This window comes from Mesoplodon bidens, assembly GCF_964165515.1.
Source record: "Mesoplodon bidens genome assembly, contig: HAP1_SCAFFOLD_352, whole genome shotgun sequence".
Lineage (NCBI taxonomy): Eukaryota > Metazoa > Chordata > Mammalia > Artiodactyla > Ziphiidae > Mesoplodon > Mesoplodon bidens.
In genome coordinates this window covers 1,543-145,721 of record NW_027672295.1, presented here as the reverse complement: position 1 = coordinate 145,721, position 144,179 = coordinate 1,543, and the positions used below count along the sequence as shown (strand labels likewise).

Here is a 144,179-nt window from a genome sequence, read left to right as displayed (position 1 = left end):
ATGAAAATAACAAGGTTCAGAGACATTAGGTTACTTGCCTAAAGTGAAGTGGCCCAGAAACTACAGAACTGGAAATTGAAACTTAGACTTCATAATGCCAAAGTCTCTGCTTTTAATCACAACGTGTGTGTGAGAGAGAGAGAAAGAGAGAGAATGTGTTTAATAGAGAACCTCTGAGAAATGGCAAGAAAACTGCCAGGTATCCATAAAACAATAATTTAGGAGCTTCTTACTATACAAGTAATTGTTAATCATATGGCTGAACTAAGGATCTCTCACTTTTGAACTAAGAAATCAAAAGCTTCCAGAAGTTGAGTCTAAATTTTACACTTACATAAGATACTTCATACAGAATGCTAAAGTATAATAACTAAAGAGCTCTGAAAATACTGGAAGCATTCATATAAGTATGATTTCATAATGTGGATAATAGAGGATTTAAGAAATTGGCAGATGCAACTGCAGACTCATTTGTTATCATTTCTGTGAAGAGCAAGATAAATGAATAAAATGAGAAAAATGAAAAAAGAATGGCTAGCAATTTTAGGTAGTTTGCTTAATCTCCATACTAGGAAAGACTAAGCAAAAAAAAAAAAAATTCTCGAAATATTATTTTGAAAGCACCTACAAGTGTATATGGTCTTTTTATACCAAATAACTTAGAATTATGAACTGTCAAATAAGTCTAATCTTCTCTGATGATAAAATTGCTGACTTTATTTGAAACTATGGAATGAAAAATGAGGTAATAATCAGAAATTCTTAGAAAAGGAGTAGAAAAAACAAAATTATAAGAGTTATGTTAAAAAATATTTTGAAACAAACATAAAATCCCCATTACTGGTACAGAGCTTTTAAAACTTTATTTTGGTTTTAAGTTTTAATAAATATTTATATGTTTACATAATTACTGTCATAAGGAAGAGACAATTGTAGGTCAACTTTCTTCATTCTTTCTTTATTAAGCATTATTCTATTTTGCTCCATCATCTTGTAATTATAATATAGTAACTGTGTAACTTTCTACTAAGTGGATATTTCCTAAACTGTTTTCCTATTGTTAACAATTAAAGGTGTTTCCAATTTTTGGTTATTACAAATGACATGACAATGAGCATCTTTATATAATAATTTTCTGGATTATAAAGTATTTATTGGCATAAGCGTCCAGAATTAGAATTAATGTGTAAAAAGCTATTAACATTTTTATCTTGCTAGACATTGCCAAATTACTTGTCAAAAGATGGAACCAAATTATATTGCAAAAATCTTGGCCAACGGAAGACATTATATATAATTTTTGATTTTGCTAAATGAATAAGTTGGAAACCTATGTTCCATTTCTTTGAATTCTTTGATAACAGAGTGCTGCTGGAGGCTGGGAGGGCAGCCATGTCCGTGAAGGCTCCCCAGAGTTGGAGCGGGGAAGTGGAAAAAGGTAAAAAAAAAAAATACTAATTGTATTTTCCCTCGATTGTTATCTCTCACTCTCTTCTGCCTCTGTGTAACTTATATCCAGGTAGCTGGAGAAAAATCATGTGGCAGGGCAAATTGGTATTCCAATAAATTAATAATCACCAGCTTCAGATGGATTTTCAAGACTGGAAATATTGCTCTGACTTACAGTAAGCTCTTTCTAATTCTCCTTAAGGACTATTTTCTTAGAAGCTTTACTTAACCTCCATCCTCTCTACTTCCTTCACTGTGAGCTGGTGAGGTGCTTCATAACTCATTAAGAACACAGAAGTCAGTAAATAGTCCACTGCCAAATCCATTAATTCATTAGCATTTGCATTGATCTTTGTATTCCCTTTTACTACAGGAGTTAAAGTTAAAAGGCCATGTGCACTACAGATAGCATTTCATTTTCTCTCATCTTCTCAAGTACTTCACAGCACTGCATTTTCTACAGCCCATCTACTCCTTATGAATGATTCTTGCCAAAATTCAACCTCATTCTACACTAGTAACTCCAACTTAAAATGTTAAAAACTATACGTGTAACATGAAAGCCTCCCTCCTCCCCTAATCCCTGCATATCTTCTTTAGCCAATTCATGTCTGAACTTTTCAAAATTGTTATCTTCATATATTGTTTCCATTTCCTCACGTCCCATTTACACTATAATTTACATCCATCTGACTTCTCTCACCGTAATCTCACTGCCCACTGTCCTGAAATTTTACTTATGAAGGTCACCAGCGATCCCATGTCAGTATAGCCAATGAATAGTTTTTGTCCTATTTCTAGGCTCTTTCCTTCTTTAAAAAAGAAAAAGAATAAGAGAAACAAAAACCATTTATTTCTTCTATGTTTTTACACTCTCATCATCTTCTGTCTTGGTATATTTTATTGGCTTTCTGTGTTTAATCTGATTTCTAACATTCTATTAGTTTCCTTTATCTTCAGTGGAATAAACCTGTATATGAAGGATTATTCTCAACAGTTAGTTCTCATAATAGCAGTACTAGTAGCAGCAGGCAATACTCTGTAATGCTTATCATGTGCCAGACACTATTCTAAGACACTGTTTAAATACATATATATAGACACACACACACACATACATATATGAGGTTTTCCTCATAGGCCTATGAAATAAGCCTATTATTATACCCATGTTACAAATGAGAAAACTGAGGCAATGAGAGGCCAAGGTCACATGATCAGTACTTGGTGAAGCTACGCCTGAGTTAATGCTGGAACTGTAGAGTAGACAAGACAATAATGTCTCATATATAGAGAATAATTAATAAAAAAAGCAGTTATTACTAACAAAAGACAGGCACTGTGCTAATGCTTAACATGCACCATCTCAAGTTACATTAATTTACACACTAACCATATGGGGTAGATGCATTTATTATACCATTTTCCGGGTGAGAAATCTAATCCCTTTAAGGGGCTTAAGTTACTTCTCCAAGGTTACACAGCTAGTTAGGGGCATAGGCAGGATTTGAACTCAGGTCTGGTATCAGCACCAATTCTCTTAGCCATTATGCTCTATAAGGAACTTACTTGAGAAGATCAGGATTATACATATATGGGTACAACCAACCCTAAGACCATCTGGCAAAACTGCCTGCTTGAGAAGTCCTGGATTTATGTAAGATGCTCTTGGAATGGAGAAGATCATGAAGGAGGGTCCCCAAAACACACTCTCTATACTAAGGGGCAACAGAAGAGAAAAAGAAGTAGCCTACAGCAGTATGATATTGAGGACCAAGAAACAGTGTTTCTCTCTTTTGTGAATAGTTATTAAATTATTTCTACTTCAAAATATCAGAACGAAATCACAGTACTATGGACAGTTTGCGGAGCCACCCTATCTTAGCGTGAATCCTGGCAGGTGTAGAGTTCATAGTATGACCCTGGCACCTAAGTGTAGTTAAGTAAGCTTTCATTTTTCTTTAGGCTGAAAGCAAAGTAGCTTTCTGATAGGTATAGTTTAGGAAAGTCTTCAAAGAAAATATTTAAAGTCCACTGTCTCAGAGAAAAGCAATTTTGCAAAAGATCTATCAGCAAAAGCAAGGCCAAACACACCAATTATTTAGTGAGACTTGTATTGTTATATCATTGCTCATGTTGTTTCTTTACGCATTTACCTGGAAGAAGGCTTTTAATGTTCAACAATTCTCAAAGAGATAAAGACCCACACTGATGTGTCAGAAAGAGCTTTGCCCTGGAATTAGATCAGTTTAGGTTTGGCTACTTACTAGAATTAGGTAACATTCTTAATCTTTCTGAACCTGTTTCCTTTCTGCAAATAGGGATAACACTATCTATTACAGAGGGATGCGGTTAAATTAAATGACACATGTAAATGAAATATATCCTTCCAGACTGAGAACATACCTAGTAAATGTTAAGTGATCTGCAAATATTCTGCTTTCTTGAAATGGATGAAACCTGTTATCATGCTCTTAATCAATGGTCTAAATATCAAGACAATATTTAGTTAAAAGTTATATTTGTTCTTTCACTGTCCATCTGCATTTTAACATATTCTAACATATTCTCCTTGATCAATTGTGTCAATATTAGTAACATTTGTCATTTAAGCTATTACTGTTCATATGTTTAAAATATTTCAATGCCATATAAGTCATTACTCAAAGGGATGCCTAGCTGGCTTTGTCAAAGATTTATTTTAAGTAAAAATGAAAGACACATTTTTCATTTCCACCAAGTTTTATTGAACAGTGTATTCATTAACTGTATGAACTTTGTGGCCAACCCAATACAGTAGCCAAGACATGGAAACAACCTCAGTGATTTTTGTGGATGAATGGATGAAGAAAATGGGGTGCATACAACCTACTATTATTCAGCCATGATAAAGAAGGAAATCTGGCTATTTGTGACCACATGGGTGGATTTGGGGGGCATTATGCTAAATGAAATGTCAGACAGAGAAAGATAAATACTTTAGGATCTCATATGTGAAATCTAAACTGCTGAACTCATGATAGAAAGAATGGAATGATGGTTGCCAGAGCTGGGGGTTGGAGGTGAGGAAAATGAGTGAAGATGATCAAAAGATAAAAACTTCTAGTTATAAGATAAGTGAGTAATCGTGATGTCATGTACAGCTTGGTCGCTACAGTTAACAATACCGTATTTTATGTTTGAAAGTTGTTAAGAGAGTAGATCTTGAAAGTTCTCATCACAGAAATAAAATTTGTAATTATGTGAATTAAGGTTAACTAAATTTATTGTGGTAGTCATTTCACACTACATATATATATATATATATATATATATATATATATATATATATATATATATATATATCAATCATCACATTGTACACCTTGGACAGATACAATATTATATATCAATTCAATCTCAATAAAACTGGAAAAATCTCATTTATATTTTAGCATAAATATATCAAATGGGTTTCTTGACAAGATGAATAATAACTATAGATAAAAGGAAATAAGATATTGTTGTTGCTGTTGTTTGCTTTTCCAGAGTGCAAAACACTAAAAAGGGGGGAGGTGAGTATGGGCTTGCAGATGCTGCTTCATGGGCCCTAATGCTATGATACAGACATTTAGTCTAGATCTGAAAGAGAACTTGAGTCATTTCAACAAATCTGCAAAACAGTCAGGTTCAAACATGAAGAGATATCAGTAAATTCTTTTTCACACTGCAAGAAATCTGCCTTCAGCTTTCAGCAAAACCTCAGTTTTTGGGTTATGAGGGTAACAGTTCTTAAGCAAGCAGTACAATGCTTCCACCAGTGCTTTCTCCCTATGATGAATAAGTTTTCAGTCTCCCCACCAGTGCTCATCCCTTCTCCCCTTAATGTCTTGGCCAAAATTCAACCATCAGCCCAGAAAACTCCTTCCCAGTTTCATTGACTGTACATGACCACTTTATTTCAATCACCTTGGCACATTTATATTACCTACTTCCTAAGGTAGGTATTATATATATGAGATTTTAAATAAAAGAATGCCTGTAAAGTACTTAATGCTCAACTCCTAGCACAATATGAATATTCTGTAACTGCTGACTAGCATTATTATTATATCATTTACATTAAAACTAATCTGTGCTTTCTTTCACCCACCCATGTTCTTTGTCCCCAACTGGGGTAAAGGAAATAAATGAACATTTATTGATTATCTACAGTGAGAGTATAGAATGCAGTGTAGGCTATAGAATTAGTGGTGTTCAACACTGAAACTGGCCTGGATTTGAATTCCAGACCTCTCACTTACTTAGACTTTATGACGCCTCAGTTCCCTTACTGATAATTAGAGATAATAGACATTTCAGGGACCACGGTAAGGATTAAAAATATTATAATGTTTGGATCCAGAAAGGGCATTCATTACCTCATTTCATGTAAACTCTTAGATAATCTGATTGAGTTTTGAGAATCTGATAACGGCTCTGCATCCTTTTGATATTTGCTAACTATTCATAGCATTTTGCATAGAATTCCAGGGCTTTGCTAATATGAAAATCAATCAAAGGCTTTAGTTGGCACAAAGGACTCAGAGAAATTGTTATGGGGCAAGAATTAGAATTCTTCTTGAAATACAGACTATCATCCTGGAGAAGAAAGAACAACATTTTAATGTGGTCAAATTTGGGTCAAAACTATGCACTGCCATAATGGTGTTTCTACCAGGTCTTGATTTGACTGGGATTGAAATTTCTGACATTACTGTCCCCATCACAGACTTGAAAACCTGGCAGACAATCACGTGCAACCTACAGTTAAAGGTCGCTCATCTAAAAAAAAAAAATGGGTATGTTACTACCATTCTGACAAGAGCATTATGAAGATTAAGAAAAAGCACAAATAAACTCTCCTACCACCTGACAGCCAAGTAATCCATCTTTCAGCTCTTTCAATTCTTTTTCCTTCTTACCTGACTTATTTCCTTCCTTGCTCTGAGTTCTCACTGTGTTTCATGTCCCACAATGCTAAAGTCATTGTAATGCTTTTACTCAGAAATCTCATTTAACATTTAGCAAAGTAAATAAGAAAGCCTAAGAAGTGATTGAGGTAAACTGCCCTTATTACATCATTCTGATAACCTGATTTGTCCAGAAATGTAACTATGTGATTCTCCTTTACTTCTAGTTGCTCACCATTCATGGGCACAAATTGAGTGTATATCAGATATATTAAATTCCTGCAAAATTATCTGTGGTGTGATTTGGGGTTCTCTTTGTGTACTACAGCTTTCCTAAATCTAAACTATTATCATTTCTACTCCTCTTCTGTCTGAAAATCCTCAAAACATAATTTCTAATTAATAGTTATACTAATTGGCATTATAGTCATTCTTTTTTGCTTTTTCTCTGATTATAAGTATCTTCTGATGCTTAAGTCAATCAAATGGGTTCTCTACATATGAGGAAGTTCAAAGAGGAAAGTAGGAGGAGTAGGGTAAGAAGACATTCACACATAGAATTAGTGGAAGCCTTAGCAGTAACAAAGCTAGTGAAATTAGAGCTAATTAATCAGCAGTCAGGAAAATTTCATCATGTGTTGTCATTAATTGGTCAACTAGGGTAATTAGTTTTACAAACAATAGAAAGCAAAGAATGGAAAATCTATTGTTTCTGCCAGCTTCTCCTGCTTGTTATAAGCGTAATTTTCTCCTAGTTTATGAAACAATAACAGTTTGGTATTAGAATTTAAATGCCATCAATATAAGTTATGGAGATATGTGAAGCCTACTACACTTTCTTCGTAAACTAGTACTATAGCATCAGAAATTCCAGTAGAATGATTTAGTTGAAAGATAAAATTCATGCAGAGTACACTCTTTGTTTAAACTTCAAAAGAATCATAAAAGATTGCTATATCTTGGCACAGTCTTCTTTGTAGAATATGTTAGAGCTGGCCTTTTTTTGATTAAGAGCTACTGTTCTGTAGAGAACACATTTATCATATTCATAATCATCAGGCAAATCAAGGATCTGACTTCCTTAGAATCAGTAAGTGTTTTTTTCCTCACTTCTTACCAAAGAACAGAACAGCTGATAAGAAAAGTAAAATACCTCTTTTTATTGATGTATAGATGACTTACGATATTATACTAGTTTCAGGCGTACAACATAGTGATTCAATATTTTTATAGATTATACTACATTTAATTATTATAAAATGATGGCTATGCTTCCCTGTGCTGAACAATAAAATCCCTCTTTTGTTTAAAAAAAATAACAAATGATGGATGTTAGAAAATTAATTTATTTCCCATGAATAATGATCAATAACTATGGGACACTGGCCCATGTAAATTAAGAGGCTTCTTTTTCCATGTGATTCTGAATACAAAATGTATCCATATTCAGGAATCGTTTTCAAAGTGAATTTTTATTGGTACCTTAATAATCATAATGGGTAGTAAGATCAATTTGTTTTACACTTATGTAGATCAGTGTTGAATATAAAATGATAAAACGTAGGGTCTTTTCACTTTTTAATTTTAACTCTGTATATGAGACAAAGAAAACGAACTGCTTTCTATCATACTGTAGTTTTTGCTCAACTACTACGACCAAAATCCTTGAAAGAGAGAATTACCTGTTTGTGTCCTTTCAGAACAACCCCCTTGCATACCAGGGCCATAAAAAAACAATAGCCTTGAGAGACCATTCAAGGAAATCATGGTTATTGATTCATCCTTCAAATAGGACCCAATTGAGCAACAAAATGACTCTGAAGTTTATCGTTTCTTCTCAGTGAATTAATAACTCTAGAAGATTTAAATGTCTTTTCCTAGATGACAGCTATACACATACACGATGGACACATACACACAAATAACATCCTGATATCCATTTTACATCTGTAATTCCACTCTGAATTCTCCCTGCCATTAACCAACTCAAATGCCACATTATTCAACTCCTTTCCCTTATGGTTGGATTGGGTTCAGGAAACAGGGAGCAATTTTACTGTCCTCTTTAGTAAACCTACACCCTATTTATGAACTAAGAAGAAATAGTTTTGGTTTCTATTTTCTGATATCTTGAGCCTTTCATATGATTGCATCTCTCCAACTATATGTCTTCTCATCTACTAACTGATGGTTGGCACTCAACTCTCATCCCTTTATCTCGGAATCTCATCCCTTTAGCTTAAATCTTTTTTTTCCCATTAAAATTCAAATACTGGTTGTGCTTTAAGATCGTAGTCATTTTTACCTCAGCCTGAATGATCCAAAAGCAAGTTTTGATGATGTGCAAGAGGGAAGGGAACTTGAGGGCATAAGTGTTCTGCAGAGGGTATTAGGGAATAGAGAAGACAGAGCAATAAATAGACTCACAGGGGAAACTCAGAAAGTGGAGCTTGATGAAACAAGCAAACATCACGGTTTTGCTAAGGTCTATTCTAATTAGTTGTTATTCGTGTGTAAAAGTTTGCCTACAAAGCATAACCTATGAGTGATTTGTGCCCCTGCATATTACGGATGTATAATATAATTCAAACAGTGCAAGGAACACACAGATTACCACATGGCCTCAGCCATGCTCCATTTTGTCGTCTGCCCACTTTGAGCATCAGAAAATGGATTGTAGAAATCTTGTTCATCTTATTTTAAACTTCTCATCCCCCAAATTTGAAATAGTATTTATTTAAAAACTAGGCTCTTTATAAAGATCGCAAAAACACTATAAAGTATTCATTGAAAAGAACTTAACATTTACTACTGTAGTACATTATGTACAATTTATTGACTATTTCTACTGAATATACATTTATGTATTACATAATCTAACATTTATATTAAGTATAACTATAATATGATTCTTGTGTCAACCTTGACAAAGCTGGTGAAATCCTTTGCTACAAAAAATATGTCTCTGCCTTATCATTTTGTTTCTGTATTAGTTTCCACATTTGCCAGCAAGATACTTTTCATCCTACTAAACTAATAGGCCACTTAGTTGAATACTGGATAAAATACAAATTGCAGAGAATTCTCCATTTCTGTTTATAATTTTTAAAATTTCAACTAAAAGTGCAAAGCTTTTATCAATTTCTGTAGCTTGCTCTCTTCCTAAACCTACTTGCTTCTTCCATCAATATTTAAGTTTCTGGTTTTAAATAACTGTGACTCTCCTTTAATGTGTTCTCTGTTAAAGGCTTTCTCTCCCTTTAGAATTGTTAGTAGGAGAAGTGGTATTTTTGTGGGAAGAAAACTGCATCTTCTCTACTACTCAGCTGTTAGGACTATAGAGCTACATCCTCAGTTGTATAATCAAAACCCTGGCCTGGCATCAACTAGTGGAATTAAAAAGACTATGCAAAAAAGCCAGTTGTTTTAAAACATTATGGCTGGTGATATAAATGGCTGCAGCACATTATATCTACACCAGCATGTTTTTAACCTCCAGAAACTAAAAATCAGCTCTGCAACATGCAATCAGCAGTGAAGAAAGAAACAAACAAACAAAAACCCAGTATTGAAAATTTTCTGCCTGATACTTGAATGTATTGGCGAACAAGCCTGCTACTTCTAGTATTTACATAAAGACAGTAGTCAAATAACCAATGCACTAAAACAAACAATTCTTCTGTGAGAAAAAAGAATGATGCTACTTAGAGTTGATGGACATGAACTTTAGGAATTTTAGAGCTGAAAATAATCTTGGAGGCCTCCTTTTAGCGATGAGGAATATGAGGTCTATGGTGGTTAAGTGAATTGTCCAAGCCAGAGATGGGACTAGGGTCAAAGTTGAAGTCTTCTGCCAGGATGTTGAGCTTACTCTTTGAACTTGCTGGGTGTTTACATATTGCATCAACAGAGCCTATATGTACTGGATTTTCTTCCATTTACTAATAGAAGCAAGTTAGTACCTTTACAGGTATTGTAGTATAAAATCAGCCCATTCAGCCAAAAATTAGTCAATCTAGGAGTCCCAAAGAGACAATGCTTTGCAGGCTTTTTCTTTTCTTTTCTTTTCTTTTCTTTTCCACTGGAAATGGGAATTAGATAGATAATGCATGTTTGTGTGTATGTATGTATACATATATATACATATATATATACTTAGATCTTGTTCAAATTTAAAAGAATACAATTTTTATAGTCTAATTACATATGACATAAAATTAAAACATCGTTAATCAAATACATTTGCAGTATTTATTTTTGTAAGTAACTTCCTTTCTTTATATATCTATACAGTTTTAAAGATAATGGGATGACACAGAAATATTATTCATTTTCAAGCTAACACTGATAAATAATGTTTTGTAAGTGCCCTAAATTATGTAAAGACTAAAAGTTCCATTGTTCTACCTATTCTATGGAAAGTGGTTGATGTTTAGCTATGAAATAATATATCAATCTCAGGAGACAATTCTTAGGTTAAAAAACATATTTTCCCTGTGATGTCTTTTCACAAAGATTTAATTCAAAGAATTTACCTTTGTAAGATCTCCATCACTTTTCACCATTGTTCCCATGCATGTTCCTGTTAAGAGTGCCTGATTCTGTTGCTAAGCAACCTTGCAGTCTGGTTGGGTCATGATGGTGAACTAATAATTATTTAAAATGTGTCTGTTTGGATAGGGTCTTTTAAAGAATATCGTGATACTTTTGTGTAAGAGGCTGGGCAAGAGGGTTCTTCATTTCAACTTACAGTTCTACAGGAATATAAGTGATAGAATGATGTTTTCCAGAAGAGTTGGAAGAATGCCAAGAGTACACTAAAGAGCACTAGGTCTTACTTCCTCCCGGTATGCTTTTTTTCTAGAAAAGGGTAAAAGTCAGTCAGATGACAAGTCAAGAAATTTACCAAAGGATTTCAAAGAAATAAGAGGAACATCAATATTCCTTTTATTGACTAGATTAAATTATTATGTTTTTCCTTCTCATCCCAAATTCTTAAGAAAAATTGTCAAGCCATATTATGTTGAAAACTAAGTCCCATGTAAGCGAGACATGGGTATTTGAATTTTATCAGGCTTCCAGATAAAACTAAATTGTTGATTAAATCCTCTCCATTCTGCTTGCTCTTGTCCCAGACATCCCTCTCCAGTTCAGGAATATCCTCCTTTAAACAGCTTATTTAACCATATGGGACTGATGCCAGTAGCCTTAATATTTTCTGTACGGTATACAGGGATATATAAGGGGACTACCATCATATCTCTAGCATGTAGTGAGAGTTGGTAAATAGCATTCCCAGTGTGTATCTGGAAAAACAAAAAGGTTGTTCCTTTAAACGATCTTTTTTGGTGATAAAGCAAAGAATCAAAGGTATTTCATTACTAAAGAATCCGAGAATGTCCTAACTCTAAGAGAAGAGCACTTCTAATGTCATCTCAATATCCATCCAATCCAGAAGCAGAGCTGATGGTGCTACCAAGAGACAGAGTCTCCTTGTGGGGACACCACCTTCAAAAGTTTTGGAAGGTACCCCCAAACATCACCAGTTTTCTTTACACCCTTGCTTGTCTCTAGTATTTAAAGACACATCTGATACTTATTGATTCTATTTATATTTTGAGGGTGATCCCTTCTTAGGGATATCATCTCATATGCAAAGTTAAAAGTATTGATCATTTTTCTCTCCTAAACTTAAACTATTATAATTTATGTTTAAGGCAGCCAAGTTTAATAGCTTTATGACTTGGGGCCATAAAGGTGAGTGTTTCAATCTTGGTTCACTGTTCTGTAGGTGGTATATGGCCACTCCAGGTATCAGTTTTCTTACTTATAAAATAGGGTTTGCAGTGCTTTCTTCACAGAGAAACGATTAAATTTGATATGCTAACATAGTGTCTACCATATAGTGTACATTAAATGTGAGCCCTCTTTCCTATCTCCACTGGGTATGGCCAACTTCTAGTTTTCTAGGATTTACTAGAAAATTTCATACCTTCTAGGAATATATGGCTTCTGATCATATTCCCTTACCATCTTCATTTTACTAAACTAAAGGCTCTTAATTTTTTTGTAATTCCCACATTTTTATTTCCTATCTCAGCTACTTTTCTGTTAATTTTTTAGAATTCAGTTTATTCTAGCAGGCATTAATTGAGGTAAGGGGAATTACAGTAGGTCCTATGGTAACAAATGTAAACAGGATACCTGTTCTCAGGTACCTTACAGTCTAGTGTCAAGAGTAGTAAACAGACAAAAAATTGCAATTTGACCTGATAAATTCTGTGATATTGGTAAGCCTGTGACAACACAAGTGAAATACCTAAATCAGATTAGGGAGGATGGGAAATTAAAGGTAAAGGAGCTGGTCGTACTTGTAGGCTTTTCTCTAGATTTGGCAAACATCTGTACCTGCGTTCAAGGTTTAGATTGACCAAGACAGCCTTAACATTCCTTTCAGCTTAATAAAACTTTAGACAGGTTTCTTCCTGACTTATAGGCCCTTGACCTCCCCTTATTTAGAACATTTACTCTAAAAAACATGCAAATTCTTTTTTCACCCCTTTGACTCGTAAATCTTCTTCTAGTCATCTTGCCAGATTTACAACCCAGGAATGTCTTTCTCACGGACATGGGAGCCAGTTTTTGAAATGTAATCATCAGGAAAGATACCACCGCATTCTCTGTGGGAAGGCAAGAGTCTAACTTCAATAAGTGCTGATTAGCAAACACAGATGGCCTAATCACATTAACCAGTCTCCTCCTAATGTCCTCCAGTACCAGTCCACTAGCTCACTCCAGAATTGATAAACTGTCCCACCTTTTGTTTCAGCAGAGTTTAGTCCAATCTCTCTCTCCAACTGCAATAGTTTTCAATAAACTTTCCCTCACCTGTTTAAGTCTGTCCTTGAACAGGATGCCTCCATGTTTTGTACAAGGGGAAAAAACGGATTTTTGCCCAATAATCTACTCACGGATGCCTGGCACTTGGTCAACTTTTGTAATTGCTGATTAAAATAAGTCCATCATGTCAATGTCTAGGGGGAAATGTTTTCAATGGCTCTAAACACTTTGAGCAGTGATAAATGAAATCTCTGAGTTCACCATCTTCTAACTGGAACTAGAATTATTTTTCCAAAAATATATTTCTTTACACTTATGCACAAAATGAGCCTCTGCCTCAAAGAGACTGTGAGTAGGCTCAGGTATCCACTTGTCCTAATAGCTTTATACTCATTCTTTTGGTATTTCAAGTATCGCAAGTGTTCAGAATCATGAATATAGTTGGGAGCAATTCATGATGATGTTAATCAATTATAAATTACTCAACAAGGGCTCCCCTTATTATACTCTCCATGAAGCTCTCTAGAGGATCAGGTACTGGCCTCAGGCACAGTCTAGATTGAGAGAGGATTTCAAATAATTGATGGTTTTAGCCAAAATTTTGAATTCTAAAAATGGATGGAAATTTGGAAATTCTAAATCAATCATAGCAAATTACAAATTATCATCAAGAAAGACTGCATAATAAAAAATTCTAAAGGTTACTGTAGAAATTAAGCTTAAATTCAAATTTAATTCTAAGGTAAATAAAACTATGTATTCCATTTTCTTTCTTCATTATAAAATTTATAAAACCAGAATTTTCCTTCTAATGTGCGCATTTGGTGTACTTGCTTTTTATTTCCAAAAAAAGTTTCCCTAACTTAAGGACATATACAACATAAGGTACCTTAGAATTAAGGAAATATGGGAGAATGATTTTGATTACCTCCTCATGCTACATGAAAATTCATTACTTCAAACTTTCTTGAACAGTTTTTTTAAAAGATGCCAGTTACCTAACTCATACAAACACCCATATACATATGTACAACTTTCTTGTTGGGGAACAGACTTATATTAGTGTAAATAAGTGGTCATTAAAGTTAATGTGTTCATTTTATATAGTCATAATTTAAGATATAGTAGAAATTCGTTTGAACATGATATATACCTTTTTAAAATATATTAGAGACTTATAGAACCACCTCACAGTGACTATATTTGTCCATTATGAGGTTTAGAATATACTTTACTACTTAAATGAGTTGAGTATGATATTTTATCATTATACCTTTGCTTTTGTCATATATTGTGGATGTAGAGTCTTTGGTCAGAAACATACCCTCTATATTATAAAAACATCATTATAGAAAAATGTAGTATTCTTTTAATATATAATTTAACATGAAACTAGGACAGATTTTCAGCAAAAGAAGGGAGCTGCATATAGTTGGCTTTTACTGGCAGGCCTGTTTCTGCCCAGTAATTACCCAGTCTTTACATACATGTTACAGTTCAGTGCTTTTAAGGAAATCCAGCTTTCTTTGCTCTCTGATCTTTTCTTCTCACAAAATACTTAGCAAACACATAGCTATTAGCTCCATAGGAAGTGGTTGTATACATCAGGTATTTTTCACAAGCCCACTTAACCAAGGTACCAAGTAATTTGACTAGAATCCAAACCAAATCAGTTGAAGAGCTAAGTGTGCAAAAAATCCTGTAACACACTAGATTCCAATGAGCCACAGTTTTATTAACACTGCATCACTTAGCAAACTCAGATGGGGTCTTTGGGTCTTTAGGTTGAGTTTCTTTAATTGGCAAATGCTTAAGAGCACACTTTATTGATTGATTGATTTATTAATTAAAGAATCATCTTTTTTTAATTTATTTATTTTTGGCTGTGTTGGGTCTTCATTGCTGCACGCGGACTTTCTCTAGTTGCGGGGAGTGGGCGCTACTCTTCGTTGCGGTGCATGGGCTTCTCATTGCGGTGCCTTCTCTTGTTGCAGAGCATGGGCTCTAGGCACGTGGGTATCACTAGTTGTGGCACACGGGCTCAGTAGTTGTGGTGCATGGGCTTAGTTGCTCCATGGCATGTGGGATCCTCCTGGACCAGGGCTCGAACCTGTGTCCCCCGCATTGACAGGCGGATTCTTAACCACTGCAACACCAGGGAAGTCCCTAAGAGCCCACTTTAAATGCAGTTACACAATGACATCATGATAAGAAATGCTATAGGAATATAGGCATAGAAAAAAAATATATCATCACTCACATATGCCCTGAGCATTTTCTGCTGGAGAATCTGAACTTCATAATGAGGGTACTAATATACTACATGCTTCTGATAGTAAGTTCTTATCACTTGAGAAATATCATTAAACGTTATATCTCTGCAGCTTAATCCTTAACCTGAAATATACCTTTAGAAATAATATTTTAACAGTTTGAGAAAATTCAGCTATTACATAGCTATTTACCTAAATATTTATGTGAGATAATTATGAAAGCATTCTATTAATAATTTTTTGAAGACATTGTAATAACAATTTAGTCTTAGAATTTTAGAAAAAAAATAAACCAATAAAGGTACTTCTTCTGGTTCCAACTGTACAAATGAAAATTCTGAAGCTAAGTAAATTGGGCAAAGTATGTTGCTGTTTCATAAGTTAATGAAAGTAAATTTATTTATTAAATTTTTATTTATTTATATTTTCATGGGTTTGTAACACATAAGGTTCATGTGTATAATATTATATTTTGACATTTATATAAACTACAGTGTGTTCACCACCAAAAGTTTAGTTGTCAACTGTCATCATATTGTTGCCCCCGGCATTGGGTGTCCAGCACTATAGCTTGCTGGTCGTTGAATGGAGCTGGGTCTTGGTGTTGAGATGGAGATCTCTGGGAGATTTTCGCCATTTGATATTACATGGAGCTGGGAGGTCTCTTGTGGAACAGTGTCCTGAATTTGGCTCTCCTACCTTAGAGGCACAGCACTTACGCCTGGCTGGAGCACCAAGAGCCTTTCATCCACACGGCTCAGAATAAAAGGGAGAAAAAGTGAAGGAAAAAAGAAAGAAAGAAAGAGAGAGGAAGGAAGGAAGGAAGAGGATAAAATAAAATAAAATAAAGTAATATAAAATGAAATAAAGTTATTACAATAAAATATAATTATCAAGGAGTCAATTTTCTTTTTAAAGTAAAGAACAAAAATGGGCGGACAGAACCCTAGGACAAATGGTGAAAGCAAAGCTTAACAGACAAAATCTCACACAGAAGCATACATACACACTCAGAAAAAGAGGAAAAGGGGAAAAAATAATATATCTTGCTCCCAAAGTCAACCGCCTCAATTTGGGGATGATTTGTTGTCTATTCAGGTATTCCACAGTTGCAGGGTACATCAAGTTGATTGTGGAGATTTAATCCACTGCTCCTGAGGCTGCTGGGAGAGATTTCCCTTTGTCTTCTTTGTTCACACAGTTCCCGGGGTTCAGCTTTGGATTTGGCCCCGCCTCTGCGTGTAGGTCGCCTGAGGGCATCTGTTCCTCGCTCAGACAGGACGGGGTTAAAGGAGCAGATGCTTCGGGGACTCTGGCTCACTCAGGCCGGTGGGAGGGAGGGCTACAGAGTGCAGGGCGAGCCTGCGGCGGCAGAGGCCGGCGTGACGTTGCAGCAGCCTGCGGCGTGCCGTGTGTTCTCCCGGGGAGGTTGTTCCTGGATCACGGGACCCTGGCAGTGGCAGGCTGCACAGGCTCCCGGGAGGGGAGGTGTGGATAGTGAGCTGTGCTTTCAAACAGGCTTCTTGGTGGCTGCAGCAGCAGCCTTAGTGTCTCATGCCCGTCTCTGTGGTCCGCGCTCTTAGCTGCGGCTCGCGCTCTTAATCCCCTCTCCTCGCGCACCAGGAAACAAAGAGGGAAGAAAAAGTCTCTTGCCTCTTCCGCAGGTCCAGACTTTTTCCCAGACTCCCTCCCGGCTAGCCGTGGTGCACTAACCCCTTCAGGCTGTGTTCAGACCGCCAACCCCTGTCATCTCCCTGGGATCCGACTGAAGCCCCAGCCTCAGCTCCCAGCCCCCGCCTGCCCCGGCGGGTGAGCAGACAAGCCTCTCGGGCTGGTGAGTGCTGGTCGGCACCGGTCCTCTGTGCGGGAATCTCTCCGCTTTGCCCTCCGCACCCCTGTTGCTGCGCTCTCCTCCGTGGCTCCGAAGCTTTCCCCCTCCGCCAGCCGGAGTCTCTGCCCGCGAAGGGGCTTCCTAGTGTGCGGAAACCTTTCCTCCTTCGTGGCTCCCTCCCACTGGTGCAGGTCCCGTCCCTATTCTTTTGTCTCTGTTTTTTCTTTTGCCCTACCCAGGTACGTGGGGAGTTGCTTGCCTTTTGGGAGGTCTGAAGTCTTCTGCCAGCGATCAGTGGGTGTTCTATAGGAGCAGTTCTAGTAAACTCAGGTAGAATAAAATTTGTTTACATTCATTATTTTAATTAAACCAACACACATTTTAATTAAAATAACAAACTTAAACTAGGTTTTATTTACTGAAGATTATCCCAGATGAACACTTGGGTTAGTTTCTATATTTCTGAGAGTTTTAGAAGACCCAATTTTTTCAAGTACTTGACCTTCAACCCAACTGAATAGAGCTCTTTTACAAATTAATTTTGGCAATACCATCCTAAGGTAGAAAAATACCACACATATACAATGTACATATATAGACACACGTACATATATAGACACACATAAACATACAGACAGATGCAAACAGACCTTATAACTATAGTTTTAAAATTTTAGCTATGATTAAGGTACAGTAATATAAAACTCACGAGTTTATAAATGAACAGGTGGATCCAAATTTTGTTTTGGCAGTTGGAATAAGTGACGTTCACCTGCTCAGATGGCTAAAGCTTTTTATTAATATTTGTGGAGAGGACATTTAAGATTTTTTTATTTGCCCAATTTCCAATTACCATCCCTCCCCATTTTTCGGATGAGGAACATCTCCCTAAGATTTGCATTTTAGGGAATGGCTGTTGAGTCAATAGAGGAGATGGAGGTAGAAAATCTACATCACAGAGAAAGTATCCAAGTTTACTCCAAGATGGAGTTTTTCAGGCATATTTGCCTGTTTTCAGAGGTCCAGGGTAATTACTATTTAAATTTTTCTTTTTCTTAAGTGCAAGACAGTTCTGTCTCCAATGTCCTGGTTTTTAACAATATCTACAAGCATTTTGAGATGAATAGGGGAGGTTTGGAGATTGGTAAAATAGGTGGAATTTGATTTGCTTCTAGAGCCACATTTCTGGTTTTTTAGAGGTTTGTAAGACAAAGATTGTTGTTTCCAATTCCCCAAAGACCTGGTTAACAGCCTATCAAGGGACTGATGTGCCCATCCAACTAAACTTGCTTCTTTATATCAGGGAGATTTCCAACTAAGATGAAAATTAAAAGATTTCTAGAGCTTGAGGGTTTAATGCAGTATGCCTTCAAAAAGTCTGTCTAAAGCATTTAAGAAAGACCTTTCTGAGTACAAAATTCAACCTCAGACCAATTCACCTTAGGGAGAAACCTGTACTATTGCTTCTACTAGCCCCTAAACATTGGCCTCCAGGTGATCCATTTCCCGATCATTTGTAGGAGGGCCTGGGAGAACTTCTGGCCATCTGTTTCCTCTGCAGTGGGGAGGTGTTCCTCAGGGGACTGCCTGGCTTGTCTGATAGCTGTAATATAATCAAGGGTGTGAAGAACATCTCTTAACAGCCTATCTAGGTTGCTGTGAGTGTGGTTGTGAATGGCCACTAAGCTTTCCATTCCTCTCTAAATTTGGTAAGAGGTTCTGAAAGTTGAGGTAAAAGGCTTTATAACTTAGAAGATCTGCTGCTGTCTAGGGGACATGAATTTTTTGTGGTGTGGGTCCTGGAAACAACCACAGAGGCATTGCATAGGAAGGCCTAAAGCTGGCAGAGCCTGTTTACAGAGCCTTGGAAAGTGGCAAGGGTCATAAAGGATGGGAAAATGATCCCTCCCATCTGTCTCTGGTACTTGTTCTGAATTCAATTCCTTGCTTTTAGTATTTTAATGCCTAATCTGTATACCCCAGGCCTAGAGGTTAGGCCAGAGTGCTCTCTGTAAATCTTGTAAAGAAAGGGAAGTCAAAACAGGCAACTTGATGTTTAATGGATTTGGGGGGAAGTTGGAGGAATCTGGGGACCTAAGGGAGTTGACTGAGGTGATGGAGTTGGATTTTGAGAGGTAGGGTTTAGACCAGAGGCCCAGAGAGCCAAAAGATCTGGAGGGTCAGGGACAGGGAGTTGGGGGTAAAGGAATGTATAAGAGGATGAAAAAGGGGAATTTATGTCAGGTGTAGATGTTATTTTTGTTCTGAGTCTAATTTCTGTTCTCTCGTCTTATTAAGGGAGTCCCTAACAATAGCCATTACACTTAAATATAGCCAATTCGAAGCTCCCATTGTCTGGCAATTGACAGGTAGGATCTTATATTAATCTCAATATCAAATCAAACCAATAAGACTTTTTATGGCTTAACCATGGATGCAAGAAATGTCCCAAAGGAGACTGCAAACATGCAGCCCTAACAATATCTAGAATGAGACAATGAAGGTTGAGATGACAAAGGCCCCTTCTGGCGCAGGGCCCCTTGTGACAGACTCCCCTGAGAGCTGGCATAGTCAGACAAAGAGATGCCAGTTGCAAGCCCAGATTGTTACCAGTGATTCTGATCAACTGGCAACCGCACTTGGAATCCCAGTCTTTTCAACTGGAAATGCACATAAGTATAGGTACCCTCCAGGTGGTGGAGACTAGAGGTGATATTCTCACTGGTCATAAAGCTAAGCTCTTAAGCATAGAACAACACAAAAGGAAAATTTCCTGCACCTCTTTTTTTTTTTTTTTCATGTACACATGCATGGTTTCAGCTAAGCCTTGGGTCTCTTGGAGCCAAACTGATAGCTAAGAGGCATGTGCCACTGGATTGGGGATTGTGGTATTTTACCATGTACCTCATGACATGGAAATTTTCTTGAGGTTGGTGGTGACCTAGTCAATTTAACCCATTCATGACCAACTTATCCTAACCTGGGGGTCTTGGAGTTAGGTTGCAAGTGCTCTAACAGCTTTTAAGTGCTCGACTGTGCCCACCAATTTTGTGGCTTGCTTCTGAAATTCCATTAGTCATCGCCTTTACCTCATGTGCACATTAACTCACAGTGCCTGTCTGGTGAGAACTGTGAACTCACCAGTCTGTGAGGCAGGCTCAAATGACAAGCTTATAGGACTTTTGCCTCTGTTATACACTGTGGTTTTCATCCTTATGGCAAATGACACAAAAGACATAAACAAAGAAAAGAAACAGTAGGAAAAGAATCAATAGAAAACAAGAGTACTCATATCAAATTTTTACCAGAGTAGGTGTTCCTAAGGAACGAATTCACCCAAATATTTTCTCCTGCTAATCTAAATTTAGAAAAAGCAAAGGACTCTCACCACCTTCACTTCCATCAGACCCTGCAGGCAGAGATCTGGGAGACTGACATGAGATTTCTTCTTTTGGCTTTTGTCAGAGGTCCCAGGTTCTCTCAGCTGCAGCAGCCCGAGTGAGCAGTGTCCAGCCAGTGAAGGTCCCTTCATGGTTGCCAACTCGAGTGGAAACATTTTCCTACTACCCTTCCAGGTTCTTTGGCTGGTCTAATAATCAAATTGACCTAAGACATTAACAGGAGAAAAACAAATTTAATTTTATATGTATGGGAGTCCCATAAAAATAAGAGCCCCAAAAGGCAGCCAGGTAATTGAAGCTTATATAACATTCTGAGCTAAGGAAAGGGGTAGGGGTCTGGGGGTACAAAGGGCAAGAAGGCCATTCACAGGAAGGAAGAGATGTTTAGAAAACAAAGTTTGCCCTGTTACGCAAGTAAGTCTCTTAGGTAAAAAGTTCTCTCTGGTAATAGCTTTTTTCCTGGTACAGGCTCCCTTTCCAATGTAAATTTAACCTGTTGAGGGGGAGCTAAAGGGCTTTTCCTGAATCTGATGTATTTTGATTATCTTTCGCTCAAAATAATCCTTATGCCAAAGAGACATCTTTTGGGGTAGAAAAATGTGTTCCCCTTTAATCCTCCTATAATAAAATACAGAGTAACAGGAATAAAAACAGAATTTTAAAAATAAATTTATTTATTTTATTTTATTTATTTTTGGCCACTTTGGGTCTTTGTTGCTGCATGCGGGCTTTCTCTAGTTGTGGTGAGTTGGGGATACTCTTCGTTGCAGTGCGCGGGTTCTCATTGCGGTGGCTTCTCTTGTGGCAGAGCACGGGCTCTAGGCATGCGGTCTTCAGTAGTTGTGGCGCGCAGGCTCTAGAGCGCAGGTTCAGTAGTTGTGGTGCACGGGCTTTGTTGCCCCACAGCATGTGGCATCTTCCCGGACCAGGGCTCAAACCCATGTGCCCTGCATTGGCAGGTGGATTCTTAACCACTGTGCCACCAGAGAAGTCCCCAAACAGAATTTTAATAGCAGGTATACCTCCTATATTCATGGGAGGTACCCAGGAAAACTGAGTATCTCCCCAAAATGGCCCAAGCCACCACCTGAGATACCATCTCCAGCTAAAGACAAAGAAGATGTTTAGTGTGGGGGGGCAGTTATGGGAGGTTACCGGGCAAAGCACAGTAAATAAAGATATGTTTGTTATGCAGATTTAAGTCATTTTCCTCACTACTGATAAGAGTTTCTAGAGATTTAGAGTCATCCTTCCTTTTCTGATATAGAGGGGGAGACACCCTTACAAATGGAGATTTCCCCTTGTAAATGTCCTTTACAAAAGGGTAACTTCTACTTGGTTTTCTGAGTTTCTCCTGAGTCTGCTCTTTTTTAAAAAATAACCAGTCCAAAATAATTCTTATGCCAAAGAGGCATATTTTGGGCTCCCAAATTTTCCTCCACTTTTGTATAATGGATGATAGAATTGAATTAATGTTAATTTTCATAAGTGTGGTAGTGGTGATATGGGTTTGTATCCTCATTACAGGCATAATGAAGTATGTAGAGGTGAAGTATAATATCCTCTGGGTAATATCAGATTGTGTGATAAAAGAGACATAGGTGTGTGTGAGTGTGTGTGTGTGTGTGTGTGTGTGCCTGTGTTGGGAGAGTGAGAGAGAGAGAGAAAACTGGCATTGTGGTACATTAATAGTTGGTATATTTATTCATTATACTGGTCTTTCAACATTTCTTTGAGTTTGATACTTTTCTCACAAAAATGTAAAAAATAAAATATGAATTAAAAATTTGGTTTAACTGCTTATAGACATTATCAACTGTATGTGTATTTATGCGATTTTATAGATTTTAATATTTCATCTTTTTTTCCATAAATAATTGTATACCAAAAATCTATGGAACATCAATTCGAAGGAAACACTCTAAGTATGAATACCAAAAGTGTTGCGTGTAGTGAGTATCAGCTCATGTTTTTTTGTTATGTATATAGATGATTGTCAATGAATCTATCTGTGGACTCAAGGGACATTCTGATATCAGCATTCAGTTCTCTCCTTGAGTCCATAGAATAAATGTACAAAAATCATAGTTGACTATGAAAGAGAGTTTGACTTAGAATAGATTTTCAAAAAGGGTTCACAGTATTTTTAAAGAACAGTAGTAAAATTAATGCTAGAGTAGATTAATGTCTGTGAATTTGGATTTTTTTTCAAGTCTTGAGATATTTCTCTCCAATTAATTTCACGGAATTATTGTATAATGTGTCACCCAAGTAGAACTAACTATAACATATGGATGTTCATACATTATTTCAATTCTGTTTTGTTCTTTTTATACTATGCAATCTCATTATGAGGACACTGCATAATGATAGGTTTTACTCAATCTCGCGGTAAGCTTAATATTCTCTTTTCATATTGTGTGAAATATTGCGGTTTGGGGGGAAATACATATTACTTTTAGAAATCATAACCAAATCGTGTATATAGAATAGATTGAAATGGGAATTAAATGATCTGGTTAAAAGTATTCTAGCAAGACCTAGTAACTGGAAAGGAAATATTTTTAATAAAAACGATTATTTTGTAGTTTCATTTTCATTGCTAAAGCATATATTTCACATTTTTATGTTCAAAAAGCTAAAATTTCCATGATTCTTTCTTTCACCTTCCACACTTGAGAAACCTATTTTTCTGTACCAGCGAGTGTCCTACTTTATAATAGTAACGCAAGTGCAATTCTGATAGCATTTATGCTCTCATAAACATTGGCCTTCTACTCTCACCTCTCTTAAAAATTATACTCTTAGATTAATAGATTACCTTCGCATGCTAGATATTTAATAGTCTCCCACCAAAGTTATATATAATTGTGCACCAGTAATTGTGCACTTTAGTCATAAAAGCTTTGGTTCCACCAGTGTTATATGATGTCACTTTCTCTACAGAAACTTTTATTTGCAAAAATAGGTCTACAGGATTCACGTCAGAATCATATTTAGAAAATTCCTCAGTCTACAATTTTCTGTAGTCTAGCAGTTTTCTGGAAAGACATCTAACAAAGCAATTTTTACCTAATATACTGATGCTGGTTAATTGTTTCTTTGGTTTTTAATGCTCTTTAAGATAGCTTTCTAATTATGGTACATATTTTCACATTTACTAATGTTGAGGCACTCTGTAGCACATAACAGAGTTTATTATAGTGGTTCACTTCTTGGAAGACAATTGTGCTATTTTGTGAGGAGTTTATGTTTATGATAATGGCTTTAGTTTGCAAAGCTCATTCATGTGAATTATTCATGTCAACACATGTTTAATGTGTACTTACTATGTTCTATGTACAAGGTTATGTACTAGAGATAAAAGGAAAAGGAGGAAGAGAGAAGGACTGGTCCAAGGAGGAGGAGAAAGCATGATCTAAGACTCAGGACTTAGTAAAGGACATTGATCCATTACAGTTTTTTTTTTAACTTTTACTGTTTACAACTATTTAAACTTAATAAAAGAGCACAGAATCACTCGTATATCCCAAACTCAGAGTCAAGATGTGATTTTTCCCTATTTGATTGGTACCTTGTTTTAGAATAAAATATTAGTGATACACATGAGAGCTCTCAAGGTCCATGGCATTTTCCTTGCTGCTTAGTTACACACTGTCTAAAGTTTGACTATACTCTAGCATCCATATTTTTGTAAATCAAGAATTTGTTTATAGTTAGAAATCATATTCTACTCTTTTATATTTTGAACTTGCATAAATAATATATTTCCTTTTGTAACTTGCATTTTTCATTCAATGTTATGTTTTTCCCCTCAACAGATTTGGAGTTTATCTATTCTAATTCTAGATTTTTAGTAATTAAAGGTCTAACATTCCTACTTGAGTGATCACAGTCTTATATTTAATAGCTCTAACACTTACAGAAAACAAAATTGATGAGTTTCAAAGCATTGGTTCTGATTGTATTTTATATCATCTCCATGTAATTATCATCTCTATTTTAATTGTACTTATTTATTATTATTTTTATTTTAGTTTCTAATTTCTTTTTTTTTAACATCTATATTGGAGTATAATTGCTTTACAATGGTGTGTTAATTTCTGCTTTATAACAAAGTGAATCAGTTATACATATACATATGTTCCCATATCTCTTCCCTCTTGCATCTCCCTCCCTCCCACCCTCCCTATCCCACCCCTCTAGGTGGTCACAAACCACCTAGCTGATCTCCCTGTGCTATGCAGCTACTTCCCACTAGCCATCTATGTTTACGTTTGGTAGTGTATATATGTCCATGCCACTCTCTCACTTTGTCACAACTTACCCTTTCCCCTCCCCATATCCTCAAGTCCATGCTCTAGTAGGTCTGTGTCTTTATTCCCGTCTTACCACTAGGTTCTTCATGACCTTTTTTTTTTTCTTAGATTCCATATACATGTGTTAGCATACGGTATTTGTTTTTCTCTTTCTGACTTACTTCACTCTGTATGACAGACTCTAGGTCCAACCACCTCACTACAAATAACTCAATTTCGTTTCTTTTTATGGCTGAGTAATATTCCATTGAATTGCACTTTATTTTATTTATTTATTTTTTTTAGTGTTTATTTTTACTTGTTGACAGTTTTGCTTTATTTATTTATTTATTTTTGGCTGTGTTGGGTCTTCGTTTCTGTGCGAGGGCTTTCTCCAGTTGTGGAGAGCGGGGGCCACTCTTCATCGCGATGCACGGGTCTCTCCTATCGCGGCCTCTCTTGTTGCGGAGCACAGGCTCCAGACGCGCAGGCTCAGTAATTTTGGCTCACGGGCCCAGCTGCTCCGCAGCATGTGGGATCTTCCCAGACCGGGGCACGAACCCGTGTCCCCTGCATCGGCAGGCAGACTCTCAACCACTGCGCCACCAGGGAAGCCCCTGCACTTTATTTTTGACTTGGCCCCCAAATTAGTCACACAATTACACAGTGTTTAACAGTTAAACTTCTTGGATTTATCTACCTGTATATCACTTTCTTTGCTCAGTTTGTTCCTTAATCCCACTTCTTCACAGTGAGTTTAATTCCCTTCAGTAAGAAACCTATTCCTTGGAAGTTTTAGTATTGAAGATCTATAGGTAGAAATTTCTGTCTTTGTCCGAAAATGTCATCTCTTTCATTTTTTAATATGGTTAGTTAAATGTTCTATTCTAGGTTAAGAGTGATTTTTCCATTAGTACTTTAAGGATAGTGCTTTCAGTTATCTTCTGGCATCTATTGTTACTGATGAGAAGATTGCTACTAGTCTCATTGCTCTTTTTATTTGATATTCTTTCTTTCTTCCAAGTTGCTTTGTAGACTTTCCTCTTTGCCATTATGTGATGTGGTTTACCAGCTGTTTTTTAGCCTTGGTTCCCCAGAAAGCAGAGCCTCAGGCCAAGAGTTTATGTGCTATTATTTAATTAGAGAGTACAATGCAAGTGAACCGGATTGCAGGGCAAAAGCAGTGAAGCAGGGAAGGCTGGCGATTCAATATGAGAATGCACGATCAAGCTGGGATTTGACCTCTGGAAGTTCTGTAAACTGGATCTCAAAATTATGGGGAGGGAATGTGAAGAAAGGAGAAAGAATTCATCCATGGGTTTAGCCTGTGGGAGAACTGAGAGGGTTGCTTTAGGAATATTCTCACCTGCTGGAGTAAGGAGAGAGGTGGAGGATAGATTTGTTGGAATCATGAACACAGTGAGACACTGTCAGATTGTATATATAAGTAGTCTGCCAGTGTTGCACATTCTTTTAATGTGGAACAAAGGAAGGATCAGGCTGAGGTGAGGTATACGATACAGGATATAATCATATATTTGTTTTCATTTGTTTTACTGGTGACTCCATGCACTTCTTTTATCGGAGGATTTATTTCTAACTTAATCTCTGAGAAGTACTATTTCTTCAAATACTTGTTAAATTCACTCTAATCTCACCTTCTAAAAATATTATTAGATGAATGTGGGTCTTCCATTTTATCCTTTATTCCTTTATCATTCACATTTTCATTTAATCTCATCATTTTTTCTGGCTTATTTTCAACTTATAAAATTCAAATTCAGTTTTATCAAATATGTGATTTAAACTTTCTATGGAGTTTTGAACTCCAATGAACATACTTTTTCTGCCTTTTTCTGCATCAATTGAGATGATCATGTGGTTTTTCTGTCCTTCATTCTGTTAATGTGGTGTATCACATTGATTGATTTTTGTCTGTTGAACCATTTTACACATAAATCCCACTTGGCCATGGTGTATAATCCTTTTAATATGGTGTTCAGTTCATTTTTCTAGTTGGATTACAGCTTATCTTTGAAGGTTCCAGCTTATCCTTGATCTCCTAACTTCAGATCATCTCTCATTCCTGACTGCCAGCCCTACTGACTTCAGGACTGGCACCAAGAGGCAGGGGCAGTGGATTTACAGAGACTGCTTAACAAAGCCCCACTATCATGTAAGGTTTAATCTCTATAATAAAGTCCTTCTAGTGGTTCTACTTGTCCGACCAAACCTTAATATAGAGTTTATCGAATGTCATTTGATATTCTGATCAAGGAAAAAGGGAGAAAGCCAAGGTATAAAGTATAGGAACAGAAAGAAAAATAACACAAAGGGAAATATATTAAATTTAGGATGATGCACGGAACATAAATATGCTGTAAAAATCTAAAAACTGGATGAAATTGATTATTTCCTAGTAAAATATATACCACCAGAATTGATTCCAGAAGAGTGTGAAAAACAAAAGAGAACCCTTAGAAGACCTTCATTGTAACTTTTGGTGAATTTGTCCACATTTCCATCTGGTTTGGCTTGGAGATCCCACCTCCATATTCTCGTGCTGGGCATGTGACCAAGACCTGGCCAGTTAGAATTCCCTGAACTTGAGGTTTTAACAGAAATCCCAAGCTGAGTCAGTCTTTTGTACAAAGGCTGTCACTTTGCCTGGGTTCAGTAAATTGGTAATATACAAAAATAGAGTTGTGTTTGGTCATTTTTCTTGCCACCCCTTGGAGAAAGGTTTCCCAAAATAATACAAAACAAAACAAAACAAAACAAACAAAACAAACTGCAGAGGGAAGAATATCTAAGTCAGAGAAACATTTTCTATTTATATCCTTTGGGCCCCCACACTTACCTGTGTCTGAAAGTATCAGCACTTTCAAACTTTGGTGTATTGTGAGTCAATAAATTCCTTTTTAGCCTTTAAACTAATTTGTAAGTGTTCTCTAAAATTACAACTTAAAATTAATACAATGACCAGGGCAGCAATTGCATAAGATTTCAAGAAGCTAATTTTCTTGCAAAAATGAAGTTATGGGTATATACTCTTTCAAGTCCAAATACTCTGAAACCCTTTCCCTCTTGCTGAATTTTTAAATTCCTTTATATTGGATTTCAAAATACAAAAGAAAATGGGCTCTGCTTCAAGATGTTTGTGAATGTAAGCATACGTAGCCATTACCTTTGCCTCTCAAAAACCTATCATAATAACGGTGAAATCTGAAAGAAAGGGAAGCCCACTACTATAATATGCAAGGAGGGGGCTTCAGCTTCTGAGATATATATGTGCTCAGCAGAACTCCTGAGTAACTCAGGATGGCAAGAGGGAGACGTAGACTGAAAGTCTATGTGGGGCAGAGTTACTTCACCTACACCTTTTTCTCCAAACAAAAAGCCCGACAGAAAGGCATTTAACCACCCTCTTACCAATTCTTTCTTTTAAAAAGGAGCCTTTTAAAAAAGATATGTAAAGACTGTTTCCAGGTGATCTATAATGGCCAGTGTGTTTGTTACAGTTCCTGCCAAAGACTTATTCTTTCAACATTTGTATGTGTTTAGAATAGTGGCAGGTCTCCATCTGCTCATGGTAAAACTAAGCCTTTCAGGTTCTTTCCTAGTCCATGAATTATTCCTATTTCTCCCAGGATTTATTTTGCTATTTTTAATATTTATCTTATCCTCTCTTATGTCATGCCTATCTCAAATATCTCAACAAATATTTATGGAACATCGACTTTGGGCAAGGCAGTATTTTTTGGGTGCTATGACTATTGTAGTGAAAATTACAAAACCCTTGCTTTCCTAGGAGTTTACCTTCTTCTTAACACTTAGAGATATTTTGTTTTCTCTTCATATTTACGAATGAAGACCATGAGCTCTGTGTTTATGATTATCTTTACACCTCTCATTTTTCTGTCTTGATTATCTTTGCTAGCTTCTTTATGTCTGTCTACTTTATAATTGCTCCTGTTCCAAAGGATTCCATCCATCTCCCTCCACTACTACCATGGAACATACTTTCACAGGCAATACCTCATACTTCTTTGACTTCAGTCTGGCATCTTTATCCTGATTTTAGAAGCATACTTGATATTCCGTGATAGCTAGATGAACATTGCCACTAAAATATCACTCTGACATCTCAAATCTCAGAGATTCCAGCTGAATTGTCATCTATTCCTCTACTATGACAAACGAGTTATATTGCATTTCTTATATCAGTGGAACTTCTCACCATCTACTCAGTCACCTAAACCAGAAACTTAAGGTCATCTTTAAATTATCCAAGCAGCCACCAAATTTTATTGTGATTCTTTAATACTACTTGAATCTATATGCATCCATATCTCAACTGTCTCACCATTATATCAGGACTTTATACTTTTTTCTTCCAGTTAATGCCATAACTCCATAAGTGGGACAATCTAAATTTTGACAATCTGTTCATATCCCTGCTAGTATGACCATTCTAAAAATTGAAAAATTTTATTCCTATTAGAAAAATCAGACCCCGGAGGAAGATGGCGGAAGAGTAAGACGCGGAGATCACCTTCCTCCCCACAGATACATCAGAAATTCATCTACACGTGGAACAACTCCTACAGCACACCTACTGAACGCTGACAGAAGACCTCAGACCCCCCAAAAGGCAAGAAACTCCCCACATACCTGGGTAGGGCAAAAGAAAAAAAGAAGAAACAGAGACAATAGGATAGGGACGGGACCTGCACCAGTGGGAGGGAGCCGTGAAGGAGGGAAGGTTTCTACACATTACAAGCCCCTTCGCGGGCGGAGACTGCAGGTGGCAGAGGGGGAAAGCTTCGGAGTAGCGGAGGAGAGCACAGCAACAGGGGTGCGGAGGGCAAAGCGGAGAGATTCCGGCACAGAGGATGGATGCCCTCAGGCACACACCAGCCCGAGAGGCTTGTCTGCTCGGCCGCCGGGGCGGGCGGGGCTGGGAGCTGAGGCTCGGGTATCGGCTTTCAGTCGGAGCGCAGGGAGAGGACTGGGGCTGGCGGCAGGAAGAGAGCTTGAAGGGGTTAGTGCACCACGGCTAGCCCGGTGGGAGTCCAGGGAAAGGGTCTGGAGCTGCCGAAGAGGCAAGAGACTTATTTCCCTTTTGTTTCCTGGTGCGCGAGGAGAGGGCATTAAGAGGGCTGCTTGGGGAAGCGCCGGAGACAGGCGCGGACCTCGGAGACGGGCGTGGGACGCTGGGGCTGCTGCTGCCGCCACCGCCGCAGGGCCTGTCTGCGAGCGCGGGTCACTGTCCGCCCCGCCTTCCGGGGGGCCTTGCACCCCGCCACTGCCGGGGTCCCGGGACCCGGGGACGGCTTTTCCGGGAAAGCGCACGGAGCGCCTCGGGCTGCTGCAACGTCACGCCGGCCTCTGCCGCCACAGGCCCGCCCCACACTGCGCGCCCCTCCCTCCCCTCTGCCTGAGTGAGCCAGAGCCCCCGAATCAGCGGCTCCTTTAAACCCGTCCTGTCTGAGCGAAGAACGGACGCCCTCCGGCGACCTCCACGCAGAGGCGGGGCCAGGTCCAAGGCTGAGACCCGGGAGCTGTGAGAGCAGAGGCAGGGAAATCTCTCTGTGCAGCCTCGGAGGCAGCGGATTAAAGCTCCACGGTCCATTTGATGTGCCCTGCGTCGGTGGGGTGCATAAATGGACAGCGAATCATCCCAAATTGAGGAAGTGGACTTTGAGGACAAGATTTAAGACTTTCCCCCCTTTTCCTCTTTTTACAACGAATTATCCCAAATTAAGGAGGTGGACTTAGAGAGCAAGATTTCAGACTTCTCGCCCTTTTCCTCTTTTTACAACGAATTATCCCAAATTGAGGAGGTGGACTTGGAGAGCAAGATTTTTGATTTTTCCCCCTGCTCTCTTTTTGTGAATGTGTATGTGTAATCTTCTGTGTAAGATTCTCTCTGTGTAGCTTTGCTTCCACCATATGTCCCAGGGTTCTATCTGTCCGTTTTGTTTTCAATAATTACTTTTTAATTTTAATAACGCTACTATATTTCATAGTTTATTCTATTTTACTTTACCTGATCTTTCTTTCTTTCCATCCTTCCTCCCTCCTTCCCTCCTTTCTTTCTTTCTTCCTTCCTTCCTTCCTTTCTTTCTTCCTTCCTTCCTTCCTTTCTCCCCTTCTTCCTTTCTTTCCCTCTCTCTTTCTTTCTTCTACTAATTATTTCTTTCTGCTTTTTCTCCCTGTTATTCTGAGACGGGTGGATGAAAGGCTCTTGGTGCTGCAGCCAGGAGTCAGTGCTGTGCCTCTGAAGTGGGAGAGCCAACTTCAGGACACGGGTCCACAAGAGACCTCCCAGCTCCACATAATATCAAGCAGCGAAAATCTCCCAGAGTTCTCCATCTCAACACCAACACCCAGCTTCAGTCAACGACCAGCAAGCTACAGTGCTGGTCACCCTATGCCAAGCAACTAGCAAGGCAGGAACACAACCCCACCCATTAACAGAGAGGCTACCTAAAAACATAATAAGGCCATAGGCACCCCAAAACACACCACCAGACGTGGACCTGTCCACCAGAAAGACAAGATCGAGCCTCAACCACCAGAACACAGGCATTAGTCCCCCCCACCAGGAAGCCTACACAACCTACTGAAACAACCTTAGCCACTGGGGACAGACACCAAAAACAACGGGAACTACGAACCTGCAGCCTGCAAAAAGGAGACCCCAAACACAGTAACATAAGCAAAATGAGAAAACAGAAAAACACACAGCAGGTGAAGGAACAAGATAAAAACCTACCAGACCTTACAAATGAAAAGGTAATAGGCAGTCTACCTGAAAAAGAATTCAGAATAATGATAGTAAAGCTGATCCAAGATTCTATTTCCAAGATCCATAATCTTGGAAATAGAATAGACAAAATGCAAGAAACAGTAAACAAGGACCTAGAAGAACTAAAGATGAATCAAGCATCGATTAAAAACACAATAAATGAAATGAAAAATACTCTAGATGGGATCAATAGCAGAATCACTGAGGCAGAAGAATGGATAAGTGAGGTGGAAGATAAAATAGTGGAAATAACTGCTGCAGAGCAAAATAAAGAAAAAAGAATGAAAAGAACAGAGGACAGTCTCAGAGACCTCTGGGACAACATTAAACGCACCAACATTCGAATTATAGGGGTTCCAGAAGAAGAAGAGAAAAAGAAAGGGACTGAGAAAATATTTGAAGAGATTATAGTTGAAAACTTCCCTAATATGGGAAAGGAAATAGTTAATCAAGTCCAGGAGGCACAGAGAGTCCCATACAGAATAAATCCAAGGAGAAATACGCCAAGACACATATTAATCAAACTGTCAAAAATTAAACACAAAGAAATCATATTAAAAGCATCAAGGCAAAAACAACAAATAACACACAAGGGAATCCCCATCAGGTTAACAGCTGATCTCTCAGCAGAAACTCTACAAGCCAGAAGGGAGTGGCAGGACATAATTAAAGTGATGAAGGAGAGAAACCTGCAACCAAGATTACTCTACCCAGCAAGGATCTCATTCAGATTTGATGGAGAAATTAAAACCTTTACAGACAAGCAAAAGCTGAGAGAGTTCAGCACCACCAAACCAGCTTTACAACAAATGCTAAAGGAACTTCTCTAGGCAAGAAACACAACAGAAGGAATATACCTACAATAACAAACCCAAAGCAATTAAGGAAATGGGAACAGGAACATACATATTGATAATTACCTTAAATGTAAATGGACTAAATGCTCCCACCAAAAGACACAGATTGGCTGAATGGATACAAAAACAAGACCCATATATATGCTGTCTACAAGAGATCCACTTCAGACCTAGAGACACATACAGACTGAAAGTAAGGGGATGGAAAAAGATATTCCATGCAAATGGAAATCAAAAGAAAGCTGGAGTAGCAATTCTTATATCAGACAATATAGACTTTAAAATAAAGACTATTAGAAGAGACAAAGAAGGACACTACATAACGATAAAGGGATCAATCCAAGAAGAAGATATAACAATTGTAAATATTTATGCACCCAACATAGGAGCACCTCAATACATAAGGCAAATACTAACAGCTATAAAAGAAGAAATCGACAGTAACACAGTCATAGTAGGAGACTTTAACACCCCACTTTCACCAATGGACAGATCATCCAAAATGAAAATAAATAAGGAAACACAAGCTTTAAATGATACATTAAACAAGATGGACTTAGTTGATATTTATAGGACATTCCATCCAAAAACAACAGAATACACATTTTTCTCAAGTGCTCATGGAACATTCTCCGGGATAGATCATATCTTGGGTCACAAATTAAGCCTTGGTAAATTTAAGAAAATTGAAATTGTATCAAGTATCTTTTCCGACCACAATGCTATGAGACTAGACATCAATTACAGGAAAAGAGCTGTAAACAATACAAACACATGGAGGCTAAACAATACACTACTCAATAACGAAGTGATCACTGAAGAAATCAAAGAGGAAATTTAAAAATACCTAGAAACAAATGACAATGGAGACACGACGACCCAAAACCTATGGGACGCAGCAAAAGCAGTTCTAAGGGGGAAGTTTATAGTAATACAATCCCACCTTAAGAAACAGGAAACATCTCGAGTAAACAACCTGACCCTGCACCTAAAGCAATTAGAGAAAGAAGAACAAAAAACCCCCAAAGTTAGCAGAAGGAAAGAAATCATAAAGATCAGATCAGAAATAAATGAAAAAGAAATGAAGGAAACGATAGCAAAGATCAACCAAACTAAAAGCTGGTCCTTTGAGAAGATAAACAAAATTGACAAACCATTAGCCAGACTCATCAAGAAAAGAAGGGAGAAGACTCAAATCAATAGAATTAGAAATGAAAAAGGAGAAGTAACAACTGACACTGCAGAAATACAAAAGATCATGAGAGATTACTACAAGTAACTCTATGCCAATAAGATGGACAACCTGGAAGAAATGGACAAATTCTTAGAAATGCACAACCTGCCAAGACTGACTCAGGAAGAAATAGAAAATATGAATAGACCAATCACAAGCACTGAAATTGAAACTGTGATTAAAAATCTTCCAACAAACAAAGGCCCAGGACCAGATGGCTTCACAGGCGAATTCTATGAAACATTTAGAGAAGAGCTAACACCCATCCTTCTCAAACTCTTCCAAACAATTTCAGAGGAAGGAACACTCCCAAACTCATTCTACGAGGCCACCATCACCTTGATACCAAAACCAGGCAAGGATGTCACAAAGAAAGAAAAGTACAGACCAATATCACTGATGAACATAGATGCAAAAATCCTCAAGAAAATACTGGCAAACAGAATCCAACAGCACATTAAAAGGATCATACACCATGATCAAGTGGGGTTTATTCCAGGAATGCAAGGATTCTTCAATATATGCAAATCAATCAATGTGATACACCATATTAACAAGTTGAAGGAGAAAAACCATATGATCATCTCAATAGATGCAGAGAAAGCTTTCGACAAAATTCAACACCCATTTATGATAAAAACCCTGCAGAAAGTAGGCATAGAGGGAACTTTCCTCAACATAATAAAGGCCATATAGGACAAACCCACAGCCAACATTGTCCTCAATGGTGAAAAACTGAAACCATTTCCACTAAGATCAGGAACAAGACAAGGCTGCCCACTCTCACCACTCTTATTCAACCTAGTTTTGGAAGTTCTAGCCACATCAATCAGAGAAGAAAAGGAAATAAAAGGAATCCAAATTGGAAAAGAAGAAGTAAAGCTGTCACTGTTTGCAGATGACATGATACTATACATAGAGCATCCTAAAGATGCTACCAGAAAACTACTAGAGCTAATCAATGAATTTGGTAAAGTAGCAGGATACAAAATTAATGCACAGAAATCTCTGGCATTCCTGTACACTAATGATGAAAAATCTGAAAATGAAATCAAGAAAACACTCCCATTTACCATTGCAACAAAAAGAATAAAATATCTAGGAATAAACCTACCTAAGGAGACAAAAGACCTGTATGCAGAAAATTATAAGACACTGATGAAAGAAATTAAAAATGATACAAATAGATGGAGTTATATACCATGCTCCTGGATTGGAAGAATCAATATTGTGAAAATGACTCTACTCCCCAAAGCAATCTACAGATTCAATGCAATCCCTATCAAACTACCACTGGCATTTTTCAGAGAATTAGAACAAAAAATTTCAAAATTTGTTTGGAAAAACAAAAGACCCCAAATAGCCAAAGCAATCTTGAGAACGAAAAATGGAGCTGGAGGAATCAGGCTCCCTGACTTCAGACTAGACTACAAAGCTACAGTAATCAAGACAGTGTGGTACTGGCATAAAAACAGAAAGATAGATCAATGGAACAGGATAGAAAGCCCAGAGATAAACCCACGCACATATGGTCACCTTATCTTTGATAAAGGAGGCAGGAATGTACAGTGGAGAAAGGACAGCCTCTTCAATAAGTGGTGCTGGGAAAACTGGACAGGGACATGTAAATGTATGAGATTAGATCATTCCCTAACACCATACACAAAAATAAGCTCAAAATGGATTAAAGTCCTAAATGTAAGGCCAGAAACTATCAAACTCTTAGAGGAAAACATAGGCAGAACACTCTATGACATAAATCACAGCAAGATCCTTTTGGACATACCTCCTAGAGAAATGGAAATAAAGACAAAGATAAACAAATGGGACCTAATGAAACTTCAAAGCTTTTGCACAGCAAAGGAAACCATAAAGAAGACCAAAAGACAACCCTCAGAATGGGAGAAAATATTTGCAAATGAAGCAACTGACAAAGGATTAATCTCCAAAATTTATAAACAGCTCATGCAGCTCAATAGCAAAAGAACAAACAACCCAATCCAAAAATGGGCAGAAGACTTAAATAGGCATTTCTCCAAAGAAGATATACAGACTGCCAACAAACACATGAAAGAATGCTCAACATCATTAATCATTAGAGAAATGCAAATCAAAACTACAGTGAGATATCATCTCACACCAGTCAGAATGGCCATCATCAAGAAATCTAGAAACAATAAATGATGGAGAGGGTGTGGAGAAAAGGGAATACGCTTGCACTGCTGGTGGGAATGTGAATTGGTACAGCCACTATGGAGAACAGTATGGAGGTTCCTTAAAAAACTACAAATAGAACTACCATATGACCCAGCAATCCCACTACTAGGCATATACCCTGAGAAAACCATAATTCCAAAAGAGACATGTACCAAAATATTCATTGCAGCTCTATTCACAATAGCCTGGAGATGGAAACAACCTAAGTGTCCATCATCGGATGAATGGATAAAGAAGATGTGGCACATATATACAATGGAATATTACTCAGCCATAAAAAGAAACGAAACTGAGCTATTTGTAATGAGGTGGATAGACCTAGAGTCTGTCATACAGAGTGAAGTAAGTCAGAAAGAGAAAGACAAATACCGTATGCTAACACATATATATGGAATTTAAAAAAAAATGTCATGAAGAACCTAGGGGTAAAACGGGAATAAAGACACAGACCTACTTGTGAATGGACTTGAGGATATGGGGAGGGGGAAGGGTAAGCTGTGACAAAGCGAAAGAGAAGCATGGACATATATACACTACCAAACGTGAGTTAGATAGATAGTGGGAAGCAGCCGCAGAGCACGGGGAGATCAGCTCGGTGCTTTGTGACTGCCTGGAGGGGTGGGATGGGGAGGGTGGGAGGGAGGGAGATGCATGAGGGAAGGGATGTGGGAACGGATGTACATGTATGACTGATTCACTTTGTTATAAAGCAGAAACTAATAAAAAAAATTTAAAAAAAAGGAAAAAAAATTGTGTTGACTGTGCATTGCTTAGAAGATCTAGTTCAACTCTTCAGCCTGATACACAATACCACTTGTTGCCTCTTTGGCCTCATCTCTTCATTTTTTGCTAATGTACTTACATCTCTTCCTCTTCTACCCCAGAGCATGATGATTCATACTTACTGTTTACTGAGCCCTAAATTTTCAATGCATCTTTACTGTTGCATGCAGTGTTTATTTTGCTTAGAATAAAATTAATGACTTCATTTCATTGGCTAATTGCTACTAGTCCTGTAAGATACAACTCAGATATAACCCAACATTAAGGAGGTTTGAATTATTAGTGTAGATTTCTCCTCCTAGATCATTCCATTTCATCCTGTATCTGAATCTGTGTCAGGGCATCCCTGACATAGAGTGTTACTGTATGTTTATTCATCTGCCTTCTTTAAAATGTAATACATTTCTTCATGATAAGTGCTGTACTTCGTAACTATAAACCTAGCACCCAGCATCGGGCATGGCACATTCTTGCTCAGCGTTGAATGCCTGAAATAGTGATTTAGAAAAGGGTTGGCAGATATTATAACTTAAAAGGCAAGAAACCCTATACAAATATGTTAAGTAAGTGAGAGAGATCTAGGTTGAAATACATCAAATCCAGGATGGTAGGTAACAGTATTAAAATAGGTTTTCTTTGGAGAATAAAGGGTGAAAAATAAGTCTGGGATGCTCACAGTGGCCAAAAATTCTGAAGCAGTGTGTGTGTGTGTGTGTGTGTGTGTGTGAGTGTGTGTGTGTGTATGCCAGTAACTGTTCTAGTTTTTAGAAATGTAGTAGTAATTTAAAAAAAAAGAAAGATCTTTTGGAGCTTCTATTTTGGGATAGGAATGGGGAAGAAAACAAGCACAAGATAAATAAAAAATGTTTTAGATAGTCACAAGTGCTACTAAAGAAAAAAAAATACACTTCCAGAATAGAAGATGACAAGGCCAGGGGTGGTAGATAACTGTGTTGTGACTAGTGATGTGAGAATGGAGAACCCAGAGCCCAGAGTTGGCTTATAATTAGTGTCTGTCCTCTACGAATGGTGGATGAGAGAAAAAGGATTTTCCCCAACATGCTTTTCCAAATCTCCACATTTTTGCAGTGATGTTAAAGATGCTGGCTTGATGCTTAAAAATGGAGAGTTTTGAATATCACACAAAGGAGAGCCTCTTATTTCATAGTGAAAAAGCCTGAGTTAGGAAGGTAAAGAATTTTCAAATCCTAAATGAAGTCACAGAAAAGAAATGCAGTTCAGATTTCCATTCGAAATTCTCATACCAGGAACTTCTCATTGAAGGGAGTATACATTCACCTCTCAAATAATGAAAAGACATGAAATGTTTGGTTAATTGTAGTAAAGAAGATACTGAAGATCTCAAAGTATTGCATATGGATAACAAGTAATATTACTTAACAGAAACGTCACATTTCTTTGTGAACTTTCCAGTACATGCAGTGTTTTGATGTTCATGTTGTTCGATGCTCAGGCTTGTTTGCATTTACAAAAGAATCTTTATACTTAATTCTTCATGGAATATTGAGAGCACAACTTATTTTCAGGGTTAGCCAAAAAAGATAGACTTTATATTGCTATCAAAAACTTATCCACAGGCTATAACTACTTTCAAAAAGAATTTGTTATTCAGATAAGGGTTTTTTTTTTTTTGGAATTAGGCCAAAATAAACAAATGTTTTAAAAACTACCAAGAAAATACAGAGAAAATTCTTAAGATGGAAATATTTATGCACACAACCACAGTGATGCTGTGTATTTAAACTGATATACTGTAATGTAAAAAACGTATCAGGTTGAGCTCAGAAGATTCAGGTACAAATCTTCTCCATTTCTGATTTGTCAGGGCAGACAGAGAGGAATATGATTTGGAAGAGCAATATAATACTCAGCAATCGCTTTGAGAGAAAAATAAGTGGCTCTATAGTTTCAAAGTCAGAGTGTTAAATTGGGTTTATGATATAAGCAGCATACACTGGTAGAATGAGATAGGGTGATGTGAAGTAAAGTTAGAGCGATACGATATTGGTGGTTGTTCAAACAGGAAGGATACTGTCTTCTAGCAGCTTCAGTAGCAGGAATTAGGGATTCCATTTTTGGGAAAAATGGTAGAATATAATGTTATAGTGGGCCTAGAACCAAGACATTAAGCCATTTACTTGTCTAGGACTCATTCTAATCATTTTCTAGGTACAGGATGGATCCTAGATGAGAAGTTGTATTAGTTGTCTGTTGCTGCATAAGAAATTAGTACAAATGTAATGGCTTAAAACAGCATCCCTTTATTAGCTCACAGTCCTATAGGTGGGGATACTGGCATGGAGTGACTAGGTTCTGTGTTCGAGGTCTTAAAGGTCTGAAATCAGCATTTTTAAACCCTTGTCAGATAATTCTAACATCTAATTCATCTCTGTTGGCATCATCTGTCCCATCTTATTCAAGCTGTCATGTATCTGGTTCTTGGTATAAGTAGTGATATTTTATTGTCTTTTGGACATTTTGGCTATTATGTTAGGATACTTTGGTCCCTATTTAAAGTGTTTTGTTTTTTTTAATTTTTAGCAGGCATTCACTCTTTATAGGTTTGGCACACATTTCCTGTACTTTTATGGACGGTGGTTCCATGATAACCTAATTTTCTGACCCTTTGTGGTACTCTTTTGGTCTGTTTCTCTTGTGCAGGTGGGGTTACCTCTGGTCCCTTCTCATGCTGCTTATGGGGTCTGAAGTAGCTTCCCCAGGATACGGCACTTGGTGCTTCTGGTGAGGGAAGGGCATCTCTGGAACACGTGATGAAGAGTCCTTCCTGGGCCAGGCACTTGTGACAGGGTCTCCCTGGACTGTAAGGAGTGGAGGGTGCTTACCAGGTTGAGAGCTTTCTGTGGAGGGATCTCCGTTGCCGGTACCAGCAAGTTGCCTGATGTTTCTGGGGAGGGGAGAGGAGTCTCAGGCCCATCTGAGGAGAGCATTGTCCAGGCGGGAGCTTTTTGTGGTAGGAGCACTTTTGCTGGGACCCTTAGCCACTGACGTGTCTGGGTGGTGAAGGGGGATCTCAGGCCCAGTGGGGAAGGAAAGCACTTTCCCTGGTCACTTAGTGTCATCAGGGCTTCCAATTGTTCGTCGTTGCAAGTTCTGCAAGGCTCGCCTGGTGTTTGGGGGATTCCCATTTGATGTGATGGAGGAAGAGCCTCTTTGAGCCACTTCCTGTTACTCAGTTGGGAGTTAGGAAATGCTGGGCCTGGATCACATTTTTTTGTTGGTAGAGGGTCATAAGGTGCCCTGCCATGAGGCTGTTCATCCATTCTGAGGGTTCCTAGGCAATTCACCTTCTCTAGATCTTTCAGAGATCTCCTTTGGTTGTCTCATATTATTTCCAGGATATATAGTTGTGCGTATAAAGGGGGAGTAGGGAGAGGGAAGTATAAACCATCTTATCTGGATTAGAAGTCCTCTCTGTGCCTTTTAAGTGCTCCCCTGATTAGGTCAGGCTCACTTTGGATAATCTGCCAATCAACTGTGCTATATATCATAATCTAATAATGGGAATGATATTCCATCACATTCACAGGTCTCATACTCAAGGGGAGGGGCTCCTACAAAGATCATTGGGCATCATCTTAGAATTCTGTCGACCACAGAAGGTGCATGTGAATGTACTGAAGCATTAATTAAGCAATTATCATCCTTTGGAAGGTTTTAATCTGTTAGGATAGTATGAAAGCCAAGTACTGTTATAATTATTCTACTCACTTTAAGTGAAGTATATCTGATATCAAAAATACTTCCTAAAAATCAGACTATTCAAACAACTTTCAGAAGTTAATGTAAATTTCAGAGGTTTGATCCAAGCCTTCATTTCTGGCCATGCAGATATCTTCTGTGTGAAAAATATGCTACCTCAAAGATGTTTTCAAAAACTTCACCACCACTCCCCATTTATATTTTGTAGTTATGTGCAAATACTGTGGCTGCCAGCAATTCACAGAGAAAAGAAAGGTCAGTGATGTTGCTGACTTTAACTTTTTAGAGAAGGTGTATACTTAACACTGCCTACATTTGTATAGGTTGCACATTGCACAAAATTTCTGATTATTGCTTTAGGTTATAATACAATGTACTCTCACCTATACCAGGATTGAAAAATTTAAGCAAAATTTTCTGGACTGGCCAATACAACCCCCCAAAAACAGCCTTCAGGCTGAATTAGGAGAAAAATCCTTCACTATGTTTAGGTTGGAAGGAAGCATGACCTAAATTTTGATTTCAAATACTCGGGGTTTGGGGTGATGGTTTTACTGGGGACAGTTAGAATTGAACTATGTAGACATGTTTCTTGAAGCCAAGTTTTACCTTTAAGGCTTTCATATTGCAGCTTGTGAGGCTGCAAGCAGCAATTGGCTACTTTGGGTCATTCACATGAATTCACTCTTAATCATATGATTAAGAGTCATATATAAACCATAAAACCCTTTATAAGAAATCAGAATCTGTTTTAAAAATTAATTATATGAACTAAACATATATAGAAAGAAATTGAAGCTCGAATATATTGAAGAAGCAAAAATTAAAGACATACCTATAACTGCCCTTTATCCTTAGTTGTTTACAATCACAGCAAATCAAAGTGTGACATGTTTAAGAGAAAGGTAATTAAGTTCTAAGGCTTTGTCATCTTATCACTTTTAAAAATACAAGATCTGAGTAAATGAAAGGAAATTAGAGAGGGTTGTTAAAGAGCTGAGTCATAGAGTGGAATAGAGAACAAGCGGAAGCGGAAGAGGCCAGAAAGCATACACAGGCTGGGTTTGAAGAGAGTTGGGAATGCTGGTTGTGGTAGATGGTCTCTGATTTGCTTACCGGATCTACTCGCCATCCTTCTTAACCCTGCTTCGTGATTCCAGGAGGCTGATCTTTATCAGCTTCATGGACCAGTCTCTCTGTGTCTTCAGGTTGGGTTGGGTTAATATGACCTACTGATAAGTGATTAGAAGTCAGGAGGAAAGAAGGCAAGGGTATTTATTTCCATGATCTGCCCCCTTCCAAACTTTAGGTTGGCAGTGGATGCCATTTTCTAAGGTTACATCTCTTGTTGGGTGGGCTTCTCCTATAACTCGAAGACATTCTGGGTTGCAGGAACTGCTATCTCTCTATGCCCCTTCAAACCTAGTGGTTATAATACTGGCTTCTCACAGCTGCTAGCCTCAGGGTACTTCATCATCTCTTGGTTTCCCTTCATTCTTTACACACTTTAGTCTCTTCATTAAATGCTATTCCATCACTCTTTTAAAGTGTGCCATCAGTTTTTAGCTAGAACTGACTGATACATTGGTAGTGGGGAATAGGCGAAACGTTAAGGTAGTGTTAGGGAGGTGGGATAAACTGCTGTGGAGATAGATAGGAAGAGAAGGGTTTCAAAGCTTTTTATGGCATTCTAGGAATGTAACATGACTTCTTTATGTGAATGACTCTAATGTAGTCTTAAATGGCTTCTTAATTATTGATATTTGGTTGGGTTTCTGTTTGTTTGCATGCACAACAAGGATTGAACAGGGCTAAGAGATGTCTGGGATTTACATGATGAGATAATACTACTAGGATATATCTAGATTCATTTTATCATATTAAGACATTTCTCCCATGGAATCAGGAACATCCCAACCCAGTGCACATGCTAAGTTTTTATTGAAATTCAGTGAACTGCTGTGGTGTGAAATTAATTTTTATTGTCAGTCCCCTGCGTCGGCAGGCCGACGCTCAAGCCCTGCGCCACCAGGGAAGCCCTATAACACTTTATATAGCTGAGAATTCAGATCTCAATCAGGATTTTCACTCTCATTGGAATCCACTACTTGCCTACGACAAATCGGACAGGTAGAGTTCTCAGACAGCCAGCGATCAATGCAGTGAATGTGATATTCATGGGAGCAAGGTAGTATGCGAAGCTTGCTGTTTTCTGTGTACTCTGTAAGGCAAATGCTACAGGCTTTTAGTGCATCATTTTCACCAAAAGATCTTACAGCCAAATTGTCAATCTGTGCTTTGGTGAGTCCTGTAGTTTGGTATAGATCATCTTCATTTAAGAGGAAAAACTGTTGCATATTATGGGAGGACCCAGAGTCACTTTCATCAGATATTATTAGGATAATTTGTCTACCCCCTTGGCTGGTCTCTGATGATAAGTCTGATGATAAGTTTGTTTCTTCACTGCCTTCAAACATCAGTGAGCTAATTCCTGAATTTTCATCACTTGAGCTGGAACCGGAAATAGGACTAGAACTGGAACTAGACATACAATTGGGGCGTGAATGACAAATCAGTGTGGAACTTGAATGGGTATCATAGCTAGCATTTGAATCAGAACCAAATGTACCACTACTACTACCATTAGGTGACTCTAGCCATTCCATGTTTTGACTTGGAGGTGAGACACTATGCTCTAAATTACTGTCAAGGATAATTTGTCTACCCCCTTGGCTGGTCTCTGATGATAAGTCTGATGATAAGTTTGTCTCTTCACTGCCTTCCAACATCAGTGAGCTAATTCCTGAATTTTCATCACATGAGCTGGAACTGGAACTAGACATACAATTGTGGCTTGAATGACAAATCATTGTGGAACTTGAATGGGTATCATAGCTAGCATTTGAATCAGAACCAAATATACCACTACTACTACCATTAGGTGACTCTAGCCATCCCATGTTTTGACTTGGAGGTGAGACACTATGCTCTAAATTATTGTCTAGGATAATTTGTCGACCCCCTTGGCTGGTCTCTGATGATAAGTCTGATGATAAGTTTGTTTCTTCACTGCCTTCAAACATCAGTGAGCTAATTCCTGAATTTTCATCACTTGAGCTGGAACCGGAAATAGGACTAGAACTGGAACTAGACATACAATTGGGGCATGAATGACAAATCAGTGTGGAACTTGAATGGGTATCATAGCTAGCATTTAAATCAGAACCAAATATACCACTACTACTACCATTAGATGACTCTAGCCATTCCATGTTTTGACTTGGAGATGAGACACTATGCTCTAAATTACTGTCAAGGATAATTTGTCTACCCCCTTGGCTGGTCTCTGATGATAAGTCTGATGATAAGTTTGTTTCTTCACTGCCTTCAAACATCAGTGAGCTAATTCCTGAATTTTCATCACTTGAGCTGGAACCGGAAATAGGACTAGAACTGGAACTAGACATACAATTGGGGCGTGAATGACAAATCAGTGTGGAACTTGAATGGGTATCATAGCTAGCATTTGAATCAGAACCAAATGTACCACTACTACTACCATTAGGTGACTCTAGCCATTCCATGTTTTGACTTGGAGGTGAGACACTATGCTCTAAATTACTGTCACTGTCCATAAGTTTACTTGAGTTACTAAATTCTGCCATTGTCTGCCTTAACGTGCTCTGAATTGGAACAGATGTTGTATCATTTAAGCTAGTATTTAAAGTTCTGCAATCGGGATTTCTAATGGTATTGACATAAGCTCTCACAGCTGCCCGCTCAGAATGTGAATACATATGCCTCAGTCCTCGTTCACTTTCAGAAGTGACAGTGTTGTTTGGTGTCTCAGATGTTAACTGAGTTCTACTAGCTCTGCTGTCTCTCTGAGAATATGCTCCAGAATGAACTTGTCCTACTTCAAGATTGAAGGGTATGGTTGGATATATTTCCCTCATTCCCCAAGATTCACCACTGCTGGTTGTATCTGGAGAATTTTCTCCATGAACGGCATTCCTTGTTCTAGAAGTTTCAATAAGACCGCTATTTTGCAACTCAAATCCAGTCATTTGCTGTGTCAATATTTCTTGGTGCTCAGTTCTAGAAAATCTCGCATTCTCACTTAGCAGAGGCTGCTCAAAATTCTGAGAGGGTATACTATGATTCAGTCTTTGTACAATTTCCCTAAGTGAACGTGGAGGCGACCAACTTTCAATTCTTGCTCTGGTTCTCCAATACTCTGGGCTCCTACTTCTTGCTCTTCTCTGACTTGTGGTAGGTGGGAATTCCATTAATGTTTCAGTTGTATCTTGTTCAGACATAGATGGTCTTGTAAATATTGATTCAGATTGTGGACTTTCCACTTGCCTTTGGCTGTCTTCCATATTTTCTCTTCTGGGAAGTCTTGCAGATGCTACATATTCATTCTCTAGATTTGGACTCCCATTATCAAGGTTAACATTTATTTCTAAACTGAATATGAACTGATCACTTTTAGGATTAATTAGGCTCTCTTCTCTCCAAGATTGGTTTTCTCTTTGTCCACTTGTCATATTTTCAGTTTGTCCAGAACAGTTAAGCCAGTCTATTAGAGAGTCACCACTAGACACGTCATCTGAAGAGTCTCCTCTGTCTGTTAACAAAAAAAATGTGGAGGGTGCATAAAAGAACCACCAAAATTAGAACCATCATAAAATAGCACTCTGAAACTTTGTTTCAAAAATAAACAAAAAATGAGAACTTAAATACTCAGATGTTTTCAACTGATTTCACATTTATAGAGTTAATATTTTATAAACTGCACTGTGTAGATTTATAAGTAAAGGTAGAAAAGTTTCGATTCCATCCAAAAAGAGTGAGCTAATCCTAGATAAACTTAGAGAATTTTTTAAAAAGGGAATCCGGATGAAGTCTATGTTTCAGTATTTCATCATATACACAGCCCTGTGTACCACTGTCAGAGGAATGTCAAGAGACTTTTTTTTCAGTCCACTGTCAAAACACTAATGCAATTAAACAAGGTAAACACCAGTTAAGGTACAATGCTAGTAGTTTAGTTCAATTTACATTATTGTCTAATTTTCATTAGTCTCCAACATGACTACTTCTAGGCTCTTCACTTATGTGCTTTTGATAATAGATAAGCTGTTTTAAAATATAAGGTTATTGCCCAAACATAAACAAGTTTTATAGGTTTAAAAGTGTTTTCATTTTGAATACTTCTTAATGTTACCAAGATTTTTAATTGACATTAAATTGAAGGTCAGATCAAATGAATAGACTGAACCTAGCATGGTACATATAAGACCATATTCAAGAGCCAAAGTATTATAGTATCCTCTTCATTAGACAGCAAAATCCTCTACTTCACACTGGGAGGGAAAGCACCAGACCTGAGGTCCGAGCAGGGTTTCTCATCCTTAGCACTATTGACATTTTGGTGCTGGACAATTCTTTGTTTTGGGGAGCTATCCTGTGCATTGTGGGATATTTGGCAGCATCCCTGGCCTCTGCCCACTAGATGCTAGTAACACCCATGCCTCCCCTGTGACAACCAAAAATATCTCTAGCCATTGTCAAATGTCCCCAGGTGTTGAAGAGAGCACAATTGTCCCCAGTGGAGAATATTTCTGTTTGCTTTTTTTACATGTCTATGTAGAAAAAATAATTCAGGAAGTAGGAGGGACTTTCAGTTGAAGTAGAAAACCAAGAAAAATACAAATAGGCTACTTTGCACTGTTTCCCAATTAAAACAACCCAAATGTGAATCAGGAAAACAAACAAACAGACCTTGACATGCTCACCAAAAATCAAGTAAATGCCAGTTCTTTTTATGAGAAGTTACTTACCAAATGAATGTAAGTCACTTCTGTATAATTTACTATTTCCTATTATGAAGTTACTATTTCCTATTATGAAGTTCCTTATTCATCCCATCCTATTCCCTCCAAAAGCAAAATATACCTGTATTTTCATCTGAGTCTTGTGGTGCGTTTTCTTTAATTAGCTGAAGTCTTCTCAGCAACTCTTCTTCCGTACTTTCACCTGGAATGCCTAGAAGATTGTTGTCTCTCATAAATTCGTAATCTTCTTCACTCAGATTATTTACGAACCTGGAGAAATCTTCCCGAACCAATCGGTCCGTTTGACTTATGTGTTGGGCCGAAACTCCATCTCCTTCATCGTTGGAATCCGAGTTTTCCACCTTAATAAACAAGTGGAAAATTATCTGAAATTCACGACGTGGCGTTGAAATTCACCAATGGTCGTTTCGTTTTCTTCGCTTTCTACTTCCTGCCAGAGTGTCCGGTTCCGACTCAGTCGGATGACCCTCCGCACAGATTCCTCCCTTCTCCCTTCCCGACTCAGTTCTGTGGCCCCTGGTGACGCAACGGTTGGGAGCCGCCTCTAGCCCAGAACTTGCTAGACGTTGCCTAGGCACCCATTATCTTCCCCGCTGTTACCCTAGTAGGGACTGGATTCAGGTTAGGTTTCATTTCATTCAAAACCAGCCAACGTTACTGAGGGTTTATAGTGTACCAAGCACCGTGCTTCACCTCGTTTCACCCACATGAGCCTATCCTCAGGTTTTCAGGCTCTGATATGCTCTATTTATTCGTTACATTCCATATGACTGCCTTCTTCAAAATGCCATGCCAAAGTCAGCCTAGTTCAAGGCAGCAATTCTCATTTTCAGGTGCCCAGGGACCTCCGCCTTTTCTCCTCATGAATTTCTCAAATCCTAGACTCTCACTAAGAAAGCCCACAATTTTGGATAATTTACCAGGGCCCTGGCTGAGTCTCTTTAGTGTGTCCTCTCCCTTTTAACTGTTAATGGCTTCATCTTGCATTATATGGTCCTTCAGTCTTGTTTCAAACAAACAAGAAACACCAAAACTTTGGCAGGCTTTTCTGCTCAGCCAGGGAATTCCTTCTCCACAAAAGCATCACGTTCATTTTTGTCCTCCTTTCTCATAAATATTATAAATAGTACTTAAGCAAAACTAGCCAGAACATCACAGGAACTTTTAGGACAGATACATAATAGTTACTTTGTCTGCCACAGTGAGTACTGACTTTGCTGATTTTGTCGCATGTATCACCTGAAAGGCTTGGTGAAAATAAAATAACGCTCATTTGCAATGCTATCTGGAGGAGACCTCTAATTCACTCTCAGTACACAGCTTAGAAGTTTAAGGAGCTGTGTAAATTCACAGTTGTTGTTTTGTTCACGGTCCACAGCAGGCTTTCTTGTTTGTTCTCAAGGAGATGGAAGGATGGTAACTTTACTGGTGTGACAGTGAAGAATCTAAGTCTATGTCCTGCTTTTGACATTTGTTCGATGCCTCGTTTAACTTAAGCTAGAAAAATCAATCTTTCCCCTCTGAATCAAATCTCAGCAAGTCTTTGGATGAGAACAGAATCCCCTAGACCACCCTGCCTCCTTTATGGACTTCTGAGTGTATTTGTTATCTTTTACTGAAGTTATTCTTTTCACAGGGGAAATCTGTTGTAAACTTGTTTGCTGTGCCTCAATCAAAACTAGCAGTATTATGAAAATTCAGCGTGATTTGTACTCTTGATGCAGGAAACCCTAACAATCGTTAGTGTTCTTGAGAGTGATTGATTCAGTTTAATTCAATTCAATCAATTCAAGTGTCAAGTATGTTTAGCGTTTGTTAAATGTCAGTCATATTATCAGATATTAAGATACAAAGATGAGTATATTTAAGAATCTGTTGTCATTAGAGTATAACAAACAATTGAGCTACACAGAGGTAAAATTACAGTTTTGAGGAGAAAGTGATTTGAGTGAGAGAGAAAATCGGTTTCACTGCATTTGGGTTTGAAAGGATGAATAGGAGTTTTCTAAGTGAATGAAAGGGGGAAATATTTTCAAAAGTGAGAACAGCAACTGCTAACACTCGTAAAACAACAAGGATAGTAGATTTTAATTACTAAAAAAAGACATTAGTTAAATTGGCAGAGCAAGGCCAAAAAATGGAGACCTTTATGACATGTTTAGAAGTTGGACTTTATCATTAGTGCAATGGAAAGATGTTGAAGTCTTTAGACAGTTGATGGTCAAATTTGCAATTTAGAAATAATATTGATAGCAGTATTGAGGATGAATATGAAGGGCAACAGTTCAGATGGGAGGGTCAGAAATAGATAGAGGGCAGCCTAGGCTAGTGATGACAAGGATCTGAATCAAGGCAAAGGAATATGATTAAAATGAAGGACTTTAACAGATCTCTAGGCAGCAGAACTGATTAAACCTAGTAATATATGGGACAGATGGAAAAGTGGGGAGGGGGAATATATGAGGGAAAGGCAGGGGTCAGGAGTACTTCTGTACTTTCTGTATTTCTGTCTTTGCTTAGTGGACAGTGGTACCAATAAGAAGTAACACCTGATTCTGAAGTTGTATGGTTTAGCTTAAGAGGGAGCATGATTGCTTATGATTAGAATAGTATGCAAGTTACCTGAAGATTCAGAAAGTCTTACAGTCATTCCAAATTTAGGTACAGAAGCACATGAACTAATAGCCCCGGATGTTTGGTGTTCCCTGTAGTTGGCTCTCAGTGTCAGTGACTCTAGCTTCCTGAACTACTTGTTCCTGGTTATGTCCCAATTCTGGTGTAAGTAACAGGGTATAGGGATCATCATCCCAGAGACCTACTTATTGACCTTGATTATTTAAATAGAAGCCACCAATATAGCTGTGCTTTACACTTAGTTCTCTCATGTCTTGACTTTCCTTCTGAGTATTGCAGTGTAGGTTCAGTAGTTTTTCCTCTGGATGGCAATATTGCTGCTTTGGCCTTTGTTCTATCCCTTGTCTTGATATCAGAAGTCTTCTGAAGATGTTTTTTCTTCACTTCTCATTTCAGAGATGGGAGGTGCATCAGGAAGTCCGGAGGTTGACTAGAGCATCACTCTAAGTTGAGTTGGAGGGGAAGAGGTTGAAGATGGAAAGCTGCTTACTTTCAAACAGAGTCAAGCACTTAAAAATTTGGCCAATCCATTGTTTATGATGTAGTGAAAAAATGGGGTGTGTGTGAGCAGATTTGGCTGTTCTTTTATCCTGGTTGTAATAATGGAGTTTTGTAATCAAGAGTTTTCTTTTACTGACTCTGTCCAAGGAAGCTTCTGAACAGATTCTATGACTCAAAGTGAGACTTAAACTAAGCAAGAGATAGCATTCTCCCTGAATATGGGTAAAAGGAGTTCCGTGGCTTTAGAACTGTAAGAAATGATCAAGACATATATTCCAGATACCTATTGCAGTATAACAAACCATTCCAAAACGCAGTGGTAGATACAATAGAAACCATGTTGTTATAGTCAGGACTTTGTGAGCTAAGAATAAAGATAAAGAATACTGGGGATGGCTCATCTCTGCTCCATCATGACTGGGCCTCAGCTGTGGTGGTTTGAATGATTGGAGATAGATTAGACAACTTGACTGGTGTCATATGTCTGGGGCCTTGGTTCTGGCTAAGTTTTCTTTGAGTCACATCTTTTGGTGCTGAAATGTCCAACCAAGATGGCATCTTTATTCACAAATCTGGGGCTTGAGTTGGGCTGCACAGGCTGAAAAATCTGGGGCTGGTTTTCTCTCTGTCTCTGTCTTTCTCCATGAAATTTCTTGGTGTAGTTTTGGAGTCTTAGCAACCTGGATATCTCAAAGTAGTTGAACTCTTACATAGTGAGTGGCTTCACCCAAAGCAAACACCTCAAGAGACTTGGCTGGAATCTGTAAGTCTTCCTATGACTTAACCTCACAAGTGCAAGAACACCTTTTCTCTTGCATTCTGTTGATTGAATAAGCCACTGGATCAGCCCATATTCAAGAAGTGGGACACCACATTCTACCTTTCAATAGAGAGGTAACAAAGATTTTATGGTTATATTTAATGTACTATAGCACATGATGAAAAAACTCTTATAATGATGACTTTTCAGTTGAAGTGGAAATTAATCTCTCCCTCTGTTTTCTGAATTGCATTATTCTCTGGGTAAAAATTAAAAAAGGGAGGACATAAAATCTGAAGTTCTGGGCTTCCCTGGTGGCGCTGCGGTTGAGAGTCCGCCTGCCGATGCAGGGGACACGGGTTCGTGCCCCGGTCCGGGAGGATCCCACATGCCGCGGAGCGGCTGGGCCCATGAGCCATGGCCGCTGAGCCTGCGCGTCCGGAGCCTGTGCTCCACAACGGGAGAGACCACAACAGTGAGAGGCCCGCGTACCACAAAAAAAAAAAAAAAAAAAAAAAAAAAAATCTGAAGTTCTTTGCATTCAGCCTGATTTTATAGATACCCGATTAAGGATGTTTTTATTATGTAATAGTTTTCCCACATCAGAGACCATTGGTAATATTAAGAGCTATTTACTGAGCAACTGTAATTGCTAGACACTCTGCTTGTGTTTTAACTTATTTGATCTCAAGCCCCATGCAAGATAGGTATTACTATTCTCAGAGCTAAAGGCATGGAGGCTGATGCAAATTAAGTGATTTTCTCAAAGTTACAGTAATAGATAATATGTTTAGATTCAAACAAGGTCTATAGGATGACTCTCCCTGTTTTGCTCTACTCTGCTGTGTTTAATGAAAACACAATTTTAGACATTATTACACAAACGTAGTAAAATCTCAGTTAAATGAGATGCTTGAATCATGTTTGATCATTTTCGTGTGCCATTTCAATTCTGCTTTGGAGTTAGTCTAGAATATCTTCGTTTTAACTTAATAAAGAGTAATTTTAAATCAAGAAGTAAACATAATTAAAGCTTGATAAGATATTTCATATTTTTATGTTTTTTTCTTTCCCACCAGAAGGATGGGTTAAAAGCTTGAAAGCATTGATGCAGAAAAATGAATCTAAATATGCATGTCTCATGGAATCTACTGGAATTGGTTCTTTGACACAAATACTTGTTTTGAATCTAAACATGAAATTCTTGTTAATTGAAATCACACCCTTTCCACTTACATAGGCTTGACACTAGGAATTAGTTTCATCTCTTCCTTATGCTTACCTCTAATTATGGAAATAAAAATGTATTTATTTAGCAAGGTCTCATCCCTCTTATGATTTCCTTTCTTCCCGGTTCTGCTCAGATTTAGACTTCTGATAGCTTTTCTATTAGTGCCGTGTCAGTGGATAGTTTGCTTCTATGCTTTCTCTAGTTTTGAGCCATTTTACATACTTTCTCTGAGGCACGCTCCAGGTCTGTGATTCACAAACAAGTTAGTTCATATTTCCGCACATTTGTTTATTTGTAAAGTCTTACATCCTAGATTATTGTAATAAATAAATAAACTTACATATACATAAATAATATTCTGTTTGTTACCTATATAGATATATTTAGAGATGAATTTTACGGTTCCAAGGATGAAACGGATATCAGGTTTGTTTCTCAAAACAAATGAACACAGAGAACACAAAATGAATAAGCAACACAAAAGCTCACAATATATGAGCAAAACCAAATTAAGCAGGCCTGCCGTATACAGATTCACAGGTTGTGCACTCTAAAATTCCCAGGGGGCACCATTCATGTAAAGAAGAAAGTGAACGACACTCCTATAAATATGCAGTGCACCACCTGTACAACTGAACATGCAGACCCTGAAAATGAGCTTTAATGCTATCTTCTGCCTTCCTTCGACCCAGTAGGGAGAAGAGAAGAGGATAATGAACTCAGGGAGAGTAAATAGTTACTTTATTACTTGTTCTTCTCCAGGCCTAGAATTTTATATGCTCCTATTGAAGGGAGGTTGGTGATTTTGTTCAGTAGCCTGCAGTCACAGGGAGGTGCACTGCCTCTTTCACCAAGTATTTACACCAGTAGGTGTAACCACAATGGCAGCGTGTGGTGTGGGTAAAAATGGTCACCTCACATCTCCGTCATGTCGACTCTCCCTTTTATGGTGCTAATTGGGTGTTGTAGTCGCTCTTATGGAGAGTCACTGAATGGTCAGTCTGGGTTGCCTATTCAAAGAAACTCACCACGGGCTTCCCTGGTGGCGCAGTGGTTGAGAGTCCGCCTGCCGATGCAGGGGACACGGGTTCGTGCCCCGGTCCGGGAAGATCCCACATGCCACGGAGCGGCTGGGCCCATGAGCCATGGCTGCTGAGCCTGCGCGTCCGGAGCCTGTGCTCCGCAACGGGAGAGGCCACAACAGTGAGAGGCCCGCGTACCGCAAAAAAAAAAAAAAAAAAAAAAAAGAAACTCACCACATTTTCAAATTACATTACAAAAAGGCCCCTACATTTCAGGCATACCATTTTGCTTAAATTCAAACTACTGTACTATAATCAAGTTACCTCTCTTGCTTAAGTCTTAATATCCACAAACCTCAACAAATTCAATGGACAGTAGGTTGACCAAAGGGTGAAAGTTCTTTAAAAAGTAGCATTTGTATTGGGAGCAGAGTTTGGGTTTCCTTATGGTCGGATTTCCTGGGGCCTCTTTAATATTCAGGCTAAATGCAAGCTCTTATCCACACTATTAGAATGCATCCTCTATCTTCAAACACATTTGACAACTTATTGCATATAGAATAAAGTAAAATGTGTAGTAAGTCCTTACAAAAATCACTCTAGATTTGCCAACATTACTACATTTTCATCTTTCAAACTTCAGTTTAAATGTCACTTCCATGGAAAGGTCTTCCTGACCAGTTTATCTAAAATAAAATTGTGCATGTCATGCTCTGTCACAGACGCTTATCTCTTCCTCCAATAAACTGTATACTATAAGAATAGTGATCTTTATAGCTCAACCTGTGTTTTCCATCTATTCAGTTCCTTAAAGTAGATACTAAATGAATACGCGTTGGAGAGTGAAAAAAGTAAAGTAAGGAAGAAAGGCCAGAGGGAGGAAGGGAGGAAGGAAGGGCCTCTGGCAAAGATTCTCTCTCCATCTTTTTTCATTCTGGCTGCTGTAACAAAATGCCACAGACTGGGTAGCTTATAAACAACAGAACTTTATTTTGTAATGTTATGGAGGCCTGAAGTCCAAGATCAAGATAGCAGCATGGTCTCATTCTGGTGAAAGCCCTCTTCCTGATTCATAGCCAGAACCTTCTTGCTGTGTCCTCACGTGGTGGAAGGGGGCTAGTGAGCTCTCTGGAGCCTCTTTTAAAAGACATTGATCCCATTCATGAAGGAATTTGTGGAATCTAAAAAATACAACCAACAAGTGAATATAACGAGAAAGAAACAGACTTACAGATGTGGTGAACAGACTGGTGGTTACCTGTGGGGAGAGGGAAGGGGAGAGGGTAGGGGATTAAGAGGTACAAACTATTATGTATAAAATAAGCTACAAGGATATACTGTACAGCACAGGGACTATAGCTAATATTTTATGATAACTATAAATGGAGTATAGCCTTTAAAAATCGCAAATGACTATATTGTACAGCTGTAGCTTATATTGTATACCAACTATATTTCAATGAAAATAATAATAATAGTCACAAAAAATATGAAATAAAAGGCATTAATCCCATTCATGAGGGTGCCACCCTCATGACCTAATCACCTTCCAAGGGCTCCACCTCCTAATACCACCAATTTGGGGGGTTAGGATTTCAACATATACATTTTGAGGGAACATAAATATTCAGACCATAGCACTCTTCTTTGACCAAACTTGAGTCAGGCTTCTCTGAGTCCTCTTTCTAACTAGTCCCTGACCTTAGGCTCTGTCCTTGGCCCATTTAGACTAGTATTAACATGAATTCTGGTGGGTCAGTTTAGCAAAAATCCTCTACCCTTGATATATGATCAAACTCTTTATCCCTCACCCTTCATGTCTTATCACCCTAGCCTGACTACAGAAAAAAGTTCTGTCAAATTGGTTTAGCCAGAATTCTCCTTACCCCTGATGTTTCCTCTTAGTAATTTTCTATCCACTGACCCCCACCCTGCTCCTTGCCTTTATATCCTTACTTGTTCTTACTATATTAGGAGTTGAGCCCCGTCTCCCTCTCCTACTACACAGCCCCTCTGTAGTAGTCTCCCTGACTTATCCTTGCTACCTTTAACAAGTATCATGTATACTTGTTTTCTTCAGTACCTTCCAGGCTTTCCTTACCTACATCTCTCTGCATGTGCTGTCACTTGTTCCATGCCTTTGTTCACATTGTAATCTGTGCCTGCGATGCCCTACCCTTTATGCCCTAGTTCATATCAAACCTCTCTGCAATATCTGTACCCTTCTAGTCCTGTATTAAATGCACTGCCCTTCAAGATGGCCTGTAAAACTCCTGTTTGCATAAATATTTGCCATTTTTCACCTTCCTGTTTCCTCTTAGACTCTTAAATAGAACAATGTGTGCACTTGCCTTCTACTAGATTGTAAACTGTAGTGATGCAAGAAGTAGGCATCATTATGTGCCCCTCTAATGCCTAACACCAAATGTTATGCACAGTTAGAAACTCAATAAATACCTGATTAGTTGAACTATGGTCCTACTATATAGTGAACATTTCAAAGGCTATTGAATTGGATTCTGATCTCCCCCGCTCATGGGCTGTGTGACATTGGGTAAGTTATTTAATCTCTCAGTTTAAGTTTCATTATTTGTAAAAGGCAATGATAACTAAATGGGTTGTGGTAAACTTTAGTGACATTCTATGTAAAATAAAGTAAATGTGATACTATATGTAAAGGTGTCTCCTGCTTAAGGTCAGGAATCCATTTGTAAAAATGAAGCCGTTTTTGTTAAAATGTAACCAGGAAAAAATTTCCTATTATTTTAATGGAAACCTTTAATATGTTTTATATGTTTGCCCAACAACCCCAACAAATTTCCTGAAATGCAATGAAACAAAAGAAACAAAAAATTGTTATAATATAGATATTTAAAATCATCATATCCTAATCACCTAATAATTAATATGGTTTTAACAAACATTGCTTTGCAGTAACATGGCCTCTCTTAACCCCAGTAACATCAGAGTTGCACATCCTCTTCTGTGACACTTTGCAGGCTTTTCAAAATGTCTACACAGGAATCTGAAGTTTTACCCAATGTATTTGGAATGTAACTCAAGATTTTCTCCAACCACTGTGTTCTTATAAAAGTTACCTTGAATTTGCAGATGCAAATATGTTTTATTGCTGTATAATCACTGGCTGAAGAATATTTGATTGAGAACTAATTAAATTCTCTGTAGTGTAAGTATTAAAGCAAAGAGCTCTTCTAACAGGGAAGTAATAGGAGATATTTTGTGTGTTATATCTTCATATAGGATTGCTAAACAGTGTTGTTCTTAATAAATGTTATTTTCTAACTTCCTTCCATTATGAATCAAATTAATTCTAAACCCAAGATTTAATTTAGTCTTCATTTCTCAAATTCAGTGAAAACATTCATTTTTGGGGTTTTAAGAATTTAATTCAGTTATGCAAAAATATATCTAGGGGTTTATTTTATTTTTTAGTTTTAATTTAATTTAATTTCTTTCTTGAAGTATAGTTGATTTACAATATTGTATAAGTTTCTGGTATACAGCAAAGTGATTCAGTTATATATATATATATATATATATATATATATATATATATATATATATATATATATATACACACATATATATTCTTTTTTATATTCTTTTCCCTTATAGGTTATTACAAAATATTGAATATAGTTCCCTATGCTATACAGGAAGTCCTTGTTGGTTATCGATTTTATTTTATTTTATTTTATTTTTATTTTTTTATTTTTTTGCAGTATGTGGGCCTCTCACTGTTGTGGCCTCTCCTGTTGTGTTTGTGCAGGCTCAGTGGTCACGGCTCATGGGCCCAACCGCTCTGCGGCATGTGGGATCCTACTGGACTGGGGCACGAACCCGTGTCCCCTGCATCGGCAGGCGGACTCCCAACCACTGCGCCACCAGGGAAGCCCTCGATTTTATATGTAGTTGTGTTTATATGTTAATCCCAAACTCCTAATTTATCCCTCACCCCCTTCCCCTTTGCTAACCATAAGTTTGTTTTCTATGTCTGTGGGTCTATTTCTATTTCATATATAAGTTCATTTGTATAATTTTTTTTAGATTCCACATATAAGTGATATCATATTATATTTGTCTTTCTTTTCTTTTTTTTTTCTTGTGGTACGCGGGCCTCTCACTGCTGTGTCCTCTCCCGCCGTGGAGCACAGGCTCCGGACGCTCAGGCTCAGCGGCCATGGCTCACGGGCCCAGCCGCTCCGCGGCATGTGGGATCCTCCCGGACCGGGACATGAACCCGTGTCCCCTGCATCGGCAGACGGACTCTCAACCACTGCGCCACCAGGGAAGCCCCTATATTTGTCTTTCTGTGTCTGGCTTACTTCACTTAGTATGATAGGTCCATACATGTTGCTGCAAATGGCATTATTTCATTCTTTTTTTATGGCTGAGTAATATTCCATTGTGTGTGTATATGTGTGTGTGTGTGTGTATGACACGTCTTCTTTATCCATTCATCTGTTGGTGGGCATTTAGGTTGCTTCCATGTCTTGGCCATTGTAAATAGTGCTACAGTGAACTTTGGGGTGCATGTATCTTTTCAAATTATGATTTTCTCCTAGGGCTTTATTGATAATGACATACACTCTAGCCCACCTACCTCACTTATATTTCCATATATCCTGAGTGAGTCAGTGTCTTTCTTTTGGCTTTTTAAGAAATCTGGATGCTTTCTAGATAATAGTTATCTCCATATGCACATCTGAACCATTTGCATGGCTTCTTTGTAAGTTTATTATTAGGGAAGCTTAGAATAATTTCATAACAACATAGAAAGTGATTGTATACAAACTTTATTTTAACTGTGGACTACCCCCACTCCTACCCCAAATACTCATAGACTGAAAGGTCATCAGAGATGAGCTTGTCTTTGGGAATTGGAGCGTGGAAATCAGAGAAAGGAAGGAAATCACGGAACTACTTCAGTTGGAGATAAAGGAGTGGGTAAATGCCCATTTCTTGGAAAAAAGATGAATTTCCTACTAGAGGAGAAATCTCTTAAAATATTCAGCTGCGCCAGTGATTAAATCTGTTGCAAATTTAGTTGCATTAGGCAGGTACTGCAGGGAACAACTAGTGTGTATGCCTTGGCATAGTAAAAAAAAATTATGTAGACAGAAAGTATATTTCATTTATCTAGTTATTGAATAGCCTGAAATATAGAGCAGTCGAATACTATTTGTAATTTGCGTGAGTGTGTGTGTGTGTGTGAGAGTGAGCAAAGCTGTGTTTGACACTAACATCCATTTTTCCTGACTTAAGAACAATATTTTAAGAGATAATTGTGGTTTAAAGAACTGATTGATGCCAGACAGGAAGTTCCCCTCATATTGATTATGTGTAAAAATGCCTAGGAGGGCTTGGGACTGATAGAAACCATCAGTAAACTTCAAAACTCAAACGAGAATTTAGTTGACAGCAGGGTGTTCAGTACAGAAAATAGTTTCAGCACTGACACTGTCTTCTAAGGATCAGTATCTATCCATCTGTATAACAGATATCTGTGCGAAAGACAGTGTGGTATGGTGGAATGAAAACTGAACTTGTAATTGGAATATGGGGATTAGGTTCCAGCTGAGTTCTTTCTCCTGGTGCTATCTTGGAGAGTTACACCTCTAAGAATAACATTCTTTGTTTTTAAACTATGTCTAAGGATCTTTTGGGCTCTCTATTTCTATGAAACTCTGATCCTATTTTATCATTGTAGGGGTACTGTGTGTTGGAAGATAGCTGGATAGATCAATGGATGCATATATGGGTGGGTGGAAAGATAACTGAGTACATACACACACATATACATATACATACACATACATATGTATGCACAATATATACATATAAAAATATATACTTATATATATAGGACTATATATGTGTGTGTGTAACACCTACAGGTTATTTCCATGCATAAGTGTCTACATAGAGTGACATCACAAATTCAGGCCATGGTTTTCCTTTTCATTGGCAAATATGACAATAAATCATCTATCATCTATTATTAAAGAGGTAAGACCTCTTAACAGCAAATGGGTCTTGAAAGAGATTTTAACATTGTGAAAGATACGTTAAAATAATCCACAGATATTCATATGCATGTATTGTGAAAATGCTTCTTAGTGGATACAAATGTAAAAGGTGAATAATAAAAGTATCATGAATTCTTTATTCTTCATCGATAAAGAATTCTAATATTGAAAATTTACTGGGCAATACTAAATAAGTGAGTATCAGGAGTCTGATCTTGCCAAAATCATAACTTTAACTTTTGATGTATAGTATAAATACTGTTAGCAGAAACATATTTTTCTAGCAATGACCTTAATAAAAATAAAGCTCCTGTAAATAACACACAGTGAAATCTACATTTTACTCTGTTAATCAACATGTTTAGGTTCATGGGACACTAAAGACCACAGTCATCAATATTACAGAGCATTTTATTAAGTATATATTATGACACCGTGAGTGGGTAGACATTTAGATCTGTAGTCTACACAGACTGAGTGCATTTCTGCGGCATAGTTGTCTTTAGTTGAGTGGAACAGGCCCATTGGTGAGAGGTCACAAGTAATCAGCTATCTATATATACTTGGAAGTTTAGAAATAGTTGAGAGTTTATTTATTTATTTTACTTTAAATGTGTACAGTTTATTATATATCAATTACACCTCACTAAAGCTAAATAATTGAGTTTTCTTGGGATTAGAGACAGTGTTTTGAGATGGAGAGAGAATTATCTTAGAGAGTAAATGAAGAGTTGGGATAAATGATCATTTTCTCTGGAAGGAAAAGGGTTTATAATAGGAACCCCTAAGAAGGCATATTGAACCGGCCTTATTTAACTTTTTTTTCAAGGGATCAAGATAAGAAGTACCATGGGAGAATTTCCAAATTTGTGCACAGAACTAAGTTCTTCCAGGTAATAAAAATATCATCAAAGTAGGATGAAGAGGAGTTGAAATGAGCAGAGGAGCTCTAATGAGAGCAGGGAGAAACAGTTCAGGTAAAATAATTGAAACTCTTCTATGAGATGGAAGACCCTGAGAACTGATTATCACTGCGGAAGAAAGCCTAAGGACTCCGTTGCCTGAAGGTTCAGTCTAAGATTACGACCAGGAAACCAACACTGACCAAATTTGTTGGACATTATCACAAAGGATATTGGAAACAAAGTGAAAGGTATTGTCTTACCCTTGGACAAAATAGAAATTTGTTTGAACCTAGAAGTTCTTAGGAAGTTTTGATAAGTACACCTTAAAATACAGAGGGAAGCAAAAACCATCGAGGGAGAGGAGGAACTTCCGTTTGAGAATAGGCGGTTGGAAGAACTCCTCAGTCTGGAAGACACGATGTGGGAGGGAATCTGAGTAGCTCATGTAACGTGTGTATAGATTATTCACTAAATCTTGAGTTAGCTCTTAAGATTGAGAAGAAGCAGCATTAGGGAAAAATAAAGCAAGCTGTCCTCCACATCCTAAGACACGGTACCAACTGAGACTATAAATCTGCAGGTCCAGATTCATTCCCAGATGGTAGGCTGATGGGAAGCTGTTAGCCAGAGTTAGGGGAGTAGGGAGCAAATCCCCAACTTCAGATGCTGTAGAGGGTAACGATCTGCCTCTCTCATGCAGGGGGAGATGGAATTCTCAGCTCAATGCCTCAGGACTCCGGTCCATTATCATGGCTGTTCTAATCTGTTTCTGAAGTGGTCTTTTCTACAGCATTTAAAAAAGTGACTGCATTATCCTGAACATTTTTATCAAGTAACAAATCAGCTGATATAAATGCATAAAGTTGGCTGAAAGCAGGCCAGGATTTCAAAGCCCCTTCGGCATGTCTAGGTTGGGCACACGTCATGGAGCCTAAGAGTTTATTTAGATGGGGAGACTTAAAAAGCTGCAACTAAAAGTGACCATAAAATCATCAAACTTTAAAGTTGGACAAAGCCTCATTCTTTTTCAAATGTAAAAAAGCATTAACTGAGTCATTAAATGAGCTTTTAAAAAAGCCTCCTGGCAAGAGAGTGACAGATATAGAACTTTAAACCCATGCCTCTGGGGCCAATGCTCTTTCTATCATAAAATGTTTCTCCCTAACATTTGATGAATCAGTACATACACACACAAACACACACACACATAATGTTAAGACCCAGGGTTCACTCTTCAACTTGCTTTCAACCATATGGAAACTTTATGGATTGAGTCTTTCAGATATTATTTCAGAGCAGATAAGCCAAACGCTATTTCTCTCACCTGGCTCCAAGCACTGTTCAGTCTTCTCCAACTGGGTATAATTATTCACTAGGGATCTCACCTATTGTTCAACACTCAAACTTGTGATGGCCATGCTGTGGACTCCATTGTCTTGAGAGGAAAGCTTACACACCAAAACATTTGGGTGGGTGAAAGGAACACAGGAGAGGGGACTAGAGGAAAGTTATCAGTGAATATGTAGTGAGTTGTTGCTTTTCTACCTTGATTATGCCTGACTGGCTATTTTTATTAACATGAGCTTGTGCTACATGCTTGATGCATGACACACGCAGACTCCCTTAACTTAGAACATAATTGTGGCACATGTATCTCCAGCTACAAATATAGATACCAAAGAGCCTAAGGAGCTCTGAGAGTCATATACCTTCATTTATTTTTTTTGAGTTTTCCTTTCTTTGTGAGTTTGAAGAGAAATAAAAGCTAAAAAATATCCCTTATTCACCTGGCAATTTCTTTTCATCTTCCTTTTCTCAGGTAACATCTCCTCTAGGAATCCTCCCATACCCAGGAAAAGATAGTTTCTCCTGCTCTTTACAATCAAAACCCCCTGGGCAACCCTTTCTCATATCTTTTATAGCAGAGTGTTGAATTGTGGATTTCCTGTCTGAATCTTCTTTAACCTGTGAGAAAATTGAGTGCAGGGGCTGAATCCTCCAACAGTGTATCTTCCAGTGCCAAGCACAAAAGTGTCAACTAACATGTAGCTTTAAAAAAAAGTATCTTGTACATATTGTTAGTGTTCAGTACATTTGTACATCAAATACATGAAATAATCAAGGCTTAGAAATATGATAGGAAAAAATTAATGTTAAGGAGGATTTATAAATGAGTAGAAAGGGGATTTTAGGGAAGAAATCATGATTTAAGATTCTTAGTTTTTTTTAACCTGGTGTATGTTGAGGATTGCTATAGAAGAAAAGGCAGTTCAGTACTTTGGAAACGTGTGAAGTCTATATTCATTAGTTCATCAGGTAAAATAAGGTGGTATGCCCATAGCTGCTCATCTTTCAAATTTTTTCATAAATGTCAACTTGTTGAAAATATTTTTGAAACTAATTTTTCTTTACCTTTTAAATTCTCTTGGAATTAAACAAGGTGATTTACCACTAAGACCTTCAAGATGTATTAATTTATTTAGGCCACCGTAATAAATTTCAGAGAGAGTCTTTGTACAGAGATGCATTTTAAAAACCACAGTTAATCACCCAAAAGTAATTTATAAAGGAATTCAAATTGTAACCATTACTCATAAAAAAAGGTGAAAGGAATTAAATTCATAAAAAGTTGAACATTCTTAAATCTTCATCCCCCTACTCAATTTTCTTGTACTTCAGTGCTGCAGAATCTCTAATACAGAAATCCTCAATTATATCCAGCACTTTCTGGCTTTTCCCTTTTCTTTACAAACCCTCCATTCTTTTCTTTTTCTTTTTTTTAAACATCTTTATTGGAGTATAATTGCTTTACAATGGTGTGTTAGTTTCTGCTGTATAACAAAGTGAATCAGCTATACGTATACATATATCCCCATATCCCCTCCCTCTTGCTTCTCCCTCCCACCCTCCCTATTCCACGCCTCTAAGTGGTCACAAAGCACCCAGCTGATCTCCCTGTGCTATGCGGCTGCTTCCCACTAGCTCTCTAGTTTTTTATGTTTGGTAGTGTATATATGTCCATGCTACTCTCTCACATCGTCCCAGCCTAACCTTCCCCCTTCCTTGTGTCCTCAAGTCCATTCTCTATGTCTTTGTGTTTATTCCTGTCCTGCTCTTATGTTCCTCAGAACCTTTTGGGTTTTTTTAGATTCCATGTATATGTGTTAGCATACAGTATTTGTTTTTCTCTTTCTGACGTACTTCACTCTGTATGACAGACTCTAGGTCCATCCACCTCACTACAAATAACTCAATTTTGTTTCCTTTTATGGCTGAGTAATATTTCATTGTATATATGTGCCACACCTTCTTTATCCATTCATCTGTTGATGGACATTTAGGTTGCTTCCATGTCCTGGCTATTGTAAATACAGCTGCAATGAACATTGTGGTCCATGACTCTTTTTGAATTATGGCTTTCTCAGTGTATATGCCCAGTAGTGAGATTGCTGGGTCGTATGGTAGTTCTCTTTTTTAGTTTTCTAAGGAACCTCCATACTGTTCTCCATAGTGGCTATACCAATTTACAGTCCCACCAACAGTGTAGGAGGGTTCCCCTTTCTCCACACCCTCTCCAGCATTTATTGTCTGTAGATTTTTTGATGATGGCCATTCTGACCGGTGTGAGGTGATACCTCACTGTGGTTTTGACTTGCATTTCTCTAATGATTAGTGATGCTGAGCATCCTTTCATGTGTTTGTTGGCAATCTGTATGTCTTCTTTGGAGAAATGTCTATTTAGGCCTTCTGCCCATTTTTGGATTGGATTGTTTGGTTTTTTGATATTGAGCTGCGTGAGCTACTTGCAAATTTTGGAGATGAATCCTTTGTCAGTTGCTTCACTTGCAAATATTTTCTCCCATTCTGAGGGTTGTCTTTTCGTCTTGTTTATGGTTTCCATTGCTGTGCAAAAGCCCCATAGCAGTACCGTGAGTGTCACTGAAGCAAACCTGGGTCCACTTATCCACATGCAGTAAACCCAATCTACTGACACTGGGTTGTGGTGAAAGAAAGTGCCGTTTTTATTGTAAGGGGCCATACAAAGAGTCCGGGACAGCTAGTACTCAAAAAGCCTCATTTTCCTGATGGGTTTCAGCAAAGTGTTTTTAAAGGCAAGGTGAGGGAGGGGAGTCCCAGTGTATGTGATCAGCTTGTGCACAGTTCTCTGTTTGGTTGATGGTGAGGTTACAGGACAGTGTCCCAGGGGTTAAGGTCATCAATTCTTTGGCTCCAGTAGGCCTGGGGGCTATGTGCTTATCGTCATAAAGTAGTTAACCTTCCATTTGGTGGGGATTTTAGCATCTGTAAAGCAGGAAATGTGCATCAAATACTGTTATCTATGCACTTCAGAGAGGAGCTAAAGTAGAGGATATGGGGGAGGGGTCTATCCTAGGAAGGCCCCATAGGGTCCTCCTCTGTTACATGAGCCCTGATATTCTTTCCAAAATCCTCTTAAAATTGAGGACAGACAGATTCGGTTTCCATTTTTTGCTACCAAAAGCATCCTAACTTATACACTTGGCATAAAAATACTCTACTAATTTGGTACCTGCTCAGAGGTCTTGCTCAGGGCTGTACACAACTCCAGCATGTGTCATTCACATTGACATTGTTATGAATGGTACCCCCTGGAGTTGTGCAGTCCCCAACTTTCATAGTTGTAAAAGGCTGTGCTGCTTTGTATCTGCTCATATTTCCAGCTCCCCTTCAGTTGTCTTACAAATGTGAGCTACAGTTGAGTCAGTTCCAACTACTTTTGCTCTCCAGAGGAACCATGGTATTACTTGGGCTTTTTGTGATCACTTTGTTCCCAATGCCAAACACAGATTCTTCACAGTTTGTTCATCTGACAAAGTCGTGTTTATTCTTTGCTGGTCTTCTCAGATATCACCTTTACTATAAAACTTTTCTGGTCACATTATTTTCCTGCCATAGACCTTAGGCACTCATCGTAAATGACTTTATCAAATGTAAACATAGCACTCTGTGTACATTTCTATCAATGCATCTCATGATGGTTTTATGTTAGTCTTCTGTACTGACCTATGTGCTTTTTGAGCAAACAGAGTTTTCTAATTGTGGCCTAGTAGAGGAAACCCTAGCACACAGCAGATGCTTAAAAAACTCTCTCTTTGTGGACTGTTTAATGTATTCATTAACACTCATAATTCACTGAATGAACCAAATCATTTAATATTTACAGTTTTCCACAGCAAGATCTTTTTCGACCCACCGCCTAGAGTAATGAAAATAAAACCAAAAATAAATAAATGGGACCTAATGAAACTTAAAAGCTTTTGCACAGCAAAGGAAACCATAAACAAAATGCAAAGACACCCTCAGAATGGGAGAAAATAGTTGCAAACAAAGCAACTGACAAGGGATTCATCTCCAAAAGATACAAATAGCTCATTCAGCTCAATATCAAAAAGACAAACAACCCAATCCAAAAATGGGTGGGAGACCTAAATAGACATTTCTCCAAAGAAGACATACAGGTGGCCAACAAACACATGAAAAGATGCTCAACATCACTAAGCATTAGAGAAATGCAAATCAAAATGACAGTGAGGTATCACCTCATACCAGTCAGAATGGCCATCATCAAAAAATCTACAGACAATAAATGCTGGAGAGGGTGTGGAGAAAAGGGTACCCTCCAACACTCTTGGTGGAACTGTAAATTGGTACAGCCACTATGGAGGACAGTATGGAGGTTTCTTAAAAAACTAAAGATAGAGCTACCATATGACCTAGCAATCCCACTCCTGGACATATATCCAGAGAAAACCATAATTCGAAAGGATGAATGCACCCCAGTGTTCACTGCAGCACTCTTTATAATAGCCAGCACGTGGAAGGAACCTAAATGTCCATCAACAGAAGAATGGATAAAGAAGATATGGTACATAAATACAATGGAATATTACTCAGCCATAAAAAGGAATGAAATAGTGCCATTTGCAGAGATATGGTTGGAGCTAGAGATTGTCATACAGAGTGAAGTAAGTCAGACAGAAAAACAAATATTGTATAGTACCATTTATGTGCGGAATCTAGAAAAATGGTAGAGATGAACTTATTTGCAAAGCAGAAATAGAGTCACAGATGTAGAGAACAACCTTACGGTTACCAAGGGGGGAAGCGGTGGGTGGGATGAATTGGGAGATTGGGACTGACATATATAACTACTATGTATAAAATAGGTAACTAATGAGAACCTACTGTATATCACAGGGAACTCTACTCAGTGCTCTGTGGTGACCTAAATGGGAAGGAAATCTAAAAAAGAGCAGATATATGTATATGTATGACTGATTCACTTTGCTGTACAGCAAGAAACTAACACAACATTGTAAAAGAACTATACTCCAATAAAAATTAATTTAAAATTTTAGAGTTTTCAATCCCCCATTATCACATATATCCAGATGCAGCAATATTTACTTCTTCTATCAGTTGCCAATGTCAACTAAAAAAAACCCAAACAATACCAGCATAGTAAGGAGAAACTTTACTGAAAAGGTTAAGTGCGAGGAGGGGTGTATTGCAATTGGGGGAGGAGAACTATTGCATTAGGGAGAATGCTGTGACCCTACGATCTGCAAGCCTCTCAGTGGTTAATCAAAAGAGGTTTTTCTTCTCTTGAGAGTAAGTAACAAGGGTATTAAGTGTAGGCTGTGGGAAAATGGGATAAAAGAGTAGCTTGAGTGGATGGTAGATCAGAGAATATTTTACCCTGAGCTCAGCCTGTTCTTAGGAGAGATTATATGTTGACTCAGTCTGACAGTGAGTCAGAGTTCTGGAGCCTGGAGGAAGGAGTGCAACTTTACAGTTTGATTAATTAGCAGTTTGTTCCAATTGATTAGTAGGAATAAACACTTCAGATGATAATTTATGAGACAAAAAAAATGGCAATTTGGAATATCTTTGTCTGGCATTGCCATCGGTAAACACGAGGAGGCATCTGTGGTGGTTCTTAGGATTAAGCTGTTTTCCACAACACAAAGGGCAGAGAGATATCTTAACTTTTGCTGTTTTCCAGGATTCGAGGGCTCAGGTAAAATTCAACATTGTCACTAATAATAGTTTTCAGTATTGAAGGACACAATTAGGCTATATAAAACTTTATTTTCTTTTCCAGTGGTCATCACACAGCCAAGCAAATCTATCCACTTGTTAAATTTAATTACCTTTTATCTTAGAGAGTTCCCCCAAATTTAATAGGTCGGAAATTTTTATAAAGAATCAAATATTGCTTTCGTGTCTGAAAAGTGTGGACTGAGTATCACAGACTTATCAGATTCCTTTCAAGCTAAAGTCATCTTCATTCACTTGATAAGACTGTAGAGGGCACAATTGGACTGAAACAAAGCTTGAGTGAAAGAGTGTGAGAACTTTATTACACCTAGCTAATACCCAAATGTGTGCTGTCAGTGATTCATAACTGCCTTTCAGAGCAAAGGTTTTTAAAAAAATCTTTTTAAAAGAGGGTTTTCTTATTTGTCACTTTACTTTTTTTTTACTTAATCCTAACAACATTTCATGTGGGAAAATGTGTTTGAAGAGATGGAATTATAAATGAGTCCAGCATTATTGTTATAGTCCCTGTATTAAAGTGTTACTGTAAGCTAAGGCAAGGAAGTCAAAGATAGTAGATTAAGAGAAAACTGCTGGGGAAATGAGCAAGCATTATTAAAAACAAGTGACAGGTTTGTATTACTCTATTGGAAGCAGCATATAGTAGTGGAAAGACTAAGGAATTAGTTGGGCTCTCCGTAAGCTATTTGAAGCACAGCTTTTCCAAAGCTAAGTAAAGTTTTCTCTAATCCTCAGCTAATTTGTGGTTTCAAAATCCTGTAGTGTTCTTGATGCAGTTACCACCAAAATGAAGCATGCCCTTCTTCCTAATGGTCTACTCCTCCCCTTCCTTGTATTATATGTGCAAAACAAATGACATAAACAAACTCTTTATGTTCTCTTTTCACCCTGCTTTCATTCCACATTGCACCAAGATTTTATTTTCCACATCAGTAATGGCTTTATAATTTCCAAATTCAAATGTTCTTCTTCTGTCTCATTTACCTTAAAATCTCAATTGCTTTTGATTTTTTTGCTCCTCACAGATGACTCTTATCTTTTTGCTGTAATTGTGTTGACTATGTACTACCTGTTACACTTTTCACATATTTAGCAAATCACTTTGTTACTTTGAGTGCTTCTTTTTGATTTTTTCCCATTCCATTATTTTGGGAATTCACCATACTTCTGTATTTTGTGTGCTGGTTCTCCTCTATCAGACTATTTATTCAATTTTATGTTTCCAGCTAAAACTTGTCATTGGATTGGCTATTACCTCAGTGGGAAATGGCTATGGTATCCATGTAATGTACTCTCACTAAAGCCCCAAATTTGTATTGCTAATTGCCTTCTAAATATTCATAAATGGATGTCTTGCTATTCCTTGAAAGATAGCTATTCAAAATCATTTTTCTCTCCAAACCTAGTGCCGCTTTCTGATTTTCTCATTCTTCTATCTCTGCCATAGCCTTTAATTGGAAAAAAAATTGAATGTTTTTTCAACTAACACTCTGTAGGCTCCTTGCTATCCTCCTAGGCCAGGTCTTTGGGCCAACGTAACTAGTCTCTGGATCCATTAGAAAGTCCAAGGGGGCAGAATTTTCTTTATGCTTTATTCATTAATGTAGCCTAATCACAAAGGATGATAACTAGCTCAATTAATATTCATTAATAAATGAATGAGCCCAAATACCCAAAGTTGTTAGGTTCTCCTATTATTTATTTTACTTTAATTACCAGATGAATATTTTTAATACCACTTTTGTATTGCTACTTTTCTGATCAGAAACTTCATTTAGTCTATTTTGTCTCTTTTTTTTCTGACTTTTAAGATTGTCCATTTTTCTACTCTAAGGAGGTCCTAAGAAAGTGAATTAATGTTGTGGGTAAGAGTGAACGTACTGGAGTTAAACAGCCTGAGTTTGATTATTGTTCTTTCATTTACTAACTGGGACAGATATTTAAGTTTTCTGTGCCTTGATTTCTACATCTGTAAAATTGAGATAATGATCATTGGATTGATGTTAGGATGAAATAACAGTGTCTCTTAAGCACTCAAACAGTGCCTGGTATTTAATGAATGCTCAATGTGCATTATTATTGTTATTATTATTATTAACCTCTACATTTGAAAAGCGTCTGTACAGTCAGTGACATCCAAATGTTTAATACAACATATCCCATCTTTCAAACAAAATTTTACATGTAATCCCAATAACTTTATGAAATACACAATACGTGTGGCTTTGATTATTTGTATCCTCCACTCTTTCATAAACTCATAAGTGTCCTTGACAAAATCCCCAAACTCCAAGAACTACAATTTAAAAACCACTGGTCTCAGTAACTTTTTTGTTAATATTTATTTCTTTGGCTGCACTGGGTCTTAGTTGTGGCATGCAGACTTCTTAGTTATGGCATGCGGAATCTTAGTTGCAGCATGTGGACTCTTAGTTGCAGCATGCATGCGGGATCTAGTTCCCTGACCAGGTATTGAACCCGGGCCCCCTGCATTGGGAGCACAGTGTCTTACCCACTGGACCACCTGGGAAGTTCCTGGTCTCAGTAACTTTTGATATAAGTATTTATTGATTGACTAAGTCATTTTGAAAACCATTAGTGTGTAGAAAGAGCAAGCATTTTAATAATGCATCTATTATATTCCTGTCTCAAATGAGGGTATTGTAAGACAAGGAAGTTACATTTGAAAATATTATCTAGCACAGAGAATTTATATCTATTTTAGTAAATTAATTTAATCAAAAGAATGAACTTTTTTATAATAAATGAGGGGTAAGTTTGAATTAGAAATCATATTTAAGGAATCAAAGTATTGTGTTTTTATGGTTGTCATATATAGAATAGATTATTTGCCCTTTGAGCATTTGGAGATGACTTAAAACATTATTTGTTTCTGAACTAAGCCTGTAAGATGTAAAAACCATTTTCTAAATGATAATATTGATATTAACAATACTTATCCTTTTACTTTCAACTCTGTGAGCTTAGTAAAACTTCAGACTTTATTGATATACTCATATCTAAAAGATATTTATCTCTACTGCTTAACTGGAAATTTTTGAGAAAAAATTAATTGATGTTATTAAAAGAAAGGTGTCATCTAAAATTACACTGTCTTATTCTTAGAAAGAATTTCCGGAGTAATCCAATGAACATGTGACTAAGAGTCATGTACCCTTAAAGGGGTTGAGAACACGTTGTTCATGAGATATTTTAGTCCCTTCATTTTACAAATGAGAAAACTATGAGCCTGCTTAGCTAAGCAATTTACCAAAGATAGATGATTGCATATTAAATATTAAGAAGTATTAAAATCTCTGTTCTCAATCCAATACTCTTTCCACCATTTGGAAAATTAATCATACAGTCTCAAACATCAAAATATTTTTTCCTGTATCCAAAAGAGAACAGAATGTCATGTTTTAGAATCCAGATGTCATATCAACTTAAAAAGCAACATAAAAAACAATTTTAAAATAAAACTTTGGATTAAGCAGATGATGACTGCTTGATTGGTAGTGGCTTATAGTGGAATATAAAGTAAATCAATAAGCAGAAATACTGCAGTCATCTGTTTTTCTGAATGTCAATAAACAGAGCTGTTCTAATAAGGATTGAGAAATAACAAAAGGCTGGTCTTTCTCCAATCTGTGGTTGTCTTTATTGAACTCCTTTTCTTTTTTCTTTGCCCTTTTAGGTGCCTCTTATCTCTGTTCTCTCCTCCTCCTACCAAAACTTCTTCTGGGAAACTTATATCAAACTTGTACTGAAATATAAATGGCTTACAAGCTTTAAGGTGCTGCCTCTCCCAGGGAAGTGTGAGGAGTGAGATTTAAGAGGTTCAAAGAAAGGTAAAGTTATAGAATATATATCTAAATATGAAATTTTAAGCATCAATGAGGAAGAGAGTAGCAGTTTTAAATTGTAGGAGGACACACTTCCCAGTGATTTTAAAACCATTGTTAATCTCCACAAAGAAACAAAAACCAAACAAACAAATATGCAACAAATATAACAGCCAAACACAAAAACAAAAATTAAAAAAAACAAATTAATGGGACTTGACTATATTGAAACTGAGATTAATATGTGAAGTATTGATTTCTCTAATAAGTTGAGTCCCTCAGTCCATGAACATGGTATATCCCTTTATTTAGGTATCCTTTAATTTTTCTCCGTAGTGTTTCATAATTTTGCATATAGAAATCTCCATATCTCTCATTAGATTTATTTTTATGTGTTTCACTTTTTAGATATTACCATCAAGAGCATCGTTTTCTGAATATCCTATTTGTTGTTGGTCTGTACAAATACAATTGATTTTTAAAAATACTGACCTTGGATTCAGCAACCTTTTTAAATTATCTTATTCAAATGGCTTACCTGTAGAATTTGTTTCAAATACCATAATGAATAAAAGATCAATTCTCTAAAACAATGTAATAAATCTAAGATTTCATACAAACAATAATGTTTTTAAAAATTCATGCAGCAAAACTTGACAGGAAAAGAAGAATAAATATGTAAATCCACAATCATCGTGGGAGATTTTTTTTTTTTTTTTTTGCGGTACGCGGGCCTCTCACTGTTGTGGCCTCTCCCATTGTGGAGCACAGGCTCTGGACGCGCAGGCTCAGCGGCCATGGCTCACGGGCCCAGCCGCTCCGTGGCATGTGGGATCTACCCGGAACAGGGCACGAACCCGCGTCCCCTGCATCGGCAGGCAGACTCTCAACCACTGCGCCACCAGGGAAGCCCTTTGTGGGAGATTTTAAGACAACTCTCTCAGTAGTAGGTAGAACAACCAGCCAAAAGTCCATGGAAGATTTTTAATACAAATACCAAACTCAATCAATTTGAAATATATAAAACGCTCTACGCAACAATGATGGAAATCACACTTTTAACAAGTATATATAGACTATATTACAAAATTAATTATATGGTTGTACATAAAGCAAGTCTCAACATATTTCAAAGACTGAAATAAATTAAAATATGCTTTCTGACCATTGAGATGTTGAATTAGAAATCAGTAACCAAAATTATTTAAAAATAGATCCAAATGTTCAGGAATTAAGCATTTTACTTAAATAATCCACAAAGTAGAAATCACAATTAACATAAGAAAAGCAAAATTTTAGGTATACTCCCATGGTTTATTATATATGTGTGTACTCTAACACCATCACAGTTTCCCCCACAAGCATATGCACTAACAGAGTTTGTATCCTATTTATCTAGTTTCCTTTAGGGTCTGATAAGGCCAGTTGAAGATGCTTACTAAATGCTAATTGGTGTATCAGCAGAACTCTTGGTTTTAAGCAACATGATATAACTTAGATAACTTTAAGAAAATGAATTTATTACAATGATATAGAGTAGCTCACAGAATGGTTTGGAGAGTCAGAGAAAGGTGGGTGTAAACTATCAGCCAGGAGAAATGTCTAAACTTATTTCATGGTCTGATGTGGTGAAGATGAGATTGCCACTACTGCTGGATTACTTGATTACTCTGCAGATTGTAATGCTGAGCTCACAAACACAGAACGTTAGATGCTGCTGGAAAGAGGATATTGCTTCCACTAGGGTTCTTTTGTGTGACCAGAATAGATTCTACAATTGCTGTTTTCCACTCACTCGCTGGCAGCTTTTAATTGCAAATCTGGGGCATATGCATCCAACTGATAGAATTCCGTTTTTGTGTTACTGCCCTAGTTTCAAAGGAGGCTGAGAAAACAAGTACTTGAGATCTTTAGCTTCTATGGTGAACGGTGGATTTGCCTCATAAAGAGGGAGATTCCTAAAACATAGGGAATGGACAAGGTTCATGCAATTTATCTATGACTTTCAGGCAGACATGGGTCTTGCCAAGACACTTTGGATAGTCTATTTACTGATCTGTAGGTTCTCTGAGCATGATGTCATTAAAATAGAGGATAAGTGTGATGCCAGAAGGTCAAGGTCCCTATGAGCTAAGCTGTGATATAGAATGAAAAAGTTGAGACAATACAGTGAAATTAATACTGCTGCCTTGTGATTTGCAAGCAAATTGTTCTGATGTTCTCAGCTTTTTAGAGTAAAGGAATAAAAGCATGTGCCTAATCAATAGCTATCGATTACTTAGAAAGCAAAGCAGGTTCCTTAGAACCTTACTGATTTGTTCTAGTGAAGAGACCACATATAGAACAACGGTCTCAATTTGCTGTCTCTAGCTGATCAAATTTATAACAGTCTTCTGCTTTACTCCTGAATACGCTGACTTCTACACTAGACAAATTGAAATTTTAAAAGGGAATATGATAGAAATCACCAACCCTGAATTTGTAAAATCTTTAGTAGTGAAACTAATCACTGTGATTCTCTTAGGGATTTAATCATGCTTTTGACATATTATTATAATAAATAGAGGAAGCTCTTGGGGCTTTTAGTGGGCTCTTCCTAAAAAAATATTATTCCCTGAGACATGCAGCCAAGATGGTGATTCTGCTTGTGGCTGAGTGTACCACTTTAATGATATACTAAGAAACTAATGAAATATTTACGGACATTTGGGACATCCTACTAGTCCTACTGGGAGGCAGACTTAAGTCAAACTGCCATTTATCATTTCATCTTCATGTCTCCACCCTGACTAGTGGAGAATAGTGGTATTGCAAGTACCAAGAATCAATACAGTGAAGGCTAAAGAGGTTGGGATGGGAAAAATTGACTTCCATTTTCTAGGTAACTCTTCTTGGCTAAGTCATTACATGTCTCCAATCATGGCGAAAAAAATGTTACTATATATTGTAAACTTGACTTCTCCTTAGAAAGATGGCAAGTGAGGGTTGGAGAGTCCTTTCTTTATTGGAATCTACCATTATATCCTCATCCCACTACAAAGAAGTCCAGTTCTTTTTCAGTCAATGCCCCATTCCAAAATGCCAATTAAACTCTCATAATAAAGCAGTCATCAGAATTAAATGTTTAGAGTTATTCTATCTCAACCTGTGGATGCAAGAAGTAAGAATTTTACCACATTCACAGAAAGTTAATGATATTTGGCATTACCTTGAGCTGGGAATTTAAGACTGGAATATTACATTCTTATTACACTGGTGTATCCTGTTGTCTTTATTTTTAATTTATTTTATTAGTTTATGAAAAGAAATTTTATTGTGGTAAGAAAACAATATGCGATCTACTCTCAAATTTTTAAGTGTATAATACAGCCTCTGGCAACTATCATTCTATTCTTTGTTTCTACGAGTTTGACTATTTTAGATATCTCATGTAAGTGGAATCATGCAGTATTTGTTCTTCTGTGACTGGCATATTTCACTTAGCATAACGTCTTTAGGTATATCTATGTTACTGCACATGGCAGATTTTCCTTCTTTTTTAAGGCTGGACAATATTCTATTGTATGTATATATTACATTTTAAAAATGTATTCATCCATCAATGGAAATTTAGGTTTTGTCCATATCTTGGCTATCATAAATAATGCTGCAGTGAGCATGGTAGGGCAGAAATATCTTCTAGATCTTGGTTTCAAATCTTTAGACTATCTACACAGAAGTGGCATTGCTGGTTCATGTGATAATTCTATTTTTAAGGTTTTGAAGACCCTCCATACTATTTTCCGTAGCAACTGTACCATTTTACGTTCTTACCAACAGTACACTGTAGTTCCAATTTCTCCACATCCTTACCAATACTCTATTTTTTTATTTTTATAATATCCATCCTAACAGGTTCGGGATGATATCTCATTGTGTGGTTTTTGTTTGTTTGTTTTTTGGTGGATTTTTTGGTCTGCACTGTGTGGCATGTGGGATCTTAGTTCCCTGACCAGGGATTGAACCTGCATCCTCAGCAGTGAAAGCACAGAGTCTTAACCACTGGACCACCAGGGAATACCCTCATTATGGTTTTGATTTACATTTTTCTGATGATTAGTGATGTCGAGCACCTTTTCATATATCTGTTGACCATTTATATTTCTTCTTTGGAAAAGTGTCTGTTCAAGCCCATTGACCATTTTTAAATTGGGTTATTTGGGGGTTTTTTTGCTATTAAGTCATAGGAGTTTCTTATAAATTTTGAATATTAACCCCTTATCTGATACAGGGTTTGCAAATATTTTCTTCTATTCCATAGGCTGCCTTTTCATTTTGTTGATTGTTTCCTTTGCTGTTCAGAAGGTTTTTAGTTTGATGTAGTTCTACTTGCCCATTTTTGCTTTGTTGCCTGTGCTTTTGGTGTCATATAGATAGGACATCATTGCCAAAATTAGTCTCAAGGATCTTTTCTGCTACGTTTTCTTCTAGGAGTTTTACAGTTTCAGATCTTATGTTTAAGTCTTTAATCCATTTAGAGTTGATTTTTGTGTATGATACAAGAGTCCAGTTTCATTCTTTTGCATGTGGATATCCAATTTCACCAACACCATTTGTCAGTTCTGAGAAAGAGCAAAGTTGGAGGCATAAGAGTTTCTGATTTCAAAAAATATATTACAAACCTACAGTACTCAAAAGAGCATGGTACTGGCAAAAAGACAGACTAATGGAACAGAATAAAGAGACTAGAAATAAACATATGCATATACAGCCAACTGATCTTTGACAAGGGAGCTAAGAATACACAATTGGGAAAGGATGCTCTCCCAGTGCCCTTAGAAGTAACCATGACACCCTACAGATTTGGAATACCCAGGGCCTTCATACTTTTTGAAAAGATAAATTTATTTATTTAGTTGTGGCTCCATTGGGTCTTCATTGCTGTGCACGGGCTTTCTCTAGTTGTGGCGAGTGAGGGCTACTCTTCATTGCAGTGTGTGGTCTTCTCATTGCCGTGACTTCTCTTGTTGCGGAGCACAGGCTCTAGGCTCATAGGCTTCAGTAGTTGTGGCTCATGGGCTTAGTTGCTTCACGGAGCAGGGCTCGAACCCATGTCCCTTGCACTGTCAGGTGGATTCCTAACCACTGCACCACCAGGGAAGTCCCAGGACCTTCATACTTTTGCATGTAAGTTACTACTTGATTTTCCCTAGTCAGGTCACTAGTAGGCTTTAAGTTGCAGGAGACTGTAAGGATAATTTTTCTCAATTTGTTTCTTATTGCCAACTAGAGATTTACTGTCTCCAGTGCCAACCAAGCTAGATAACTGATGGCAATTTCCCCTATATCCTCAATGAGCTGTTGTCTCTGATCTCTCCTGGTATCAATTTTTATGTTAGAGCAATCGGTGACTTACTCTGGGTTAATTAAGTAGAAAATAAACTATTAAAAAGTTATTGGACAGTTTATGGAATCTCTAAATAAAAGATTCAACAACCAGGATTGGTGTTTGGAAGTTTAAACTTATGCCTAGGAATCATGCTGTAGAATTGGTCCAGGGAACAACCTAGTGCAAGAGTCACTGGGCAGAGACACTTCAGCTAGAACTACAAATATCAATGATAGGGGATGCTAAATACAGTAATATGAATCACTGATACATTTGTTCTGGATACTGAAAACAGTGTGTGCTTTCCACTCCCAGAATATATTCTAAGCAGTCTTTTCTTCTTGTCAGTAGCTTCTAGTCCAGTCTCCAGAATGGACATAACTGATTGTCAGAGCTAAGGTCATATGCTAGCCTATGGCTTTAAAGGATACTCAGAGATTAAGTAGCTGGCATTTTCAGTCTGTATAACGAGAGACAGATTCTTCCTCATAGGATGGGGATTTCCATAACTTATATATGGGTTCACACACTGGACAAAAACGAGGAGTAGAACTCTCCATTAGAGTTTATTCATGAATAAATACCACAGAAGTCATAATTTTCTTTACAATAATATTTTGGAAACAAGAATAAGGAAGTTATATACACACACACACACACATCCATTATGTATATATGGGTGTGTGTGTCTTCATAAATTCTGACTTTATATAAAGTAGGCCTTTGTTTTTTACTGTTACTGTTCTGAATGCAGAATGGGGATCCTTTTAGTTACAAAGAGAAAAATGAAAACTTTTTTCTGAACTAAACTACATGAAATGTGAACATGAAGTTTAACATCATCTCTGAGGCAGGAACTTCAAAATTATACTCCTCCTCAATCAATGCTATTGTCAGTTCTTAGTTTTATTAATTATTAAAGGAAAATATATATCCAAGACATTACTGCAAATAAATATTTTAGAATATGCCTGGCTTTTCCTGTACAGTGAAAACATTTTTATAATATGAAATGTAAGAACAGATATTTTTCCAACATAAGTTCTGGTTGCATGTTCTCACATATTATAACCATATATAATTACTGTTAAGTGAAAAGCCTGAATTAGATGAGTAAATTGTTACAGGCAGTGGTAAGAAAATTATTATATTGTTTTTTAGCACAGTATTTAAATTTGATATTTAAGAAACTTTTGAGGGACTTTTCATCTAGCTAATAAGTGAGGTAACTTAAAACAGAGGAACGTTGTGAAGAGTGGCACCATGGTGTTTTTAGAATCAGAGGGATATGAATTCAAATTATTCAATGATAATTTTTGAGATCCTACCACAGCCAGGTACATGGCTTTTACATTTTCTCTAGGAATTTCATTTTCATCATCTAAACAATAGATCTAAAACATTTAACTAATAAAGTTTTTGAGAGCAGAACAAATCTTAAAGGCAAGACACAAAAAGGTGAAAACCTTTCCAAGTAACTTGACTATGTTCCAGAGCAAAACTCAATAATATTTATAGAAATACAAAAATATTCATCACTACTACAAGGCAAAATTAATAAGTATGGCATCCAACCAAAGATTACCAGGCATACAAAGGGACAGGAAAAGATGAACTAGAATAAGAATAATCACTTGAAAGTGACCCAAAACTGGCACAGATGTTAGAATGAGAAGATAAGGAAGTCAAAATAGCTTTTATAATTGTACCACACATGTTAAAAATAGTTATGTCGAAATATAGAAGATATATAAAAGAACCAAATTTAACTTCTAGACATGAAAGCTATAGTTATTGAGATTAAAACAAAGCAACAAACAAATCATTTGATAGGTTTTTTTTTTTTTTTTTTTTTTTTTTTTTTTTTTTTTTTTTCATTTGATAGGTTTTGTGTGTCTGAAACTTTGTTGTTTGAAAATTTGTTTCATTTGTTCTACCAGTCAGACCTGGTAGAAGAAACAGTGTTTCTGGGTAAGAGATGATGAAAATACCAGTCCTCCGGTTAGTTCACTGTCACTCTCAGAGAGCTTAAAAGAGAACTCAGTGTGGTCAAACAGTAGCCCAGAGAATAAGTTGGAGGGGGTTATTGCTGGAAGTGACAAAAGTATGACATGGCTTCCACTTTGGTGGGGTTCTTCCGTGTAAAAGAGGCAAGAATGAGGATGAACCATAAACTCTTCCCATGCTGAAGCCACAGAGTGAACCCATCCCATGTTATTAGAGGCCACTGATATCAGAGGCAGAAGAACAGGATCATAACTGCTAATGGGCAGCTAATTGTGCTTGTAGTCAGAGGAGGGTCTCCCTCTTTCCCCCTTTTTCTTTTTAATTCTAAACTCAGGGTTATAATTAAACAAAACAGGAATTTAGAGAAGAGCATGTGGGAAGCTTTTTGGCTATTTGGAGTTGTTGCTTTGAACAAATATGCCCCCAATAAAAATAATAACATAATAATAGTAGTACATGAAATGTCCATATATTTACTTAAATGAATTCTTTAAAATTAGATGTAATTTTTGGTCTAGACTGCAAAAGCATTAAATTTCCCTTGTAGCGGTTACTGAAAAAAATTAAACATTTAAATTTTTTTACTTCATCAAGATTGAATTTCTCAATCAAACCACATATGATTAACCTGGTTTTCCAGTGTATCTTTTATAACAGACACATAATCTGATAATAAACATGGCATTGATTTCTAAATTATTATTATTATTTTTTTAAAGTTTATTTATTTATTTTTTTAAGTAGTTTCTGCTTTATAACAAAGTGAATCAGTCATACATATACATCTGTTCCCACATCCCTTCCCTCATGCATCTCCCTCCCTCCCACCCTCCCCATCCCACCCCTCCAGGCGGTCACAAAGCACCGAGCTGATCTCCCTGTGCTCTGCGGCTGCTTCCCACTATCTATCTACCTTATGTTTGGTAGTGTATATATGTCCATGCCTCTCTTTCGCTTTGTCACAGCTTACCCTTCCCCCTCCCCATATCCTCAAGTCCATTCTCAAGTAGGTCTGTGTCTTTATTCCCGTTTTGCCCCTAGGTTCTTCATGACATTTTTTTTTTTTAATTCCGTATATATGTGTTAGCATACGGTATTTGTCTTTCTCTTTCTGACTAACTTCACTCTGTATGACAGACTCTAGGTCTATCCACCTCATTACAAATAGCTCAGTTTCGTTTCTTTTTATGGCTGAGTAATATTCCATTGTATATATGTGCCACATCTTCTTTATCCATTCATCCGATGATGGACACTTAGGTTGTTTCCAGCTCCGGGCTATTGTGAATAGAGCTGCAATGAACATTTTGGTACATGTCTCTTTTGGAATTATGGTTTTCTCAGGGTATATGCCCAGTAGTGGGATTGCTGGGTCATATGGTAGTTCTATTTTTAGTTTTTTAAGGAACCTCCATACCGTTCTCCATAGTGGCTGTACCAATTCACATTCCCACCAGCAGTGCAAGAGTGTTCCCTTTTCTCCACACCCTCTCCAGCATTTATTGTTTCTAGATTTCTTGATGATGGCCATTCTGACTGGTGTGAGATGATATCTCATTGTAGTTTTGATTTGCATTTCTCTAATGATTAATGATGTTGAGCATTCTTTCATGTGTTTGTTGGCAGTCTGTATATCTTCTTTGGAGAAATGCCTATTTAAGTCTTCTGCCCATTTTTGGATTGGGTTGTCTGTTTTTTTGCTATTGAGCTGCATGAGCTGTTTATAAATTTTGGAGATTAATCCTTTGTCAGTTGCTTCATTTGCAAATATTTTCTCCCATTCTGAGGGTTGTCTTTTGGTCTTCTTTATGGTTTCCTTTGCTGTGCAAAAGCTTTGAAGTTTCATTAGGTACCATTTGTTTATCTTTGTTTTTATTTCCATTTCTCTAGGAGGTGGGTCCAAAAGGATCTTGCTGTGAGTTATGTCATAGAGTGTTCTACCTATGCTTTCCTCTAAGAGTTTGATAATTTCTGGCCTTACATTTAAGTCTTTAATCCATTTTGAGCTTATTTTTGTGTATGGTGTTAGGGAATGATCTAATCTCAAACTTTTACATGTCCCTGTCCAGGTGTCCCAGCACCACTTAATGAAGAGGCTGTCCTTTCTCCACTGTACATTCCTGGCTCCTTTATCAAAGATAAGTTGGCCATATGTGCGTGGGTTTATCTCTGGGCTTTCTATCCTGATCCACTGATCTATCTTTCTGTTTTTATGCCAGTACCACACTGTCTTAATTACTGTAGCTTTGTAGTATAGTCTGAAGTCAGGGAGCCTGATTCCTCCAGCTCCGTTTTTCGTTCTCAAGATTGCTTTAGCTATTCGGGGCCTTTTGTTTTTCCAAACAAATTTTGAAATTTTTTGTTCTAGTTCTGTGAAAAATGCCATTGGTAGTTTGATAGGGATTGCATTGAATCTGTAGATTGCTTTGGGTAGTAGAGTCATTTTCACAATATTGATTCTTCCAATCCAGGAGCATGGTATATCTCTCCATCTATTTGTATCATCTTTAATTTCTTTCATCAGTGTCTTATAGTTTTCTGCATACAGGTCTTTTGTCTCCTTAGGCAGGTTTATTCCTAGATATTTTATTCTTTTTGTTGCGATGGTAAATGGGAGTGTTTTCTTGATTTCATTTTCAGATTTTTCATCATTAGTGTACAGGAATGCCAGAGATTTCTGTACATTAATTTTATATCCTGCTACTTTACCAAATTCATTGATTAGCTCTAGTAGTTTTTCGGTAGCATCTTTAGGATTCTCTATGTATAGTATCCTGTCATCTGCAAACAGTGACAACTTTACTTCTTCTTTTCCAATTTGGATTCCTTTTATTTCCTTTTCTTCTCTGATTGCTGTGGCTAAAACTTCCAAAACTATGTTGAATAAGAGTGGTGAGAGTGGGCAGCCTTGTCTTGTTCCTGATCTTAGTGGAAATGGTTTCAGTTTTTCACCATTGAGGACAATGTTGGCTGTGGGTTTGTCCTATATGGCCTTTATTATGTTGAGGAAAGTTCCCTCTATGCCTACTTTCTGCAGGGTTTTTATCATAAATGGGTGTTGAATTTTGTCGAAAGCTTTCTCTGCATCTATTGAGATGATCATATGGTTTTTCTCCTTCAACTTGTTAATATGGTGAATTACATTGATTGATTTGCGTATATTGAAGAATCCTTGCATTCCTGGGATAAACCCCACTTGATCATGGTGTATGATCCTTTTAATGTGCTCTTGGATTCTGTTTGCTAGTATTTTGTTGAGGATTTTTGCATCTATGTTCATCACTGATATTGGCCTGTAGTTTTCTTTCTTTGTGACATCCTTGCCTGGTTTTGGTATCAAGGTGATGTCGGTCTCGTAGAATGAGTTTGGGAGTGTTCCTCCCTCTGCTATATTTTGGAAGAGTTTGAGAAGGATAGGTGTTAGCTCTTCTCTAAATGTTTGATAGAATTCACCTGTGAAGCCATCTGGTCCTGGGCTTTTGCTTGATGGAAGATTTTTAATCACAGTTTCAATTTCAGTGCTTGTGATTGGTCTATTCATATTTTCTATTTCTTCCTGAGTCAGTCTTGGCAGGTTGTGCATTTCTAAGAATGTGTCCATTTCTTCCAGGTTGTCCATTTTATTGGAATAGAGTTGCTTATAGTAATCTCTCATAATCTTTTGTATTTCTGCAGTGTCAGTTGTTACTTCTCCTTTTTCATTTCTAATTCTATTGATTTGAGTCTTCTCCCTTTTTTTCTTGATGAGTCTGGCTAATGGTTTGTCAATTTTGTTTATCTTCTCAAAGAACCAGCTTTTAGTTTGGTTGATCTTTGCTATCGTTTCCTTCATTTCTTTTTCATTTATTTCTGATCTGATCTTTATGATTTCTTTCCTTCTGCTAGCTTTGGGGTATTTTTGTTCTTCTTTCTCTAATTGCTTTAGGTGCAGGGTCAGGTTGTTTACTCGAAATGCTTCCTGTTTCTTAAGGTGGGATTGTATTGCTATAAACTTCCCCCTTAGAACTGCTTTTGCTGCGTCCCATAGGTTTTAGGTCGTCGTGTCTCCATTGTCATTTGTTTCTAGGTATTTTTAAATTTCCTCTTTGATTTCTTCAGTGATCACTTCGTTATTGAGTACTGTATTGTTTAGCCTCCATGTGTTTGTATTTTTTACACATCTTTTCCTGTAATTGATGTCTAGTCTCATAGCATTGTGGTCGGAGAAGATACTTGATACAATTTCAATTTTCTTAAAATTACCGAGGCTTGATTTGTGATCCAAGATATGATCTATCCTGGAGAATGTTCCATGAGCACTTGAGAAAAATGTGTATTCTGTTGTTTTTGGATGGAATGTCCTATAAATATCAACTAAGTCCATCTCGTTTAATGTATCATTTAAAGCTTGTGTTTCCTTATTTATTTTCATTTTGGATGATCTGTCCATTGGTGAAAGTGGGGTGTTAAAGTCCCCTACTATGATTGTGTTACTGTCGATTTCCCCTTTTATGGCTGTTAGTATTTGCCTTATGTATTGAGGTGCTCCTATGTTGGGTGCATAAATATTTACAATTGTTATATCTTCTTCTTGGATCGATCCCTTTATCGTTATGTAGTGTCCTTCCTTGTCTCTTCTAATAGTCTTTATTTTAAAGTCTATTTTGTCTGATATAAGAATTGCTACTCCAGCTTTCTTTTGATTTCCATTTGCATGGAATATCTTTTTCCATCCCTTTCTTTCAATCTGTATGTGTCTCTAGGTCTGAAGTGGGTCTCTTGTAGACAGCATATATATGGGTCTTGTTTTTGTATCCATTCAGCCACTCTGTGTCTTTTGGTGGGAGCATTTAGTCCATTTACATTTAAGGTAATTATTGATATGTATGTTCCTATTCCCATTTCCTTAATTGCTTTGGGTTCGTTATTGTAGGTATATTCCTTCTGTTGTGTTTCTTGCCTAGAGAAGTTCCTTTAGCATTTGTTGTAAAGCTGGTTTGGTGGTGCTGAACTCTCTCAGCTTTTGCTTGTCTGTAAATGTTTTAATTTCTCCATCAAATCTGAATGAGATCCTTGCTGGGTAGAGTAATCTAGGTTGCAGGTTTCTCTCCTTCATCACTTTAATTATATCCTGCCACTCCCTTCTGGCTTGTAGGGTTTCTGCTGAGAGATCAGCTGTTAACCTGATGGGGATTCCCTTGTGTGTTATTTGTTGTTTTTCCCTTGCTGCTTTTAATATGATTTCTTTGTGTTTAATTTTTGACAGTTTGATTAATATGTGTCTTGGTGTATTTCTCCTTGGATTTATTCTGTATGGGACTCTCTGTGCCTCCTGGACTTGATTAACTATTTCCTTTCCCATATTGGGGAAGTTTTCAACTATAATCTCTTCAAATATTTTCTCAGTCCCTTTCTTTTTCTCTTCTTCTTCTGGAACCCCTATAATTCGAATGTTGGTGCGTTTAATGTTGTCCCAGAGGTCTCTGAGACTGTCCTCTGTTCTTTTCATTCTTTTTTCTTTATTTTGCTCTGCAGCAGTTATTTCCACTATTTTATCTTCCACCTCACTTATCCGTTCTTCTGCCTCAGTTATTCTGCTATTGATCCCATCTAGAGTATTTTTCATTTCATTTATTGTGTTTTTAATCGATGCTTGATTCATCTTTAGTTCTTCTAGGTCCTTGTTAACTGTTTCTTGCATGTTGTCTAGTCTATTTCCAAGATTATGGATCTTGGAAATAGAATCTTGGATCAGCTTTACTATCATTATTCTGAATTCTTTTTCAGGTAGACTGCCTATTACCTCTTCATTTGTTAGGTCTGGTAGGTGTTTATCTTGCTCCTTCACCTGCTGTGTGTTTTTCTGCCTTCTCATTTTGCTTATGTTACTGTGTTTGGGGTCTCCTTTTTGCCGGCTGCAGATTCGTAGTTCCCATTGTTTTTGGTGTCTGACCCCAGTGGCTAAGGTTGTTTCAGTAGGTTGTGTAGGCTTCCTGGTGGGGGGGACTAATTCCTGTGCTCTGGTGGTTGAGGCTCGATCTTGTCTTTCTGGTGGACAGGTCCACGTCTGGTGGTGTGTTTTGGGGTGCCTATGGCCTTATTATGTTTTTAGGTAGCCTCTCTGCTAATGGGTGGCGTTGTGTTCCTGCCTTGCTAGTTGCTTGGCATAGGGTGACCAGCACTGTAGCTTGCTGGTCGTTGACTGAAGCTGGGTGCTGGTGTTGGGATGGAGATCTCTGGGAGATTTTCGCTGCTTGATATTATGTGGTCTGGGAGGTCTCTTGTGGACCCGTGTCCTGAAGTTGGCTCTCCCACTTCAGAGGCACAGCACTGGCTCCTGGCTGCAGCACCAAGAGCCTTTCATCCACCCGGCTCAGAATAACAGGGAGAAAAAGTAGAAAGAAAGAATTATTAGAAGAAAGAAAGAGAGAGGGAAAGAAAGGAAGAAGGGAAGAAAGGAAGGAAGGAAGGAAGAAAGAAAGGAGGGAGGGAGGGAGGAAGGATGTAAAGAAAGACGGAAAGAAAGGAGGGAGGGAGGGAGGAAGGAAAGGAAGAAAGGAGGGAGGGAGGAAGGAAAGAAATAGAAAGTGGAAAGAAGAAGTGTGGGAGGGAGGAAAGAAAAAGAAAGAAGGAAAGGAGGAGCGGAGGGAGGGAGGGAGGAAGGGAGAGTAGGAAAAAAAGAAAGAGCAGGTAAAGTAAAATAGAATAAAGTATGAAATATAGTAGCGTTATTAAAATTAGAAAGTAATTATTGAAAAAAAAAAAAAAACGGACCGATAGAACCCTGGGACATATGGTGGAAGCAAAGCTATACAGAGAGAATCTTACACAGAAGATTACACATACACATTCACAAAAAGAGAGCAGGGGGAAAAATCAAAAATCTTGCTCTCCAAGTCCACCTCCTCAATTTGGGATAATTCGTTGTAAAAAGAGGAAAAGGGCGAGAAGTCTGAAATCTTGCTAAGTCCACCTCCTTAATTTGGAATAATTCGTTGTAAAACGAGGGAAAAGGGGGGAAAGTCTTAAATCTTGTCCTCAAAGTCCACTTCCTCAATTTGGGATGATTCGCTGTCCATTCATGCACTCCACAGACGCAGGGCACATCAAATGGACCGTGGAGCTTTAATCCGCTGCCTCCGAGGCTGCACAGAGAGATTTCCCTGCCTCTGCTCTCACAGCTCCCGGGTCTCAGCCTTGCACCTGGCCCCGCCTCTGCGCGTAGGTCGCCGGAGGGCGTCCGTTCTTCGCTCAGACAGGACGGGTTTAAAGGAGCCGCTGATTCGGGGGCTCTGGCTCACTCAGGCAGAGGGGAGGGAGGGGTGCGCAGTGTGGGGCGGGCCTGCGGCGGCAGAGGCCGGCGTGACGTTGCAGCAGCCCGAGGCGCTCCGTGCGCTTTCCCGGGAAAGCCGTCCCCGGGTCTCGGGGACCACGGCAGTGGCGGGGTGCACAGGCCCCCCGGAAGGCGGGGCGGACAGTGACCCGCGCTCGCACACAGGCCCCGCGGCGGGCGGCTGCGGGCCGCGGCGGCGGCGGCCCACGCCCGTCTCCGAGGTCCGTGCCTTACCCGCGGCTCGTGCCTGTCTCCGGCGCTTCCCCAAGCAGCCCTCTTAATGCCCTCTCCTTGCGCACCAGGAAACAAAAGGGAAAAAAGTCTCTTGCCTCTTCAGCAGCTCCAGACCCTTTCCCCGGACTCCCTCCGGGCTAGCCGTGGTGCACTAACCCCTTCAGGCTCTCTTCCTGCCGCCAGCCCCAGTCCTCTCCCTGCGCTCCGACTGAAAGCCGATACCCGAGCCTCAGCTCCCAGCCCCGCCCGCCACGGCGGCCGAGCAGACAAGCCTCTCGGGCTGGTGTGTGCCTGAGGGCACCGGTCCTCTGTGCCAGAATCTCTCCTTTTTGCCCTCCGCACCCCTGTTGCTGTGCTCTCCTCCGCTACTCCGAAGCTTTCCCCCTCCGCCACCTGCAGTCTCCGCCTGCGAAGGGGCTTGTAGTGTGTAGAAACCTTCCCCCCTTCACGGCTCCCTCCCACTGGTGCAGGCCCCGTCCCTATCCTATTGTCTCTGTTTATTCTTTTTTTCTTTTGCCCTACCCAGGTATGTGGGGAGCTTCTTGCCTTTTGGGGGGTCTGAGGTCTTCTGTCAGCGTTCAGTAGGTGTTCTGTAGGAGTTGTTCCACGTGTAGATGAATTTCTGATGTATCTGTGGGGAGGAAGGTGATCTCCGCGTCTTACTCTTCCGCCATCTTCCTCCGGGGGTCTAAATTATTTTTAATGACATACATGATAGAACATGAGAGGATCTTGGCCCATTTAGCAACCCCCATACTTTTATTTTAATGGAACATATAGTTTAGGTAGAAAATATAGCCTAGTGGATTTAAAAAGAATTATCTTTGGAAATGAAAAATAATGGAACTGAAAGATTATGTATAAATTAGAGACTATAAAGATTTGATTTATTTGAGGTACAGAGTCCTTAAATTGTGCTTCTGGTTAATAAACTGGCTTTAGACATTGGACAATGGTCTGTAATTTCTTCTACTACAGTCTGGTATTTCAAGAGCTACCAAGAAAACACTGCTGAATGGCTTTAGGTCTCAGAAGTTAAGACACAAGAGAAGTCAGATATCACCACTATGGTGGTAAATTCCCTCTATGCAAAACAATTTTTAAAAATTCCACTTCTCTCATTAGAATACCACAGTGCAGAACTTCCATGGTGGCGCAGTGGTTAAGAATCCGCATGCCAAGGCAGGGGACATGGGTTCGAGCCCTGGTCCAGGAAGATCCCACATGCCCAGAGCAACTAAGCCCGTGTGCCACAACTACTGAGCCTGCATGGCACAACTACTGAAGCCCACGTGCCTAGAGCCCGTGCTCCTCAGCAAGCGAAGACACCACAGTGAGAAACCCACACACCGCAATGAAGAGTAACCCCCACTCGCCACAACTAGAGAAAGCCCACGTGCAGCAATGAAGATCCAACGCAGCCAAAAATAAATAAAAATTAATTAATTAAAGAAGAAAAAAGAATACCACAGTGCAATGTCTTCATCTCCTCAAGAAAAAGTGCCATATAATTCTGTTCTTTGTCTTCAGTGTTACGCAGTAAGACAAGATCTGTTTTCTCCAAGTACCCCCTCCCTTTTTTTGGTCATTTCCCCCTACTAGAAGAGAGCCTTAGCTTAGATGAGAAAAGAAAGTTTCTATTATCATAACACCAAATAAAGGCTATCAACATTTGCAAGAGAAATTTTGATTGTAGATGTTTAACTGAAAGATTAAAACATATTTCCGTAGGACCTTCAAGGTGCCTGACCTCTCCCACAGCCTATCTTGCTGAGAAGATGAAAGGAGCCTATTGACTGCTAATCAAGCCTTGCAGAGTAAGAAGAAAGCTAAAAAAAACCAAGGTCATGGTGAAGAGGAGAAAAGTTAGGGAGAACCTACAGAGATGCAGCTTTAAGCTGAAACCTGTATAGACTTTAAATGGAAAAGAGGAAAACACTATCCATGCTCTCCACTGTTCTCTATGTGTTTTGTATTGTAAAGTAGGCTTTTCTTCTAGTAACAGACCCACTTTCATGCTCTTCCAGATATTCAAGTCTACATAAATGAGGATTTATATACTTGTGGTCTTGTCTGAGATTACTGTACTGTGACATAACATATGGCTGTGCCTCCATCTAAGACTACCATAGAAATTAGCCAAGAAATACTCCACCGTTTATTTAAACTACCAGATTTTTGCTGAGGAAGGGGAGTGCTCACAGCTTTTGTAAACTGATGTAATGAATACTCTTTCAGCAGGGGAGTAACTTGAGAAAAGTAGTAATCTTCGCCTGGAAGCACTGGCCGAGTGTCAAGTTTGAGAATGCATGGTTTAACATGAATGCCTAGGTTAATACTTTCTAGTGAGTTTATTAGTTTCCCATAGGAAAATTTCACAAGCTGTTATCAGGCTATGAAGAGAGGGAAGAAGTCTGGGGAAGGTCATTTGTGTATCTGCATCATCCAAAATGGATGATAGAAGGGAAATTAGATGGTTTATGAAGACGGAGGAAAAGTCCCTGAATGATATGGCAATATTGATGGGGGCAATGCAGTTGATACAGTATTTGTCTCCAGTTACTTTTGAAACAGGGCTTGAAACTAGTGAGAAGAGAGCCAGTAAGTATGTGAGAAGAAGAATGCATTATTTAGGAATTCTTGATTCTCTGCCATTCTCAAATAATTCATTGAATAATTAATTGAGAGGATGAGTAAGGGAAATTGATTAAATAAGCTTTAGAGGAACTGATATAAATTATTTAGTGGTCAGTGTATATTATGATGGATTTAAGAGATTTTCAAGGGTAATTTTGACTTTACTCCCTTAAACAATATTTTCCACTGATTTTAGCACCTAATCAAATATCAGAGTAATATTTGACTCCAATTTATGGACAGATTTGAATATACAAAATCTTAAGTAACCTAAGAATGGAAGGCAAGTTTAAAGAGAAGTTATAAGGTATGAATACAAATTTTTCCTCTCAATAAGCAGTGCAAAAGGAGAACTACAGCTGTAGAACCCTAGAGTTGTAGAGCTTTTCAGTGTGATTGAGCCATCAGAGATCAATGTTTTATGGTACCATAGTAGGAAATCCTATATTATGATATCATAGTACCAAAGTTAGCAATCTTATTCAATTGTGATGGTATTTTGAAAGACTAAGAAAATTAGGATGTGTGTGTGTTTGTACTAAAGGAAGTTGAAGAAGAAACTATTAATCATTAATTTACTATATCCCAAATTCAGAATTCAGAAGTTGGCATGGTATAGATTCAGGAATGTTTTTGTCTGTGTTAGATTTAAGGAAGGAGTGAATATTATTTGATACCCATAGGAAGACTAAACCTAAAGAGAATATAAATACGTTTTTCTAGGGAGTTTTTTTTTTCTTTGAAAAAATGCTTCAGGGTAACACTAGAGTCTAAACTCTTTGGGGACAGTGGCTATTGGTGAGAGTATTTGGAAGTGTAGGTATAGTTAAATAATAAACTTGATTCTTGGAGTTAAGGACTCTGAGAAAGCAAGAAAAGTTACTTCTCTAAGGGCAAGATCACCTTAAGGAAGTTAATTTGAAAATGTCATTTAACAGGTGTGAGTTTTGACACACTTCAGTGAATATGTGCACCATGTTGTTTATTGACAAGGGGAAAAAGAATTACTTATGTCATTAACAAGACCACTTCTTACCAATCTGAAAGAACTAAAGATATTTGGAGAGTTCAGATGGTATTATAATCGATTCATCCAAGATTACTGCTAGAGTGAAATAAGTGGATTGGCATTCAGCATCTATTTGATCTATAGTCATTTCCCTTTATTCGAGGTTTCATTTTCTGCTGTTTCAGTTACCCACGGTCAATCGAAGTCCAAAAGTATTCAATAGAAACTCCCAGAAATAAACAATTCATAAATTTCTGAGTAGTGTGATGAAATCTTGTATCATCCATCCACCCACCGGGGTATGGACCATCCCTTTGTCTGGCGTATCTCACCCCTTAGTCACTTAGTAGCCCTCTTCCTTATAGAACTGACTGTCTCAGTATCACAGTGCTTGTGTCCAAGTCACCCTTATCTTAAACTTAATAATGGCCCCAAAGCCAAAGAGGAGTGATGCTGGCAATTTGGATATGCCAAAGAGAAGCTGTAAAGTACTTTCTTTAGGTGAAAAGGTGAAAGTTCTTGGTTTAATAAGGAAAGAAAAAATCATTTGCTGAGGTTGCTAAGATCTATGGTAAGAATGAATCTTCTGTATGTGAAATTGTGAAGAAGGAAAAATAAATTCATGCTAGTTTTGCGGTCACACCTCAAATTGCAAAAGTTATGGCCACAGTGCATGATAAGTGCTTAGTTAAGATGGAAAAGGCATTAAATTTGTACAATAAGATATTTTGAGAGAGGAAGGGACCACATTCACATAACTTTTATTATAGCATATTGCTATAATTTTTACATTTTATTATTAGTTATTGTTAACCTCTTACTGTGCCTATCTTATAAATTATATCATAGGTATGTAAATATAGGAAAAAAACACAGTATATATAAGATTCGGTGCTATCTGCTGTTTCATGCAACCACTGGGGTCTTGGAATGTATACCCTGAGGATAAGGGGGCTACTGCATTTTCTAGTATACCTTCCTAAGGCAGAGGATAGAAGTTAAGAAAAAAAAAATCCCAAACCCTCTTTCAGCTTGGGATCTTTATATAAAAGAAATTCCACAAACTCAGTGCATTTATGTGAGACTTGGAATTTGAAAATAAGGAAAGGCAGTTATCCTGGTGCTTTAGCTTTTGTGTCCAGCAAGCATCGCTGTGGAGACATAAGTATTCATCTGTAGCATCATTCCTGTGTACTTAACTCCCTAGGTATTAAGCACAATAGCTGTTTTTCTTTGTGAGTTTAGATGGAAAATCTATAGACTCTATGTACATTTAATGAAAATTATGAAGCAGTAACAATTGTTACAATCACACGGGTCAAGAAATGGAACATTGGCAACAACCAAGAATCCCCTCCATGCCTTGCATCATCACAAAACCCTCCTCCCATAGCACAAACAATAACCACTTACCTAACTTTTATGTTAACCCGTTCATTGTTTTTCTTTGTAGATTTATTACTTATGTGCACATTCCTATATTACTGTTGATCGATATTTGTGTTGTTTTCTCTTTATGGCTGTCATGAACAATGCTGAACAAGATACATGTTTATATATGTATCCTAGTACACAGGAGAACACATTTCTCTAGGGAGTGAACTACTGGGTTATAGAGAAGATTCAGGAATAAGATGCTGAGTCACAGAGAATATATGTCCTTAAACCACAAGATAATGACAAGTGGTCAAATCAACTTACACTTCCAACAGTGGTGGTGACTGATATTTAAATTCCTTGACATTAGTTGTTATCATTTATTTTAATATTTCCTATCTAATCTGTGTGGAGTGGTAACTCATTATGGTGTGAATTTTAGTTTTCATGATTACTAGTGAAAATATAAATATTTTACAATTTTAAATCTAGTTATTGGCTTTTGGGATTTGCTGTTTTTTGAAGGGTCTATTGAAATTTTGGCCTACTTTTCTATTGGGTTATTTGCCTTTTTATTCTTGCTTTTAAGAGTTTATTTCATTTTTTAATTGAAGTATAGTTGATTTACAATATTATATTACATTCAGATGTAGAACATAGTGATTCAATATTTTTATAGATTATACTCTATTTAAAGTTATTATAAAATATTGGCCATATTTCCTGAACTGTAAATATATCTTTGTAGCTGATTTATTTTACACATTTTATACCTCTTTATCCCCTACCGCTATCTTGCTCCTTCCTCCTTCTCTTTCCTCACTGGTAACCACTAGTCTGTTCTCTATAACTGTGAGTCTATTTCAGTTTTGTTATATTCATTCATTTTATTTTTTAGATTCCACATATAAATGATAACATACAGTATTTGTCTTTCTCTGTCTGACTTATTTCACTAATCATAATACCCTCCATGTCCATCCATGTTGTTGCAAATGGCAGGATTTCTTTCTTTTTCATGGCTGAGTAATATTTCTCTGTGTGTGTGTGTGTGTGTGCATGTGTGTGTATCATACCACATGTTATTTATTCATTTGGTTGTTAGCAGGCACTTAGGTTTCTTCCATATCTTGGCTATTGTAAATAATGTACATAATGCTGCTGTGAACATTGGGTGCATTCATCTTTTTGGATTAGTATTTTCCTTTTCTTTGTATATATACCCAGGAGTGGAATTGCTGGATCTTATGGTAGTTCTAATTTTAGTTTTTGAGAAACCTTCATACTGTTTTCCATAGTGGCTGCACCAATTCATATTCCTACCAGCAGTGTACTAGGGTTCCCTTTTCTCCACATCCTTGTCAACATTTGTTATTTGTAGTCTTTTTGATGATAGCCATTCTGACAGGTATGAAGTGATATCTCATGGTGGTTTTGATCTGTATTTCTTTGTTGATTAGTGATGTGCATCTTTTCATGTGCCTATTGGCCACCTGTATGTATTCTTTGGAAACATGTCTATTCAGGTCTTCTGCCCATTTTTAATTGTTTTTTAAAATTGAGTTTTATGAGATGTTCATATATTTTAGATATTAACCCCTTATAGGTCATATCATTAGCAAATATTTTCTGCCATTTAGTAGGTTGTCTTTTCATTTTGTCAATGGTTTCCTTTTCAGTGCAAAAGCTTTTAAGTTTATTTAGGTCCCATTTGTTTATTTTTGCTTTGGTTTCCTTTGTCTTAGGAGACAGATCCAAAATAATATTGTTATTATTTTTGTCAGAGTGTTTTGCCTATGTTTTCTTCAAGGAGTTTTATGGTTTCTGATCTTGTATTTAGGTCTTTAATCCATTTTGAATTTATTTTTGTATATGATGTGAGAAAGTGTTCTAATTTAATTGTTTCACAAGTAGCTGTCCAGTTTTCCCAGCACCACTTATTGAAGAGACCTTTTTCCTATTGAACATTCTTGCCTCCTTTGTCTTAGATTAATTGACCATAAGTGTATATAGGTTTATTTCTGGTCTCTCTATTCTGTTCCATATGTCTGTTTTGGTGTCAGTACCATACTGTTTTGTTTACTGTAGGTCTGTACTATAGTCTAAAGTCAGGGCGTGAGATACTTCCAGCTTTATTCTTTTTAAGTTCTTTTCATATTTTGAATAGTAGTCTCTCTGTTGGTTTTATACGTTGCAATGATCTTTTCAAACTCTGTGGCATGACCTCTCTTTTAACTATCTTTGTGTTTTCTTTTGTTGGAAAATATTTCTTAATTTAATGTGGGTAAATACATCAATCTTTTTCTTAAAGCTTATACTTTTTTCCATCTTTCTACTTTGTGGCTTAAAGATAGCCTCCTATATTGTCTTTTAAAATATATTTGGTACCATTTCACATATAGGTCATTAATCCATTTAGAAATAATTTTGTTTACAATATGATACAATTTTAATTATTTTTTCTTTATGGATACCTTAGTGCTCAGCATTTTTTAATTGAAAAGTTTGTTATGTCTTTGTTGAGGTGCTGTGATACTTCTGTTATACAGAGGTGCCATACGTATGTGTGTGTGTGTGTGTGTGTACATATATATACATATGGCTTTCTTTTAATAATATATGTTTTGGTTTGTTTTTCTGTGTCTCTATTAAGTCTTCTTTTGGTTCATTTGTTTGTCTCTATATCAAAACTGCACCCTCTTTGTTACTATAGCTTTATAAGAACACTAAATATTCAGTAGAACAACTTTTCCCACATTTATATTATTCTTCAAGTGTGTGGTGGACTTTTGTAATCTGTATAAATTTTTAAAGTTTTTCAGGCCCAAAACAAAATCTTTGGCATTTTCACTTAGATTTTTCTTACTCTATAATTTAATCTTTAGAGACTTAACATCTTTTCACTATTAAGATATCCAACTTAGGGCTTCCCTGGTGGCGCAGTGGTTGAGAGTCTGCCTGCCAATGCAGGGGACACGGGTTCGTGCCCCGGTCTGGGAAAATCCCACATGCCGCAGAGCGGCTAGGCCCGTGAGCCATGGCTGCTGAGCCTGCGCGTCCGGAGCCTGTGCTCTGCAAGGGGAGAGGCCACAACAGTGAGAGGCCCGCCTACCGCAAAAAAAAAAAAAAAAAAAAAAAAAGATATCCGACTTATAAACACAAAATATATCTCTATTCATTTCTGATTTCTTCAAGGTCTTTTTATTATAATGTTGTCTGTAAAGGCTTTGTATATCTTATTGGGTTTATTGCTACTTCAGCTTTCTGGTGCTATCTAAAAGGATTTCTTTCTTTTTACTATCACTTTCTGTTTGATGCTATTATATAAAAACACAATTTATTTTTATTGATTTTTATCTAGAAATCTTAAGAAGCTCTCTTACAATCCTAGCAATTTCCTGTACATTATTTTGTATTTTCTCTGTACACAACCATATCATATATAAATAGAACAAGTTGTGTGTTTTCTTTTCTAATCCTTGGACATTTTAGTTCTTTTTCTTGACTTTCGCCACTGGCTAAACTCTCAAGTACAATACTGAATAGAGTGGTGACAGGGGGCATCCTTGTCTTCTTCCTGATCTTTAAACCTTTAATCATCTCACCTGTATCTATAATGTTACTCTATGGTAGATAGCTAATTTTCATTTAAGAAAGTTTTTTCTACTTTGATAAGATTAGCTGCAGGTTTTTGTAAAATCATACATGACTGCTGAAATTATAAGAAACTTTGGATTTAATTTTTTGCATGTTTAATTTTATTAATTTTGTTGTGTAAAATAATTTTGGTTGTCTGTCATGAAATTAGCTTTTTATGTTGGACTCAGTTGGCTTATATTATATTTATTATCTGTTTTCCTGTGTAAGGTCCCCTCTAATTGTGCTTTCTTATACTGCCCTTTCCTCTCTTGAAATGAAGAAAATATTAAAAAGTAGTTTAATAGTGTTCCCTCTTTCTAGTCTCAAAGAGTTTGTGTACTACTGGAATTCTTCCTTTCTTTAGAACACACTAGTGAAAAATCTTGGATTTCAGCTTTCTTCATGGTGAGAGTAGTGAGTGCTGATTCAATGTCTGTAATGTATAAACGTATGTATAAATTTCTATTTCTGTTTGAATCTATTTTGATGTTATATTTTTCTAGAGGACTGTGACTTTTATAAAATTTAAAATTTATTTGAAAACACTTTGTTCATTTTTTCCTTTGTAAAGTCTGTAACATGTATGTGATATATGACCCTTTTACCTTTCTGATATTGGTTTCTTGTGCTTTCTATCTTTTTTTATTCTTTTTTGGTCTTGAGAAGCCTCTCAAGTAGATAGCCATTTTTATTAGTATTTTCAAAGAGCCAAGTGTTAGCTTTTGAATTTGTGTTGTTTATTTTCTATGTCATTAATTTCTGCTCTTGCATTTAATATTTACTTCTTCCACTTTCTTTGGGTATGTCTCTTGGAGATAGCACATAGTTACATGTAATTTTATACAATCTGACACTTATTTTCTTTTCATTTGAAGCAGCCAATCCATTTGCATTAAATGTAGTTACTAATTTGGTTTAAATCTTCCTTTTTTTCCTACTTGTCTAAATTCTTTCATATTTTTCTTTTTCTTCTGGAATCATGAAATATTTATAGCAGTCTACTTTTACTCTATTAAGTTTGAAACTGTAAGCTCTATTTTATTATTTAATGACAATTTCTGTCAGAATTTACTAAATATTTAGAGCTGAAAAAAAAACCCTTGCTGGGAACCTGTAAATCAATACTTGTAATCTGTGTCACACACATACACACACACACACACACACATATTTGAAAGGAAACTTATTAGAAATTAATTAGCTAAGTTTGCAACATAAGAATTAAATAGATTGTGCCATAGAAGAAGAGATAATTAATAAAACAAGTAGGACATACAGAAAACAAACTTTAGAGGGTATCAATAATCTCCAACTTGTAGGAGGACTCACACTTCACACTATTTAAAAAAATAGTGGTAGGACAGTAAAATGGCGTCACTCAATTGAAAACCATCTAAGCAGTTCCTCCAACAATTAAACATGAAATTACCATATGACCCAGCAATTCTACTCCTAGATGTATACCCAAGAGAAATGAAAACATATGTTCACACCAACTGAAGAAGAATGTTTATAGCAACATTTTTCATAGTAGCAAACAAGCGGACACAGCCAAAATGTCCATCAGCTGATAAATGGATGAACAGAATTGGTATGTCCATACAATGAAATATTACTTGGTTATAAAAAGGAATGAAATACTGATGCATGCTATCACCTAGATGAACCTTCAAAATATTATGCTAAGTAAAAATGTCAGTCACAAAAGACCTTATATTGTATGATTCTCTTTCTATGAAATGTCCAGAATAGTGAAATCTACAGAGACAGAAGATAGATTAGTGGTTGCTTAGAGCTTGTGGCAAGTAGGGTGGGAATATAGGGAGGTGATGTCTAAAGAATATTAGATTTGTTTTTTGAAGTGATAAAAATGTTCAAAATTGACTGTAATGATGGTTGCACTTATATGTGAATATACTCAAAATCACTGAAATCTATAAATAGGTGAATTCTATGGTATGTGAACTATATGTCAGTAAAAAATGGGATTTAAATAGACAATAGAGAGGATCAGTAAACTTCAATTGTGTTTCTTTGAAAATATAAAGAATGGATTTTTTTATGTTCATAGAAGAGGAAGGCACAAATAAAACTCTGAAGGAAAAGGAGTTTTATTTACATATATTTGGAGTTTTACTAATTATAGGAATAAAGTAAAGAGTATTATGCCATTAATATGAAAATTTATAAAAAATTGAATTAAAAAATAAAATTAGCACAATTGTCTTAAGAGGAAATAGAGAAACATAGTATACTAACAACTTTTACATGAATAGGATAGTCTGGTCAAATGTCTACAAATCAGCAAACAAAAACACCAGGACCAGACATTTTAAAAGTGACTTTGCAAATCCTTCAGGGATCAAATTAGCCTTTATCTTATATAAAATTTTTCAGAGAGTGAAACAAGAGGGTATACTCACTTTTTCAATATACAATAGCCAAACCAAAACAAATAAATAACTAAAATATACAACACATCCATTTATAGAAATCAATAAAACTATTCCAAATAAAATATTAACACAAGATTAATTTATATGTACCGAAGCAAAAGCCAGTTGAAAATATATGTGAAAACAAAAAAAGAGGTGGAAAATGTCTGCATACAAAATACAAGAAAATCTAATCTCTGAACTTGCTGGATGACTGACGTACAAAAACCAATAAGAATTTAAAATATTAGCAACAACCAGTAAGAAAATGTACTACTATTAGTAAATACTATTCCATTAATACTTTTACTATTAAGTAAAAATATCATTCACAATAAAACAATAAATATCAGGTATTTGAGAATAAATATAATGTGAGTCAAATATTCATAGAGAAAATGAAGCTTTCTTAAAGGATGTAAAAAATTAAATGGAACACTTTATAATATTCTTTGAAAACATGAATGAATATCTTATAATTGACCATGGCAATAACTTGTGTATGCATTGCTATTACAATGAAAATTGCAATAGATATTTTCATAAGCCATGACAAGCTAAATCTAAAGTTTATATGGGAGAGAAGTGTATTAGGCAGAGTTCTCCAGAGACACAGAAGCAGAGCCAATAGGACATGTGTATGTGCAAAAAATCTGCAGGGCAGGGCAACAGGCTGGAGACCCAGGGAAGAGCTGATAGAGCAGTGTGAGTCCAAAGGCAGTCTGCTGGCAGAATTCCCTCTTTTTGAGGGGCCGTCAGTCTTTTTTCTATTAAGACTTTCAACTGATTGGATTAAATGTTAATCTCATCTAAAAAAATTCTTCACACAAATATCATGAATAATGTTTGACCAAATGTCTGGTTACCGTGTCTTAGCCAAGGTGACCATTAGGTATAAGTAGGGAGTTGAAAGTAGCCAAAATTTTTTGAAGAAGATATGAAAACATTAAGAAACATGAAGAAAGGGCAACCTATGCTACCTGATATAAACACTTAAAGTCATATTAATTAAAACAGTGTGGTACCGGCACAGCAAAGGTATAAGACAAACAAAATTGAACAGAATATAGGGCCCAGGAACATAGATAGATTAAAAAAAAGACTAATGTGGTAACATTACAGATTTGTGGAGAAAGGATGAACCTTTTAATAAATGGTGTTGAGATTATTGGAAATTCATATGGACAAAGGGTTAGACCCCTATCTTAAAGAAATGAGAAAATAAATTCCAGTTCAAATCAAAAATTAAATATGAAAGAAAAAACATTAATACTTTAAAAGCAAAATATGGATATAGCTTTATGAAATCAGGTTAGGGAAAGGTGTCTTAAACACAACATTTAAACAATCACAAAGTATGAAGAAAAGCTGAACAGATTATATGACATTAATATTGAAACATTTCCACAGCAGTATAGACAAATGGACAAATAAAAACACAAAAGAATAAATCTGGGTGGCCACGAAACTTAGAAAAGAAAGGTCAGCCTCTCTATCATTAAGGAAATTCTTATTTATCTACATTAGAAGCTATGTGCATTGGAATCTTAATGTAGTGCTGTTTATAATAAGGTGGATGTTACCTAAATTCCCTTCTTAAAGGTAATTGATAAATTATGGTTTGTTCTCAAAAGTAATATTATACAGTAGGTAAATTGAATGAAATGTTTTTGTGTGTATTAACAGGGGTGGATCATAATAACATAATGTGGATTTAAAAAATAAATTGCAGTTACAAAAAGAGTATGTAGGTTTACAAATATATGAACTGAAGGGATGGGTGTGTGCGTGTTTGTGTATGTATGTGAGAGAGAGAGCGAGAGACAGTGTGTGCATGAGTTTTTGTGTGTGTTAAATAAGAATATATATATGTAGTCAGATATGGCAACATGAACATAGAAGATTCACATAGCTTTTGGATAGAGATCTCTCTAATGATTGGGGATAATCTGAAGCGAAATGCAGGAATCAGATCTTTGGAAATACGGTCAGGCTCCATGTGAAGTTTTGAAAAATTTACCACTTTAAATAAACATTTTCTTCTCTGAGTCTGTTAAGATTTATTGCAAGTTCTATCTAATGAGCTGTATAGTAGAATGAACTTTTCAAAGTATGCTTGGTAAGGGATAGATTTCAGATCATTGATTGTTCCCCTAAGGACTAAGGTGAGGAGGCTCCAAAGCAAGGATTTTGTCGATATATAAATCTGCTTTCTTGAAGAGCTAATTATTTGTATTTATGGCAGTATAATTTATTGAAACTTTAATTTGTGTTTGTTTTCCCCAACAACTCTATTACCACCACTTCAAGATGGTAGTCAACATTTGCTGTTAATTACTTCAGGGGAGATTTGTGTTAGGGTGAAAAGCTGGTGATTCCTGGAATTGACAGATTTTCCTTTGTTCTTTGAAAAGCACAAATACTTTGAAAGAATAATGTTAGGTGAGAGAGAGAGAGAGAGGAAAAAGAGGAGAGCCATTGAGACTCCAAAGGAAGAGGGATAGATGTCCCTGAGGCTGGAGAGAGGGACATATCTTCATGTAGCAGGAGACTTAAACATTCACTATGGCAGTGTGAAAATAGGGCATGTCTCCAGAGATAGAGAAAGATTTCAGAAACAGTGGTTATGCACTTCATGCAAGTAATATGGGTTCAGGCACCAACTTTCCTGTTATTCCAGTTTATCAGTGAAGCAGTAGAGTCAGCAGATTTAAAGCCACCATGGAAGTTCAACAAGATGTATCTTTTGTTTAAGGCCCAAATACAGAGCCTCTACCACACTTTCTAGGGATATTTTAAGCCTCTAGAATGTTCATGTGATCTAACGAAAGAAATGGATTCTTGAATGATGACAAACTGGTAGAATTTCTTCTTTGCCTGATGGGATGAGGGCTTACATTATTATTAAATTTGAAATAAAAGAAGTAAATGAGCCTCTTCTTGACCAAACACTTGAAATTCACTTTAAGGAGAATACCAATATGGTGTTGTAGAATAACAAAATCTCATGCAAGAAGGGAGCCTAGTGATCACTCGATCCAGCCAACCATTTTGTAAATAAGGAACCTGAAATTGATCAAATGTGGACAACTTGCCCGAACTTAATATTCTGGTAATTAATCAAGCTGCGATTCAAACTCAGGTCTTGTGATTCCAGGTCTAGTTTATTTTTCCCATTATATTAGGCTTTGTTTAAATAGATATAATTTTAAAAGTACATGATACCTTTACTCACTGTGGGACAGTATTCCAACATGAAGGTTTTATTTCTATTTGCCTTTCCTTGAACCTAGGACAGTTGAGGACGACACACACACACACACACACACACACACACACTCAGTAAATCTTCATTGCTTGGACTATCAATCCATTGGTATTTTAGCATTTCCTTCAGAGATATGATGCATCCTAAGAAGGTATATTTTCAAATAGCGTATTTCAGATGAATTATCTAAATGTGTGGGGGTTAGTTCCTGAAAATCTATTTCTCAGTTAATTGCTAGTTAAAGTTTTTCTATTTTTACCACCTTAATCTGCTATCCTTTACCTGGACTCTTAAAAAGGGCCTTCTAAAGTTTCTTCTTGAATCCTTGTTTATTTGTCTATAGGAAACTCCCCATAGATAATCTTTTTTTTTTTTTTTTTTTTGTGGTACGCGGGCCTCTCACTGCTGTGGCCTCTCCCATTGCTGAGCACAGGCTCCAGACCCGCAGGCTCAGCAGCCATGGCTCGCGGGCCCAGCCGCTGCGCAGCATGTGGGATCTTCCCGGACCGGGGCACGAACCTGTGAACCCTGCATCGGCAGGCAGACTCTCAACCACTGTGCCACCAGGGAAGCCCCCCCCCAATAGATAATCTTAAAAAAATAAATTAGGTCATTTTTCTCCCATGTTTAAGCCTCCAAACCCAACTCTGCATTGCACTATCCTATTGTAATTGAATAAAATCAATATTTCTCACCATTGACTAAAAAGCTTACATGATATGGCATCTCCCAAATACTCCTTTGTTTGGTCTGCTATGACAAAAATACCATAGACTGTCTTTTTCTGTCTTATATCACTTATATATGGAATCTAAAAAAGCCAAAGTCATAAAAGCAAAGAGTAGAATGGTGGTTTCCAGGACTGGGGGTGGGGAAATTGGAAAAATGTTGGTCAAATGATATAAACTTGCAACTGGTATTGATAGGTAAATAAGCCCTGGAGATTTAATGCACAGCATGGTGATTACAGTCAACAGTACTGTACTATAAACTTCAAAGTTGCTAAGAGACTAGATCATAATTATTCTCACCACAAAAAAATGATAATTACGGGACATGATAGAGGTGTTAGCTAATGCTACTGGTGGTAATCATACTGCAATATACAAATGTATCAAACCAACAAGTGTACACCTTGCACTTACATAATGTTATATTTCAACTATATCTCAAGAAAAAATACTATAGGCTGGGTGGCTTAAACACAAATATTTGTTTCTTATAATTCTGAAGTCGTATTTCCCCCAAATACTACTTCACTATTGAGTTGTAAGATCATCTTACATATCCTGGATGCCAGTCTATGTTATGTATATATCTATATCTATATCTATATCTATATCTATATCTCATGAATATTTTCTCCAATCTTTGGCTTTCCCTTTCATTTTCTAATGGTGTCTTTAAAAGTGCAGAAATTTACAATTTTGATGTAGTTATAATTTTTTCTTTTATAATTATCAAAATGCTATTTTTAAAATTCTGCAGTAACATGGTTTTAATTATAAATTGGAAAGCAGATAGTATGGGTATGTGATTTTGTATCTCACGCAGAATTTGGCAGTCTGGTAGCTTGTGAATATTTTCTATTTGTGCTATTATTGCATGTATGAATTTATTTACGATAAATATACTTCTGTGATACATAGAGAATATTTAAATTGTCAGGATTTGCTATTTCCCCATAACTTTTTCCTCTCAATACTCTGAGGACTTGAAATGTTTCCTTTCTTAGTTGGTACAAGGCCTTTGTTGAGGTGGGGGGTGGACGGGAGAGAGATATAAAGAATGTAAAGAATACAAATAATAGCCCAGGTTATTCTCTATGAGGAAGAATGAAAGAGGGCAGAGGGGAAGAAGGATAGGGAACAATAAAGGAAGGGTGAGGACAGGAGAGAAGGGGTAAAAGGAAAGAGCAGTCACTATCAGGAATGGGATTTAGGAAAGGGAGTGTGTAACAAATCGTTTGGAATCCTAGCTGTGTGCTGCCTCCATCTTTAAAACAAATCAACACGATGTTCAGTGCTTTCTGGAGGTTGGTTTCCGTTTGTGTGCATTATCATACCTAGGCTGTGATATATTTGACATCCTAAATTTTCATGGAGTTTATTTCCCACTCTTTGACATCTGTGTATCTTACTGACACAACTTGAGTACTTCCTACTTTTTCTCATGTCCAATCACCATAAACTCATCAATACAAGGGACTATCATAATGCTTTTGTGATATCCAGATGACTAATCTCCCTATGGGCTATAATATTATAGACATCGGGAGACTTGGCATAGCACTCAAGTAAGACAGAGTTTGAGTGTACTTCTGTCTCTGTCAGATAGAAGTAAACTGCTCCATTATCTTTGCTGTTTGATGTGGAGACAACTATTCGCCAGATCAATAGCTGTATATCAGGAGTTAGAGATGTTTTGATTTGTTCCAGGAAAAAAAGGCCCATTGGGGGCTTCCCTGGTGGCGCAGTGGTTGAGAGTCCACCTGCCGATGCAGGGGACACGGGTTCATGCCCCAGTCCGGGAAGATCCCACATGCCGCAGAGCGGCTGGGCCCGTGAGCCATGGCCGCTGAGCCTGCACGTCCAGAGCCTGTGCTCCGCAACGGGAGAGGTCACAACAGTGAGAGGCCCGCGTACTGCAAAAAAAAAAAAAAAAAAAAGGCCCATAAAATCCAGCAGCTTTGATTAGAATTAGTACCTCATTATCTTATGATAATCAACAATCATTGTCCATGACTTATTTGCCTTTTTTCCAGGCCAAACAGATTATTTAAATGGGGCAGGTGATGGAGATTACCATCTGCATGGTTATTTTAGTCTCTGCAAATTCCCCAGATATGTGCTATTGCTATTTTTTTGGTATTGTTTGCATGTAGGGACAGTTCCAGGAGCTTCCACTTGGCCCTTCCTATGTATTTTTTTCCAGTTGTGGCAAAATATGCATGACATAAAAGTTACCATCTTAACCATGTTTAGGTGTACCATTTAGTGGCATCAAGTACATTCACGTTGTTGTGCAACCATCATTACCATTCATCTCCAGGACTTTGTTCATCTTCCCAAACTGAAACTCTCTACCCATTAAACAACACCTCTCCATTCATCACTGCACCCAGACCCTGGCAATCACCATTCTATTATCTGTCTATATAAATTTGACTACTCTAGTACCTCATAGGACTGGAATCACAGTATTTGTGTTTTCGGTTCTGGCTTATTTCATTTAGCATAATGTCTTCAAAGTTCATCCGTATCGTAGTGTGTGTCAGAATTTTTACCTTTTAAAGGTCATTTAATATTCCATTGTATGTATATACTACATTTTGTTTATCCATTCCTCTGTTGATGGACATTTAGGTTGTTTCCATCTTTTGGCTATTGTGAATAATGCTGCTAAGAACATGAAATTACAAACATCTGTTCAAGTCCCTGCTTTTAATTCCTTTGGATATATACTCTGAAGTAGAATAGCTAGATCGTATGGTAATTCTGTTTAATTTTTTGAGGAACTGCAATGGAGAAGGGTTCAGATTTCTACACATCCATGCCAATACTTGTTATTTATTATTGTTTTTAATAATAGCTATCCTAATGGATGTCAGGCAGTAGCCGTTCTTAATAGCACTTACGTTGTTTGAGAGTTCTGTCATTTTCCAAGTATGTGTACTCCAAAAATATATTCAGATATGGGGAAATATAGTGTAGGTCACTGCACAGGATTTCTAGTGAGGTGAACTTGTGTCAAAATTCCAATTATCACATGGCTTCCATAAGCCCTATTATGACCTGAAGACCACAGTGATGTTTTGGAACCTCAGGTGTGTAAATTTATTTTAATAATCTCTGAAAAATTCTGAGTTTTCCACTTTTCTTTCTAAACATTCCCCCTGGAAAATTGTAAACCCCTTTGAGGTAGACTTGGAGAAAAAAAAATCACACTCTATACTTTTGACAGTGTTGCAGCAAAGTTTCTGAAGCTATTGTAGCCACCTGATCTCTGGTTTAGGTCTGGGCGAGGCTGTAATTTTCACTCCTGGAAAATCAATGCAGGTTTCTGCTCATTGTGCTTGAATTTTATTTTCATTTATACCGTTCAAGCCTGCTCATCAATGTAATTCCCAGTGTAAATGTGATTAATCTGTTACTGCTGGAAGTCACTTTGGGTCAAAATACTGCCACTCTGCCCTGCTGACCTTTATGATAATTGCACTCACCTTGTTTCTCATATTAAATGCTACCACTTAACCTCTGCTACTCTGTAACCCCATATTCCTGTTAAAAGCACGGCGGCCATTTCATTGGTGCTATCCCGCATTGTCATCTTTAGCCCCCAGAAGACAGATGCCACAGAGGTTTTCAAGGATGCTTGTATTTCTCTCATCAATGAATGTCTTAATGTCTTGAAGAAGAATGTTATCGATGACCTCTGTGGGGGCATAACTGTGGGATAGTTGAGTGGGTTTCACATACTTAATCCAATCCAACATTCCCATTTTAAGTACATGGATTCCTTTGTCTACATTCTGTCAGATAAATTATGGCATCTTGCCCTCTTTGAATGTTGCTGACTATTGAATCTATGTTTCAGTCAGCCAAACAAGCCAACGATTAGAGCCAATTCCATCAGCTAGAGCTAATACTTTGAATCTCAGGTAAGTTCTTTAAAATAAATTCAACCCCTTCCAACTTTATATTCCATCTTTCTCAGTCTAGCACTTATAAAACATAAGCCAGGGCTTCCCTGGTGGCACAGTGGTTGAGAGTCCACCTGCCGATGCAGGGGACACGGGTTCGTGCCCCGGTCCAGGAGGATCCCACATGCCACGGAGTGGCTGGGCCCATGAGCCATGGCCACTGAGCCTGCGTGTCCGGAGCCTGTGCTCCGCAATGGGAGAGGCCACAACAGTGAGAGCCCCGCGTACTGCAAAACAACAAACAAAAAAACCCAAAAAACCATATGCCACACACACATTCTACAGGTTTCTGCTGATACACATTAGCAGGATATAGCATTTCTTTTGATGTATATGCTAACTCCTACCAGGGTGGACATTATACTTGCCTCCTGGGGCCTGGTGGAATCTGACTGTAGTTATTAGGATGCAGTAAGTGCTGATGTGGGTGGGTCTTGAGAAAAGTAGAAATTTCCTTGAAAACTAACCTATTTACATGAGGTCTTTAGAGATATGTTAAGTAAGGGAAGGTTAGTTTCCTCAAATGGGGAGGAAGAAGGGTGGCTTCCTTTGGCGAGGAAACCACAGGAAGATTTGGGTTAAAAATTTTCATATTAATCTGAGTCTGCCTACCTGCACTTATCCTAAATACTCAATATATCCTTATCTTAATACCCAGCTCTTCCTGATCAATGTCCTGATATTCATCTGTGAGACTTAGCACAGATGGACCTTGAACTTGCATTTTAATTCTGCAACTCACACTTTTAGATTTGAAACTTGATCCTAGCCATGTCTGCTGTGTGGCTATAAGACATGAGAAAATTTTAAGGCCCTCAGTGTGGCTCTCTGTGTCTTCCCATGCCTCGATCTGAGAGTTTAAACACCTAACACCTTTTAACATTAAGTGTAAACATTTTCATTTTGTAAGCTCTCTGGTGCTATAAGAAGCAGCTAATGGTCCCCGTGGAGCTTGTAGTTACTACTGCTGTAATAGACAAAATCAGCTGCCGCTTGACATGTAAAAGTATTGTCTTCAACTGGCAATATGTTCAAAGCAAATATTGCTGGTAATTTATTTATTGCTTCCACTACTCGGAAGAAACACTTGTCTTTGCATTGGCAGTGGAGTCACTACTACATTCAAGCTCAAAACCTTATTCCAGAGTCCCATCTTGAGCATCTTTTTCCTGGGATTACTCATGCAGGACAGGAAATCTGCTTCAGGAAGTTTAGAAAGTAGATTTTAATAAAAGGAGCTTGTTTCAAAAGTTATAAAAGCTGGAGTCAAATGAAATAGGAAGGCAACCTAGAGTTTGGAAAGACTGAATCCCCTAAGCAGAACGGTAATGAATGTAGAGACTGCTGGTGGGTGCTGGGAACATGGAGGGAGAAGCCCTTGAGCAGGAATTGGACGCATGAGGGAGACGAAGCCTCAGTTGTACGTACAACTCAAAGAAAGAGGGCCTTCTGGGTTCTCCCCTATCCCCTTCTTCCAAACTCTCACCAGTCCTTCCTTTACTCAAAATTAATTGGAAGCTAGTTGTCAGTGAATCCTGGGAAACCGAGTTTTCAGGAGTCAGTCCTCTAAAATAAAAATCAGAGCTGGAAAAAGAGAAATAGTCTTTAAAAATTATTCACACAAATATGCCATCCCTTTACAATAACTTCTCACATTCCAGTTCACTTGTTCAAATACCCCACCACTATGATAGTACTTTGACGCAAAGTCTGTTTACTCCCTTGCTTTCTCCTGATACTGCCTTTGTATCTCTCCTTACTCTCTTACATTCCAGTGTCCATTATCTAATAGTGTGTTTGTCCCTAGCCCTGTTCCAGTGTCTTTTAGTTATGCTGGATCAACCCAAACCATTGCTTTCTCTTTTCTTGATCTCCAGCTTTCAAAGTCTTCCCAAGTAAAGTGTATAATAGTTTAGATGGTTTCCTTTATAAATTCATGATCACTAACCTAAAAGGTCCTTTAATATTGCCCTTTAATTCTGCTACATTAATCTGGACCCATCATTTCCCACTCTTTACAGTTTGTTCTCTCTTTCTGCACTGTTCTTTGTTTTTTTAAAAAAATCTTTATTGGAGTATAATTGCTTTACAATGTTGTGTTAGTTTCTGCTGTATAACAAAGTGATTCAGCTAGTGCACTCTTCTTAAATGGCATGTCCCCACCATTTGCTATAATATCAGGAGATAATCTCTTTTAATTCACAGAAAAGAAAAGAAAAAACATTAGGAGAACTTTCCTGTTCATTAACATAATAGAGTTACTACATCTGCTGCCATCTTTATCTCCTTTGGTAATTTAACAGAACAGAAGCTCTATTCCTACTAAACCCAATTCCCTTACTCCTGATTTGGATTGCATCACCTTGCACTCTCTAAGGATCCTTATTTTGTTCAATACCTTCTCTAATCTGGATCTTTTCCACTATCTTTTTGAAACATTCTAAAATCTTCCAAATTGGGAAAAATAATAAAGAAGAGTAAAGCAAAAAAGAAAAGCAAAACCAAACTCACCTTTCTCCACCTGACTTCTATTACTAATTACCACACTATCTCTTCTTCAAAGGCACAGTTTTTAAAATAATTCTTGAAAATGTTTTTCTATATCTTGGCAATTGTGAATAATGCTTCAATGAACATGAGAGTGCAATCTTTTTGAGATCCTGATTTCAGTTCTCTTATACATATACACACACACACACACACACATATATATATACATATATATATATACATATATCCATTCAGAAGTGGGATTGCTAAATCATATGATAGTTCTATTTTTAATTTTTCGAGAAGCCTCCATACTGTTTTCCATAGTGACTATATACCATTTTGTATTCCCACCAACAGTGTACAAGAGATCCAATTTCTCCATATTCTCTCTGGTGCTTGTTACCTTTGTATTTTTGAAACTAAGCATCCTAACAGGTGTGAGGTGATATCTCTTTGTGATTTTGATTTGCATTGCTCTGATGATTAGCGATGCTGAGTACCTTTTCATATACATTTTGGCCATTCATATGTGTTCTTTGGAAAATGTATATTAAAGTTCTTGGCCCTTTTCTTAATTGAGTTATTTGGTTTATTTGCTACTTAGTTGTGGGAATTCCTTATAAATTTTGGATATTTACCTCTTACCAGATATATGATTTTCAAATATTTTCTCCCATTCCATTGGTTACCTTTCCATTCTGTTGGTTGTTTCCTTTGCTGTGCAGGAGCTTTTTATTTTGATGTAGTTCTACTTGTCTATTTTTGCTTCTGTGGTCTGTGCTTTTAGTGTCATAGCCAATAAATCATTGCCAAGATCAATGTCAAGAAGCTTTTCCCAAACTGTCCATCGACAGATGAATGGTTCAAAACATGTAGTATATATTTACAATGGAATATTTTCAACTTTAAAAGAAGAAGGAGGTTCTACCATTGTGGCAACAGGGATGAACCTGGAGGACAATAAGCTAAGTAAACAAGCCAGTCACAGAAGGACACATACTGCCTAATTCCATTTATATGAGGTACCTAAAATAATCAGACTTCATGGAAGCAGAGAATAGAATGTTGGTTGCCAGGGGCTGGGGAAAGGGAGAAATGGGGAGCTGTTGTTCAGCAGGTATGAATTTTCAGTTATACAAGATGAATAAATTCGAGAAATCTGCTGTACAAGTAGTGTCTGTAGTTAACAATAGTGTTAAGCACTTAAAATTAGTTAAGAGGGTCAATTTCATGTTAAGTGTTCTTACCACACACAGAAAAAATGGGACACAAGCTTTTGGAGGGGACAGATACGTCTATTACCTTGATTGTGTTAATTGTCTCATGGGTTTATGCATATGTCCAAACTCATCAAATAGTATACATTAAACATGTGCCATTTTTTGTGCATCAGTTGTGCCTCCATAAAGCTGTTTAAAAATGTTTATCTATATTTGATACCTTCACTTTATTACTTCCTTCTCATGCTTCAACCCACTCCCAATAGAATCCATCTTTTATTACTCCAATAAAAAGGTACTTCATAAGTTATTTCCAAATCCATGGATGTGATGTGAAAATTTTATCTCCTACTTACTTGATCTGTAAGTAGGATTTGCTTCTGTCTTTGAGACTTGATTTTCCTTGACCCAAAAACTCCTCTGGTTTTCCTCTAATCTCTGCGGCAGTTCATTCTCTATCTTCTTTGCAGGTGCGTATCCTTCTCCTCAGACATGAAATGTTGAAATTCTTCAAAATTCAGTTCTAGGCCATTATGTCCCCTCACTCTAGAACTCATAATATGATTTCACAGAAACACACAGCTTCAGTTACCAACTCCATAAAGTTTGGACATTTGTGTACCTGAGACCTCTAATCTGAATTCTGTAAATCCAGTTGCCTATTTAACATCTAAATCTGTTCATTTAAAATATACATAAAGCTAAATACTCATGGTCTCCCTAAACTACCGAATCTCTCCTCCTTCATTTTCATTTGTCTTAGTGTGTAGTGACACCATTCACCCAGTTGTATAAACCAGGCACCTAACAATAATCCTTGAGTTCAACCTCTCACATCAGCCACTATATCCTATCCATTATCAATCTTATCCATTTTACCTCCTAGATACTTCCTTAATCTACCTAATGTTCTCTATCTACTCATCGTTGTAAGTGGTCAATTAATGCATGAATATAAATTTCCCTGATTGCTTTGCTTGGTACCTATAGTTTTTATGGCAGAAAAATTTATATAAAAAAAATCCGTTCATCTTCCCTATATCTTCCCTTCTGTTCCTCCATCCTCCTGTCCCCATTTCAAGCAAGTATCCAGGACTCCGTAGAAACCTCTTCCTCAGGAAATATGCCATTTCTAAGCATCAAGGTGTGAAGGAGGAGATTACAAGGCAGTTGGAGGATTAAAAGCCAGTGAGTACAACAAGCACTGCCTGACACTACCTTGTTACTGGATAGAGCCTTGGAGCTGCACCAACTCATTAGAGGGATGTAGTTGAGAGAGATATAGGGAAGGCATGTAATAGGCATGGCGTATCTATCTCATCGAATATTTCAGCATCGCAAACATTATACAGGAACATTTATAAATGGGACATAAAGGTACAGGTGTCCCGGTCTCAGAAGACCAGAAGGACCTCCACAACACTTTCATGTTACAGGGTTTTTATACCACTTTGGTTGTATAAGGTACCTCTAATAATGGCTGAGTCTAAATTCTCTACCTGCTCAGTTATTTAAAGAATTAAATTCATTTAAATCAAGTAAAGAAACAGTAGGTTTATAGAAGCTCATAACTGCTTACTTTTTAAAAAATTTTTATTTATTTATTATTTTTGGCTCTGTGTTGGGTCTTCGTTGCTGCGCGCGAGCTTTTTCTAGTTGCGGAGAGTGGGGGCTACTCTTTGTTGCAGTGTGCGGGCTTCTCATCGCGGTGGCTTCTCGTTGCGGAGCATGGGCTCTAGGTGCGCGGCCTTCAGTAGTTGTGGCGCACAGGCTCTAGAGCGCAGGCTCAGTAGTTGCGGCACACGGGCTTAGTTGCTCCGTGGTATGTGGGATCTTCCGGAACCAATAGAACGTTATATTCCTTCCTTTTATCAATTTTAAAGGTTTAAAATGCTTTCGATTTTTTTCTTCTTTGACAAACTCAAAGAAGGACTTTTATCTATGAGGTCCACACTTGATATTCTCAGTCAGAAGTCATCTGCCCAAGGAGGGCCTAGCATCTGAGGCCAACAGTCACATCCATGTCCCTCAGATAGGACCGTGTATCCTGGAGCTCAGGCTCCAGGCTCTGCTCAGAGGCTCTCAGAGGCTCAGCATTGCTGCTCTGATCAGCCCAGCATAAAGGAAGGCTCTGTTGAGTGAGGCCTGACGTGAGAACGTGAGGCATGATCAAGCAATGGAGAACTCTCTTCTCCTGCAGAGATCCCAAACTCTCTAAATAACCCAACCCAGGGCCGCAAAGTTATGCTTGGGATTTTATCCTGCAATCTCCAAACGCTCAGATGGGCCATGGGCTTCAACTGGAAGCCTTAGTCCCCCCAGAACTACTGGCCTTGCCTGGCCTATGATGTTCTATCCTCTCCTTGAACTTCCTAACTTAGGTGTCTCTCTGACCCAACCAATCTCACTGAGAAATGTGAGCAGGGGAACAAGAAAATAAAGAATCATTCTTTGAGAGGCAACTTTTGGTTCCAGCTCCAACACTTAAAGAGCTTGAGAGTCATTACTCCAGTCTTTAGAAGAAGCAAAATCTGAACCAATTGAAAGTCAGTGACTTTTCTTGTAGCATTAGAGAATTAAGGTCACAGGGCAAATCACTCCAAAATCTTCATAGATGGTGAATGTAGAGAATCATATTTGAGGTCAGCTTACCTCAAGCAGAGGCCACTGGAGCCATAAATTGATAGGAACACTTAAAAGGACCCTTTGACAAATTGCTAGAGGATGCACATGGGCTAACATGAGAGCGAGAAACTCCTAGGGTCATTATCTTAGGGGGGCCTCCACCTATTCATGGGTTTCGCCTATGGGAACCCCACCAGGTTCTCACAGTGAAGAGCCATGAAAAATTCTGATGTTTCTGGTGGAGGAGTGTGGGAATGGGAAGAAAAGTAACAATTTTGAAAACATTCTGAAATATCCCCTGAATGTTCTCCATAACAGAAGCTTACTCCGCAGAGGAAAAGACTACCAGAGACTTATCCCACATGGGAGAAGGGAAGTTATCCAACTCCAGTTCCCTCTAGCTTTCTTATCTCTTCTAAAAAGTGAAAAGAAAGAAAGAGAGAAAAGAGTTAGAAACATCTGTGAAGAACGCAGGGACACAGGACCACTAAACGACAGATTTAATCATATCCCCTCCCCCCCAGCTCCTTACTACCACCTCAACAGGGCTCCAGTATGGTAACAGAGGATCATAGCCGAAAGAGCTGCAAGGCATAGGCTCTATATAAGGAGGAGACTTAGGGGAATCTGAAGACACCAAGGGAGATGAAAACAAGGACACTATAGGAAATTGAAGTCTCTGACATATACAGCTACAGTAAATATTAAACACAACCAACACCTACCTGGATTAACATAAAACTTCACACTAAGGTCTGTTTACTTCAGTTCCTATTACCCAATACATTATGTCTGGCTTTTCAACAAGAAATTACAAGGTATGATAAAAAGGCAAGAAAAAACAGTCTGAATAGATAAAGCAAGCATCAGATCCACATTCAGATATGACAGAGATTTTTGAATTGTGATACATGGAATCCAAAATAACCATCGTTTCATGTTAAGGGCTCTAATGGAAAAAGCAGAAACATGCAAGAACAGATGAGCAATAAGCAGAGAGAGGGAAACTCTAAGAAAGAATCAAAAGGAAATGTTGGAAACCAAAAACACTATAACAGAAATGAAGAATGCTTTTAATTGGCTCATCTGTATATTGCCTATGGCCAGGGAAAGAGTAAGTGAGTTTGAAAATATGTCTGTCAGTAGAAACTTTGCAAACTGAAATGCAAAGAGAAAAAGAATTTTTAAAAAAACCTTTAACTCAGAATATCCAAGAACTGTGAGACAGTTTCAAAATGTGTAATATACATGTAATTGAAATACCAAAAGGAGAAGAAAGAGAGAAGAGAGAATAAGAAATATTTGAAGAAATAACAGCCCAGGATTTTCCAAAATTAATGACGGATTAACCATAGATTGTGGGAGCTCAGAGAACACCAAGCATATAAATACGAAGAACGTCTATACCTGGACATATTTTATTAAAACTGTAGGAAGCTGAAAGATAAAATCTTGAAAGAATACAGAAGAAAGTAATATCCTGCCTCTAAAGGAACAAGGATAAGAATTATGGGCTTATCATAAACCATGCAAGCAAGAAGAGAATTGAGTGAAATATTTAAAGTGTTGCAAGAAAAAAAATCACCCTAGAACTTTGTGTCTAGTGAAATTATCCTTCAAAAGTGAAGGAGAAATAAAAACTTTCTCAAACAAAAACTGAGATACTCATCAGCAGCAGATTTGCCCTGGAATAAATGTTTAAAAAGTTCTTCAAGGAGAAGGAAAAGGACAACTCAGCTCTACATAAAGGAAGGGAAAAGAAGGAATAAATGAAGGTAAAACAAAACTTTTATTTTTCTTATTCTCAGTTGACCTAATAATACTAATGATAGTGTATTGGGTGATTATAGTATATGGATAAGTGAAATAAATGACATCAGTGTTACAAGGGACAGGAGGGAGGAATTGGGAACTCTGTTATAATGGAACCTGCACTACCTATGAAGTGGTATAATGTTCTATATAAAAGTGGCCTTAGATTAGTTGTAAATGTATATTACAAATTCATGGGCAACCATGAAAATATTTTTTAAAGAAGAATACTTGACATGCTAAGAGAAGAGAGAAATGGAATCTTATAAAGTGCTTGTTTAAAATCAGAAAAGGCAAAAAAAGAGAAGAAGAAAAAAAGAATACACATAATAAATACTAAACAGTTACAGATATGGCAGATATTAATCCAACTATATAAAAAAATCACTAAATGTAAGTGTTCTAAATTCACCAATTAAAAGACAGACTGTCAGTGGATAAACCAAGATCCAATTATTTGTTGTCTACAAAACACCCACTTTAAATATAAAGACACAGATGATTAAAAGTAAAGGGAAAGAGAAAACTGTTCCATGGTAACACAGATGAAAGAAAGCAGGAGGAACTATATTAATTTCAGACAAAGCAGGCTTCAGAACAAGGAAAGTTATGAGGGATAAAGCGGGGCAGTACATAACAACAAAGGGGTCAACTCTCCAAGAAGACACAACAATCCTTAACGTGTACAGTCTAACAACAGACTGTCAAAATATGTGAGGCAAAAACTGGTCCAACTGCAAGGAGAATTAGGTGAATCCACTGTTATTTTTGGAGACTTCAACACCCCTCTATGAGAAATGGACAGGTTCAGCAGGCGGAAAATCAGTAAGGATATAGTTGACCTAAACAGCACCATCAATCAACTTGATCTAATTGACATTTGTAGAATACTTCATCCAACAACAGAATATGCATTCTTCTCAAGCACACATGGAGCACTGACCAAAATAAACCACATCTTGGGCCACAAAACACACCTTAACAAATATAAAATAGAAATCATACAAAGTATATTTTCAGACCATAATGGACTTCAACTAGAAATCAATTACAGAAAAATAGCTGGAAATGCCAAAATGTTTGGAGAGTAAACAACATGCTACTAAAACATGGGTCAAGGAAGAAATATCAAGAGAAAAAATATTTTAAACTAAATGAAAATTAAAATACAACTTGTCAAAATTTGTGAGCTGCAGAAAAAGCAGTACTTAGAGGGAAACTGATACCATTGAATGCATCTATTTGAAAAGATTTAATATCTTTGAGGGATTCTGGTTTGCTGACCTGATCGATTTCTCCCTGTTTCCAAAATATTGGGAAACATGAATTCCTCCTTAGGTAGCACAGTGCCAGAAGAAGGAGCCCCACCCAATACACAAAGGCAAGGATGGGAAAACCTAGGAAGTTGAGCTGGAGCTCAGCCATGGTGCAGTAAGGCTCCTCAGACAAAGAAGATGGTCCAGATCATCAGAAGTGCGTTGCTGCCTCAAGCATCTGGGCATTGAAAGTGCACATTCTAGACTAGAGTTCTAGGCCCACATTACAGAGGTTAAGTGTAAACACCAAAGGTTCTTGAGGGTGAGGGAGGGGACAACACAAGAGAGAGAAACCCACAATCCTTCCCCCACCATCCAACCCAGCAGATCTATCCATCCCTCCAGGGCCCTTTAGATACCTCTAACCCACCTTCCAACCCACACATTTACATACCATATATTTACCTTAGTGAAAATTTCTATTTATTCCACACGTTACCCAGATATTACCTGAGACCCTTTTACTGCTTGGTGATCTACCTTTGGACCCCACATAATATTTAAAACTCTTCTATGCCAAGGGATTTTTACCTCCAAGCCTTCAACTACAGCTTCCCCTCATACATAATGTGTTCTCACCTGTATGAAGCCAGAAACATAGTCAGAAGAAATATACGCCCCCATATCTCCTCAAAAGAATTCACATTCACCAAAAAGTGTAAGAGTGCAGAGTAGCCTGTACCAGTGAACAGGAAGCATGACAAAAAGGGAAACAAGGGCATGGCACACCCATGAACCTATGGCAAACAACTTAAAGAGCTTTAGTAGTTCTTTTTTTCCTAAAATCCCTCTTCGGCTATTTAGCCCCCTAAGGTTCTCAAATCTAGCCTCCTCCAGCCATACAGTGTCTCATCCTGCTGCTTGCTCCCTCTTCTGAAAAATCCCTCTCAAAACATTTAAAATTTTTTTTTTTTATTTTACAGAACACAACCCGAAGGCCCAAACACACCCTGATTTAAGGAGTGGGCTTCTCTTTAACATAACTTCTAATGAGCACAATATTTAGCAATACGTTTTAGCTTTTTGGAATCACACTCATGGTTACTTCTTCTATGAAAAGTTTTATGATTTTTTTCCCCATCTACTTTCTTACTTGCCACCAAAATTCCTGTTGGCATCTCCATACCTTTTTAAACAATGATGTCATTTTTGTTGATGTGTATATGTATTTATTTCATCTCCCCATGCTAGTCATTTAATAGTTGTAGCCCTTGTGCCTTCATTATTTAGATTATAAACTGCTGAAATTAAGCTGTGTCATTTCCTTACTTTGCTTGCCTGTATTCCCTCGTTGAGTCTGATGAATCAGTCTTGACCCCAAATACCTAATTCTCTCCCTCCCCTATGAGGAGGATACTAGTAAGGACAGCTCCTTTCTTAACCTGTCTTCTCCTGCAGCCACAGCTCCACTCTTGTCTGTACCCAAAAGGAGGGTCCATTTCAAGCCCACTCCATCTCACATACCTTCCTCCCTTGACTGCAGGAGGTGTATCTGTTCAGAAAAACCCCTCCACATATCTTTGTATCTCTGGTATTGTTTTTTTTTTTATAGAAAGTTTGGTCCTGACTGTCCCTGAGGTCCCTAGGATTCACAACTGTAAAAACATCCTCTAAAGTCTGAGCAATATAAGCTCCACCAAAAGAATTTCCAGGATAGAAGGGGTCATAAAAATGACACATCAAATATATTCTTCAAAAAGTGGCCTTGTCATAAAAAAAGAAAGACTGAGAAACACTGATCCAGATTAAAGGAGACTAAAAACACATGGCAACTAAATGCAGTCTGTGATTCTGAATCCTGTAATGGAGGTTTTGAAAAAAAGCCACAAAGGACATTACTCAATAAATTGACAAAAATGGAATATGAATGGGAGATTAGTTAAAAGTTTTATGTCATTGTTAAATTTACTGAAGGGGAAAACTAACTGTACTGTATGTAAGAGAATCTTCTTTTTCTTAAATACACAATGAAATATTCAAGGAGAAGGTGCATGGTGCATGAAATGTATTTTCAAATATTCAGAAATGTATGCATATTTTTCATATATGTGTGTGTGTGTGTGTGTATTCATATATAGAGAGAGTGGAGGCAGGAAGGGAAGGAGACAGAAACAGAGACAGAGAGAGGAGAGAGATCTCAAATGGGTCAAAATGTTAGTAGGTAAGTCTGGATAAAGGGTACATAGTTTTTACCATCCATGCATCTTTTCCACAAGTTTAGTTATTTTCAAATAAATACATTTAAAAAATGGACCATTGCCTGCTGTCCTGGATTTTAGCTAAACTTTGGGATTTCTGCCTTTGATTCTTGCAGCTACCACCATCACCATACCCAAACCCCAGAAATGTGTAATGCCAGCTTCAAAAGTTTTCTCACATTCTGTCCCAGGCAAGAAACCTGGGACCCTCTGCACATTTCAACAGGATTTTACAAAATGCTGAAGAAGAGCACCACACCCTCCCCACCAACAAATGTTTTTAAATTAAACACAATACAAAAAAAAAAGAAGGAAAAAAATCAACGTGTTTACAGCATGGAACCCCTAGCTTTTCTGATCTGGTGCCACCAGGTCATCCGTCTTCTGGCGTTTTGTGGTGTGAATTGGTTTGCCAGCACTTCGTCTGCTCTGCTCACCAGTTACCATTCCTGCACCAGATTTCCATCTTCCAAAAATGTGTTGACATCTTTTGTTGTATCCTCTCTCCTTCTAGTCATCCTTAAGCACTTATTCTTTTTAAATCCTTTGTTTGAATAGTTTTATTGAGATATAGTTCACATACCATGCAATTTACTCATTTAAAGTGTGTAATTCCAGGATTTTTAGTATACTCACAGATATGTGCATCACAATTTTAAAAACATTTTCATGACTTCAGAAAGAACCCCGTAACCTTTAGCTATTACCCGCCACCCTTCATCTCCCAGCTCTAAGCAACCATTAATCTACTTTCTGTCCTCTCTTGGCTTCCCTATTCTGAATATTTCACATGAATGGAATCATACGTGGTTATTTGTGACTGGCTTCTTTCACTTAGCGTGTTTTCAAGGTTCAGCCATGTTGTAGCATGTATCAGTGCTTTTTAACGCCAAAAGTATTACACTGCATGGATATACCATATTTTATTTACCCATTCATCAGTTGATGGACATTTGGGTTGTTTCTGCCTTTTAACTCTTATGAATAATACTGCTTTGAACATTTGTTTACAAGTTTTTGTGTGGACATATGTTTTCATTTCTCTTGAGTACATACCTAGAAGTGGAGTTGCTGGGTCACATAGTAATTCTATATTTAACACTTTGAAGCGCTGCCAGACTGTTTTCCAAAACAGCTGCACCATTTTTCATTCCCACAAGCAGTGTATCAGGGTTCCAGTTTCTCCGCATTCTCACCAACACTTGTTTTAATCTGACTTTGTGTTTCTCGTCATTCTTGTGTGTGTGAAGTGTTATATCATAGTGGCTTTGGTTTTCATTTCCCTGATGGCTAGAGATGTTGAACCTCTTTTCACCTACTCTTACTTTTTTTTTTCATCTACTCTTGCTTTTAATGGCATTTGGGGAAAGAGAGAAGATAAACAAGTGTGTTTTATCTACTGTGTTTAACTCGGAACACAATAGCTCATTTTAACTATGTGACAGGAAAAATATTTTCTTGTAAATATTTGAAAACACATATAGTAATGTCAAGTCTTTATCAACATGCACAGTTTACTACTTCTATGCTCTCTGCATGTTATAGTTACTGTGTGATTAAGGGAAAGCAATATTGTGCACTGAATTTGACCTGTAAGATTACTTCTTATATGGGGTTGAGGGAGGAATTCATTCAAATGACTCCTTAGGGTTGACTAAAAGGCAGAGCAGAACTGATTGCCAGAGCCTCTAAAGCACAATGCTTTTTTGTCACCAATGCTGTGTACATCTGTTGTGAATAACTGTGTACCACAGGTGATAAGTATCAAAGAAATGTGAGAGCTCTGACATGGGCACATAGCATATGTCTTAAGAGATAGATGACAAGGTGTTTAAATGGGCTTTTGCACTTTAATCATAGTGTAAAAGATGGGATGTATCACACATGCCAAATGATACCTGTGAAAGCTGGGTGAGGGGTGTATGGGAGGTTACATTGTTCTGTCTGCTTTCGTGCATGTTTAAACATTTTTTACTAAGAAGCTTTAAAAATAATAAAAGATGTAGAGTGACTCATAAGGAGAGGGAGGGAGCAAAAGGATACCTGGCCAGGGTGATCAGTCCATCAAGACTAGAGTTTAGCTATCTGTCAATAAGGAAATTTCAGGAAGTGTAATTCCTTTGACGTTGGGAAAGAAACTTCTTTCCATATAACAGGAAGGAAGAAGGAAAGGAGGAATGGGAAATTTTTTTTTTAAGGATTTTGATGAAAATTTCCCATCTCATGACTTCTAGTTCCTCTGTGAATGGTGGTTTGGCACATCTGCTGAGCAAGTGGAGATGGCCTAAATTTGAGAAAAGTGAAGGAGATTTGAAATAGATTTGAGTAGCACTGGAGAGAAAATGGACTAAGGAAACAGTGACCTAAGTTCCATTTGTTTTGTTCACATGTTAGTAAGCATGGAATAAGAATTTGTGGAATGGCTGCATTATTTCCAGGTAGCATGAGGGCTGAATTTATCATGGCATCAGTAGACTTGATTGTGAGATTTAATCCAATAGTCATCAGCTACTTATGGGAAGGTATTTCTGGAAAAGGCAGAGATAGGGGATTTTGCCTGACGGGAAGGATTAAAGGTGATTGGATGGGACCTATTTGTAGTGGAGCTTTTTAAATGTTGCTTACCTGATAGACCACCAAGCCTACCTTGGAGAGAGCGAAAAAGAAAACAAGAGCTTGGTGGATAGAGGAAGAGTAAGTGGAAAAACGACCTAAAGTTGAAAAATTAACAAGTAGTATATAAGCTGGGAGGATGGAGGATGAGGCCAAAGGGTGGAATGTCAGAGTGTATTATTCCAGATGGCAGAAGTGTTCCTGGTAATAAGCTCTACAGTGTGGCAGTGACTGCACTGGAATGGAAGTAAAAATGAGATGATGTAGGAACAGGGAAGCTGGGTTACTGATAGGTCTATCCACATGGAGGTTAGAGCCCTCCACCACTCCTCACCTCTTCATGTTCCCCACCCTGGGCCCCCTCCCACCTTTTGTCCCTCTCCCGGGGGCTCCACGGAATCTGCCTTCTCTGTGTGACCATAAGCTTCAGATATTGTAGGATCAATGTCATAACTCTGGATAAGAAAATAAAAGTAGTGAGAGAAGGCTGTAGTGGACATCTATTTTTGTTTTTTTGTTGTAACACCCAGTATCCATAAGTCTTTCTGGAAAAACTACCTCAGGTGCTCTCTAGGATACTCACCCTATTTTTGAGTCCCAGTCTGTACAAGTAGAGTTGCCTTCCCTCTAGACCTCATTGTAAGGGTGGGTATGTGTGCAGCCTTGGCCAAAAAAAAGGAGGTCCATGGTAAGCCCCCAAATGTCTGATAACCCCAGTGCATAGTCTAGGACTCACCTCTGGTTCCTGAGCTGCAGGTATCCTGGGGAGGTGTACCACGGCTCCACCAAGGCTATTAATATCAGTGGTGGCACCTTCATCTTGATTGGTGAACTGTACACACTAAGGGCAATATCTTGTATATTCCCATCAAGCATAGATGGAAGGAAAGCACCATGATCACCTTCCCCAAAGAGGGGGATGCCATCTTGATGACATCCTTGGAGATACTGTTTTAGTGCTCAAAGACACCCCCATGCCTTTTTGATATAAGGCATCAGTGTGCCGTGCAGTTCTCTGGTCAGCCTCAAGGACATGGTGCTTGGATCAGATTGAGGAATGGGGGAGCAGGACAGGGTCAGAATATGGGAATGATGAGGCATGAACTTTGTTCCACCAGTAAGGACATTCTTTCCCTTCACTTTTTCTTTCTTTCCCACTCACTTTAAGACATCTTTTGCTTACTCTCAGCTGTATTTTACCCTGGGAGGTAGGTGGCTGCCTGGTCAACATTCCTACCACTGACAGCTGAGTGGTGTTTTCCTCTGCAAAAAAAAAAAAACCAGTCATCAACTGAGCAGCCTGAAAAAATACCCCGGGAGGGGAACCACTTCCCCAGGGTGCCTTTCTAGTAAGGAAACCTCCATGTCAAGTTTAAAGTATGCTCTCCCGATACATTAACATGACCCACATAACAGATTCTTAAGCAGCTGCTGTGCTGTTCCTGGACCCTACGGCAAGTAGCCCAGGGTCCAGTGGAGCAGCACCTCCGCCCAAATAGTGCCATTCAGGGTTCAGCCCCCTGTAGGAGCCTCTGGTAACTGAGATCTAAATAATGATCAAGCTGTTGTTTCTTCTTCAGCATTATTTTCAGAAAGTATACCTGTACTTAACGCTCCTCAGGTTTAAAAGACCTATCTCCCCTACTTCTCTAAAGGATATAAAACATTCAGTGAGGGGGGATATGTGGGCTGCTATACATTTTCATTAAGGCTAAGCTAAGCGGCAGAAGACAAAGCCCACCTCCTCAAATTTCATCAGGGAGGAAATGGGCTTTGGGGCGGGGCGGGGGTGGTGGCGGGGGTGGAAGGGGCACAATATCTATTTCTCAGCAAGAACTCCAGAGGACTGGTCACCTGTTAGCCAAAGCCAAAGGAAGCAATCAGTAAGAGCTGAACTATCTCCTTCCTTTCCCTTACACATAAGCCCTGAGTTACCCAAATCCCATGCCCCCAACACAGTACACAGTACACAGAAAAGATACACTATTATTAGATAAATATTTATTGGGGAGAATCAATAATCTCTACAAGGAAGGAGTTATTTCTGGATGGGAAGTCTTCATCCCTGGAAATCCTGGGGCAGTGTTTTCTGTCTAGACAGTAGAGACAGATGTCTGAACACAGGGCCTTCAGCAGTGCTGAGCGCAGTGGTGGGTGCCTGGCCAGCCTGACGCCTGCGGGTGGGGCTTGGATGGGGCACAGGCTCCCTGTGGGACACTGGTGGGGGATGTTTGTGACACAGTCGCTGGTCCTTGAATGCCACAACTTTCTGGGGGTGTCTCTTCTTATCTCTGATCTGTCTTGTACTACTTGGAGGATAACTCTGGCCAGCAAAGATAGCTTCTTGATGGCAGGACTTGATATTTGTCAGTTTACAGGAGGGAGCCCTGTGGTTGAAAGGATGCCCCTGGACAGGCTCTGTCCAGACCTGCACTTGCGCCTTTTGCTGAGTTTTCCTAAAGTGCACTGGGGAAGGGAGGGGCTCTTGAGGGTAGGTGACATCCATTGCATACTGACACCCCGGTTTCTCATCTAGGAACTTCCTGATGCCTGTCGCGATTTTCTGAGCTTCAGTTGTCCCAGTCAAGACAGCTCTACTTTTAACTAGGCCTCTGTTCTGCACAGTTGATATGGGGCTGTCCTTTTCCTGGGCATCTTCTTGCCTTTTGTATTTTATCCCAGAAAAAAGCCATTGCAAGAAGTACTTCATTCTTTTTCTGATATGGCCTTCAGGAAGAGGCTGTCCCTTCTGTGATAGGATCTGGGAAGACTTGCTCGCAAGTGTCTTCTCTAGTACCATCTCCTGAGTAGGGAAACGCTTCCTCCTAAGTTGGGATGTCCCGAACCCTTTATCCCCTCGATCAAGCTCTTCTGCCTTGGGCTCCAGAGGGCTCACTCTCTTTGCAGTTGGTGGGAAATTCTTATCCTGGCACCTCCTTAAGGCATGCTTAGGGACCCAAGGTTCCTGCTGCTGCTCCATCCTGATTCCTCTGTCCTCCAAATGGACATTCAGCACCTGGGAAGCTCCCATGTCCCCACCTGAGACACCCTGGGCATGAGTCAGTGAGGCCTCGTAAGTCAAGTTATCTGAAGCAAGGGATGTGTCAGTGGGTTGGCCTTGAGCCTGGCTACGCTCGCTGTTCTCCAGTTTAAAGTTCAACTCACTGAACAGTTGTTCTTTAAGGTCTAATGATTTAGGATCTTGGGGAACTGGTAATTTGGGTGGGGGGCTTCCAGTGGTCACGGTAGTTTCTACTTTATTCTCATTCACATTTATCATTTGGGAGCTCCCTGGCTTGCTAGTTGCCAACATGTCACTAGTTTTCAATTGAAGAGTATCAAGCTCCTCAGCTGTGAATACCTCCCTAGACCATCTGGGCATTGAAACAGGTTCTGACTTCTCCACCTTTTTGCCCTGTTGCATATCTCCTTTATCACTGGAACGCACACTCTTATGCTTCGGCTCATATCTGGCCCCAGCTTGCTTTGCAAGCAGCTTTTGGGGATATCTGTTGGCTAGTTGAGTCTGTCTATGACCTGCTTTCCCTGTGATGCAGAGGGAGACAGGCAGACGAGTCTGTCTGGCATCCTTAATTCTCTGAACACCCTCTGCCAGCCCACGGTTGACATCAGAGCGTGGTTGTCTCAGGACCCTCTGTCCTCCTTTGCCCACAGGTGAGGTGGCAGGGAGAGAACGATCCAGGTCAGGGGCTGAATTTGTTGTTCCCACTTTGTCTCCATGGAGAGATGCAGAGCTTCCTCTCAAGGACTTGAAGCTCCCAGATTTGGAATCTGCCTCAGAAATCACATTGGTTGAGGAGGGCAAGTTGGCATGAGACAAGGACTGGCATGAGGCATCTTTCAATTTAAAGATCTGGATGGATTCAAGGACCTTGCGGGGAAGGGCCCACAACATCCTCATATGAAACCTTTTAATATGGGCTTCCAGCATCTGTTGTTGACTGGAATCAACAAAAGTCAGGTCCTGGAAGGTATTCAGGGGGTAGGCCTCACCCACTGATGATGGCAAACTTCTCTGTTTTGTTCGGGTGTGGGATTTCACAGAAAGAAGCAATGTTTGCTTGATAGCATGCCATGAATTACGCACAGTCTCAGGGAGCCGACCCTCATGTATGTCCTCCAACTTCTTGCTCAAATGTCCTTTTAGGACATTTTCAAGTTGTCTCCGACTTAGACTCTTTGCTGACACCCTTGAATTTTTCTCTGAGAGACTCACCATCTGACTGTTTAGGTCTTTCTCAGAGTCATACCCCAGATCCTTACCTGAAGAGCTCTTTGGGTCATTCAACAGGTGATCTTTTGGGCCATTCTCTAGGCTGTGTCCCAGATCTTTCCCCACATCTTCCTCTAGCTGGAACATTACACCAGGGCTTTCTGGAAGTGAGTTCTCAGGAACAGGCTTCAGTAAGATGGCAGTTGATTTAGATTGAGTGACAGATAAAGTGCAGTCTGGCTGTGGTGAAACAGACAGAGCTGGTGGTGCATGATGACAATCAAAAGAATCGGGGTGATTCATTGCCTGGGACAAATCTGATAAGGGGTTGATATCTTGGGAAAGGGTGGGGTCAAGAGAGAAAATTGTATCCGGAGACAAAGTGGCCTCTCGTGGGAGAACAGGACCTGCTGTCTGAGTGTCACGTGGTAGGAGACGGGGAAAGGCAAGGGGTTGGGGTGGGGAGTAGTCCACAGGGAATTTGGAATCCAAGGAAGGAAAAGGCTCTGGTGCCAGAGAATGACCCAATGGGGAGGGTGAAAAAGAGTCAGCTAAGGGGGTCATTGGGTTAGGGGAGAGAACGGAGGTGGGCAGTGTGGTAGGCTCAAGCAGAGAGGCTGGTGTTAGGTCCCTTGGAGGGACTGTTGAGAAGGCAGGGGACAGAGTAAACGATGACTCAGTCACAGAAGCTGTGGAAGCCAACCGGGACACAGAGGAAGTAGAATCTTCCAGGGCCTCTGGGAGTAGCAGCCGACTGACCTCAGCAGTTGCATTATTACACACCTCACAGAAGGGGTCTGGACATAAGAGTTGACGCAAGCGGGTGGTGTCATCGTGCCGGCCCAGGGTGCTGCAGAAGACAGGAAGTACAAAGGTGCAACCAGGACCAGAACAAGGAAAGGGGGACCTGCTGGCCTGGCAGGGGTGGGGTCACTGGAAGCCTGCTGCCCCTTCACATTGCTCCACATCCATGAGTTCACAACATGCTCAGTAGCCCTCACCTCAAGGCCTTCATCACATACTCATTCCTATGCTACCCCCTGCCATGACTACAGCAGGTTGCACTGAATCCCTGGAATTGCATAGAACATGCTAAGGGGGGATCAGGAAAGAAGGGGAAAGAGTCACCTTTTCAGAATAGAAATCAGCTGCGTTTTCTCCTCTGTTTCTGTCTGGTGACATCTCCAACCTGAGAAACCAGGAGAGTGGGTTATATGTAATGAAGGTAGAAGCAGAGGGATAATAAAGGAGTCCCCTTATGGGAAACCCTTGGGATATTAGACTCTGAAAGACCCAAGAATTAGTAGATGAGGTCAAATGGTCAATGATATTAACATGTGTATGTTGCTTCTTGTAAAGTACTTTCACATGCATTTTATCTCATGTGATGCTCAAAACCACCATGTGAAGCCCAGAGATCAGTGTTGCCTTAGAGAGGGATCTGATCATCCAGGAAGTCAAAGGACTTTTACAAAGTCAGGACACAGAAGTTCTGACTCTTGACATCTCACCTGGCCACCTGTTGGGAAACACCCATTGCCCAGGTCCATCACTGCTTCATGCCCAGCGATGAGCAGAGCAGGGAATCTGAGAAGTGTCTCAGGCTCTGACTGCCTTCCCACAAGCCTCTCCTCTGAGAACTCTGGTCTCTGAGAGAAACTGTACCTAGCAGTTGACATCCTCAGAGATCAGGGACCTTGGATCTCCTGGAAAAGGCAGGAAGGGTCACCCTTGAAGAGTTCAGGTGGGATAGGCAGAACCTTACCTTTTGGTGTTCCACCTTTCCTTCTCCTCTTGGCTCTGCCCTGATGCTGAGAACAAAAGAAAAGAATGAAGGGCTGGGGCTCATTTCTCTCACTCTTCTCTAGGAAACTCAGATATTCATTATCCGTGAATAATATGACTCTCTTTTAATTAACAGAACTTTATGTTCCTTCTTTTTATCAATTTTAAAGGTTTAAAATGCTTTCAATTTTTTTCTTCTTTGACAAACTCAAAGAAGGACTTTCGACTATGAGGTCCACACTTGATATTCTCAGTCAGAAGTCATCTGCCCAAGGAGGGCCTAGCATCTGAGGCCAACAGTTACGTCCATGTCCCTCAGATAGGACCCTGTATCCTGGAGCTCAGGCTCCAGCCTATGGTCAGAGGCTCAGCATTGCTGCTCTGATCAGCCCAGCACAAAGGAAGGCTTTGTCGAGTGATGCCTGACATGAGAATGTGAGGCATGATCAAGCAATGGGGAACTCTGTTCTCCTGCAGAGATCCCAAACTCTCTAAATAACCCAACCCAGGGCCACAGAATTACTGTTTGGGATTTTATCCTGGAGTCCTCCAAACACTCAGATGGGACATGGGCTTCCACTGGAAGCAGCCACAGAGCACAGGGAGACCAGGTCGGTGCTTTGTGACCGCCTGGAGGGGTGGGATGGAGAGGGTGGGAGGGAGGGAGATGCTTGAGGGAAGGGATGTGGGAACAGATGTATATGTATGACTGATTCACTTTGTTATAAAGCAGAAACTAATAAAAACAATGCACACACACACACACAAAATGTGGGAATAGAAATGGAAACAACAATAAAGAATCTCCGTTGGGGGCTCACCCAGGGCTGCTTACCTTTCGGATGTCTTTGGTTTTACTAAAGATAGATGAAAATGGCAAGCGCACCAGGTACCACAGGAACAGAAGAAGCAACCCCAACCCGCACAGGACGACGAGGTTTTGGTCAGTATCCAAGGATGTTGAGTCACAGCTCGGACATGGGTCAGTAAGCTGTTCAAAAATGAGAGAGCGTTCCATTTTCTGAATTCCGTTTTCTGAATCACAAGGCTGCTTGAAGTTACTGAATTTATTGAGCAGTCCCAGGCCTGCATCACAGAGCACTGGAGAGTCACAAAGGGTTTCTGAGTGTGGGGGAGGGGACAACATGGAGAGGGTGTGTCCACGGCCCCTCCCCCACCCACCAGTCCAGCAACCCCTTCCGCCCCTGCTGGGCCTTCCAGGTCCCTCTGCCCTACCCTGCCATCCTATTTTCCAACTCCATCCTTTCATGGTTTCATATATTTACAGTAATGAAATTTTCTGCTTGTCCCTTCGGTAACCCAGATACTACCTGGGTCCCCTCTACTGTTTGGTAGAAACTTGACTTGGGTCTCACCAATTCCACTGCCTTAAGTGTCTGAAATACTGTCTGGAATTTTTGCTTGTACCCACACATTTATACTCAGGATCATATATGTCCTTAAATCCATCTTTCCTATAGAATCTTTTCACTACGCAAACCCAGTTCTAAAGAACTTAAAAGTTCTTTTATCCAGTTTTGTGAATGTTGAATAGGGAATTTTGCTTTTTGTTGCAGTCAGCCGTTACCATCTTCAGTCAGAGGGGCTGACTCAAATAATTAAAATGAAGAATTCATTGTTCAACATTCACAAAACTAAAGTTACTATAAAATAAATGTAAATAATTAAACTTTCACGAGATCTTGAGGATAAGTCTGTAGCACTTATTTTTCTGAAGTTAGTGAAGCTTAAACTGCATAAAGACTTTTAGGGCATGCTACACACACACACACACACACACACACACACACGCACCCTTTGACAAACCAATCTGGTATTTTCAAATCTAAGAATAAAGTGTTTTCTCATTTTATTCCAATCTTCCATCTTTTGTTTTGACCCTACTTCTTCCTACTCTACCTAAAACACAGACAGTCCCTGACTAGGGGACATCAATTTTCTAACATGTGCACAAATCCCTGTCCTAGTCAGTTTGGGCTGCCGTAACAAAACACCATAGACTGGGTGCTTAAACAACAAACACGTATTTCTCATAGTCCTGGAGGCTGGGAAGTCCGAAATGAAGGCAACAGCAGATTCTGTGTCTGGTGAGACCTACTTCCTGGTTCGTCAACAGCTGTCTTCTCCCAGCAACCCTGCAGAAAAAGTGGGTGAGAGAGCTCTGTGAGGTCTCTTCTATAAGAGCATTAATTCCATTCATGAAGGCTCCACTGTTGTGACCTAATCACCTCCCAAAGGCCCCATCTCCTAATACTATGATATCATATTGTTGGCCTTAGGGTTTCAACATATGAGTTTGGTAGGACACAAATATTCTGTCCATAACACTACCCAAAGGCTGTGCTAAGTCCTCTGGTGGCACGGTAGGACCCAGGAATGTCAGAGCCTTAGAGAAGAATCGAGTCTTGAGCAGCCTTACCTGATTATCCTTGTGGGCCCTGTAAATATCATCTTTTCTTAAGTGTGCCTTGCCACAAAGGTTGAGAAGCTCTGCTCTATATAATCATCCCCATAAATGTTTGAAAATCAACTACCTGCCATGCTTTTCTTCAGGCTCCTCTTGTCAGGTTTAAATAATCCCAGTATTTCCCTCCCCTCTTCCTACATCTTCCTTTCTAAACTCTTTATCTTCATGATAGCTGTTCTCTAAACTGTCTCCTAATTTCTCATGTCTTTCTTAAACTGTGATGCCCTTTATTTGACACCCATGGCCTAGCACAGTTACTTGATCTCCTGTGAAAGGGTTAGACAGCCTTCAAACCCACAGAGTCTTCTTTCAATTATGCAGGAACAGGTAACCTACCCTGAGGATAAAATCTGCCAAGAGGCACCACTTCCTCCTGACCTTGATATGCAGCCTCAGCCAAGTTTTCATTTAATAAATATTTCCTGCTGGAAACTAGGAGACACCAGTACCTGTAAGTCGCAGGCTCTGTCCTTAAGGACCTCATGGTGCAGTTTTAGGGGCAAGCCCTACACAGGTCAAGAGTTACATAACCGCACAGGAGAGGTCCCCCATGGCATTTGTGAATTGGCAACTGATCTCTGGAATAGATCAGAGAAGGGACAGATGCTATGGGTGATAACTGCTCAGACATTTTATGCTCCTTAGGAAGGTATCCCTGCATGCCTCTCCAATTTTCTGATACAAATTAACGATCCTTGGAGAAGATGGTTATAGAAGAGCTTTTCTCTTTTAAAAGGGCACATGTTGGCTAGATATCCTTACATACATGTGTGTGCCTTGCGTGTAAAACTTACAAGAAGTTTCAATTAAAAGGCTTTTCCCAAAATGTTAATAAGATTCCTTTTCAGAACCTGGTAGAGCTCCTTCAAAATTGAAAGAAACAAAGGACTAAATGTACAGCACTTTTTTTTTCTTTCTTTTTTTTTTGTACCAACCACAAATAAACTCCATTGGTATTTAGTAGGAGAAGTTCACAGCACTTATCCTTCCTAGACTAACATCAATGATAAATTATAAATTTATTTGTCTAATTTATAGAACATTTTGCTTTCAGCAATCTCAGTGGATTTTCACAAACATCCTGTGATGTAAACAGTACAGGTATTATTGTGCCCATTTTATCAGTAAATAAAAATGAAGCTCAGAGACGGGAAGAAACTTCCTTAGATCGTTCAGCAAGTAAGTAAGTAGTAGAGCCCTGCCTACTAAATTCCTCACATTCTCAATGTTACTATTTTAAACAATATAAATAAGTGACTTCTTTAAAAGTATGCCCTGGTACTAAAATTAAAGTGGTTATGTGATTGAGAATATTCACTTTATCCATTAAATGAGGCCAAATTTGGGAAGTAAAGAAAAGGTATTTTTGGCATCCTATCACCTCTTAGGTACCTTTTCCTTTTCATTCTCAGCACCAGTATCTTGATAAGTTTTCTCTATTGCCCTCTTAAAACCTACTTTCAAGAACTCTATTACATATGATTCTCAGTAAGGTATAAATGAATAATAAAAGCTTAAAATGTCATCCCTCCCAGGAACACATGTCACACATTTTACATATATCTAACCCCAAAGCCTTGTAATAAAGCTCTCACCAGAGCATTTCAGGCAGCCATCCTGAGGTGGCAGTGGTGGCTTTCAGTAGAGTGAGATCTTCTTCTCTCCACCCAATGACATCTTCCCAGTTGACCTTCGTCACTACACAGAAGTCTGGTCCCAGATTTCAGGCTGCACATGGTTAGATTATCCCCAAGAAAGAGTATTTTCGAAAAGCTCTACTAGAATAGTACACTGCCTATTGGAGGAGACTCAGTAGGGATAAGTCGTTCGTCTAGGATTGTCACATGTCCTCAGTGCTCTCGCTCACACACTGGCCACGGTCCCAGGGATGAGCCACGTAGAGGGAGCTTTTTTTAGGTTACCAAAAAGCCTGAAGAACAACAGATTCTATTTAAAACTGAACTTAACACTGCCGCTTTAAGATGTTCTTCGTTCATACACACACCACACTTCCATTGAACTCTACCATGTAGTATTTCTAATAGAAATATCAAGAAAATAAGGCATTGCCTCTGCCCTCAGGCAGGTCATAGTTCAGTAAGTAAGGCCTGCAAACAAGTATAATAAAGTGATATGAACTATAAAAGAAGTAGGAATAAGAACACAATGAAAACACAGATGAAAGAGCAATTAATTCTTCCGCCAGGAGGGAAACGAGAGAGAGGCAGGGAAAATTTCAGACGTGGTGCCAACTGAGACGGGCCTTGTGAGGTCACCTCCTCCTCCTCTCCGTCCCTGCCCTGGCCATCTTCCTGTTCCTCACCCCCTTCCTCCTCACCCTCCTTTGCTTCTTTCTTTAGACTTTAATTTTTAGAGCAGTTTAAGGTTCACAACAAAACTGAGCAGAAAACACAGAGCTCCCATATGCCATCTGACCCCCCCCCAACACCCCTCCACACACACATATAACCTCTCCCACTATCAACATCCAGCACCAGGGCTTCCCTGGTGGTGCAGTGGTTACGCCTGCCAATGCAGGGGACATGGGTTCGATCCCTGGTCCAGGAAGACCCTACATGCCACGGAGCAGCTAAGCCTGTGCACCACAACTACTGAGGCAGTGCTCTAGAGCCTGTGAGCCACAACTACTGAGCCCGCAAGCCATAACTACTGGAGCCCACACACCTAGAGCCCGTGCTCTGCAACAAGAGAAGCCACTGCAATGAGAAGCCCATGCACCGCAACCAAGGGTAGCCCCCGCTCACTGCAACTAGAGAAAGCCTGCGGGCAGCAAAGAAGACCCAACACAGCAGAAAGGAAGGAAAGGAAAGGAAAGGAAAGGAAAGGAAAGAAGGGAGGGAGGGAGGGAAGGAGGGAGGGAGGGAGGAAGGAAATTAAAAAAAAATGCAGCACCAGAGTGGGACATTTGTTACAATCATACCTACATGGACACATCATTATCACCCAGAGCCCATAGTTTACGTGAGTCAGACAAGTGTATAGTGACATGTCTCCACCATTGTAGTATCACACAGAGTAGTTTCGCTGCCCTGGAAATCCTCTGTGCTCTGCCTCTTCACTGCACGCTCCACCCTAACCCCTGGCAACCACCAATCTTTTTACTGTCTCCAGTGTTTTGCCTTTTCCAGAATGTCATATAGTTGAAATGATACAGTGTGTAGGTCGCCTTTTCAGATTGGCTTCTTTCACTTAGTGATATGCATTTAAGGTTCCTGCATGTATTTTCATGGCTTAATAGCTCATTTTTTCAGTGCTGAATAAATACTATTCAGTTGTCTGGATGTACCACAGTTGATTTATCCATTCACCTTAGACATCTTCTTGCTTCCCAGTTTTGGCACCTATGAATAAAGCTCCTATAAACTCTTTTTCTTAACAAAGCACGTTGTTGAGGCATAATTCACATACCATATAATTCACCCATTAAAAGTGTACAGTTCAATGACTTTTAGTATATTCACAATGTTGTGCATCCATCACTACAATCAATTTGGGAACATTTTCATCACTCTAGAAAAGAAACTCTGTTCCCCCTAGCCTTCACCCTTCAATCTCATCACTCTCCCCAGCCCTAGGTTACCACGAATCGACTTTCTCTATAGATTTGTCAATTCCAGACATTCATATAAATGGAATTATACAATATGTGGCCTTTTCTATCTGGCTTCTTTCACTTAGCATAATGTTTTCAAGGTTAGTCCATGTTGTTCCATGTATCAGCACTTCACTTCTTTTCATGGCAAGTAATATTTCATTTTATGGATATACCACATTTTGTTTATACACTGATCAGCTGATGAACATTTGGTTTGTTTCCACTTTCAGCTATTATGAATAAAGCTGCTATGAACATCTGTGTACACATTTTGGTGCACACATATGTTTTCATTTCTTGCTTATTCGTTTTTGCAATAACTTAAAGTCACACTTTGTCTAAGTTTGTTGTTTTCTGAGATTTTGGTAATATAACCATATCAGACTCCCTATGAAATGAAAGCTTTGGAGTCTAAATGCAGTTTTTGTCAAATGTCTGGGTGCATCAATTTGCCCTCCTGCCAACACTCTCAAAATTAGCCCTTGAGTCAGCAGGAATGATGGTGATGCATAATGCTTAACATTTAAAAGTAATGAACACCTTATGTTCTCAAGTTCCTATTCTTAGAAAATCAGAGGAGGGTGTGCGAAGAGAAAGTGCAATCCAGCCAAAGTGAACATGAGCAAACCTATAACATATATAAAAGTGCATGTGTGGTCACACTAAAGCATTGGGCATGTGTCTGAGGATGAGAGTAGCCAAAAAAATGAGGCTGAGAAAGAAGGGGACTCAACTGTGAATGACTTTGAATGACAGTTTAAGAAGCCTGAACTCTGGACCAAGGGAGTGGGAAGCTAAGGTTTTCATAACCAGAAGAATGGCCTTCCCAGATCTCTGTTTTGGAAAGATGACTGGCAAGGTGACTGAGAGTTAGGGGGAAACATGCAAATTATATCACATAGGACTCTTTCTCTTGCAGATGATAGAAAACCTAATGAATTCTAGCTTGAGCAAAATTTTTAATTTATTGGCTTCTATTTCTCTATAACACAGGAGCAGATTCAGTTTCTGACTTGCTACCTCTTGGTTCTGCTTTCTTGGTGTTGACTCATTCTCAAGCCACTTCTCTTATAGTCCCAAGGTGGCATCCAGCCAGGAAAAACAGAATTGTTGTCCCAGTTTCTCAACCAAAGTTCCAACATTCAAGTGACTGGGACCAGCTCAGGTCATAAGAACACCCATGAAATAATTACTGGGAACCAGAGAATACTACTGGCCTAGTCTAGGTCAGTGCTACTCAAAGTGTGGTCCGTGGACCAATGCCTGTTTCCACATGTTTGTTACCATCTACAACAAGATAAGTTTAGACAATCAGCCATAAAAATAAACGAAATTGAGTTCTTTGTAGTGAGGTGGGTGGACCTAGAGTCTGTCATACGGAGTGAAGTAAGTCAGAAAAACAAATACCATATGCTAACACATAGATATGAAATCTAAACAAACAAAAATGGTTCTGAAGAACCTAGGGGCAGGACAGGAATAAAGACACAGAGAATGGACTTGAGGACACGGGGAGGGGGAAGGGTAAGCTGGAATGAAGTGAGAGAGTGGCATGGACATATATACACCACCAAATGTAAAACAGATAGCTAGTGGGAAACAGCCGCATAGCACAGGGAGATCGGCTCGGTGCTTTGCGGCCACCTAGAGGGTTGGGATAGGGAGGGTGGGAGGGAGATGCCAGAGGGAGGAGATATGGGGATATATGTATATGTATAGCTGATTCACTTTGTTATACAGCAGAAACTAACACACCATTGTAAAGCAATTATACTCCAATAAAGATGTTAAAAAAAAAGGTAAGTATAGAAACTGAGGATGGTTAGAAACTTGTACTGCAATTTGAGAGAGTCATTAAATTTAATAATAAAAACAGGCTTATCTTTTGTATGTCATAGTTTGTGTGTCATTTTTCCAGTGATTCATTTTTACTATATTATATACAAGTACCAGTCCACAGTGGATGGGGGTGTGGGAGATGAAGCAAACTGGTCCTTCACCACAGATAGTCTGAGAAACCGTGGTCTCATATACATGGTCCACTGTGAAGCCTGTGGGTGAATCAACATTCTGGAAGCACACAGGGAGACTTTGGGGAGCTCTTTCCCCTCGCCATGAAAGAAGGCAAAAATAAATGTCCACTATAATCGGGATCTTAGTTGGAGAGAGGAAGGACATTCCCAGACTTACTTTAGCTCTCTTATTTTCTCAAGCTTTTGTCCACGTTGATCTGCCCTTATTCAGAGTCCCTAGTAAGAATTTACTCTGCATAAGCTTTGGATATGGCCAGTTTAATAGGCTAAACATTACATGGGCATTCACCTGCCTTGCCCATTAAAACTTGTATTACTAGAATCAAAGCATTTGAATGGCTCTCTTAAGCCATTAAGAGAAAAACAACTTTGAGCTAGACTAACACAAGGTAATTACTAAGCTGAGCGAAATTCCTCTGCCATGCTCTTGGCACTGAGGTATGGAAACTCTACAGCCCTATAAGAAGTCTGAAGGAAAAAAATGTTTTATACAAATTTCAGGGGTCTAAGTTTCTCATTAAAAGTACATTTTAGAAAGTTGTTTTAAGTTAACTTGCTAGGGCAGTTGTACGGCAAGCAGACGGATGTAGCAATTTGTCAAACTGCAGCTTTCATCTCTCTTTTAAAATAATATGGAAACAATAAAAACACAATTAAAACTAAAATTAAAAAAGCATAATCTGAAAGAGTATTTTGATTTTTTCTAATTAAAGCTCTGCAATTAAAGTTTTGCTGGAGAACAACCTGTGTTTTTCATCTCACAAAGGGCTAATAAATGCACAGAATTTGAGATGTCTGCTAAAACTCAGAGCTGGAAGTGACCTTGGAGAACCTTCTAGTCTGGCTTTCTCATTTAACAAATTGGAAACTGAGGCCAGAGCAGGTTTATTTCTTTTTTCCTTAATCCTTTCTTTCGCGTGTGTGCATGTGTGTGTTTTCTCTTGGTGTCTGCACATAATTTAGTCACTCAATATAGGACTTGCTTCTTTCCAGTATGAAGACAAGGACTCAACAAACACCAAAGTTTATGCAGTACTACCTCGAAATCTGCAATTTTTGCCTAAGTGAACTTCACAAACCATTGAGATAGTAATGCATTTTTGTGAAAACCAAATGGAAATACAGCATGTGCCTTCATGCCTTCTGCAATAAAATAAGCTGAATGTAACTTCAGTATTCTTTGGTGACCCCAGCTTAGTCTAATAAACAGCTGTGATACTGCAGAGGAGCAGGTGTAGGCCGTCTGGGACATGGACACATGTGCATTGTCTCCAGCAGTGCCCCACAAACCTGCTATCATTTTAAAAGTCCATCACCTGTATTTTAGGAGTTTACCTCTTTTTCATATAAACACAACAATTGTTTGCCAAATGTACATATGCAGTGCAAAACTGACCTATGACAGAACTGCCTTTAGCAGGTCACAGGGCTACCCTAAAAAGTTAATGTAGTTTGGATCACTTTTATCCCCTCAGGGGGTGAGGGAACGACAGGAAGGAAATGGAATATAACAAATAATATAAGATTTGGTGGGTACTTAATTTGTGCCCCAAACTTTCACTCATTTCATTTCTTAACTATCTTGTGAGAGAAGAAATATTTCTCTCACTCACAGATAACAAGACTGAGCCCCAGAAAGATTAAATAACTTGCCCAAGGCCATAAGAGCTAAAAAGTGAAAAAGTAAGGATTTGAACCAAGCTTGCTTTGGTCCCAGACGTGCGTCTTCAGTCCACACAATACTGTCTCAGAGAGTAGAGTCACTGGGTGTTGATCACTGACTTCATTTTAACATGCCAGGAGCTATATTTTGCTGTATAACAAACCACCCCAAAAATTAGTGGCTTAAAACAATGAACATTTTATTTGCTCACAATTCTGCAATCTGGGTTGGGCTTGGCTGGGTGACCCTTCTGTTGATCTTACTGATGGGCTACTCACGTGGATTCATCCAGCTGGCAGGTCAGCAGGGGCCTGGGCTTGACTGAGACACTGGGATGGCCAGGCTTGTCTCTCAGGGCCTCTCCCTCTTATGTGGCTTTTCTGACAGCCTCTCCACATAGCTCCAGCAGGCTAACAGAATTCTTATAAAGCAGATCATGGCTCTGAAGAGAACAAAAGCAGAACTTCTTAAGGCTTGGAACAAGAACTGATAGAGCATGACTCTGCCACTTCCAGTTAATTAAAATAAGTCATACTCCCAACTCAGGTTCTAAGAAAGAGGACTACACAGAGGCAAATACTGGGAGATCACGTGGGGGCCAACAGTGTAACAGTGGTCGCTATATTCTTCTTGAACTGTGGCACAATCAACTGTAAAAGTTGCTGTTTCTTCTATACCTTCCATTTTTCTTATGTCCAGTTTTTCACTCTTTTCCTGTTTGTTTCTCCACTTTCTCCTACCATTTCTTAGCTTTTCTGCGTTGTAACTGGCCTTCCCTAGGCAGCCACAAATAAAGGATGCCTCTCCTTCAGAGCAGTGAACTGACCAATCGCATCTTGTCAACCCTATTCTTCAGGTCATCAGTCTTTGCTAAAGTGTTCTACTGACAGAGGTTTCTTTGTCTAGGTTTTTGTTTCATTTTGCTTTGCTTTATAAACTGGGTTCAAAGCTGGAAGTCTAATTTAAAGGAAATAGGACATTACTGCCTCAAGAAGCAACTTAAGTGAGTACATTTAAAAGCTTCACCCTTATAAATAAAATTTAGAATCTATCATACTCCTCTTCAGTTTTACCTGCAAGAAGGCAACATGTCCAGTTCAATGGCCAAGGCAACAAATCAGTGTTTATCATGTTTTACATGCTTTAAATTCCTTTAGCAGTCATTCACCAGGGCAGAGAAGGAAGAGAGGCCTGTAGGAATCAGATAACTTCCAGCATTACAATTCTAGTTCACAGCAGGTTGCTTCTTACACATAGCTAAAATGAGATCCGATTAAATTTCCATTGAATCATTCAACCTGTCTGATCACTGCTTTCTGCTGTCAGGAGAGCATTAATGTCAGCATTCAGCCTTCGCTCATCATGTGGGAGAAGGATGTGTGTAGGGGGTGGAGGGTGGCTTGGGCATGGCTGGAGGGAGGAATGAGGGACGGCTTCTTAGTAAGGTCTGAGAAAGAGGGAGGTTGCTTTATTTGTTGAGATGGGGTGATTCAACTCCCAAAGTGAATTCTGAGAGACAGCTGCACACAGAAGAGAGATGGTGATTAGAACTAATTATTGTTGTTGTAGATGTTTTGCATTTCTATAGCACTTTGTATTTACAAAGAATTTTGTAATCACTTATTAACTTTCCTGCACCAGAACCTTGTGACATGGGCAACAGTACCACAGATGTTTGTATTTGTCTTCTGGGAAGAATTTTGAGCTGCTTTGGCCATATACTAGAATTAAGGAATCAAAATCCTTATTGCACCTCTTTTACTTCCTTTGTGACTTTGAGAATCCGAATAAGAAGAACTTGAACACTGTTTTATTCTCTAATTTTATTATGAAGAGTAACTCCTGAAGATGGTTTAGTACTTTGCTAAATTAAAAAAGATATTATATATAGGTACATAATAACAACACTAACTTCTCAAAAATTGTTTTCTTCAGATTTTTAAAAAATAAAATTAATAATAGTGTCTATATCATATTTTTACATATCAAGTGTTTAGCATAGCGCCTAACGTATTTACCTAATGAGTGCTTAATACATGTTATCCATTATTAATACTGTAACAAGACCCAAGTAACATATGCATTCTTATTGCCTCCACTTGATTTCTTTCTTTCGTGTTCCTGTCTTTGGGTAAAGATGCATGCAGATGTACCTTCACTTATTCAGCAATATTTATTGAGTGACTACTGTTTATCAAGCATTGTTCTTGGAGCTAGGTATAGAGCGGTGAACAAAAAAGGAGTGCCTGCTCACATGAAGCTTATATTCTGGCAGGATGGGGAGGACTCACATCATTGTGGAGGAGGGACTTACATTCTAATGGGAGTTAGGCTGGGATAGAGAATAGAAGCATGATTAGGGTATATTTAGAATATGTGTGGAAAAACTTGTTCCTGAAACATTTATATCAAAATAGTATTTTGTTATAGCAATAGGTTAAGTGTTTATGTTTAAGCTATTTATATAAAAGTATTTAAATATATACTTGTTTATTTTAGGAAAAATATACTTAGGAATTTATAAAATATTTAAAGAAAATATTATTTTATTTATTATAATATAAATAATAATACCACCATACTGAAATTTTTTAAGATAGAAAAAGTATCTATAATTTCATTACAATATTATTCCTTTTAAGTCACCTGCTTCAACGTAGGAAAAATGGGCTCAGTTTCCTGACATTTGGGCATGCCTTGGAGCAGCAGACAGCTCAGTGGGATGGCAGCCGTGGGAAAGGATATCACCTAAAGGCATCCTGAACTCCCTTAGCCCAGAGCCTGCTTTGAAGGGATGAGGTAAAGGGAGAGGAATATTGGCCATGCTGAAAAAGAGCAGGTAAAGATGAGTAGACTGGATCAGAATTAAGTCCCTGGGACATGCCAGGTGCCAGAAGACCAGAGAGAAGGTTCTGGAGGTCGAGAGGAGCCCCAGGTTCTCACTGTTGCCTTCTCAACCTCAGGTGATTTCTGGGGAAACAGCTGCCCCTACCCCCGCAAGGTAAAGACTTCACACTTTTCTTTCTGTTAGGGTATTAGGGCTGTGGATTGACATGCAAGCCAGAGTCCTTGCTTAGATGACCCTGAAATGAGTTAATTTGGAGTTCCACAATCTGTGATTTTGGCCTCTTGCCCTCTTTTCCAGCTTCCACCAATGTCTTCTCAGTCTGGGTTCTTGCCTGGATACATCCAAATTTTGATGCAGTTTCCCAATTTATTCCTCACTCTTCGGACACTGAAATGAGTTGATGAACAACTTGTAGATTTTTTTTTTTTCCAGTACGCGGGCCTCTCACTGCTGTGGCCTCTCCCATTGCAGAGCACAGGCTCTGGACGCGCAGGCTCAGCGGCCATGGCTTACGGGCCCAGCTGCTCAACGGCATGTGGGATCTTCCCGGACCGGGGCACGAACCCGTGTCCCCTGCATCAGCAGGCGGACTCTCAACCACTGCGCCACCAGGGAAGCCCCAACTTGTAGATTTTTAAGGTCAGAATTAGAGTCATGGAATTGAAAAATGTGCCCAAAAAGGTCATCTGGGAAGTTTCTCTCCATGTTCCTGACCCTGTCTGAAAAGTTTGTTTGTTTCTTTGTCCTGCTTAAAACTTTAGTTCTCTGACAGCAAGATTTCATAAAATGAGACCAACAGTCACACAGTCACCAACAGTCATACCAGAAATCTTCATGAATATCAGGAGTAAATGTCCCCAATCTTGATGGAAATGTGTTGGGGGCTCTTCTGCCTTCTTCTAGGCCCCTTCCTGAGACACTCCCTTGATTCTGCTCTGGGTGTGAGCACTAGCTGCAAAGCCCTTAAGCTTTCTTTATTCTGGACACTAGGCCCACTGGCTTCCTGGCACCTCCTTTAATGGTGCAGCCTCCATGCTTTGTCATTCTGTTGGAAAATCCTATAAGGTTTAGGAACAAGAGATGTTGTTTTAGGAGAAAACTCCCAATGGTGTCTCTGATCTCAGGTTCCTTCTATGTTACCAAAGGAAAAGTCAGCCAGGTCATCCGCTGACATGAAGAGACCCAGGCAGGAGTCCACAGCAGCACTTCAGTGCACTGAGAAACCTGCATAAACAGATGCCTTGTCCCAGGTGCTGAGAATTTAAACTTCAGGCTTGGATGAAGCCCCTAGACACATTAGGGAGACGACCAACAGTTTTTCTATTTTACATAGAAATGCTAATCTCACTTGCAGAAGAGAGGTACCAAAATAGTATTATGATTATAACAGTAGAAATGTAGGAGTGTGGAATTTGTAATGTTATAGACAAATTAAGCACGAAATGCAAATACCACATCAGAGTGGGCTGTGTATCCAGATCTCAGCTGAAATTCTCGGAAAGGGTTACAATGGCTAACTAGTGCAGCTGACTAAAGGGCTACGATGTGAGGAGATGGAGTGGTGGGTAAAAATAGGTGATGTAGAGAGAGGAGGAGGCAGTCTTAGGTTTGTGACATCTCCTCAGCTCTTCTGGGGAGGTTGTTCATAGATTTGAATATCTACAGTAATGAGTTCTTCCACTGAAATACATATACTTGAGAATTAATAACTGTTACTTGGGAGGGTAATACAGACTGCTGTGTATGATGACGTGACAACTTGAAGACTTAGTACGTTTGGGCTTCTCTAACAATACCATAGACTGGGTGGCTTATATTTTATTATTATTATTTTTTTTTTGCGGTATGCGGGCCTCTCACTGTTGTGGCCTCTCCCGTTGCGGAGCACAGGCTCCGGACGTGCAGGCTCAACAGCCATGGCTCACGGGCCCAGCCGCTCCGCGGCATGTGGGATCCTCCCAGACCGGGGCACGAACCCGTGTCCCCTGCATCGGCAGGCGGACTCTCAACCACTGCACCACCAGGGAAGCCCTGGGTGGCTTATAAATAGCAGGAATTATTTCTTTTGGCTCTGGAGGCTGGGAAGCCCAAATCAAGGTGCCAGTCAGTAGATTCAGTGTTTGGTGAGGACCCAGTTCCTGGTTCATAGATGGCCATCTTTTTGTTGCAATCTCAGATGGTGGAAAACAGAGGGGGAAGCAAGCTCTATCCTGACCCTTATAAGGGTACAATCCCATTCATGAGGGCTCCACCTCCATGACCTCATCTAATCCTAATTACCTCCCAAAGGCCCCACTTCCTAATACCATCACATTGGGGTTAGGGTTTCAAAATGTGAATTTGTAAGGGACATTTAGTCCATACAAAGACATTTGATAACCTGCAAATCTGATTGCTTCAATCCTCTGCTCAGAGTGCTCCAATGGATCCTAGTGCCAATAGCACAAGTCACTCATTATTTATTGGTTTGCTCATATTATTTTTTTCATTCTTTCCACAAATATTTGTTGAGTAGCAGTCTGTGCTAGGTGCTGGCGATGTAGCAGTAAAGAAGACAGACAAGGGACACCCACCCCTCTTGGAGCTTGTATCTTGTGGAGACAGACAATAAACAAATAATTTAAATGGAGGTGGTATTTTAATAATAAACTAATGTGGATTTGTTTCACAGACATCCTAACCCCAATCATGTTTCCCAAATCCAGTCGTATTCCCTTGTAGCCATTCCACCAGTATGTTCTCCACCATAAAGAACCATAAGATAGAGGGGAAACTCCCTCCAGAGAAAATGATGAAGTAAAAGAAAGCACTTTCATTGAGAGTAGGGGTGTGGAGGTGGGAGGATGTAACAGAAATATTCAGATAGTGCGAAGGTGATCTGAGACCCTTTGAGCCTGATGGCAGGTACAAACCTTGGAGAAGCTCTAAGTTTGATGTGGAGGTGGGGAAGGGGAGAGTAGACAACGAAGGAGCATCTGTGAAGGCAAGTGTCTGGGTAAAACTCCTCCCCAAATGCTGCTCGTTCTCAGTGGTCTGTTTTTAGAATGCAGAGGTTCAACAGTCCCTGTGTAGCCCTAGAGTACTGTGAGGACAGCAAGACCAAGGGACACTGGAGCCACTGAGATGATGACCGTAATGGAGGTTGCTGGTGGTGCTTGTTGATCCCAAGTGGATTCCAGAAGGACAGAAACTAACAGTCAGGGATGGATTAGAGATAAACAGGGTGAAAGAGCTCAATTGAAGACCAGCAGAAAAAGAGTACGGAGACCAGCTGTACTCCCGTGTTTCCAGGGAAGAGTAGTAGACTTTCCCTGACACTGGGACACTGTGTTTGAGAAGCGAGAGGGGAAAGGGAAGAACACTCCTATGAGGGCTGAACTTCGAATTGGCTTAATACTTACCAGAAAGTGACTATCACATATGAGAAGATCAAGAGACAAAGGAGAGAATGAAAAGAAGCCTGGACTGATAGGAAAAGTTTAGCTCATGAGAGTCTTTTTTTTTTTTTTGCCACAAAGCAGAAGCATAATATTTGTCAATTGATTAATGTTTTAAAACACAAGTTTCATGAGGCCACGCCCCTACTTAAAATCCTTCAATAGTTTTCCATTACATTTAGAATGAATCCTAAATCTTTAATAGGGCCTAAAAACCTCTGTGATATTGTGGCCCTCCAACAACTTGTAGTACCGCTTCATTTTAATCTCACCAGTCAGAATAATAATAAGCTAATATTTACTGAACAATTACAAACACCCTATGAGGTAGGTATAAATGAGGAAACCAAGGTCCAGAGAGGTTATGTAACTTTTCCAAGGTCACACAGCAAGTTGGGAGCATAGCTGGGATTCAAACCCAGGCCATTTGACTTTGGAACCTGGGCACTTCACCACCACACTGTACTGTCTGTTTCAGTTCCTCATAGTGCAAGTGCTTTCCCACTTCAACCCCCTTGTGTACTTCCCTGTCTAAAACGTTCTTCTTCAAATAAACTCACTCTTTCAGTCTCAGCCTAAATGTCACTTCCTCTGCAAAGCTTTCCCTGATAGCCATATCCCCAAGGTTAGGCTGCATGTCAGTCCTATACACATCAGGATACCCTTCTTATTCCTAAGTAGCACTTTTTGTAATTTTATATTTATTTTGTGTGATAATATAGTGCTGGTGGGAGGTTGGGTCAAAAATTTTAAACTCGAACACATACACCAAAAAAAGTAGCTTTTTTTTAAAAAAAAAAAAAAAGCTGACCTAGGGAATTCCCTGGCGGTCCAGTGGTTAGGAATCTGCACTTTCACTGCTGAGGGCCCGGGTTCCATCCCTAGTCGGGGAACTAAGATTCCACAGGCTGCGGTGCTGCCAAAAAAAAAAAAAAAAAAAGCTGATCTAATCTTACATTTGAGCCCCAGCCCCCTTGTTTGTATTTCTGACTTGTTTTGAAGAGCATTAGGAAAGTCCTTATATATATAGATAAGTGGTTGTAAAATTTAACAATTTATTTTTATGTACTGTCTTTCCGTCTCAGGATTTTCTTCAGTTAAACAGAGCCATTAGAGAAGTTTTATTCCAATTTTTGTAAAACTTCATAGTTTGGTAGTTTCCAGTGTGTTAAAAATTAGTAGAGGGCCCATTAGAGAGTACATGCTATTGTGTATTTATTTAAAAAAATGTTTATGGATAAAACAGAGCAATGGGCTTGCATGACATCATGCTTATAATTGAAACTAGTAGTCCTATGTGGAGTATTTGCTGGTGCTAGGGGTTATGTTCCAGGGGCTGATGCTAAGATGCGTAACTTACTGAAGCAGCAAAGAACAGGATGATTAGGAAGAGGTATAAAGAAAGTTTGTAAGAAAAACTGAGAGTCAAGCTGAGAAGCCAAAAGCAGTTGAGACATCTGGTGGCAGGATCAAGGCTGAAAATGAGAGAAAAATGAGAAAAATGCACGTACAGGTTTTTTGTGTCATCAGAGGCTTTCATTTCACTAGGTAAATACCTAGGACTGGGATAACTGGGCTGTACGGTAAGTCTGTTAAATTTATAAGAAACTGCTAAAATGTTTTCCAAAGTAGCTGTACCATTTTGCATTTCCACCAGCAATGTATGAGAATGAGAGTTCCAATTGTTCTACATCCTGACTGGCACTTGGTAACATCAGTTTTGTTGTTGTTGTTGTTGGTTTGGTTTGGTTTTTAGGCATTCTATTAGGTTTATACTACTATCTCATTGTGGCTTTAATTTGCATTTCCCTAATGACTAATAATATTGAACATCATTTTACGTGCTGATTTGTCATCTGTGTATCTTTCTTTGGTTAACTGTCTGTCAAGGCTTTTGTCCATTACAAAACATTACAGATTATTTCCTGTTCCTCTACATCCTTGCCAGCATTTGGTGGTGTCAGTGTTCTGGATTTTGGCCATTTTAATAGGTGTTTAGTGGTATCTCATTGTTGTTGTTTTTTTTTTAATTTAACATCTTTATTGGAGTATAATTGCTTTACAGTGTTGTGTTGGTTTCTGCTCTATAACAAAGTGAATCAGCTATACATATACATATATCCCCATATCCCCTCCCTCTTGCGTCTCCCTCCCACCCTCCTTATCCCTCCCCTCTAGGTGGACACAAAGCACTGAGCTGATCTCCCTGTGCTCTGTGGCTGCTTCCCACTAGCTATTTTGCATCTGGTAGTGTATATATGTCAACGCTATTCTCTCACTTCGTCTCAGTTTACCCTTCCCCCTCCCCATGTCCTCAAGTCCATTCTCTACATCTTCATTTTCATTCCTGTCCTGCCCCTAGGTTCATCAGAACCATTTTTTTTTTTAGATTCCATATATATGTGTTAGCATATAGTATTTGTTTTTCTCTTTCTGACTTACTTCACCATGTATGACAGACTCTAGGTCCATCCTCATTGTTTTAATTTGTATTTCCTTGATGACGTGATGTGGGGCATCTTTCATGTGCTTATTTGCCATCTGTATATCTTTTTTTGCCCATTTTAAAATTGGGTTGTTTGTTTTATTACTGTGGAGTTTTGAGAGTTTTTTTTATATATTTTGGATAAAGTCCTTTGTCAAATATCTGATTTGCAAATATTTTCTCCCCATTTGTGGCTTGTCTTTTCATTCTCTTAACAGTATCTTTCAAAGAGCAAAAGTTCAGAATTTTGATGAAGTACAATTTATCAATGTGATCTTTTATGAATCTTGCTTGGATAGTATATTTAAAAACTCTGTTCCTAGCTCAAAATCACAAAGGTTCTCTTGTGTTTTCTTCTAAGAGTTTTAGTATTATACTTTGCCTTTAGGTCTGTGATCAGTCTTGAGTTAATTTGGAGTGTGTGAGGTATAAGTCAAGAATCAGTTGGTCTTTATTGTGAGGGGGGTGCAAATGGATGCACAATTATTCTGGCACCATTTGTTGAAAAGTCTTATCATTTCTCCATTGATTTGTCTTTTCACTTTGATCAAAAATCATTTGTCCAGGGCCTCCCTGGTGGCGCAGTGGTTGAGAGTCCGCCTGCCGATGCAGGGGATACGGGTTCGTGCCCCGGTCCGGGAGGATCCCATATGCCGCGGAGCGGCTGGGCCCGTGAGCCATGGCCGCTGAGCCTGCGCATCCGGAGCCTGGGCTCCGCAACGGGAGAGGCCACAACAGTGAGAGGC

General features: G+C 38.5%; 1 protein-coding gene and 1 long non-coding RNA gene across 2 annotated transcripts; both read right to left on the bottom strand.

Moving 5' to 3' along the window:
- Positions 1-42,741: 42,741 nt before the first annotated feature.
- LOC308610393 (E3 ubiquitin-protein ligase RLIM-like) lies at positions 42,742-119,879 on the bottom strand (the record flags this gene model as incomplete). The annotated part of the gene is made up of 7 exons (XM_081259544.1): positions 42,742-42,977; positions 44,094-45,299; positions 46,631-46,871; positions 118,857-118,877; positions 119,213-119,299; positions 119,581-119,685; positions 119,823-119,879. 7 exons carry the CDS (start codon positions 119,877-119,879, stop codon positions 42,742-42,744), a joined length of 1,953 nt encoding a protein of 650 aa, XP_081115670.1.
- A 5,789-nt stretch (positions 119,880-125,668) lies between these two features.
- Positions 125,669-137,061, bottom strand: LOC308610391. The gene is made up of 3 exons (XR_014014539.1): positions 135,737-137,061; positions 134,942-135,105; positions 125,669-127,019 (listed from the first exon to the last, which is right to left on the bottom strand). It is a non-coding gene; the product is annotated as an uncharacterized lncRNA (long non-coding RNA).
- Between the last annotated feature and the right edge of the window lie 7,118 nt (positions 137,062-144,179).